Here is a 144,179-nt window from a genome sequence, read left to right as displayed (position 1 = left end):
AGCAGTTTAAGATGCCCTTCAGTGGGTCAATAAATAAGTAAAATGTGGTCACCCAAACTATGGAGTGTTATTAAGTGATAAAAATCAAATGAGCGGGCTGGGGATGTGGCTCAAGCGGTAGCGCACTCGCCTGGCATGCGTGCGGCCCGGGTTCGATCCTCAGCACCACATACCAACAAAGATGTTGTGTCCGCCAAGAACTAAAAAATAAAATATTAAAAAATTCTCTCTCTCTCTCTCTCTCTCTCTCTCTCTCTCTCTTTCTCTCTCTCCTCTCTCACTCTCTCTTTAAAAAAAAAAAATCAAATGAGCGATTAAGACACAGGAAGACTGGAGGAAAAGGAAATGCATGTTACCTACCTACTGGATGATTTCAATTATACGACAGTATGAAAACTGTGGTGATAATAAAAAGATCAAAGATTTCCAGTGGTTATGGATGTGTGGGGAGGTGTCAAATAGTGGAAGCACAGGGGGCCTTTTAGGGTAGTGTATTCAAACTTTCAAAAATCACTTTGAAGGTTGTGACTCCAGATGGAAATCTAGAATGTAAACAATCTAATTGTCTCACAAATGTCTGACACAACATTCCCCAAGACAGGGGCGGAGTGAGGGATGTGACAACCCAAGTATCTCTGGAAATGACTGAAGTCTGAAAGACTAAAAGCAACAGAAACTGTCCATAAACACTCTACTCTAGTTGCTTCTCATGAGGTTACAGGGTAGGAATTTGACTTACTTCGTTCCAAGGAGTACAGTAGGGGGATGGGGGAAAGACTCATTTCACAGGGGAGAAACATACGAAAATGACCTTAGCCTGATGATCAAGGTCAACATCAACCGTGATGTCATGTTGATAATATGTGCCCTTGATATGATATGATTAAATTTAAATCTGTGGTCTTCCTCCCTAAAATCTGTGGTCTCAGTCTAAAACAGGAGAAAAACGCCAGACATCCCAATTGAGAGATATAATACAAAATACCTGAACAAAACTGTTGAAGTCATAAAGCCATGAATTGGCGTGAACATACTTTATATACAAAGATATGAAAAATTGTGCTCTACATGAGTCATAAGAATTGTAATGCATTCCGCTGTCGTGTATTTTAAAAAATAAAATCAATTAAAAAAAACTGCTGAAGTCATCACAAACAAGGAACTTTTGAGAAACTCTCACAATCAAGAGGTGCCTAAGGAGACACAATGACTAAATCTGGAATTCTGAATGGGATACTGGAGCGGAGCGGAAAAGGGACATTAGATAAAGACCAAGGAAATGTGAATAAAGTAGTTTCCACAAATAACAGTTTTTCAATATTGGTGTATTTATTGCAACAAATTGCCATACTAGTGTATGATGTTAAAAATATACATCTACACTGGATGCAGGGTATATGAGAACTCTTTCTACCACCTTCACAGTTTTTGTGTAAATTTAAGGTTTTTTAAAAATCAAAAGTTTAATTTTTAAAAGGCCTGGATTATCTATAATTCTAATTATTTCTGTAGGGGATGCACTCTCTGGATAAGAAATGGGTAAGAATCTGAAGCATTATTCTTGACTTTATAATTGTGTTCCCCAAAACTCACAATAACTGCTAATGTTGTCTGTCATAGCATTTTTTATTGGTTCTTCTCAGTTATGCATGACCTAGAATTCATTTGGATACAAGCATGAAATATGTCTTATTCTAATTAGAACCCCATTCTTGTGGGTGGATACAATGGTGGAATTCACTTAGGCATTTTCATATGTGTAAAGAGAAAAATTATGTTAGATTTATTCTACCGTGTTTTCTATTCCTACATCCCCTTCCTTCCCTTCATTCCCCTTTGTCTAATCCACTGAACTTGTCTTCCTCCCCTCCCCTCCTTTATTGTGGTTTAGCTTCCACATATCAGTGAAAACATTTGACCTCTGGGTTTGGGGATTGGTTTATTTCACATAGCATCATAGTTTCCAGATCCATCCATTTACTGGCAAATGTCATAAAGTCATTCTTCATTATGGTTGAGTAATATTCCATTGTGAATATATACCACAATTTCTTTATCTAGTAATCTGTTGATGGGCATCTAGGTTTGTTCCATAGCTTAGCTATTGTGAATTGAACTGCTTTAAACATTGATGTGGCTCATCACTGTAGTATGCTAATTTTAAGTCCTTTGGGTATATGCTGAGGAGTGGGACAACTGGGTCAAATGGTTGTTCCATTCCTAGATTTTTGAGGAATCTCCAAACTGCTTTCCAAAGTGGTTGTTCCGATCTTCAGCCCCTCCAATAATGTATGACCATTCCCTTTTCCCCACATCCTTACCAACATTTGTTATTATTTGAATTCTTTTTTTAAAAAATTGATTCTTCTTAGTTATAAATGACAGTAAAATCCATTTTTATTCTTGATAGTTGCCATTCTGACGGGAGTGAGATGAAATCTCAGTGTAGTTTTAATTTGCATTTCTCTAATTGCTAGAGATTTTGAAAATTTTAAAATATATTTGGTGACCATTCATATTTCTTCTTCTGTGAAGTGTCTGTTCAATTTCTTTGCCCATTTATTGATTGGATTATTTGTTTTTCTGGTGTTGAGTTTTTTGAGTTCTTTATATATCCTGGAGATTAATGCTCTATTTGAGGTGTAGGCGGCAAAGAATTTCTCCAATTCTGTATTTTCTCTTTTCATACTCTTGATTATTTCCTTTGCTGGGAAGAAGCTTTTTGGTTTTATGCCTTTCGTTTGTTGATTTTTTAAAAATTTTATTTCTTGTTGCTTTAGGAGTCTTTTTAAAGAAGTCAGTTCCAGAGCCAATATGTTCAAATGTTGCTCTTACATTTCCTTCGAGTAAGTACAGGATTTCTGGTATAATTCCTAGGTCTTTGATTCACTTTGAGTTGAGTTTTGTGCAGGGTGAGAGATAGGGATTAAATTTCACTCTGTTGCCTGTGGATTCTCAGTTTCCCCAGCATCATTTGTAGAAGAGGCTACCCCTTCTCCAGTGTGTGTTTTTGGTGCCTTTGTTGACTATGAGGTCACTGTATTTACATGTTTGTCTCTGCGTCTTCTATTATGCTCCATTGGTTTTCTTGCTTATTTTGGCGCCGATACTATGTTGTTTTTGTTACTATATTTAAAGCCTGGTATTGTGATGTCTTCTGCTTCATTTTTCTTGCTAAGGATTACTTTAACTATTCTGGGCTTCTTATTTTTCCAAATGCATTTCATGACATATTTTTCTATTTCTATGAAGAACATCATTGAAATTTTGATGCGAATTGTACTACATCTGTATAGTGCTTTTAGTAGTATGGATATTTTGACAATATTGACTCTGCCTATCCAAGAACATGGGAGGCCTTTCCATTTTCAAAGTTCTCCCTCAATTTCTTTCTTTAGTGTTCTATAGTTGTCACTGTAGAGATCATTCACCTTTTTAGTTAGATATATTCCTAAGTATTTATTTTTTAGGCTACTATGAATAGGGTGGTTTTCCTAATTTCTCTTTCAGCTGATACATTGTTGAAGAACAAGAATGCAATTAACTTATGGGTGTTAATTTCATATCCTGCTACATTGCTGAATTTATTTATGAGGCCTAGAAGTTTTCTGGTGGAGTTTTTTGGGGGGTGGTCTTCTAAATATAAAAATCATGTCATCCACAAATAGGGATGTTTGAGCTCTTCTTTTCCTATTAGTATCCCTTTAATTTTTTTCTTTTGCTTAATTGCTCTGGCTAGAGTTTCAAGAACCATGTTGAATAAGTGGTGAAAGTAAAAGTGAGAATCCTTGTCTTGTTCCTATTTTTAGATGGAATACTTTCAGTTTTTCTCTATTTAGAAAGATGTTGGCCTTGGGTTTATCATATATATATATTTTACATTGTTGAGGTATGTTCCTTCTATCCCTAGTTTTTCCAATGTTCTAAAAAAGAATGAATACTGTGTTTTGTCAAATGCTTTTTCTGCATCTTATTGAGATAAATCCTGTGGTTCTTGACTTTAAGTCTATTTTGTGATATATTACATTTATTGATTTTGTATGTTGAACAGAATCCCTGAGATGAAACCCATTTGATCATGGTGTACTATCTATCTTTTTAATGTGTTTTTATATGCAATTTGCCAGTAGCATTTTGATATACTTTCAGTAGTTCTCAAACGAGGGTCATACTCTCCCGGCCCCCAGGGGACACTAGAACTGTTTGAGAGTGAGTTGGATTGACATGTTGCACAGAAATTATTACTGACATTTAATGGATATAGATAGGGATATTAAAAAAACTCTACAAATCAAAAGTCAATCTCATGGCATAAATAATTTTCCCACCTCAAATGCCAATTGACATTTCATTGAGAAACACTTGAGATGGGATTGTACTATTCTCATTTTCCAGGTACATGAATAATCATATCATGGACTAAATTTTACTCTTGCATATTTCTACCATCTTGGTTTGGTTCTTCTTTTTACATATTTTTAATAACTTTTTACATATTTTAATAACATATTTTTAAAAAAATACTTTGATTTTTTATGTGGTGCTGAGGATTGAATCCATTGCCTCACATGTGCAAGGCAAGTTTTGCTCTACCACTGAGCCACAACACCAGCCTGCTTTTTACATATTGTGATTAATATTATCCTTTTCTTCAATTAAGTTCTATGAAGAAGCTTCAAATCACCTCCATGTTACAAATTGGTAACTAGAGAAGCTCAGAAGTTTGTGTCACCTCATGAGTCAAAAGACAACCTTAGGGGTTGGGGCTGTAGCTCAGTGGTAGAGCTCTTGCCTAGCATGTGGGAGGCACTGGTTTGATTTTTGGCACAATATGTAAATGAATAAACAAATAAAGTTTCATTGACAACTAAAAGACAGTCCTATCCTAACCTTCTGTTTGTCTTTTGTATGTGTGAATACAAATGAATCTGTTTCTTCATTTAAAAAAATATCTGCAATAAGAAACTGGGTCTCCAGCTATCCCTCTCCTTGGACTATACCCAAAGGACTTAAAAACAGCATACTACAGGGACACAGCCACATCCATGTTTATAGCAGCACAATTAACCTGTGGAGCCAACCTAGATGCCCTTCAGTGGATGAATGGATAAAAAAATGTGGCATATATACACAATGGAATTTTACTCAGCAATAAAAGAGAATAAAATCATGGCATTTGCAGGTAAATGGATAGTGTTGGAGAAGATAATGCTAAGTGAAGTTAGCCAATCCCCCCCCCAAAAAAAGACAAATCTCCGATATAAGGAGGTTGACTCATAGTGGGGTAGGGAGGGGGACATGGGAGAGATAGAAGAACTCTAGATAGGGCAGAGGGGTGGGAGGGAAAGAGAGCAAGCAGGGGATTAGCAAGGATGGTGGAATGTTATGGACATCATTATCCAAAGTACATGTATGAAGACATGAATTGGGTGTTAACCTACTTTATATACAAACAGAGATATGAAAAATTGTGGTATATATATGTAAAAAGAATTGTAATTCAAAACAACAACAACAACAAAGTACATGAATAAAAAAAGAAAAAGAAATTGGATCTCACATTGATGACTCCTTCTAGTCCACACTCAAATGGAAAAGGAGCTTCACACTCATCATTTATATAAATTATCTCATTCTTCCTCTTTCTTACTGAAAAGAATGTGTAGTTTTGTTGTCAAAAAGGCAGATTTGCATTTATTTAAAGTTAACCAAGGGCTGGAGATGTGGCTCAGAGAAATAGTTACTTGCCTAGCACGTTGGAGGCTTTGGATCAATTCCCCAGCACAGCAAGGAAGAAAGTTAGTTAATCACATTCTGAGGGAAGATGTAATTATGTAGTTCATCTTCCTTTGTCATTAATTCTTAAATCCTATAGTATATTCTTTCTCCATTAGTTGCAGTCTTTTGTAGACTATCCCTCAGGTTGGGTTTTCTGATTCCTCTTTGTTCGTGAATTTTGGCAAGAACACCACAAAAGTGCAAGTGCATCCATCTCAGAGCATCTTATAGGGAAGCATAATAGGTACTTCCTTATGGCTGTTATATTCTATCACTTGGTTAAAGTGGTTTCGGCCAAGTACCTCCTCATTCAAGTTATTGATTCTTTCTTTGTAACTTGTAGGTGTTCTTTGGGAAGAGACTTCTTGACCAGTTATTTTGTTTCTTCTTATTATTATTATTCTTCAACCCACTAATTTTAGCATCCATCGATGATCGATGATTACTGTGTGCCTACTAACTTGTGAGTTTCCATCATTATCAATACTTTTACATTTATTAATTGGAACTTTACTATAAGGCAGAACCACACCTTCTTCCTCATTTATGTATTTATTCACTTATTTATGTTTACTCAATTCCTTGTTTATATTTGAGAAGCTCTGTTCTCCTCTCTTTGACCAATGCCTTTTGAACTTCTAAGACCAATTACTCTTTGCTGCAGCTCTGGGACAGGTGAGTAAAAAAATTCCTTGCTCTCGAGAGCACTCTAGTTTGTTATCAGACTTAGGTGAGTCAGATTAACAGAATTTATCTTCCTGAAGACTGCTCTATCAGGTTGAGTTGATCATAAAACTTCTGGTGTTGTTGACCAGGAGCTCTCAAATTCTAACAAACATACAAATCACTCAGGAAGCTTGAGAAACATGCAGAGACTGGCCCAGCAGAACCAGAGGGAATCTTGGGCAGCTGCATTGATTCATTTATCGTTGTGGATCCTCAATGATGAAGCTCCAAGTGGTCAAGAACCACACTTGAGAAACTCTACTCTGGGTGTGGAAGCTCTGATCCAGGCTTTTTTTTTTTTTTTTTTCCTTTGGTAATGGGCATTGAACCCAGGGGTCCTCAACCACGGAGCCACATCCCCAGCCCTTTTTATTTTGAGACAGAGTCTCAATCAGTTGCTCAGGCTGGCTTTGAACTTGGCTATCCTCTGGCCTCAGCCTCCCCAGGTAGCTGGGATTGCAGGTGTGCTCTTGTGCACCCAGCTGAGAAAAGCTTATTGTGGCTGACAGTTTTGGAGACCTGTCTCTGTCGATCCCACCATCCCCGAGGAGTGCCACTCGGAGGACCAAGCCTTTAACTCATAGGCCTTTGATGGGGACACCCCAGATCCAAACCATGGTCTGTACATGTGTACAATTTTGACCTTTTTTCTAAGAAGGAGCTGAAGTTCAGTGGAATCAGAAAAGGAGTCTGTTGGACGTTTTGTGATCACAGAGACCAGGATTTGGAAGCGACTTCTCTAGTACCGAGCATGTGAATTGGGGCAAATCACTTAACAAGTTCTGTCTTGTCTTCCTCTTCAGTCAAACAGGGTAGTGCTCAAGCTCACGAGGCATAGACGAGGTTCAGTGAGATCATGACTCAGAAAGCTTTTGTTATTTCAACTAGAATAACTCATATCAATGTTTTTGTTATCGTGAGGCATGAATGGACTTCGTTGATTGCCACTCTTAGAAACAGAGAATTCCCCCTCCTTGCTTAGGGTTCTCTGAAGAAAATAGCCCATTCTCCTTAGATGATAAAAATATGACTCGAATCATGGCAGAAACATCTTTTCCCCACATCCATGGGTTATCAATCGACCTGCTATTTCTTGTTTTTATTTTATCTGTTCATCAACCAAAGGAATGTTCATGTATAATAAGCTTTGAGCTTTATAGATAGAACGGTTATTTATTGTTTTAAATAAACCATTCATGTGATGGTTTATTTCTCATGAATGGACCCTGTGCCACAAGTTAAATTAATGAATTTTTTCTGAGTGAGATCAATGGTGCGGCTGAAAAAAAAAATCGTCAGGGGGGAAAGTCTCCAGCCCTCCTGTTCTGCAGAGCGTGTTAAGCCTACGGTGAAGTTTGTTTAAATTTCTCTCTTCTGTCTTCTTAAACAGTCTTAAATATAAAAGCAATTCACACCCTTTAAGGGAAAAAGGTACCTTATGCATCTGCTGAGCTCCTTGTAAATCTGCCGAGAGTAATTAATATGATTACTTAAACCCAACTGTCCAGAGAGGATTTCTGGCAGTTTTATGAGGGAATTAGTTATTTTCTATTTTATGGCTGGTCCTTTTCCTCTGTGCTATTGAGCACGGGTCCAGGGCTTCTCCCAGCTGTCCTTGGCAGACCCAGGCCAGGCCAGAACTGGTAGGTGCCTCCACATCTGCTGCCCTGTCTCAGCCTTACCTCATCCACAGTGAAGTCCCCAGGTCTTTCTTCCACACTCCCTGTTTTCACCTGAAATTTCTCCTCAAGGTGATTGAAAGTAGATATAGTGATGGTGAAAGTACATAGAGAGAGAATGCGTTCTGTTTCTTTAGCAAATTATAGCTAAAGAGACCTCCTCATTCATTACACTCAGCAAGTGTTTCTGTGCCACCCCTTACCTGCCAATACTTCCTCATGAGAGCCAAGGTTTTTAGTTTGAGACCTCTGTTTCTTTGATCTGCTTACACAGTACCTTTACTGTAGAGATTTATATTATTCGCCACTCTTGACTTTCCCCCCGTTTGTTCAGATGTGTTTGTTTTTAATTTTTTATTCCCCCTAACTCTGTGCCCTGTATTATAGCCTTTCTTTAAGAGTCAGGAAAGCTGGTTGCAGTGGTGCGGGCCTGTAATGCCAGCAACTAGGGAGGCTGAGGTAGGAGGATTGCAAGTTTGAGGCCAGCCTACAGCAATTTAGTGAGACACTATCCCAAAATACTAGAGATATAGCTCAGTAGTAAAAAAATCACAAGTGTAAATACTTGTCATTTTTTTAAGTTTTTTTTTTTAAAGAGAGAGAGAGAGAGAGAGAGAGAGAGAGAGAGAGAGAAATTTTTTAATATTTATTTTTTAGTTCTCGGCAGACACAACATCTTTGTTTGTATGTGGTGTTGAGGATCGAACCCAGGACGCATGCATGCCAGGTGAGCACACTACCACTTGAGCCACATCCCCAGCCCAAATACCTGTCATTTTATATGTGTTGGATTTTCCCATCAATTTGCCTTCAGTGGCTTACTTTTTAGCCCTCAGTTGATTCTGGAATTGTATCCAGAGTTTCAGTTGCATTCAGTGGGAGACCTAGGCAGCAAAGATTTACTCCCTTCTGGTTACCACCAGAAATCAGTTTGGAGTAACCTTTAATTTATTGATTTGAAACACTTGCAGATTTCACTGGGCGTTGAAAAGCAGTACATAGAAGTCCCACATATCATTAACCCCCTCTGTCCAGTGGTTATATAACTATACTTTACATACTTATACCTAACTTTATATAGCTAAAGTACTCTATTGAAACTGACATGGGTACTTGGTATGTGGATATAGTTTTATGGCATTTTATTCATGTGTAGAATCATGGAACAACACAGGATCAAGATGCAAAACTATCCATCACTACAAAGGTCTTCATAATACTCCTTTATTGCCATACCCAACCCCCCCTTAACTCCAACTCTGGAAGCCATTCACGTGTTATCCATCATTAAAAAAAATTTTTTCAGAAATGTTACATAAATGTAATAATCAAAGAGAGATCAGTAGAGGAAAAGAAGGACCAAGAGGATGGGAGATGGGGAAGTAGGAGGAAATGCTGAGGACTGATATTGGCCAAATTCTATTTGTTATATTGTGTATTGTGTGTATGTATAAGTAACAGCAAATCTCATCAGTATGTACCGATAAAATATGTAGGGAAATGTTATGTAAATGGAATCATACAGTAGGTGATCTTGAGTGTTTGTTTTCTCAATCAGCATAATATCCTTAGGATCTATCCAGATTATGTTCTTTTTTGTTGTTGAATATGGATGTATCAGTTTCTTTAACCATTATCTTATTAAAGACATTTGCAAAACTTTTTTATTTTCCCCAATACTGGAAATTGAAGCCACTGAACTTCACTCCCAGCCCTTTTTTATTTTTTGAGATAGGGTCTCGTGGAGCTGCCCAGGCTGGCCTGGAACTTGCAATCCTCCTGCCTCAGCCTCCAGAGTCACTGGGATTAACAGGTAGGCCCCACTTATAAAAGAATCTTCTGTGAACATTCATGTGCAGATTTTTGTTTGAATTTAAACTTTCATTTCTCTGGGATAAATGCCCCGGAGTGTGATGGCTGGGACATATGGGTAAGTATGTGTTGCTTTATAAGAAACTGTCAAACTATTTTCAGAGTGCCATTTTACATGTTTATCAGCAATGCATAAGTGATCCAGTTTCTCTGTACTCTTGCCAGCATTTGGGTTTTGTCACTTTTTAAAAAAAAAAATTTTAACCATCTTGGTAGGTGTATAATGATATCACATCATAGTCTTAATTCCATTTCCCCAATGGTCAACGATATTGAACCATTTTTCCATGTGTTTATTTGCCATCTGCATATCCTCTTTGATGAAATGTCTGCTTATGTTCTCAGCCCATTTTATAATTGGATTGTTTACTGGTTTATTGCTGAGATTTCAGAGTTCCTTATGTAATCTAGAGATCAGTCTTTTGTTCACTATGTGGTTGAATATATTTTCTAGAATAGTTAATGCAATTCTAGAAAATATTTGATATTAAATATTCTAGAAAATAGTTAATCGCATTAACTAGTTTATTTACCTTTCTGTGTAAATTCTAGAATAGAATAATTCATAGATAAATCCTAGAATAGAATTCAATTGTAGAATAGAATTTCTTTTCATCCTCCTAAACAGTTTTTCACACTAAAAATGTTTTTAATTTTGATAAATTCACATTTGTCTTTTTTTTTTCAGTATGGATGATGCCTCTGTTATTATGGCTGAGAACCCTTCATAAACATTGTCTCAAAGATTTTGTTTTCCTATGAAAGTTTTATATTTTTATATTTGTACTTAAATTTACGTCCAAGTTTTCATGAACTGCGAAGCTTTGTGAAGATTCTTCCTCTCCTTCTTCTTCTCCTTCTTTTTTCCTTCAGTGTGCGGATATCCAGTTATTCCAGCACTGTTTAACAAACTGCTTTTCTACCATGGAGTTACAATTACAACTACAATTTTATAATTGTACATGACAATGCATTTTTGTACCTTTAACAAAATCAGTTGATTATACTTGTGTGAGGTCCTTTCTGAAATCTTTGTTTCGTTCCATGAATCTATGAATCTACCTTGCAGCCAGAGCATCACAGTTTTCCTAGGAAGTCTTAAAACTAGGTAGACTGAAGTCTTAAAACTAGGTATTTTCTTTTTCAAAATTGCATTAACTATTCTAGCTTATTTACCTTTCTGAATAAATTCTAGAATAGAATAATACATAGATAAATTCTAGAATAGAATTCTACTGTAGAATTTTTATCTCCAGAATTTTGTAGTTTTCATCTTTCAAGTTTTGTACTTTTCTTTTTTGAAGCTTTACCTCTAAGAATTTATTTATTTTGTGATTGTAAGTGGCAATGTATTTTTAATTTTGCTTTACAGATGTTGTTAATCTGTAAAAATAGAATTGGATTTTTAAAAAGTTATTTTAGGGGCTGGGATTGTGGCTCAGTGGTAGAGCACTTGCCTAGCACATGTGAGGCCCCTCAGCACCACATAAATATAAATAAATAAAATAAAGATATTGTGTCCAACTACAACTAAAAAATAAATATTAAAAAATTTATTTTATTTTATTTATTCTAATTTGTTATATATGACAGCAGAATGCAATTCAATTCATATTATACTAATAGAGCACAATTTTTCATGTCTCTAGTTGTACACAAAGGAGAGTCACACCATTCATACATGTACTTAGTGTAATAATGTCTGTCTCATTCCATTTTCCTACCCCCATGCCCTTCCCTTCTCTTCCCTTCCCTCCGATTTGCCCTATCTAAAGTTTCTCCATTCCTCCCATCCCCATTATGAATCAGCATCCTTATATCAGGGAAGACATTCCACATTTGGTTTGGGGGGATTGGTTTACTTCACTTAGCATTATATTCTCCAATTCCATCCATTTACCTGCAAATGCCATGATTTTATTCTCTTTTAATGCTGAGTAATATTCTATTGTGTAATGTTCCATTATACCACATTTTCTTTATCCATGCTGAAGGGCATCTAGATTGGATCCACAATTTAGCTATCGTGAATTGTGCTGCTATAAACATTGATGTGGCTGTGTCCCTGTAGTATGATGTTTTTAAGTCCTTGGTATAGACCAAGGAGTGGAATAGCTGGGTCAAGTGGTGGTTCTATTCCCAGTTTTCCAAGGAATCTCCACACTGCTTTCCAGATTGGCTGCACCAATTTGCAGTCCCACCAGCAATGTATGAGTGTGCCTTTTTCCCCACATCCTCTCCAACACTTATTGTTGTTTGTCTTCATAATAGCTGCCATTCTGACTAGAGTGAGATGAAAACTTAAAGAATAGTTTTGATTTGCATTTCTCTAATTGCTAGAGATGTTGAACATTTTTTCATATATTTGTTGATTGTTTATCATCTTCTGAGAAGTGTCTTTTCAGGTCCTTGACCCATTTATTGATTGGATTATTTGTCTTTTTGTATTAAGATTTTGAATTCATTATATATCCTAGAGATTAGGGCTCTGTCTGATGTTCGTGTGGTAAAAATTTGTTCCCATTCTTTAGGCTCTCTATTTACTTCACTGATTGTTTCTTTTGCTGAGGAGAAGTTTTTTGAGTTTGAATCCATCTCATTTATTGATTCTTGATTTTAATTCTTGCACCATAGGAGTCTTATTAAAGAAGTTGGGGCATAATCTGATATGATGGAGATTTGGGCCTATTTTTTCTTCTATTAGGTGAAGGGATAATTGGATTTTATATGTAGATATTGTACATTAACTTTATTTTTTTTTATTCCTTGGGATTTTTACATATAGACAGTTGTGTCATCTGCAGGTAGAAATGGTTGTATTTTTTTTCTTTTGACCTGTATGCTTTTGTATGTCTTTTTCTTATTTTAGTAGTGTTCTAATTTCCTGGCTGTTTTATCATGAATGGGTGTTGAGTTTTATCAAATGCCTTTTCTGAATTGATTGGAAATATTATGTGATTGATTGGAAAGATTATGTGATTGTTCTTATTTAGGCTGTTGATATGATGAATTACATTGATAGTTTCTGAGAATTAATCAGCCTTGCATCCTGCGATAAGCCCCACTTGGTGGTGGTACCGAGTTCTTTATATGCATTACTGAATTCTGTTTGCTAATAATTTGCTATGAATTTTGGTGTCTCTGTTTTTGGTAGATAAAGGTGTGTAGTTTTCCTTTCTTTCCTTCTTCCTCTTGTTGTTTTTACCATCTTTGCCTGGTTGTAGATTCAAGGGAAGATTGGCCTTCTGAATTAGAAAGTGTTTCCTATTCTTTTATTTCTGAAAGAAATAGAAAAAATTGTATGGAATTGATGTAAATTCTTCTTAACTATTTTTTTTTTTTCTTTTAGAGCTTGAGATCGAACCCAAGGGCTTGTGCCTCGTAAGTGGTAGGCAGCACTCACTGAGCTTCATCTCCAGCCAGTGAGAATTCTTCAAATATTTGGTAGGATTTTGTAGTTGAAACCACCAGGGCCTAGAGATTTCCTTTTTGGGAATTTATATATTGTGAACTCAATTGCTTTAGTAGTTATATGGTTATTTCATGTTAGTAATTTTGTGGTAGTTTTATGTTTTTTAAATGAATTATTCTATTTCTTCTTAGTTGTTAAATTTATGTGTGTAGATTTGTTCATAGTATGCCTTATCCTTCTTTTGATGCCTGAGGGATCTCTAGTTCTTTTTATTATATTAGAATCTCTCTCTCTCTCTCTCTCTCTCTCTCTCTCTCTCTCTCTCTCTCTCTCTCTCTCCTCTGCCATGATGTTCTGCCTCACCTCAAGCCCTGAGCAATGGAGCCTGCTATCTATGGACTGAGGCCTCTGGAACTGTGAGCCCCCCCAATCAACTTTTCCTCTCCAAAATTGTTCTGGTCAGGTCTTTTAGTCACAGAAGTGAAAAAGCTGACTAAAATAGAGACCCTTGGTAATTTAGCTAGAATCTATCTCTAAATTTAAAAATATAAGTATTGGGGATGCAACTCAGTGGTAAAGCACCCATGTATTCAATTCCTAGTGCGCACACACACACACACACACACACACACAGAATCTACTTTCTTTCTGTTCAGTTTCATTATTTTTGACTGTTCTATTTTTTAGCTTTCAAGTTCACTGATTTGCTTTTATTTTGTATCTATTCTTTCTTTCTTTTTTTAGTTTTAAATGGACACAATATCTTTATTTTACATTTATGTGGTGCTGAGGATTGAACTCAGTGCCTCAAGCATGCTAGGTGAGCACTCTACCACTGAGCCATAACCCCAGCCCCATTATTTTGTATCTATTCTGACATTGATCCTATCTAGTAAGCTTTCAATTTTGATTATTATATTCTTCATGACTTTTAAATTTCTCTTTAGCTGTTTTTGACACCTGTTTCTTGGCCAAGACTACTTGCTCATTTGTTTCAAGCATGATTGTAATTACTTGTTGAGCATTTTCATATTTAAAGTCTTTGATAATTCTAATATCTGCATCATTTTTGTATTGGTGTCTGCTGACTTTCCTTTGTTGTCCCAGTGGTTATTTGCCTTGTGTTTTTTATGAGTTATTTTCATATGTTTCCTGGGCATTTGGGCTATTATGTTAGGATAATCTGAATCTTATTTAAATTTTCTGCTTTAACAGATCTCATCTGATACCATTCTAGTGCAGAAAGTGGGCCTTACCTGAGCTCTGTGAGCTGGGGTGGAAAGAAACATTTTGCTCTCAAATTCTGCTGACGTCCTAAGGGATACAGCACCTTACTCCTCCTAAGTGGAGTTTAGTTTCTCCACTGGTGCAGACAACACCCTGACTAAATGGGAGAGGGGTAGTTTGTACTGTCATCCTGTGTTCTCCCCTCATACTGCTGTTGTATGAGAATGGACAGCCTGGCTCCCCACTCCATGTTCCAATCCTGGAAAAGGATGCCCGTGACTTCCATGCAGGAGTGGGCATGTAGGCTAACCACTTTACTGTTGCTGATGGGGGTGTGGTTTTTTCCATTGTGTTTGGTTTGGGGGTATTAATTACTGTCTGTCTTCTTAGGCTTCCCCTTTTTGGTTTCCTCACTAAACAGAGAAAACTTTGAGCACCCAGACTGAGAGGTAGGAGGCAAAAAGAAAACTCAGGGAACTCAACCATGTTCTGTGGCACCTACCTGGTCTGCTTCTCTCCACTCTGCACAGGCTTCTTAGACATAATGTTCAGGCTTTCTAGATGTGCTTCAGGTGGGGAAGAAATGTGTCTACTCCATGTTGTTCTAGAGCTGTGTGTATATGTGGTACAAGTTCAATCCTCCTCCTGTCTCAAGTATTTTTTCATAGGGTTTCTCATCAAAAGATGCAATTTCATAATTAAATATCAAACAAAGACAAAACTCTTTTGTTCCAAGATTTCTGAAAATTTTTCCAAGTTTGATAATAACTAACAGTGCACAGTCATTCATTGTGTCATCTTCTCCTGATGTAATTCTGATAAGTTTCATTCAGAGCCCAGGCATCCTGGGAATCCATATTTTTTCCAGGCATTCTTAAATTTAATTAAAAATAATGCACAAAGATTAGTTTGGGTTTTTTTTTTTTTTTGGTTTTTTTTTTTGGCACTAGGTACTGAACACAGGGTGCTTAACCACCGACCTACATTCCCAGCCCTTTTTATATTTTATTATGAGACAGGTTCTCGCTAAGCTGCTTAAGGCCTCAATAAATTGCTGAGGCTGGCTTTGAACTTTCAATTCTCCTGTCTCAGCCTCCAAAGCCACTGGGATTATAGGCATGTGCCACGGCTCCTGGCCAAAGATTAGTTTTTAAATATCTGCTTCCAAAACACCTCACATGTAATTTTTGTGTTGTATCTTAATGATTTCAGAATGACTAATATGCATTTTTTTCTAATTTTCTTCAATCTAGAAATTTAAGTCTTAGAAGTTATTTATCCAAAATAATGATGGAGTGCTAAAGCTTAAGATAATTACTGCCTATATTTAAGAGCTCTCTCTATGGAAGATGAATCAGAATTGTCCTGTGTGCCTTCAAAAAGACCAGAGAGTTGGTGATACAGGGAGAATATTTTAAGAATCAGAGAGTTTGCAAAGATGAAATGAATTGTCCTGGGTGGTTAATATTTTTCATTGTGGTAGTAGGAGCAAATGTGACTCCATTTTGTTTTATGACTTCATCCTGTGAAACAACCGTGCCAAGTAGAAGAGTCATGCCTGGGGCAAGATGTTCTTTTCCTTTTGCTATAGAAACCTCTAAGAACACGGAACTACCTAATGGGGCATTGTTTCTGTAACTAGGGTAACGGGGCTCTGTTTCTGTAACTGGGGTGACTGGGCTAACTGATTGGTTAGGCTTCCCTCCGCTTGACTGCACTGTCCCGCTTCTGTAACCTGGCTTGCTTGCATTGGCTAGACCCCTGAACATCCCTTTTGCGGTTTTCAGGCTTATAAGGAGTGCCCTTGCAATTGTTCGGGGCTGATCAGGGGAACAGCTTTATGTTCTGGTCAGCCGCCACCGGTGTGCTTCAATAAAGGCTTGATTTGATGATACGTGAGTGGTCTGGAAGTCAGTTTATGAAACCCTGGGACGAAGCTTTAACTATAACACATCTTTAGAGGAATTTAAACATAAATTAGATATATTGATGATAAAATTTAAGCATCCTTTTGGTTATTCATAATGATGCTTAAATTAAGAAGTTTAATTTAATTATGGTCTCTGATATTTTATGATTTTATATAATGGTGTGAATGATTTATAATACATTTGAACTTTAGAATACCTGGGCTGAAGTTGGGTAGAGTGGTACATACCTGTAATCCTAGCAATTCAGGAGGCTATGGCAGGAGGATCACAAGTTCAAAGCTAGCTTGGGCAAATTAGTGAGATCCTGTCTTAGAAAATAAAGAGGGCTGGGGATGGAGCTCAGTGGTAGAGCACCCCTGGGTCAGCCCCTAGTACCAAACAGAACAAAACAAACAAAGCAAAACAACAACAGAATAGAATACTGGGACTGAGGCAAACGTTTGAATTCATGCTTTGTATAAAGGTTACAATTAAAAAGACCATTTACCATTCAAATCATCTCTTAAACTGTTTTTTTTTCCTGATAAATTGTCTCCTAGTTAAGAGAATACATTTCAAGTCACTACTTACAAGAATCCATCAAATATTTATTGTATGAATAAAATGTGGATAGTTGAAAAAATCATAAGTTCATATTAAATTGTGTGTGGGGAGGTGAGGTGGCTCAAACCAGGGCCTCACATATGTAAAGCAAGTGCTGTATCTCTGAGCTACACCTCCACCCTCTCCAAATTAGATTTTGTTTCATTATTCCTCAGTTCAAAGAGAGAGTCGAGGTAGGAATATGATAAAGAGGTTTGCCAAACTGTACGTGAATATTAGCCAATTCCAAGACACGAGGTTAATTTCGTAAGCTCTTTTGGTGCCCTAATTATTAAAGCAATTGTTGCTTTTATAACCAGTATTCATAGACATCAAATTGAAGAGAGAAAATAGAGTATCATAAACTTGATTACCAATCATTGAAACACACCACACTTACTTTAGCAAGATGATTATTGTGGTCTTCAGCGGGACCATACTCTGACAATTGTGAGAGGTTGCCTGGACTCACCTTCTGCTACTAGGAAACACATCCAGGCATATTTGAGAGGAGCAGATGGGCAGTAATGAAGCATGTTTCCTAAGTGTATCACCCCAAATCTAAATGCTCTTTCACTTATATATTTTCTTATTATCCTATTAGAGGAGCAGACAACATAAGATATCCATATCTATACAGATTCCCTACATTTGAGGTCTCTCTTATCCCAGGGCATTTCAGACGCTACAACCTCAACCATTTTTATTGATACTGTGAGCAAATTGGCATGGAGGCCTTTGTTAAGCTCCTCTGCAACATACTTCGGGATGTGTATTTAAGGCCTTTTTGTAAATTGGTTTTCCAGACTTTCATGAGAAATGAGAATGAAGCCTTTTTGTTTGTTTCCTTGACAGTTTGGGGAATTGAACCCAGGGGCACTCTACCACTGAGCTACATATATAGGCTGGCAATGAGAGAGAGAGAGAGAGAGAGAGAGAGAGAGAGAGAGAGAGAGAGTGTGTGTGTGTGTGTGTGTGTGCATCCACACATATACATATTTATTATTTTTGTACTGGGAATTGAACCCAAGGGTGCTATGTACTGAGCTATACCACACCCCTTTTCATTTTATTCTGAGACGGGGTCACACTAAATTGCTCAGGCTGGCCTCAAACTTTTGATTCTCAAGCCTCAGCCTCTCCAGTAGCTGGGATTAGAAATGTGTACCATCATACCTAGATGAATGAAAACCTCTTAGAACTAAATGTTGCCTTATTGTATGAAAATAGCTTTCATGTGTGATTTTTACCTTTAAAAATATATTGTGTCTTTACTATTGATGAAATAATTTTAAGTATCATCTCTAAATTAAAGGAACACTGTAATAAGAGCCATGTGAGACTATGTCTAACTTATGTCACTGGTTTATGACTTGTGTTTTAGAGCATTTTTTAACATCATCATGTATAAAATTTTAATAAGTGGTTTTTGTTTAGATCATTCGTAATACAAATGAAGAATGTTGTCAATATTGAGTTTGATGAGACAAAACTAATAGTATCTAGACCTTTTTTGGTGCTGGGGATTGAACCCAGGGGTACTGTACCACAGAGTTATATCCCCAGCCCTTTCTATATTTTATCTAGAGACAGAATCTTGCTAAATTGCCTAGGCTGGCCTCAGACTTGCAATCCTTCTATCTCAGCCTCCAAGTAGCTGGGAGTACAGGTGTGCACCACTATGCCTGACTCTAAACCTAATTTTGATTGGTTCTGAGTCATACTTACCTATGCTCGTAAAATAACTTAATACTTACCAGTAAAAAATAATTTTAACAAATCATTGAGGATTGTCACCAATGCTATGTAAGCATGCAGAATAATTTTTCTGAATTATATCTTAATTTAATCCTTCTGTTAGTATGAATGGATTTGGGGTAACATGTCAATTATAAGAAAGTTGAAGACATGCTGAAATTTGTGCCCTGTGCTTACATGAAGGGCAGCTCCCTGGCAACAGCTCTCCAGCCAACACAGAAACCCAGCCAGCATCATTCCAAACACTTTACATGTGAACCACTCACATCCTCACAACTGCCCTCTGAGATATAAATATTGTTGTTGCCATTTTCACTCCACAGATGAAGAAACTGAATCAAGGAACAGGTCACTGGTTAAAGGTTAGAACTGGTAAGGGTCCAGAGTCAGAATTTTCTCCTGATAACCTGTTCTAGAGTTCATGTTCTTAACTCCTAACTGGTAACTTGTTAGCTTCCTCATTCTGCTTTGATCGATTCACCAAATCAACAAAACCCACTTTCACCAGTTTTGCATGTCAGGTGGCTCTATTTATTTATTTTTCTGACCTATCGAAGGAGCGTACTTAAAAGGTTTTTATTAATTTTGGCTTTCCTTGTTCACAGACAGTACATTTGCATCTCTGCAAAATTAGCAATTAGTTCCATGGCTTGATTGCAAACATTTGCACATAACTGCTAAGATAATAAACAACTCCTACTTTTCAGCAAGCAGAATTATCTTTTAGAACCACAGAAGGGCCTACATTTCAAATGGTCAGTGATCGTCTAAGAAGCAGTACTTTACAATACCACTCCACACATTCTCATGGACACTCTGGGTCATTGTGGTCTGGTCCTCTGTGCCAACCAGGGGACACCCGAGTCCCTGTTATTCAGTCACATATTTGCCAGGTTGGTTGGTGATAATAAGCACACTAGACTCTAAATCGCTTAGCGTGTAGCTTCCATTACATTTGTACCTACCTGCCCTGAGATATGTACAAGGTCACATGTATTTATGAAATGATTTATAAACATAAGGCAATTAAAAATTGTGTCCTAAATATAGGCTAATTTTATAATTGCCCACAAACTATAGAGGACACATATAAAACAAACATTTCTTCTGATATTTTCATGATTTACAATTTCACAGGCATTGGCTTTACTGGCATTGAATCTGAGGCCTCCCTTGGGCTTTTTTAGACACATTTCTGGGTCATGGCCAATGGCCACAGCAAGCTGGAATGAGCCAGTGATGGATAGCAGACCAACTTTGTTTTCCAGATCTTCTGGGAGGTGGCAGTGAGTTTAGAATGTGAATTCAATATGGCAAGCTGGGAGGAGGGTTAGGGTGAAATTTCCATAGATAGAAAGTGAAGGACACTGACTCGGGAGAGCCTCACCCATGCTTCTCAGTGCACTGCCCGACAGGAATGTAAATCACTTGAGTTGGGTGGAAAGGCCAGTAAGTGCAGGTACTCAAAAGTTTTGAAGAACTTGGGGCTTGTTAAGAGGTAGTTCTCCAAACTCTTCAATGGTATGACCTAGCAATTTGTACATCCAAGTTTGATCGAGATGGTCAAGATATTCTTGAATTTATTATGAAGTCTAATGATTTTTTTCTTTTTTTTGTTATCCAAATGAAGGTTTGGAATGATGTGATTTTCCACAAGTGGTAGCACATAAGGTAACTGTGGTGTTTGTTTACCAGGTAACTCAAAAACAGTATAAGGCTGGGCACAACTGTGCGTTATTCCCAGTGACTTGTGAGAATGAGGCAGGAGGATCCCAAGTTCAAGGCCAGGCTGGGCAACTTAATGAAACCCTGTCCCAAAATAAAAATTAAAAAGGGCTGAGCCATTCCTGGGTTCAATCCCCATTATTGCAAAAACAAAAACCCACTGCCACCAACAAAAACTCCAACCTGAATCCTCCAAAACACTATAAGCACAAAGCAGAGATGCAAAGATTGTAGGGAGAAAATAAGATATTAAATAATGAAGGTGAAGGGCAAGCTTGAATCGTTACGTAGTAATGATTATCAAACATTTCAAAATCACAAGCAGAATGAAGATGAAACATTGTAATGTAACAGCTTTAATACTATTTCAAGTTGAAGTTTCTACCTGAAGAAAAATGCAAATCCATCAAGATGTAGGTAGGATGAAATTATTAAACCTTTAATAATTTAGACCATCGAACATGAAAATTTTGGTTTCAACTTTTTTTTTAAGAGAGAGAGAGAATTTTTTTATTATTTATTTTTTAATTTTTGGTGGACATAATATCTTTATTTGTATGTGGTGCTGAGGATCGAACCCAGGCTGCATTCATGCCAGGCGAGCACGCTACTGCTTGAGCCACATCTCCAGCCCATGGTTTCAACTTTTAATACATTCTCTTCTATTAAATAAAATACATTTGGATTTGTTTGGAGACTTTCTTGGCATCTTTTATTTTATATATTTAGGTATTGGGAATTGAACCCACAGGCACTTTATTACTGACTATATCCCCAGCCTTTTAATTTTTTTAAATTTTGAGACAGGGCCTCATTAAGTTGCCCATCCTGGCCTCCAACTTGCAATTCTCCTGCCTCAGTCTTCTGAGTCCCTAACATTACAGGTATGCACCACCACACCCTGTTTCTTAGGACCTTTTAAAATAATTTGACCTCCTTGTCTACTGATCGTAGTGATTTTCCTGTTAATTTGAATTTAACTGTATTAGTAGTAAACCTCTGTCATCTTTGTAGGTAATATTTTTGTGTACTACTGGCTATTTCATTTCCAATATTTAGTGAAGACTATCTTTCATGTGCATGTATACAAATCCACCTGTTTTTAAGTGTTTAATTCTATGAATTCTATAATTGTTCTTTTTTTAAAATAATGTCTACAAATCCTATTTTTAGTTCATCTGGATTTTTTGGGGGGTATGATGGGCCAAGGAGCTAAGTGGATTTTGTTTGTTTGTTTTTAGAAACAGTACAACTGTCTTCCCTAAATTAATAAACTGGGTTGATTTGGCTAAACTGATCTCTTTCCTCTGGTGCTTTGTGAAAGGGACTCAGTGGAGTCAGGTTCCTCCATTTGATATTGCTGCAGTCTTAATAGATGGTCCTAGCCCCAGGGGAGAGAGAACTAACCTCTGGGGTTCCTGTAGCCAAGAGCTGGGAGGATGCCAGAGTTGGAGTTGATTGCCTAAGTGGTGTTTCAAGAGTGCTACCAAGAAGACAGAACAGGAGCTAGTTTTTAAAAACACAGAATAAATCATCCTATTTATCACACTTTCACCAATAAAGACATGAAACTGCCCTTTTCTGTGTCATGCAAATATCTCACATGCTGCAAGCTACATCATTTAACTTGAACTTTTAAAAATAGCATATGAGGCAGGAGGATCCCAAGAGCATTGCCACTCTTCTAGGGGTGTGGTTGACCATCACAGCAATGCACACCCTTTAAAAGTGCCACCATCCTGGGTCCCCTTTCCCCCATTTTCTTTTTCTGAATTCCCCTTTTCTGTCATACTTATCCAGTGAGCCGACATGGACAAAGGATTCTGTTGTCTGCAGTTTATCAGGATGAATTTAGACTAGACATAAAGAACTTCAGAATAAAATAAATGTGGTTTGAGAGTCTCTGCCAGCCCTGGTTCCTGCCTGTGCAACTCTAAGCCTAACAAGACAGGCAGAAAGGATAATAAATGCCAGATAAACATATGCAAATGCTAATGATAAATAAAAAGTATAAGACAGTTTGGGATTTATTGAGTACTTGAAAAGAGTGGTCCAATTTAATGCTTATAAAGTTTGAATTTGGAAACTATAATATGAGAAGGCAGCAGGCACATTAGAATTAATAGTCAGACTCCTCTGAGGATAGACTACTGCAACCACACTCTCCCAACTACAGACCCTCCACCCTGATGTGCACATAGTAGGGGATGGATGGAGCTGAAGAATGGATGGGGCTTAAGAAAACAGATTTCAAGTCGAGGTCACAGGGAGTATTATACAGTCTGTGTTAGAAAATGGGAAGAGCGAGCTAGGATGAGATGAGGGCATTTGTATTTGCCTCTATTACTAGAATTGCTGAATAATGAATAGAATTCTTGGTTCTTATCCTGGTCTAGGGTATTTATCTGTTTACACTTCACTGACCTTACAAGTAAAAACACGGAGAGGGATTTTGTTTCCAGGTTGAAAAAATGATGAACCTGGATCTTTATTCAGCTTAGATGTTGAAATTTTAAAAAAGACATAGGTGGTTGAGATAATTTGGAATTAATGCTCTGAAAGCTAGGTGTGGTGGCACACGCCTATGGTCTCAGAGGTTCAGGAGGGTGAGGCAAGAGGATCACAAGTTTGAGACTAGCTTCAGCAACTGAGTGAGGCCCTAAGCAATTTACAAGACCCTGTCTCAAAATAAAAAATAAATGGACTGGGGATGTGGCTCAGTGGATAAGCAACCCTGGGTTGAATCCTGGGTACCAAAACATACAACCATCGAACAAAAACAAAACAAAGCAAAATAAAACAAAAGAATTCTGAAAAATATTAATATGAACAATGTCATAAGAAACCAAAGGGATATGTAAGCTTAAGACTTTAGGAGCAAGTATGGATAGAAATAAATACAGCCAGACATTTATGGGGAAATGAACTATATAAATAATATAAATGGGTCTCAATAAACTAGACATAGCTACTAGAAGACTATATATAAAATTTTTTTTTTTGGTACTGAGAATTGAACCCAGGACTGCTTAACCTCTGAGCCACATACCCATCCCTTTTTAATTGTTTCTTATTTTGAGACAGTGCCTCACTAAGTTGCTTAATGGCTTTGAACCTGTAATCTTCCTGTCTCTAATTCCCAAGTCGCTGGGAAGAAAGATTTTTTAATAGTATATAACATTCCCCCCCCCCCCCGTATTCTGGAGACTAAACTCAGGGATACTTCACCAATGAGCAAAATCAGCCCCAACTGCATCCCCCGCACTGCCTGCAATATTATTATTATTATTATTATTATTATTATTAATTTCGAGACAGGGTCTTGCTAAGTTTCTGAGGCTGGCCTTAAAATTGTGGTCCTCTTTCCTCAATCTCCCAAGTTGCTGGAATCACAGGTGCCCAGCTAACGTATACAACTTTTATATAAATAGAAATAAACCAGTGATTCAGGAGGCTGAGGTAGGAGGATTGCGAGTTTAAAACCAGCCTCAGCAAATATGAGGCACTAAGCAACTCGGTGAGATCCTGTCTCTAAATAAAATACAAAATAGGGCTGGGGATATGGCTCAGTGGTTGAGTGCCCCTAAATTCAATCCCTGGTACACACACACACACAAAAAAAAAGAGAGAGAGAGAGAGAGAAAGCAGGATAAAATTTTGCCATTATCAGGTGAGAGGATTAAGACAAAACAACAATATTTATAGTATATTCTTTTTTTTTTTTTTAAAGAGAGAGTGAGAGAGGAGAGAGAGAGAGAGAAAGAATTTTTAATATTTATCTTTTAGTTCTCGGCGGACACAACATCTTTGTTGGTATGTGGTGCTGAGGATGGAACCCAGGCCGCACGCATGCCAGGCGAGCACGCTACCGCCTGAGCCACATCCCCAGCCCAGTATATTCTTTAAAAGCATTCATCAATATAATTTCTACAAAGACAGTTAAAAGTCAGAGAAGGTAAAAGTGGAGAAATCAAAAAAGCTATGCCAGGCAAATGTAAACTGAAAGAAAGCAAGTATAGCAATTAAATATTAAATAATATATTTAAACACTTAAAGCAAAATATATTTTTAAGCTCAAAAATATTTTACAAAACAAAGTGGAATGTTGAATAGATTAAAGGGCAAATGTATCAAGAATATGTACAAGTCATGAACACAGATTCATCTAATAATGTCTAAAAATACATAGAGCAATGTTAGGCAGAATTGTAACGAGATATGTGTAAATCATTTTCATGAACTTAGGTGCATCAATCTTCTATATTAATTGACTTTTTATTGTCTAGTTTTAAGAATCTTTGCTTTTTCCAAAAAACAAAAATGTTTTCTTCTAAAAGTTTTCTTTTGCCTTTCATTTTTAGTCCTATGGTCCATTCATATATATTTGTATGTTATTCAAATAAATTTTGTGGATATTTAAAGTTCCTAGGTTCTTTTATTTTCTATTCAATACCTTTTTATTAAAAAGAACATCCTTTTCCTACTGAACTGAAGTTTCTTTTGCAGTAAATCAGGTGACCATACATACACGGATCTATTTGTAGACTGTTTTCCATTCTACCTTGTAAGCACAAACCAGGATTGGATTTGAAAGTCCAGAGACAGTAATTTCCTAAGATGCTATTTTTAGGTTGCCACAAGAATTGTTTTGTCTTAATAGAGTTCTTTTGATTCTTTTCCCTGGCTTAACTTTCCATCTCTTTATTAGGACAAAGATGGCCATGAGCTTGAGGACAGGCACTGGCAGTGGCATGGGGAGTGACTACTGATGTTTCCTTTTTGTGTGATAAAAATGTTTAGGAATTGTGCTGATGGTTGTGCACCTCGGTGAACATACTAAGAACTATTGGATTATGTGCTTTTATAAATGGGTGAATCATGTAATATGCAATCTCAATAAAGCTGTTTAAAAATATTTAAAGTTACCATTTAATTAGGAAAGTACATTTTTAGCTCTTGCCTGTGAAGGAAAACAGCTACAAGAAATATTTATGTACACTTTGTGCGGTTCTCTTGAACCAAATGAACTGAGAAAAAAATAAATTTCATTTAAATATTAAGTCCCAGCTTCTCTGAAGCATCCAGTGGAACTATTACATCTAATTCAATTCTCTACAAGTAGCTGGTCACTGAACATTTAATACCTTCTGAAAATTCCAAGGCCCATCTCAGAATACACCTGGTTTGCATAAAGACAAACACATCAAGCAGTGTATGCAGCCACAAAAAGTGAACTTAGGGTTTGCTCTTCTCATCTCCCAGGATTCACCCTTGTATTCTCAAAATGTCAAGACCCCTTCTTAGATCTAATTTAATAAACATGATGAATGATAGCTGATAAAATGACAACTGTTTGATTCAGGTAAGAAAGTTTCTGTTAAGAAAACAGAGTAAGTGAACAGAAGCCAATTTGGGCTAATTATCACTCTGGAAAAATCTATGATTTGTTTACATTGACTATATATGCAAGGTAAAGACCAAAAAGTCTTTAGAGTGCCCCTGGTTGGGTTCAATCCTCAGTACTGAAGGAGGCCGGGGGAAAGACTGGAAACTGAAATGTTTTATTTGTAAATACTTATTTTTGAAAAATGAACACAATCTTAATCCCAAGGAAAAACACAGGGAAGGGAGTAGAGATGCTTTGAGTGCCTCTTTGTATCCTTAAGTACATGCATGTCATCTGTCACACATATCTGAAGGTGCTATGATTCAACTTTTGTGGAGTTAGGTGGTGGGGTAGGGTATACTGTTCCTGAAACTATTTTTAAACTGAATAAGAACAATATTGATCTAGAAACCTAGGAAGAATACCCTGTAACTTCAATTAGTATTTTAGAAGCATATAGAAACTTTTAGGAATCTTTTTAGAGATATGTAAAGATTCCTGCCCCCCCCCAATACTGGGGATCTAACCCAAGGCCTCATGAATACTAGACAAGCACTTTACCACTGGCTACTTCTCCAGGTCCACTTTTTAATATGCATACCATTTTTACTTACTTTTTCTCACTGTGATCATCAAGGATTATTTCTGGAAGAAAGAAAACTCAGGCTAAAAAAGCTACATAGGTTAACCAGTCATTCCCTTTGTAGTCCATATTTCAACCTAGTTCTAGAAACTAAATGTTCTGTTCTGTCAGAATGTTACATTGTATCATACCTACATTTGTAGGTAGCAAGAGCTACATAAAACCTTGAGATTTTCCAGAGGAAATAAGTTCTGAATATACCTAAACTTTTAAAAAGAGAATTACCAAACAAGTAATGATAGCTATGCTCAACTCAAGTATTTTTAAGATTTATTATGGATATTGATGATGTGAGGCTATTGATAAACTTGGATGAGGAGATCTACTGAAATCCTCTCAAGGACAGAAAAACTGCAAGTGTGGGCCACAGACAGCTCCAATGCTGTCCTCAGAGTGCACAGCCAACTGATTTTCTAAGCTTCAAGTGCGAGCAATGCTGTGGCTTACTTCTGGTTAACTGGTTACTTTTGGTTCCCTTGTTTCCTCAAGTGCAAGTATTTCCTTAGAGTAAAAGGTTTATTTCTTACAAGTACACAGACTAGATTCAGATACAATGACAATGATCATCAATGCAAACTCAGTTTCTTGGGTATTATCTTTAAAAATGTAGAGTATTTTTCATAGAAGTGACCTAGAAAGCAGAACAGAGGAGGTAGGTGTGCATGAGCAGCACCGAGAAGTGTCAACACATCAGGTGATAAACTGCAGTTGGACCACTACCTAATTCTTGCTCTGATTGCCAGCTAAGGCAACTTTTTGGTAATTGTGCTTTCCAACAAGGAGAAAGAATTCACTTATATCTTTTGGCAACTATATTATTTGCCACAAATGAATATCTCAGGGGCTTGTTCCAGAAACATACCCTCTGTGATGTGGTCTGCATTTATGCAACACCATGGGAAAGTGAGTACTGCTAATTCATGAAACATATTTTAGGGAACAGTTTGAAGATATTTAGAAACCACAGTAGCACTGATATAAAAAAGGGAAGTGAACAGTATTTCAAATAATGACAATTTACATGTGCTCTGAAAGCAGAGACATTTTTCCTTTTGGCATGCCAATTATATCCAAAGCCTCTATGATTTCAAGTAGGAATTGTTAGTTCATGGTGTGAGATTTCTGCTACCTCAATTTGTAACAGTAAACGGCCAGGTTGGTAATAAAAATTAAAAATTCTACTGTTTGAAAAGCTCCTCTGTGGGTTTTTTTTTTTTTTTTTTTTTTTTTTTTTTTTTGGTGGTGCTAGAAATCAAACCCAGGGCCTTGTACATGCAAGATAAGCACTCTACCAACTGACCTATATCCCCAGCCCACTTTCCCCATAAGTTTTAAGCATAAGTGCTCCTGGTCACCAATTAATGTAGAAGTCCACTGAGAAATATGAGATTCCAAAGTTGTAAAGTTATTGCTGTCTGCTACACCCTCCCTACAGGATTATCGAGGCAGGGATGATACCCCTATAGAGTACCTTTTCTTTTCTTTTGGTAGTACTGGGGACTGAACTCACATCTCCAGGCCCTTGTTAAATTTATTTTGAATGCACACTTCGTACACCAATTTTTAGAAATGGGGAAAAAATATCAAAAAATATGAGTCATGGTCTTGCTAATTTGCAGAGGATATTCTTGAACTTGTGATATTCCTGCTTCAGGCTCCCAATTAAATGGAATCACAGGCATGAACCAGTGTTCCTAGTATAATTTTTGACTGCTCTTATTATTTAACAGATGATATTATTTGTAAGGCAACTCATATTTTAAATTATGCACAATTGCTTTTAGTGCTGATTATTTAGTAAGAGCTTTCTGTGAGGATTCTTTGACATTGTCAGTTGCTTGCCAAGGCTTCCTTGTATACTTTGACCTTACAGGCTAAATTTAAAGAATATTTATAAAAACGTATTGCTTTTACAAAGGATCTAATTATGTGGATGGTGGCATGAAGACAGAAAGAAAAATGTAATAGCTTTCTGTGAGCAAATGAACAGCCTGCTTTAAAGGTTATATGACACCTCTAGATGCCATACTTCTCAAACAGGTTGGGTGCAGACATAACTTCTAATATATGACGGCAGAAACTGCTGAGAATGTAGACATGGCCTATGCCTACAAGACTTTACACTTTTTGAGGAGTGGAGTTTAAGAACCCCTTTAAGAAACTAAGCATTCATGTTAGAAGCCTGAACTGGTTAAGGAAACACTGGCAGAACAGAATTCCAGAGAGATTACAAGTGACACCTACATTAACTTCTCACTGAGTAATATTGCTACTATGAATGTTCAAGGAATTAAAAATTATGACATTTCTAAAGCAGTGTAAAAGGGAATTACAACATCAATTTGGAATTACACTGTCAGAATTATCTTTGCCACTACGTTCCACAAACCTGAACAAATAATTCTAAAACTGAACGTTTGTAAAAATAGCTAAAAGTGTTGGGAATTCCTAAAACTATCAACACTAAATGTTAGTTTAATATAGTTGGAAGGATTCCTGTTTCTGACAGGCCTAGCACCCAACCCTGAATGAAAAGAAAAGGTTGCCATCCATTAAAATGGTTTAAGAGCCGGGTGTGTTGGTGTACATCTGTATTCCCAGTGGCTCCGAGGCTGAGGCAGGATGATTCCAAGTTCAAAGCCACTTTTAGCAACTTAATGAGACCTCTCTGAATATAAAAAATAAAAAGGGCTAGGGCTGGGGATGTGCTCCATAGTTAAGCACCTCTCGGTTTAATCCCTGGTTTAAAAAAAAAAAAAAAAGTAGCATTTCATCCTAGGCAGACCTAGGGTGTATTCCTTAAAATAAATAAATAAATAAACAGAATACTAGGTTTCATTGTGGCATACTAGTACATGCAAGTAACATATTTAGATCATACTGAATCTCATTTCTTCCCTTTATGTTCCCCTCCCTCTTCTCCAATAGTCTTCCTAGTATTCTTATACGTCTATTATTGCTTCTATTAAAGGAGTACACGGAACACTAAACTTGCATTTTATCTTGAGGGTTGCTAATCTTTCCTTCTAACATTAGAACTGGTATTGCTTCTAAGCTTTATTTTAAATTGGGAATGAAACAAACAGGTAGAGCTTACTCAAATGGTTTCCAAGTCTGAGACACCTAAAAAGTATGTAAACCAAATAGGTTAAAGCTTACCATTCAGTCTCATTACCACTGTTTGGATTGTTTGAAAAAATTTCCATCTTACCCATGAAGATTATAAATTATACAATTTTTAAAAAAAATTTTTTGACAAAATTTGTTTATGTCCTAAGAGTATGACACAAGAGCTATCAATTAGTGGACAGAAGCAATTTTAACTGCTTCCTAGTAATCACTAATAACTATCAAGATAAATTTGTGAAAATTTGATTTTCATTACCAAGTTTGGTTGACATTAGACATCCTTACACCAAATACTTTTTTTCTTTTAATCCCTGAGAACATCTATAAACCTGTATCTAAATCTTAAAGGATAATAGTTAGACCTTCATCGCTTCTCGGCCTTTTGGCTAAGATGAAGTGTAATAGTTAGACCTTCATAAAGAAATGTGATAGTTTAAAAAAATGCCATCATATTCCCAGAATTTGAATCTGGCTTTTCTCTGTGATTTATTTTCACCAAAGCAAGGTAGAAGTGCTATGATTCCCAACCCCCCTGATTTCTGTTGTCACTTTTTAGAATGCCCTTGCCATTGCATGAGTTTTTTGGTGATACTAGAGATTAAGCCCAGGGTGTTTTACCACTGAGCCACAATTTAGCAAAAATATGGGAGTTGAGACTGGTTGGTTGGATTGGGTCTCTCCATCAAACATATGGAATTGAATAGGGGCCCCTAAAACAAAAACAACCTTGGAAAAGAACAAAGATGGAGGACTGTTACTCCCAGATTGATCATTATGAACAGATTTTAAAATTTATTACTAAACTGTAGTAATTAGGCACTGTAGAACTGTCTTCAGGTGGCACTGGAATTACTGAATATTTTCATGCAAAAGAATATGGACCTGTACCTCAAACCATATTAAAAAGAATTTACTCAAAAGGAACAAGCTGAATGTGTGCATGTCACCCTGGTACATTCCTGTAATCACAGCTACTTGGAGGGCAAGGGAGAAAGATCACAAGCTCAGTGCTAGACTACCTAGTATGACCCCATCTCTCAAAACAAAAGTGTTGCAGAAACTCCCAGAAAGACTGAAATACCAATTAAATAAAAAATAGGAGATAAAAACAAGGAATGAAATTCTAAAAGCTTGCACTTTTAACAGAATTCTGAGTTTAAGAACAACAACAACAACAAAAAAGAAAACATGAAATAAAAGTAAATTCCCTTTGTGTTACAGGATATGCATCCCTGGATAAAAGGGTTTCAACTGATCACCTAGAAGGTATGATTAGGGTTGGGAACTACAGTGCGCTATCATGTAATTTCCTAGTACAGGGACTAAAAAGAAACTCCTAAAAATTGCTGGGGAGAAAAGAGGAGGGGTAGAAAATAGTATGTCAAAGCATACAAATGGAATGGCATCAGATTTCTCAATAACCTGGATGACAGAAGACAATGGAGTGACAACAGAGAAATGCCTGCAAAAAACTATATCCTGCTAATCAACCAATCAAGTAAAAGCCTATTGTAATTACAAATTCAGAAAATTCTTTTTACTGATTCTTTCCTAAGAGAGAGACCCCATGAAATTGTGTCTAACAAAAAATTTTAAGAAGGTCCTAAAATATAGGAAGCTACAAAGTGTTGGAAGTAGAACTAGTATTTTTTCTAAAATGAAGTTCTTAAGAGAAAAATGTGAGTTGATAAAATATGAGAAAGCATTTGAAAGTATTAAAGTTACAATAATTATAACAGCACAAGAAGGAAAAAGCAGAAAAACTTCAAATAAAATTCATAAGCTATACAAGAAAGGAAATGTATTCATAGTTTGGTATTTTGCAGGGAATATTCATCATAATGTCATTCTTAGTAAACTAACTAGAAAAACAACACACCATATAGAAAAGATAAAAGTGCAGAGGATTGAGGCTATGAAAGAATTAAATTCTCATTATCATGTAAGAGAGTAAATTAAAATATAAACTGTCTTATAGTAGTATAGCCATGTAATTTAGCATACCACATAAAAGTGGGTCCCCCCAAATAAAATTACACTTTTAAGCAAAACTAAGAAATAGAGGTTTTTTTTTCTGGTATATACATATGTAATATGTATGTTTATATGTATATATATATATATATGTATATAGTTATATGTGCATGTTTTTACATGTAAATTTTATACCTTGACAATTTTTTCACATCAATAATATAAGTCTATATGCTTTTTGTCCACTATATTTAGAATATAATCTGTATAATATACAAACGCTTGAAAGTTCATTTGAAGTCAATGTGATTTAACATCATTTAATAAAGCTACACTTGGTGTATTAAGAATTATAATGCAAAAAAATAAATTCAAAAAATATAACCTCCCCCCCGCAAAAAAAAAAAAAACCAACAAAAAAATAAAAAGCTACACTTGTATTTGAGACCAATTAGTGACTGTATTGTATAAATAGCCTACATGTACTGAGTGCTTAGTATATGCCTGAAACTGATCAAATTATTTAACATTTATAATTCTCATTGAATATGCAAAATGAACTCATGAAGTAGGTCCAATTATTACCTCCTTTTAAACATGAGACAAATGAGATTACAAAATTTATACAACTCAGGTTACACTACAATGCCTGTAATCCTAGTGACTTGAGAGGCTGAGGTAGGAGGATCAAGGTCAACACAGGTGACTCAGTGGGATGAATAAATAAAATTACATTTGAAACTCAAAGCCAGGCATTTGGATGTCAAAGCTCAAGGGGTTGCTTTTAATTTCCCAAAACTAACAACTCAATTCATGAATTAGATTCCTGTCTTACTCTTTTTAAACTAGTAAAATCATTTCAGCTTTTTTTTTTTTTTTTGCAGGGGGGTATATATAAACATTGATATTATGTAAAACAGGACATTAGAAAAACAAGTAACAACATCCAACATTAATGGTACTGGAGGTTGAACCCAGAGGAGCTTAACAACTGAACCACATCTCCAGTCCTTTTTCAGGATCTAGATGAGGTGCTTAGGGCCTCACTAAGTTGCTGAGACTGGCTTTGAACTCATGATCCTCCTGCCTCAACCTCCCAAGCTGCTGGGATAACAGCTATGCACCATGGCGCCTGGCAAGAGTATTGTAATGACCTATTTTTACAGCATACCACAATGCTGCAGCACAATGGCGCACGTAAAAGAGGCCTACCTAGCAGATTCATTTAGATCCAACCAAACCTGCTCAACAAAAACCACTGTATACAAAGTAAATTTATTGCTTTAGTATTCTTTGCATAAAGATGTCATGGAAGGACTAAATAGAAACGTATGAAATCATTTGTTCATTTATTCATTAATATGTTGTCAAATTCAGTTTTCTATACACTATGTTTATTCCATTTTTTGTACTATTAGATATACATACTTAAAAAAATATTTAACTTAAAAATTAAATATTTTCTGAAAAAGAATCATTTTGTTACTGTTCTCTAGCATCAAACCTGAAACAACTCTCATTCAACTCAACTAACTCATTTAAATACCTTTACTCAATGGCAACTCCTCTAAAGGTCTAGTTTACACAGTTCTAGTCTACATAACACTGTTTTACCCTGTTACACAGTAAAGAACATTTTCATAATAAACATGTTTCTCTTTGATATAATACAGAACAATTTTTCACACTTCCCAACAATCACTCAAATATATTAAAAATGTATCCTTCTTTAAAAGGCACACACATTTACAGGTTCAAATCTTTATTGTTTTAAAATTGTACAGGTCTTTTACAATATGATATTTTGTTATTTAAATGACCTCTAAATGGTTAATGTACAATGAATATCTTTTTCTGAAGCTCAACCATGAATTACGATTTCATCAATATGATTATTCCAAACAGTCCAAGATGTTGGGAAGGTTTGAGTGCTGCATTCAAAAATGTCAACGGCGCAGACCCCTCCCTTTAGAACCCAGATGACCTATCTGTTGAAAGTGCTTTTGAAGATTGCTGATTATTTACGGCTGATCTTAAAATCAGTCGAAATACAAAGTTCCTTTTTTGTTTTTGAAACATCAAAGGGCATTAAAAAAATAAATGAAAGAATTTGCTTTAGTAATCTACTGAGGCAAACTCAAAATTATGATTATCTGCATGCAATAACACCCCTCTTTAAATAGTTTTTTAGAATTTATACATTTTATAAAGAATGTGTTAAAGAGTGCAAGTATTCTGATATTGATTTCACAAAAGGACAAATGCTGGTAATAATAACTAACATTTAACATCTAAGTTCAAGCTAATGTATATTTAACAGGCAATTAATATGGCTAATCATAAGCCACAATGCACAGGGTATGCCCTTTGAGAAAATGAACAGTTTGGTCCGCATTTCTAGAGTTATCTGGGTAAAAAACAAAAACCAAAACCATTTTAATTCAGCCAAGGGTTTTGATGAATTTATTGTTCCTAAAATGTAGCCAGTTAAAAAGTAAATGATGCACACCAATGAAGTATACTGTCATTATGACTTTTGTATCAAAAGATGACCTGCTGTTTCTGGAGTGATTAATGAGCACTGTAGGACAAATCAGAAACGACACAGAACGAAGTATTTCTTCCATAAGCTATACTTTCTTATTCCATGACACAGCTTTCACTCTGTAAAATTTTGTCCCCAAAGGAACTTTAAATCTGTTTTGTGCCTGAAAGGAAAAGAAAAAAGGAAATCACTTGAATAATTAAACCAAATTACACAAGCACCCCAACATGCCTAGCCACAGATATATTTTTAAGCCACCAAATACTTTACACTAGCTTTCTTCAATGGCAGTAGGGCATGAAAATAACTGAACATCAACTCCTATGTACAAACAGAATTCATGGTTGTCAACAGTTATACAATGTGTAGAAGTAATATAGTGTAGAAGTAACATTAGTAATTTAATAGACACTATAGTAGTTTTCCTTTATAGGTTGGTAAGATTGTTGGTGGATCTACCTTTACCTAAAGACCAATAATATAAATACTTCTAAAATTGTTGTCTTAAGCTAAATCTAATTAAATTCAAGCTCTACTTGGAGTAAATTAAAAGGTCAAGCACCATCAATAAATTTCTATATAAATAAAATTCCTAGTTTTATATTATAGAATATAGTTTTTACCTTTTTGGCTTGACAGTATTCCTTTTCCATTACTTTTCCAAGTACCCAGGGTCTTCTAGATGCACCTGAAGCTAATGAATCAAATTGTTATTCTCTTTTTGAAAGTACAGTTATAATTATTCATGAAAACAGAAATGCCAGAATCAAAAGCCTAATGAAGTTTGCATGACTAAAAGAATATGTAAGGTTTGAAAAGTATTGAAATCACTAAATGGTTAATAATTGATAAAACTGAATTCATGTTTCTTTTCAACCAGTGACACATAGCTTTTTAAACTCATTTCCCAAATGAACATTCATGGCACATCAAATCACATAATTCACATAGTTTGGGGAACTGATAAATCTTAATATGAATAATGAACAAATAAATCTAAGAACTCTAGGCTAACTCAACACTGCCACCTATCAAAAGAACAAAGATGATCTTTGATCTTTCTAAAATCAAAACAAAGAACTGCTTCTGAGGAGTACTAATTTTAATAGCATTGGCAGAAAGGGCAGAAACTATACCTTTCTCACATCTATAGTCACAATGTCTGACACAGCAGTGTGACTATAGTTTTTGCTCAATAAACAACTGTTAAAAAACAAACTGAGTCTAGAAGGGTAGTTCTTGTATAAGGGGATGAGTCTAGAAGGGTAGTTCTTGTGTAAGGGGAGACTGAAAATGGTGACGGGATGAGAAAGGTATTCCTCATTTAGATAATGCCAGAGAATCTAATTAATTTAAATCATTTCAAAAGTAGCTGTCACAGTAAAGTTGACTTTAAAGGTATTCAGACAATAAAATATTTTATTTATGTTAAAGTCCTGTGATCCCCATCAGAGGACATAACTGTTACTTATTCCATGAAAATAATTTGGCAAGATATGCCTGAAAGATATCCTAAATAAATCATGAGAAATTGAACTATAAGGGTTCTATTACATGATAAGATGATAAAGTATCTGGAGAGCCGAATATGGAAAATATTTTGAAGAGTAAAATAGTGCTTCACAGCTAATTCATAGTGTCATAGAAAAGAATCATCTAAAACTAAATCCCTTTGTGCCAGAAGGGTAATGAGTACCACTATCACAGACGCAAAAATACTCTGGTAATCCATGTTCCCTTTCCACTCTTTTGCCAACCACATAGAGATAGTATGACACCAATTGGCATTCTCTGTCATGTATTTCTCAAAGGAAAAAGGTAGGGGGGCTGGGAATATAGTTTAGTTGGTAGAGGGCTTGCCTTCCAGCACAAGGCCCTGGGTTCAATCCCCAGTACCACAAAAGAATGTGGGAAGGGTGGGCTTATTATGACTTAATGTTGTTAAATTCTTTTCTGAAAGCCTTGTGAGAGTCTTTATAATATGGTAGTGTAAATTTTAAAAAAATGTAGTGTTTCCTAAATTTAAACACAGAAATGTTTAATGGCAAAGAACCATCATGTAGCAATGTATGGTTCTGGGAATGAAACAAATGCATGTACACATTTTTGTGTATTTGCTTATTTGTATATTTAGAAATACACACATACAATGCAAATGGAGCAAAAATGTTAATATGTGAAATCTGGACAAATGCATACATGTTTGACTATGACAAATTTTAGCAAATTTAAAATCACTTTCAAATACGAAGTTTAAACTAATGAAAAACAAAAGAATAACAACCAAAAAACCCACACACACATAAAGAAAAATCAACAAAATCATTATTTCAAAGTGAAAAAAAATAGAAAAATTATAAGGTTATCTTCTCATTTTTCATGGTACATGACTATTTTAAGAGTGTACTATCAATAGCCATGATGGAGATGTTGATATTGGCTTAGTCCAGTGACTCAATTCACAGGTCTCTCCAAAGAGAAATACTAATTTACATGGGTACATTTTTGTTTTCTTTTCTAAATAATGCTTCTTTGACTAAGTGAATCAAGTTATCTATTTTCTTCTGAGTTCTTTTTTTTTTTTTTTTGAGAGAGAGAGAGAGAAATTTTTAATATTTATTTTTTTTAGTTTTCGGCAGACACAACAACATCTTTGTTTGTGTGTGGTGCTGAGGATCGAACCCGGGCCGCACGCATGCCAGGCGAGTGCGCTACCGCTTGAGCCACATCCCCAGCCCCTTTTTGAGTTCTTTAAAGATCAAATAGATGATGGACATTGTTGTTTAGAATATCTTAACAAAGCTTAATGCCCTCTCCCCTTTCAAAAGTATTAACTAGTATAATAAAAAACAAGATAGGAAAAAATCAAATGTAGCAAAAATGTTGATATGTGAAATCTGGACAAATATATATTATATATATATATATATATATATATATTTCACTATAACAAATTTTTACAAAAAATTCAAGACAGAAAAAGATAACTTATAAATTTAAGTAATTTTTTTTTGCCAAAAATTGATAATGTCTTTGTAAACAAATGAACATGCATCAGCAATATAATTCTGCAATCACTAGGCTATGAAATGTGTGAATCCTCATATATTCTGATACTCCACAAGCTAATATTGTAAAAATCTGGATACAGCAATTTTATAAAAAAACAAATGAGGTAGAGTTCCTCGAAGTGACAATTTTTATATGATTATACAATAAGGGAAAAATCTTTTAAAATTTATTTTCTCTACTATATACTATTATTTCAGTCATGGATGTGACACTTACCACCCTCACCTGGTTTGAGATCCAGGGCAGGCAAAGACTCTGAATGCAGAAAATATAAAGTAGGACTAACAGTAAATAATACATAATTGTCATGACGTTCATCTAGGATGATGAGTACCAAATCTCCCACCTGAAAACTAAATAAAGGAAAGTAATTTTACTGTCCCAAAGAGAGAGTTACCATCAAGCCTCCTATTTTGAATATTTCAGTATATACAATTAGACCTCTGCATTTGGGGGATTTTACCTCCACTGCAAATTCAACCAACCATGAACCAAAAATATTTGGTGAAAAAACTGCACATCTATTCAACATATATGGACTTTTTTCCTTTTCATTATTCCATAAACATCACAGTACATTTTTTTTTACAAAGTATTTACATTGTATTAAGTATTATAAGCAATCTAAAGATGACATTTACACATTCTTTTGTATTTTGCTCAGCTCCAAAAGGGAGAGTTGGTCATCTACAGATGTTCAAACCATGATGCCAGCAACTATCAAAGACAAATTTTTCCTTAATAAGATTTCTGTGATATGTTTATAGAAAGGGAAAAAAAAAAAACGCTCGGACAGGAGTACAAAAACACCCATCACAGTTTATCCACTCATAGAAGGATTTTCCCCCTAATTATTTATTATATACCAAAAAACAAATTCAAAGAGAGAGATCTATTACAGTCAGTGTCAAAGAACTGATCCAATTTCCAAGTGTAGTAGTCTCAATTTCAAATAAAAAGAAATTGAGCTAAGCCCATGTACTGCTTACTTCAGTCAAAATAAGTCAAGGGATATTACTGGCTTAAGATATAGTCTGAAGAAATGGAACAAGGTAACAACAAAAAAGTAAGTACAACTGCCTATGTGCTTATTATGCATCTGTCCCTTTAAAGCTTTTATAGATTTGCTGTTCAAAAACATCAATGTATTTTTTTTTCTTAATTATTTTTGGACGAGATCGGGCGAGTTCAGGGTGGTATGGCCGTAGACTTAATTATTTTTGGAACCAGGGAATGAATCCAGGGGTGCTTAATCACTGAGCAATATTGCCAGACCTTTTTTATTTAGTTTTACTTTTTGGGTACTGGGAATTGAACTTAGTGGCACTCGACCACTGAGCCTCATCTCCATCCCTATTTTGTATTTTATTTAGAGACAGGGTCTCATTGAGTTGCTTAGCACCTCACTTTTGCTGAGGCTGGCTTTCAACTCGCAATCCTCCTGCACCGGCCTCCTGAGCAGCTGGGATTACAGTTTTACACGAGCACACCTGGCTTAGTTCTTTTTATTTTTATAACTAAGGTTTCACTGAATTCCTTAGGGTCTCCCTAAGTTGTTGAGGCTGACCTCAAACTTGCTATCCTTCTTTCTCAGCCTCCCAAACCGGTGGGATTATAGGTATATACTACCACATCTGGTATAACAGGCTTTTTGTACAGCTCATCTCTCTCTAATCTTCAAAAGACCATAAATAAACATCCTATTGATTTGATAAATAGTGAATAAAGTCAGTTACCATTCTGCTGTTTCAAATCACATGGAAAAAAAAAAAACCTCAAATGAGACATGAAATGTCAGAAACACAAATATCTGACAACCAAAAATTTAGTAAACAGTTTAAATAAAGGGTCTTTAAAAATATTTAATTCAGTAATTTCTGCATTTATCCCATCAGCTATAAAAGACAGATCATTATACATGTGTTGCTACCAATGCACAGCTCCTTTCATATAGCTCAAGTAAAAGAACAATTATTGGGCTGGGCTCAGTGGCAGAGTGCTTGCCTAGCATGTGTGAGGCACTGGGTTCAATCCTCAGCATCATATAAAAATGAATAAATCAAATAAAGGTGCTGTGTCCATAAACTATTTCTCTGACTTATCTAGGAAAATTGTTACATTATTCAACTGAAATATTTTATAGTGTATTATGAATTTGTGGCATATCAATAAAAATAAAAATGAGGAAAACCAAGCCTTTCCAATATAAAATTAAAAGGACATATAGGAGATTTAAGAAGTGTAACCAGTTGAACTACTAACTATAGCCAAACAGGCTTCAAGAATATTTTTGTGATTGAGGATACCATAATAACAATAATTTGGGATGTAATTCTAATGGTTCCAGGATAACAATTTAGAAAAACTTTGCTTTCTAATTTTCTTTTACTACCTTCAAGTACAAAGCATTTGGCTCAAAGAGCATGGACTGGAGTGATCATTAGGACTAAAATAAAATATAAATCTTTTTCACAGAAAAAAAAAAAAACCCATGAAATAAAAATAAAATACTTACTCTCTAATTGCTATCTTTTCAGAGTGCCGTGAAGATACTGAAGACATGCTCTGTGACATCTAAAAAAATAATAGTTTATGAACCCTTTATATTACAGCATCAAATGTGTTCATTGCAAAAATGTTTTCAACATTAATCATATTTAAGTCTGTATCCCAGCTTGAAAGAATCCAAACTAGCACAGTACTCATATTCAATAACACAATTATTTTATTAGTTTTATTAGACAAATTTACCTTCATTTTTTAACTTATGTAGTTATTTTTACAAATTTGGTTGAATGAAAAAACTGATACTAGAATCACATATTTTTTACATTGGAGAGACACAGTTTTTAAGTTTTACAGTTCTATCATGTTAGTTTTTAAATATTTCATTTTTGAAAAATCAAAATCCAAAATTATCTTTAAAAATATCTTACTCAAAATACTTAAACACAACTCTGATTGAAATGGGATGGGATGAGGAGGAACACAACATTCTAAGAGCTAGGAATTTCTCACATCTTTTGAGTCCTGAGATGCCTCAGTTTTTATTTTTTGTTTATTTTTTTAAAACCCAGAGGCCGGCAGGGGAGAGATTGGGTCTTGCTAAATTGCTGAGGCTAATCTTGAACTTGTGATGCTCTATCTCAGCCTCCTACTTGCTGGGATTACAGGAATGCACCACTGTGCAGAACCAGATGACTATTTTAAATAATCAACAAACAATGAAACAAGTGGTAGCAACTCATTTTTTTCTTCTGATGAAATAGAAATGGTACTTCCTAACTGATATGCAGATGCCATAGCTCAGCTGGGACTGTTCCACTCTTCAATTCATTTATTACATCATCTTGTGATAACCTGGGGCCTGTGTTCCAAGGTCTGTGGGCCTAAAGGAATTGCAAGAATGCCTCTCTTTTCTAAGCAAAGCAGGCCCAAAGCATAACCACAAAAACTAATTTTGATGCTATCACAATAGTATAAGAAAGAAGATATTTCGTTATATTTAAAAAGCTTAATTCTGAAAAGTAACTCAAAACTTTTCAAAGTACTATTTCCTTATAAAAATCATAATTACTAGAATTTGAAAAAACGAAGCAAGTTCCTTATTAATACAAGTGACTGGCTGTAAAATGGGCAGCTGGAGTAACTGGTTAAAAACAACAACAAAAATTACAGGTTAGAGAATAGTCAAGGTAGGTCAAAAGACCATACAGAGAATTTTGTCTTTTAGACATCTGTATTTACAAGATTCATGAAAAGATATAATGTATGAAAATTATGCACATCTGGGAAAATGGCATGTTTATGAGGCCTAGCTCTAATTTTTTACTTGCTGACTGAAATAAGAATCATTACTAAGATCCCAAACACAAATATTCATGAAATTCTAAAAAATTAGTTTTCTTAAGAGTCAAATACTACTATTTTCAATTTTTTCAAAGTTATCTTAGGAAGGTAGTTCACTTGGTCAGTTCTAATCTTAATTTTCACCAATACATATTTGTCTTAAGCCATGAAAAAGTATGAATCTACAGTTACAACTCTGACCTGACTTTATTACTCTGAATCAATAGTAATCACTGACTAACATGGTTCATCAAATACTAATAGTAAAGCATCATTCTTCACATGGTATGTTTTTGTAATGAAATATAATGTAAATAATTTTAAAATGTTAAGATCAAATCTTCTAGGAAAAAACTTACCAATCTTTGATTTAATCGCTTATTTTCTTCTTCCTTCAACTGCAGTGTCTACAGGTGGAAAAAAAAAAAGAGACCTGTGGTTTACCCTTATACCTATATAAATAAACAGAATGACTATCAAAAATCTCTTCTATTCAAACAACTGTATGGTCCTGGTACAAAAAGTTAATGGGGATGTTATTTTTCATGAACTCTTTCCAACTGTTTTAATTTTATTTAGCATTTTAATGCAAATGAGAACAATTTTAGATACATTTACATAAGCCAAACACTATTCAACTTTATATATATTAGGCATGGAGTCTAGAAATAGGTAGTAATTGAGACCTATTCTCCAAAGAATTTGCTTAAGGTCTCATGTAAGTGGAGGAACTTGCATTTATATTATGTCTTTAATAACAAAAGCATAGAAGCTGTATCTGAACAAAGTTGTACGATTTTGACAATGGATTTTTACCAAACAAGCTTGTTGTAAGCAAAAGATATTGTTGAAGATCTCAAAGGATTGGCCAAATGTGTTCAATTTTGTATACCACTGGAAGGAAACCACTATTGCCAATTTTCTCCTGTTCATGTCAATTAACCTTTATTGAAAACATATTTCATTATCTTTCTTTATATTTTTGCAGATTTACAAAAATTATTTTTGAAATAAATGTGTATAACTCATATTTATGTTATTTTGCTGAATTCTGCACTGATGAGTAAAACCGTTATTTCATATATTTATTTTATTAAAACCACCTACCTTTTTCTTTTATATAGAAAAAATTCTTTGGAAAACTATGAAAGTGAAAGGCCTGAAATACTGACAATTTTTAGCCAGTAGGATCACAAATGACAGGACTTCTAAAAAAGAGGTAGTCTATAACCTATATTTCAAAATAAAGTTATTTAAACACTTTCCCAAAGTGGACACATTCAACATGGTATTTCATGAAAAGAATTTTTACTTACTCGTTCTAAGAGCATTATCCTCTGTTTTTCTTCAGACAGCATAGGGACATTTTCTCTGTAAGTAAAAGAATAATTTGTTATTAGTTGTAGCCTTCTGAAATTTTGAACTTCACATTCTTCAATAAGGTTTTGGAAATGTAAATATAAATGCAGACCACGTTTCAATATTGTCTATTCTGTGTATTAGACCTAGATTTGTAAATTTTTTGAAATTATAAGCAAAACTTGTTACATATATCTAGGGGCAATGTCTTCAAGTTTCTATTTTCCCCAGATAATAAGAACTGCTCTTTCTCCTACAAGAGTGAATTCATTTTTGAAATAAATGTACTTGAGGTTATATATTTTTCCCACACCATCACTTGTCACATTTATGTTTTTGACACTTTAGTTTGGAATAATTCAATACTAAAAAGAAATATCCATGTCTAGCCATTAGGTATTCAAATTTCCAAACATAAAGACTTTTACCTTATTGTTTCTTGTGAGAGAAGTACCCTAAACTGTCAATTTTGAAAGTTCACATTCTATTTTTAAAGTATTTTGGGCTTATAGAAGTTTATCAAAGAAACATTTAATGGCAGGTGTGGTGGAGTACATCTGTAACCCAGCGGCTTGGGAGGCTGAGACAGGAGAGTTTAAAGCCAGTCTCAGCAACAGCGAGGCGCTAAGCAACTCAGTGAGACCCTGTCACTAAATAAAATACAAAATAGGGTTGGGGATGTGGCTCAGTAGTTGAGTGCCTCCAAGTTCAATCCCTGGTACTGAAAAGGAAGAAAAAAAAAAACAACAACTTTTAATTAACAACTAACCACATTTTAGTGAAACCTAGTCTTTAAAATCTTGTCCTTAGGTGCATGGGGGCAGGAAAAATGGTGGGATGAGATGGACATCATTATCCTAGGTACATGTATGACTGCACATATGGCATGACGCTACATCGTGTAAAACCATAGAAATGTAAAGTTGTGCTGCAGTTTTGTACAATCAATCAAAATAATTCTGTTATATATACCTAATTAAAATAAGTAGATTTTTTAAAAAGTATAGTAGTAATCAGCTACCCAGTTATTCAACAGGAAATAATAAAATCTCTTCCTTAGCTTTTTAAAGCATTTGTTTTTAAATTCTAAAATTTGTTTCGTTATCACTTTTTTAGATATTTTTCTATCACATTATACTCACCTTTTTTGCATCATTTTGCTTTAGCTGCCTCTCTTACACACAAGAATGTAGCTATCTTATATTTTTGTCCTGAGAGGTTTTTTAATACGATTTATTTCTGTCATTCATATAGTCTATTACAAGTTCTCCCGACATGTTTATGCTTTGCATTTTTGAATTACACTTTATATGGATTGTGAGCCATCAGTAAAGTTAAAAATACTCCCTTTCCAAGCTTTATAACTTACAAAATGGCACTACAAACTTAAAAAACCTTAAAATAACACTGTGTAAGACCGACATACTTACTGAACAGACATCATGCTTGTCTCCATTGCTGAATCCACTCTTCCTTCATCTGTTGTTTCCATGGCTGACCTTTCAGTTTCACCTGGGAGTTCAGGGGCACAAGCTCCATAAAGTTCTGGGGCTGTTGTTACATACGCTGAAGGAACAAAACTGCTACTACGCAACTTACTGACTTCTTCTTCAAGCTTTTTCTTTTCCTCAAGCAAACGAGCTCGATCTTCAGAAAGTGACTCTATCAAATCTGAAAGACCCCCAAATTGAAATAAGCATTGAGAAAATACTTCACGTGAATTTTCATTAAAAAAAATCATATTACAAAACAGTACTAACCTTTATCCCGTTCTTGTTGCTGCATTGTAGTTTTTAACTTATCACTAAGATCATTTATTATGTTTTCTTTTCTCAATTTTTCTCTTGTTAAAACAGTATTAAAGTTGGTCTGAAATAATGAAATAATAGCTATTTAAATTATCTGAATACACTTACCAACCACAGCTAAGAAACTAAACTTGCAAATATTTTTTCTATAACATCTGTGTTTGAAAAAGATCATGTGATTCACTAGTATATATTTTAAAATAAAAATACAATGTAATCTGGTAAAAAAAATATATTTTCTTGGCCACAATTTAATAACTTGAAAATGAATTCAATTTTTTCATTATTGTCCATATATTTACAAATAGAGGAAAAGCACTAGCAAATGATTTTTATATTTTGGAGAAAGAAGTAAAATGATCTATATAATGAGAGTGTTGTTACACACAATTTTTTTTTTTTTTTGCTTTGAGTAATCTTCCTGCCTCTGAATCTTCCTTTTGTTTTTAGCTAAGTCTTGATTATTATACAAACCTTTGAGAGCTAACTTTATTTGGTTTTTCTTAGTTGGATATTTGTAATAAGCATGGGATCTGTTTATTGGCTAGATTAATCACTACACAACACTTTCACACTTTCTTACTACAACATTCATATATCCAAGTGCTTTGGTGGATCACATAGGTGGCAATTTAAACTGCAGAATTTCTTCTAAAAGGACTGAATTTATTAAGAATTTCATCTACAAAATTTCAAATGTTTTTGAAGCACAATAGAAATAGATGACTGATGAAATGATCTAAAATAATTCTTTTCATCTCCCTACCCTTTCCAGTTTCGAAAATCTAAGAGCTTTTTGTTTCTTGAATCAACAAATAATGAAAATAATGTTGGCAGCAATAGGAAAACTTAACAGGAAAATAACTTGGTATTTTTAGATGAAGACCTAGTATAAACTCAATAATTTATAATCAGTAAGCACACATGAGCTGTCAGAAAGGAATACTTATAAAACAGCTTTGTATGAAACCATTTATGTTTTTATTATTTACATATAGAAAAGTAGCATACATTTATAAAAGCAGTTAAATGATTTTATTTTATGCACTTTCAAAAGAAAATCATTAGGTACCTTAGAAGTCATCTCTCAATGCTATTTCATAAATATTTAAAGAAGTTTTAAAATATGAAGAAGTCAATTAGATGGCTGTCAATTTTATACTTCTGATTTTAATCAATTAATTCATTTAATTCGTTTTAGAAATCCGAAATTGTATATGTACTCACAAAACAACTTGGAGAAATCAAGAGAAAGCTCAACTGCATTTAGAATGAATCATAAAAGAATCTATAAAGAATAAATTCTTAAAAACAGGAGTTGTCACTCAAGTAATAATTCTTACATAGAACTACTGGTTACTCATCTCCCTGAATACTTGCTTTCCTTGGCTTGTCATGGGACATATTGCTGTTTAAAATTATTAAATACATGCCCTTTTCATAACATTTATCTTTATATTTCATATAAATGTAATGAAGACAGGGGCACATACTTGTTGTTCAGCAATCAAAGATGTTCGAACATTTTGCATTTCTTCATTTTTTCTTTTTTCTTGCTCTTCAAGTTGTTCTAGAAACTTAGCTTTTTCAACCTGAAGCTTTTCTTGAAGTTCAGCAACTAAGCTTGAAGAATCCTCTCTGGTAGAATCAACAGCAGGACTTAAAAATTGAATATAGTATTAATTTTAAAAAACTATTCAATCACAAATATAACAAATATCATATTGAGGCTATTATTGACCATAAATGAATATAGCAAGAAAGATATCTGTATGAACTCTCTGCCTTTATAACTAAAAAGTTAATAGAAACTAGCAAGAGTTTAATACTATATGCCAGTAACATGGCTGATTATATCAGATAAATTCAGCATGCTCTATAGCTTTTATTGGAATATGCGAAATTCTATGAATTTCAAGGTCATCTTCAAATTTTAGTAGTCCTACAACTCTAATTTATGTGACAACTGAAGAAAAATTAAACACACACCCTCAAGATTTATTTTGTTGAAAAGTTCTAATATCTATTATGTAGATTTTAGTTAATTTTTCTAGGTGATGAATACTATAAAACTAAAAGGGAACTTATGTGTTTTCACCAAGCAAGCCTACACATTATTGAACTCATTCATGTTTGTCAGAATCTCTTAGCAGTTGCCAAGATTCAGAGAAAAGGGAAAAAAAACACATTTTAATGATTATTTTCTGGTATATGTTAATTATTATTTACTTTTAACCTAATAATCCTTCTCATTAAAAAAAAATCTGTCCAAGAAATAACAAATACCTTCAAAAGTGTTAAAATATGCTACATCAAAACAAAGGTGCTGCTGTGTTGTTAATTCCCTAGCTACTTTCATTACTAGTAATTTATTGTTTTCAATGTGCATTCACTTGGTTTTAAATGGTATTTTAATATTTTCAGAATCATGGTATATTTTATGATCAATATATTTAAAATGTTTGTTTTTCCCCATGTAATCTCCTATCTAGTTACACAACAGAAATGTACAATCAGTAATGTGAACAACTGATAATCACATTGAAAATGGAGATTCTTTTATCCGTAGTTCCAAATTTTCTGACCAAATCTACTAACTTGAATAAACTTGATACTCAAATTTTGATCCTGAGGGACAGATTTAAATGGCCAAAGACAGAATACGTAATTTGAAATGATACCCATTTTCAAAGTATGAGACTTCTGAATGACAAATAGGCTGGAACAGAAAATCTCAATTCCATAACACAATTAAAAGGACAAAGCAAAAGATATGTTTCCAAAGTTTCTCCTTTGGGGTATAGGAGAGGAAAATATCCAAGTTAAAAATCTATGGCAGGGCTAAAACATTGGCAGGCTACATAAATGGAAATGTTAATGAGAAATTAGAATTTCAAAAAGGACTAGTACTACTAATACTTAAGTGTTCCAGGTTAGAGTAGGCTTAAAAAAATCCTGTTCAGCTAATGTCTTCCTTGAAAAATTATCCCTACAGGTAGAAAGTAAACTGGAAGTGTTGTAAGCACAAGGCAATAACAAAAGCTGAGCACTGTAAGAAATCAGACTGCAGAATTAGGAGGAAGACAGACCACAAACAGTAAATGTTTGGAATTTTATTGTAAATGCAATGTAAAGGCATTAAATATTTTCATCTAGAAAGAAGGAGTGTGAATTTAAGTTTTTATTTGGGATAGGGAGCAGGGATTGAACCCAGAGGTGTTTAACCATTGAGCCGCAGCCCCAGCCTTTTTCTTTTCTTTTTAAAATATATTATTTAGAGACAGGGCCTTGATAAGTTGCTGAAGCTGGCTTTGAACTCAAGATCCATTAGGCTCCCAAGCTGCCGAGAGGACAGGCGTGCATCACTGTGCCCAGCGAATTAGGTTTTGAAAAGATTATACTACTGGTAAGAAATCAGAGCAAAGCAAACAAGGCTGAAGGAGAGAAGGATGATATTAGGTTTATATTACAATGAAATGGTTTTGTTCAAATTGTGGGAGTATATGAATGGGGAGATGTAACAAGATGGGCACTACCTATAATTTCTAGGAGTCTTGCATCTTTGAATTGCCTAGTGCATGCACTCTATTCCAGGGTCAATGCTGTGCTGAGATGACATAGGTAGAAGAAATGGCTCCATGCACAGAAACAATTGTCTTCTTTGAAGACACCATATCACCCCTACTCCAACAAGAATAAGCCACACTAAATGATTAGCATAAGGTATATTATATGATTACTGGCAAGACAGCAAACTTTTGATTATAAGAAATGCAAAGAAGGAGGGCTTAACATGTAGAAAATCAGTAATCATCCACTGCTGGGACCTGCAATTTCTTATTGGTTCTTCAATCTGGCAAAAAGTATATCTCATGGAATACTGTTTCAAGCCCTCATTAGAAAATGTTCAAAATGACTGTCAGCTAAGAATTCTTGCTTATTTTACATTACACTAGGACCTAAAATGGCCTGGCTTCAGGAAGAATTAACTCTAGCAATGAACAGCTAAAAATTGTGGTCTTTACTAGCACCATGGCCTAGCTGTCTTTGGGGATCTAAGGAGGTGTATTTTGGGGCCAAGAAAGGCATGAAGAAAAGATTATATTACAATTTAGTTGTAAAAATATTTTGATTCAAATACCATAGAAATCTAAAACATTTATCTTAAAAGTTGCACCGACATCCTATCAATATTCACATAATTCTTTTTTAATATATATATATCCCCTAAACAAACCTTGAAATTAAAATCAAGGAAGAATAAACATTTGTTATCAGTTAGGAAGTATAATACCATTACACAGAACTTGAGAGTGGATTAGATAGTTCCGCCCACTATCACTAATTAAATTCTAGCAAAAACTTCTGTTGTTGTATGCAAATATTTCTAGTAAGCAGAAAATGTGCATTGAATATGAACTAGTCTAGATGTTTGAACACTCTCTTAACATGGATTACTGATTACATTAAATTCAGGCCTAGTAAATTTATTTACTATTATTTACTGGGTTTTTAAAAACCTTTGAGATTAAACAATGAAATTAAGACAAATTAAAATGCTCCCACCCATACTCACTGATATCCACATCACTATTTCCTGGAAGCAAGATAAGCTTCCAGATATAGTAAATTAACCTCACATGCATACTGCACCAATTTCTTTTTCCATAGGTATGTGAAAGCCCTTTCTCTTATAGTCTCAAAAACAATGTAAACCGTTGATTTAATATTGCCCAATCTGATTTTAACTTTATATTTCCTCAATCCCAAGTAGACTGGACAGCTACTCCCTTTCTGATCATTTGATATTTCCTCTTCAGACTACCTATTCATGTCCTCTGGCCATTTTTCTCATGAACTATATGTACTCTTTTCTTACTGACTTGTGGAAGATCTTTGACATAACAGGTAAAAAATACCCTTATTTATTTCTTGCAAATGTTTCTCCATGGAGGTCAGTTACTCTGTGTTGTTTCTGGCATATCTAGTAATCAAGTAGCAGAAGGCTTGGGAGAGGTGTGGATCGTGTGTCTTCATATTAGCAATATTCTACTTTTCAAAGGATATTAATGTAAAGGTTATGAAAAAGAAGTCCAAAATGCAAAAAAAGTCCACTGAGAGTTTCATATTCCACAAAAACTAACGCTTAAGGAATTACCACTTATAGAATTTTAATTTAGTAATAAAGAATATCCACAATTTTATGAAACAGCTATTTAAATATTCATCTTTTCTCAATTATACATCACTGTAAAGTTGGATTTTTTTCCCTTATATTTCAATCAAAGAATGCTGTAATGGAGCAGATGCAGAGGCAAATAGGAAAACCCATAAGTCAAACACCAAAGTGATTTGCAAATATGTAAAATGTCACTCTTCTCACTTTCATTTTAGAAAATAGTTCAAAAATCTTAATTTATGTTAACATGCTACTATACTACCTTTTAAATTTGTTACGACTTTTAGTACAGAAAATACTGATACAACCCATATAAATAAAATCACTTTTGAGTTCTCAATTCTGTGACAGTAAAAGGACTCTAAGACCAAAGTTAAGAGAACTAATGCTTTTGGTTTTCGCATATTCGGTTGAGGCAGGATGATTACCAAGTTCCAGGTCACCCAGGGAAACTTATTAAAACCTTGTATCAAACAAAATGGGGGGTGGAGGTATATATTTAAACAAAAGTAACACACAGAATATAACTGAGAGTGCATATGTCCCACAAATCCTAAAATACCACCAGGTCCTTAAGAAAACAAATTTTCTAACCCCTGATCAAAAGGCAGGCATCTAAAGGCTGGAATGGTGGAAAGGATATATCATATGCACCTTGAAAGTCCAGAATATATTCCTTCACCAATATTTTGAGAAAAACAAGTATAAATGGCTCTACAATGGTGCTCTACAGGACAGGGATAAAATCTGACATTCAATGAATGTAATGGGAATGACATGACTGTACTATGGCAGAGGCCAATGGGTGACACAAAACCATCATAAACATGATGAAGCTCCACCATTGTAGGCAGGAGAGCCAGAGCAGTAAGCAGAAAATCTGTCCCATAAAAATCTTCCCAAGTGGTTTTGTCCCTTAGGCTTTAATATAATGGGCTGTTTAAAGGCTCATTAAGACCATAAAAAAAAAAAAAACCCACAACTGACTCTAGTATTCAAAAAATGATAACATAAGAGGATCTTTTAGCTCACTCTCTAAGGTCTGTTCCAGTAATCAACTATCTATGAGAGGGATCTGTGGCCTTTTCCAGATGACCAGAGGACTACTTTGGCTCATCCTAAAGCCATTCAGACTACCAGGAGAAGGACAATATTAATACTCAGGTATGAAGAGTCTGGGCCCTGTGGGTCTCTACAGGTATACCATTATGTCTAGAATCTGTAGTGCAATAAAAATAAAAAACCTGGCATAATCCCTACATTGGGAACATAAAGAAACCCTTTACTGAAGGAACCTCAAGTAATGAGGACTACTACTGGTATAAAAGTTCAAGTAAAATCTCTAAATTTTATAAGAGAAAGGGGAGATTTTCTATCAAATTCTCATTTAACCTACACAGGTTCTAGCCAGAAGATAAATGGAGACCAGTAATGGATCATCATAAATTTAATCAGGGACTGACTCCAATTAGACTATTGTTTCAAATATGATCTCTTTGCTTGATCCAAACAAGGCCCCTACTACCTGAGACACCTAGCTATTAACTTGGTAACCTACACCTCTACTGTAGGTCAAAATCCTATCATTATAGGAACAGGTGTCAAGATTTTGTTTTAATGAGGCAGACAATAAAAATATTACCCGAATGATCTCTACTATAATTACTCAAGTATCAACAAAAGCAAACACAGGCAGCAGATAATCAACAGACATGGCTTATAGTCTAATAAAACTGTACCACATTCCTCCCCCCTTATCTGTGGGAAATTTCAAAACTTCTTGGTATATGCCTGAAACTAATACAAACATACTCACCCACGACAAAGTTAAATGTATAAATTAGGTACAGTAAAGGGAACAATAATTAAAACAATAAAAAGGGATGTGAGTGGGGTCTCAAAATATCCTACTGTAGTGTACTCACCCTTCTTGTGATGAGCGATGATAATGTCTATGTGATGAGATGATGTGAGGTAAATGTAGTAGCCCACTGTAATATAGCACCAAGCTACTAGTGACTTTGTGATGAAACATCAGAAGGTGAATCATAGAGCCTTAACAATGCTGGCTGACTACAGGTTAACAGATTAAGTAAAGACGTGGATAAGGGGAGGGAATGGGACTACTACATTTACAAATTGTCTTTACATATTAAGGATGGCCTTGTAAGGTAGTTAGCAGTTTAGACATAAGTCTGATTGACATGAACAAATTCAATGCTTATACCTATTTATCTTGGAATATCACTAAAATGAATGTGAAAGATATTTATTAAAATATAATTCTTCTGGGGAAAAAACTGATGTTGTGAATCCTCAGGTCATCATACTGATCTAACACATTTGATAGTGATGTGCTGCTCAGAACTAGTACAAAGGAACTAGTGAATACCTGAACTATGGGGCTACACGCATGCCAAGTGGGCAATGAAGCCCATGAAAATTCAGTCAGGAAACACATTAAAATTTCTAAGTGTCCAGTGGTCCAGAGCATGTGATGTCACCTCTAACATGAAGGAACAAGATGCTGCTGGGTGATCCTTTCTGAATCAGCATACAGCACATTTGTGCATGTTACTCTAAGCCATTTACCAATAACTTATAATACTGCCTATCTGTGTAGGGCCCAGAATCAAGATGCCCTGAAACAGGCCCAGATAAACATGCTAGCTTCTCTAATATCACAATTCCTAGTAGATGTTTAATGTGTTTGTAGCAGAAATGGATGGTATATAGATTCTTTTAACAGTTATAGGACAAATCACAATTAAGACCCCCAGGATTTTGGTGCAGATAACTATTTTTCTTTCATAAAATAGCTTTAGGCTTGCTACTGGGTCCTTGTAGATACTGGAAAACAATGGGCTAAGTTACCATGAGACATTAGCTGCCCAATACAAAGTACTGTATCTACCCTATCAAGCCATGAAGATAGATATGCATAGCAGCACTGCTTTAGTAAGTAGATATGACATATATAAAACCTAGGTCAAACAAGTTGTGAAGGCTATAAGGAAGGTACAGGAGCTTCAGTGTCCTGCTACACTGCCTCTTTTGTATATAACTATAGCACTCATTCTGAAGGGGAAAAAAAGGCAGGCATAACTCCTGATGATTCTGCACAATGCTGATATTCTTCAAAAGTGCAGGACAAGGGCTGGGGATGTGGCTCAAGCGGTAGCGTGCTTGCCTGACATGCGTGCGGCCCGGGTTCGATCCTCAGCACCACATACCAACAAAGATGTTGTGTCCGCCGAGAACGAGAAAATAAATATTAAAAATTCTCTCTCTCCTCTCTCACTCTCTTTAAAAAAAAAAAAAAAAAAGTACAGGACAAGCCTTGGTGCCACACTGATGGGTACGCCCTGAAGAACAGGACCGAAGGGAAATCTTCCCAGGAGAACAGTGATAATATATATATATATCTGAAATTGCCATAAAGAGAAATGGCCAGGGGTACAGACGTACAATGATTCACAGAGAACAGGTAAAAGGCTTACTTGGGCACTGCAGAAATGAAAAGAAAGTGAACTATTTAGTGAAGAAATTTGTGGAAAAGGAATATGGATGGACCTCTTAAAATGGGAATAAAATGTGAAGATCTTTGAGTCCTCTGATAACATTATACCCACTACAAGAAATCCATGTTACTAATCACATGATGAGGACGAATGTTTCAGTGGCTACCAATTAACTTCTTACTCTACTCACATCTCTTGCACAGACCAATGAAAAATGTCCACAGAAGCAAACATGAGTTTATGCATGGACTCAGTACCATGGGATTGCCCACATCAAACAACAAAACAAACTCCTCGTATGCCAATATTCCCTAGGGAGACAGTCAGCCAGCCACTTGACAGCAGGCTGATTATATAGGACCACAGGCTGTTTTCAAAAGGTTAGTTTCTCTCTGTATGGAATGAAATGCCATGCTTCTAATATTTATGTCAAAACTATAATTCCAGAACTTAATGATGCAATCACTAGAATTGCTTCTGAATAAGGTAGTTTACCATAAAAGATATAGAGCCATGATCTCATGCTCACAGAAGCCATCAGTTTTGCCACACATGTCACTGTCTACAGCAATTTGACCTGTTAAAGCTGTAGACCAATCTACTCAAGATACACAGTACTAGCTGTGACATTTCACACTCCAAAGTTAATGTCCGATGTAGTACACACTCTGTAACACATTCGATAGTGATGTGCTGCTCAGACCTAGTACAAACTCTGAACCAGAGACTACTATGCAATATCAATTTTCCCACAAGAAGCGGTTAGAGAAACAGAAAGGAAAATTGTAACAATCCAGTTGATAAGGGAAAATTTATGATTCTGAGTCATGCTGACTTAGAAAGATAATTTAAAGAAATTAACTAGGAGATAAAACCAGGGTCCCAATGAACTGGAAGAAGCTTACACTATTACTTGTCCACCCAGGGCTCCTCATGATATTGAACATGCAAAAAACAAACAAAAAAAGGCTGCCATTTTGATGACTGATCTTCATTATCAATGGAGATAAGTTATTCCTATACAATGAAGGCAGAGAAGAATATTAATGGAATCCTGGGGCATTTTCTTTGGGTGTTTCTTGGCACTACCATGCACTGAAAAGAAAAATAATGGAAAAACTACAGCAACTTTGTTATAGAAGTATCATTAATGGCAGTATCTTCAGAAACAAAGATTGGAATCATACTATTAGGTAAAGAACTAAGATCAGAGGAGGCAATAGCTAAGGTAATAAGTGAAGTATTAATGGGAGGAAATAGCAAATACCTACTAAAGTTGCAAAACTGTTTAAAAATTTATAGCCTACACATATTAATCCAATTTTAATCTTTAACCCTTCTCCCACTTACTAATTTGTGAAATCAGGTTTGATGATGGTAGTTAATTTTATATGTCAGCATTTAACTGACAAAATACCAGACCTGTGACAAAGCAGAAAAAGAAATAAACATTAAGTGTTCACCCTAAAAGGGCTAGAGTGACATCAGTTGGAATCTTACCTTTTCAAGAGAAGGTAATGATATGTTACAAGGACATAAGGTACATCATGTCAAACAAACAAGTTACTGAAGCATCTTTATTTGGAAGTTCAATACCGGGCAAAAGAGATATATGCCTAACTGTTTACTTTAAGTAGGGTATACAGTGCTGGATTGTGGTGTCCCCTCAGCACTGCCCTTATCCCTTCTGTAATCTTTTAACATGCTACAAAGCACAGATTGTACATTTCCCAGAATCCCCTGTACAGTTCAAGTTTGCCATGGGAAAAAACACCCGCATGGTTTGGAAGGTGGAAGAAAAGCCCAGACTCATTTTCCAGAGGTGGTTGTAGTCGTACTTTCATAGAAGGTTCCTGGCAAGTAACAGAAATGCCCAATTTATGCTGCAAATCGAACTGGACCACCTGTGCTTTGAAGAGATTCTTGAACATTGCATCAGATTGTCAATGAGGCAGAAAGAACCAACCATCAGTTTTGCTGAGTGCTTCAGTTTTTGTTTTCCTGATACATCCCTTAGAGCTTGATAAAAAGACTCTCAAGAGTAAACTTCAGCCAGGCTCTTCTAGGCTCCTTAGGGTTCAACTTTGGTTGGCAACTGTTCTTGTCTGGTCTGTGTTGTCCAGTAGTAGCAAGAAGCTTGGTAGTCAGTTTAGAGAGAACTCCTCACCCTTAATATCTATTTTTCCTCAATATCTAACCAAATTCCTCATTCCCTCAGCATCCTAGGCTGCCTTCGGTAAGAATCCTGTTAGGTCAGTTTAGCCAGAATCCCCAACTCCTGATTCCTTTTTTATGAACTGTGGATTGAACAAGAAGCCTTGCACATACAAGGTAAGCACTTTACCACTGTATCACACCCCCCCAAACTTTTAAAATTTTATTTTAAGAGAGCATCTCACTAAGTTGTTGGCCACAAACTTCTAATTCTCCTGCCTTAGCTTCCCTAGCAGCTGGGATTACAGAGTGACACCACTGAGCCTTGACCTGATGTTTTCTCTTAGTAAGTGTCTATTCATTAATTCCCACCTTACTCCTTTGGCTGTAAGCTTCAACTTGTTCATGTTGTATTCAGAATTGTATCCCGTTCTATTTTGAGATCTCTTTTCCCCTACTGCAATAGGTCTGAAATATAATCTATTCTTATCACTTTAATTACTGTCTAGCTCTGGTTCTTTGACAAGCTTTCCCATTGGCTTTTTTGCCCCCAGCTCTGTTAACATTCATGCAAGCCCTAATTCTTTTGTTAATCCTTCTGATCTCCCCCTAGACTACATGAAGAGGTCCATTTTCAAACCAGAGAGGAGATTTAATTGTACAACACTAAAGAATTATTACAAAGAAGTCAAATAGAGGTTGTTCAAAAAGTGCTAAGCAAGAAACAGAAGTTAAAATATAAAATAAATATCAATATATTTACCTTGAGAATCAATGATGGAACTAATTGTTACATTGATTATATTCTAGAAACTCTTTATCGGGCCACAAAATCCCATCACAAATTCTCAAAAGTACCAAAAACCATCCTCTGTGATCACAGGGCAGTAACAGACATTAATAAGAAGAAGAATGTAAAAACAAAAAACCAACCCACAACTATGGCATCAAATCTGAAATTTCAAAACATTATCTTTCCAACCAGAGAGAAAATAACATTGTAATATATCAAGAAATAACAACAAAAACATATTCAGTCTATGATTTAGCCTTTACTAGACAATTCTCAGACAAAATTAATACTCTCATACTAAACATAGAGCCAAAATAAATGAAGTGAAGAATTTAGTAAAAACCGAAAATAAAAATAAATGAAAAATGGTAAGGGAAGAGAAGCTCCTCAAAAAATTTCAACTTTTCAAGAAAGGATCTCTGAAAAATCTGAAATACTAGTTTATTTTTTAAAGCCACTAATGGATTTATTAGTCTGTTATGTATAATATTTGGAAGAAACCTATTTTTAAAGTATAAAATTTTACTTCATAAAAATATCCCAATTGCTACATTTTACCTATGGTAACAGGTAAATCAAGGTACTATGATTACATGCACAATATCCAAATCACCGGTACTTTAATTTTATAATTACAGACTAAACTTAATTCTTACCTTTGTGCTATTTGATTCTCAAGATGTTTAACTTTTTCTAATAACTCTTTCTCAACAACTTCTCTCTCCAATTTAAATTCTTTCAGGGCAGCCTGAATAGCTTCATCTTTTTCACAATTAAGCTTCTGAATTAACTGTTCTCTGTCTTGATCGTGGCTCATGACCAATCTCTCTTTGTCTTTCTCAAGGTTCTGGATAATAGCTTCATATTTCTCTTCTTGTTGGGTGATTTTTTCTTCTTTTTGTTTTTCAAGAGCACTCAATTCTGAGTCCAATTTACTCTGTAGTTCAACTATTTGTTCTTTTAAGTTTTTTTCTATTTCGAATGCTTGGTGATGCAAAGATGTTACTTTGGCTAATTCGGCTTTCAGAATATTAGATTCTTCTTCGTGTCTACTAATTAACTCAGAAATGCACTGATCTTTTTCAATTGTCATTAAAGTTCTTAGCTCAGCTAAGCCCACCTGATAATTTTCATTATTATCTTGAATCTTTTGGTTTAATTTACTTATTTCTGTTCTCAAATTTTCTGTCTCTTGTTCAAGGAGAGATTTCAAGGTCTCCTTCTGCTGCGTTCTGCTTTCTTCTAGCAAAATTTTTATCTCATCAGTTTCTGCTTCCTTCAATGCAAGTTCAACCTCTAACTTGCATCTCATGTCTGACAAATCAGAAACCTTGACTTTTAATTCCTGTAGTTGCTGTTCTTTTTCCTGGATAATCATGGCATGAGACTCTTGTATCTGAACAATTCTTTGTTGATTTTCTTCTTTCAATTTCTCCAAAGAAACTTGGTGGTCTGTCATAACTTTCTCAAACTCTTGTGTATGCCTGACATGCAGTGTGTCCTCTAATTCTTTCAGATGACTTTGTTCTAAGCACTGAAGTTCTGTCCTCAATAACTGTATCTTCTCATCATTTTCAACATGGAGCTTTTTTAAGTCTTCTAAAACTACCTCTCGTGATTGTTTCAGCTCTCTGATTTCACAATTTTGTGTGTGCATTATATTTTCCATCTCCAACAACTTCTGATCCTTTTCATTCTGTAGGCAAATAACAGCTTCTTTTTCATGTTTAACCAAAGCAAATTCATTGTCTTTATTTTGTAAAACTTCCTCAAGGCATACTAGGTCTCCTTTCAATTTTTTTATTTTGTTTTCATTTTCTTCACTTTCCTTTATTAGTGCATTGAGCTTACCTTCATATTCACTTTTTAAAGACTGTAGTTCTTTTTGATGTTTTTCTTTTAGTGTTATTTCCAGGGAACATTTTACTTTTTCAATAATGTTTCTTATTTCCAAAGCTGTACATTTTAAAGAATTTGAGAAGTCACACTGTTCTTTTTGTACAAATGTTCGGAAGTGGCAAAGGTCTTCCTTGATGGTTTGTATACTGCAGTGAGAGTCCTGGGCAACAACTCTACATTTTTCCAGTTGAACATTCAGAGAAGCATGATCTCCAAAATCCTCTTTACCACATGTGTTTGTACCCTGCATACGTCTACTATCTATTGCATTGATAACTGATGAATAAAGTGATTCCACCATCATCTCTGGACTCTGAGGATCACTTATAGGATTAGGAGAAGATAAATTTTCTTCTATCACAAACTCATTCACGGCAGACATAAAATCTGATTCAGGACTCTCTGCCAATGAATCCAAGTCTAAAGAAACTTGGTGTATAGTCTGTTCTATGTTTGGATGGGGGATAGTTTCAAAATCAAATGTATGTGCATCAATGCTATCTGGAGATAATTCTTCCAAGGGACATACTGCAGGACATAAGGGATCCTGAACAGCAAGTGGAGGAGGAGTTCTCGGTGAGGTAGTAGTTGCAATTCCTGTTGCACTTTCTATCCGTGGGGAAGAAGTAGACTGTGGGGATGCCTGACTCACAGATGCCTGGAAGACAAAGAGAAAGGCTTAAAGAGCTATAGCAACACAAACATTTACACTAAGAGAAGTATTTGAAAGAACTTCTTTTGCCTTTTGTTCATTCAGTAGATCTGTAATGGTCTGTGACATTTCATCCAAACTTTGTGCTGCCTTTACCAAATTATGTAGGGCAAGTACATGCTGGTGTAGAGGTTCAAAGTCACAAAGTAAAGGGACCCTGAAACAGAATGCAAGCAAATTAGAGTTCTGATTTCTTAACCAAATGATGGGTGACTGCATACAATTTATTTCACTGTCAAAAAAAACTATAACATAATCATTCCTTTTTAATCAATACCAGGAGAATTGGCAGAACCCTGAGTTATTATCAGTAAAATGGTAAGTTACAAACCTCCTAACGTTATGACAAGTCAGAGTAACAGCAAGAAAGAAATAAACTGCATGTGAGAGGTAAAACTTTCATCTATTTTATCTTCATTTTCTGAATGTTTATATTTTCTCCCAGAAATTTCCTAAGGAGTCATAGGAGAACCAAACTATCATAAAACATCTATTCTGGGCACCTTCTTAAGAATACTGGTGCTATTTTCAACATTTCTAAATCAATGAAAACATTTTAAGGTTATAATTGAATTTAAAAATAGTAATGACATTTACCTGAGGAATGGCTGAACTTCTGAGGGACAAAATGATTGAAGAAACTGTAAATCTTTTAATGAAATATCTGGAAGTTCACAGTCAAACTTTCGAGGCTTCTGAGTCTGCATAAAAAAAAAAAAATTCTTTTTTTTATCAAAAGTGGTTTCTTAGTGTATTTGAACTCAATAAAAAACTGACCAAAAAAAAAAAAAGTATACTCATATCCACAATGAAGAGGATAAAATAAAAATAAAAGACCAAAGAAAACATGGCACACTACTTTTAGGAACCTTTAATAGACTTGGCATACATATTAGCAATCAACTGATAAGGCCTACTCTTCCCATTTGCCTTAGTTTACAAGAATGCTAATACTCCAACCAATATATATGTATATTTTTTTTTTAGTATTTATTTTTTTAGGTGTAGATGGACACAACACAATGCCTTTATTTTTACATGGTGCTGAGGATCGAACCCGGGTCCCACCCGTGCTAGGTGAGTGCTCTACCGCTGAGCCACAATCCCAGCCCCTCCAGCCAATATTAAAGGAAACCACTCATGGTCTTAGTCATAGGCTATTCTCTACATTTTACTAGAGCTCTAGTATGATCATGAGAGACCAACCTAGCCCTCTATCTATTCTTATATCCTGTTATAATGCCTTTCTGCTATAATATAGTTTAAAAGTATTCTGTGTAATACCGCCTTGCTATTCCCTTGACCTTTCCATCACAATCTCTTTATAAACTTGTGGTCAATTTCAACTTAAAATCAAAACAAAACTGGAAAACCTACCATTTCTTTCTTTACAATATAGGTAAGAATGGAGTGTTTTAAAATAACTAGAATTGTTTTTCTGTCACTATTCAAACAAACTTAGGGATTTTAAGATGTTCTTTATTAAAAAGTATTTTGGGATAAGTGAGTATGGCAATGCCTTCCTATTATTTCATCTACTTGTAGATATTTAAAAATATATACATTTTTAAGCTGAGTGGGGTGGTGCATGTCTATACTCTCAGCTACTTGAGAGGCTGACCCAGAAGGGCTGCAAATTCAAGGTCAAAACAGTGAGACCCCGTCACAAAATGAAAGGGGCTGAGGATATGTAGCCCAGTGGTAAAGCACCCTTGGGTTCATTCCCCAGTACCACTAGAAAGTTTTTAAAGCCACAGGTATGTGCACTATAGAAACATGCTTAAAGCAAAGGGGTTAACATGGGAGTGGTGGGACCTAGCATCTTACAAATTTCATTGTTCAATCCAAATGTTCTTTTGTTTCTTATTATTAAAAAAAAAAAAAAAAGACCTATGCGGGGCTGGGGTGGTGGCTCAGGGGTAGAGTGCTTCCCTAACATGTGTGAGGCACTGGGTTCGGTTCTCAGCACCGCATATAAATAAAGGTCTATTAACAACTAAAAAAAAGTACATTAAAAAAAAAAAAAAAGACCTTGGAACATGGGCTTGCTTAGTAATATACCAAACTAATTTTTCATGGGTTATTTTTCAGGAATTACTGAAGAGACAGTCCCTGTCCCCCATTCTGATTTGTCAAGGCACTAAAAGGGAGGAACTACAGGGGGAGAAAGGAGGAAGTAGATATCAGAAAAGGCAAAAAAAACAAAGGGGGGGGGGAAAGAGGAGGGAAATGGAAGGGCAGAAGAAAGAAGGAAGACAAAGGGAGGGAAGAAAAGGAAGGAGAGAAAAAGTAACAATAATAAACAAGATTATTCTATTCCTACTAATTCTAATAGTATAATATTAGGTATCCTCCTATGTGATGAAGACTCTTAATCAAAATTATAAATATATCCTAAAGCTTTATGCTGACTTTCAAAGCCAAATACAATTTTACATTGATTATAAAAAATTGTAACAATTTCTGTTTCTGATAAGTGCTGCTACTTCTAGGAAAAAAGATTTTAGAATGTACAACTGTACTCATGGTTAGAAAATAAATACATACACAAAAGGAAGGAGGCCAGGAGTCTAGTCCCCGAAACAGACGGTTTCTTAAAAAAGACTTCCCTGTAATAAAGAAATTATACAATGTGGTTATTTTGGAGCATTAACTTAAGGTTTAAAAAAAATCTAGTTTTTAAAATGGTAAATTAAAACTAGGTAATACTTCAGATTTAAAACTTTACAACGGATTCAACTCTACAAATAAAGGAGAATATTTCTCTAGATTTCAATAATATCACCTACATACAGGTCAATGCTACAGATAATTTATATCTATGAAATAAATTAAGACTTCCTTTTTCCTTTAAAAAAGTAAATAAAGTTGTGAATGAAGAACACTTACTAAATAATTTCCCAAAGGATTCCCTTTTAGACTTCTCAGCTTCATACAATCGCTTTCCATCTTTGACTAAAGCACCAGCCCACTGCAAGAGGAAAGCTAATGTCAATAACGCTAATGCTTAAATAATATTAAATACAATTAAAAAGAAATCAAATTGCATACCTCCCTGTAGTGTTTAATGAACATTTTTCTCCTCACAACCTCAACAACAGCTAAGCAGTACATCTGAGGAACTGTACTAAGAGCTTCAACAATTTTGACTCTTTCTAACAGCTCTATTACAAGACGGAGCAAAGCTTGCAATTTTTCTCCATCTTGATCAGCATGTAGCATCACAAAGCAACACCACCTAGAGAATAAAATCCATTATTGTCAACAGCCACAAAAGTTTGCTAAAAATAATGTCTTTTTGGATGGGTTAAGGAAATCATGACAATGCGCTATAAAAATTGACTACCCCAAGGCTAACCAATATTCAGAAACAGTGGTAGGGAAATACTACTTTTATCTCTGGGGAGAAATACATTTCAACTCAAAAGATCCTAAATTAGTTATGACAGAATCACTTACTTTAGTCTGACATGTAGATTATTTGCTAGTTCTTGTTTGGCAGTGGTACACTTCTGTTTAATATCCAACAGTTTTCTATGATTTTGCAACATAATCATCAACTGATTTGCATGACTCAGGCACAAATCAGGTAATACAGATGCATCCTTCAAGTTTTCAGCTCTCATCTGATTAGCTAAAAATCCCTTTGAGAAAAGATATTTTAAAGGGCATTTTAATTTTGTTTCAAGAATGGTGTGAACATTCAGTTAAGAGAAAAATCTCTATTAAATATGAATTGCTCTAACTTCAAACAAAGTATTTGTTTTGGTGGTGCTAGGAATTGAACCCAGGACCTCACGAATACCAGCAAATGCTTTACCACTAAGCTATATTCAGGCCTCAAATAGGATTTTAAAAATCTGGCATTTTTCTGAATGTAATAAATGCATTCATGGGCTGGGAATGTGGCTCAGGTGGTAGCGCGCTCATCTGGCATGCGTGCAGCCCGGGTTCGATCCTCAGCACCACATACCAACAAAGATGTTGTGTCCACCGAGAACTAATAAATATTTAAAAAATAAATGCATTCATAACAATACTTAGAATTAAGAAATTTTTGCCCAGTTAAGTTTGTTGCATTTTTCAAATCAGAAGAAAACAAGAAGATCCAGAAGATGTAACTTATCTAAGACATACTTAACAGCTGAATTGAAATACAACCGGGGGGGCTGGGGATGTGACTCAAGCAGTAACGCGCTCGCCTGGCATGCATGGGGTGCTAGGTTCGATCCTCAGCACCACATACAAATAAAAAAAAATAAAAATGTTGTGTCCACCGAGAACTAAATAAAAAATAAATTCTCTCTCTCTTTAAAAAAAAAAAAGAAAGAAATACAACCAGTACAACAGACAAAGGATTATCCAGATATGACAAAATTCATTTTTTTCCTTTTGTTTAAACTGAGAATTGAATTCAAGGGCATTCTATCCCAGAGCTACATCCCAGCCTGTTTTTAACTTTTCTTTTAAGAAAGGATCCATCCAGGCACCATGGCACATGCCTGTAATCACAGCACCTTGAGAAGCTGAGACAGGAGAATAGTGAGTTCAAAGCAAATCTCAGTAATTTAGTGAGGCCCTAAGCAACTCAGTGAGACCCTGTCCCTAAATAAAAACTTTTAAAAAGGGTTGGAGATGTGGCTCAGTGGGTAAGCATCTCTGGGAGGGAGGGAAGGAAGGAAGGAAGGAAAGAAGGAAGGAAGGAAGGAAGGAAGGAAGGAAGGAAGGAAGGAAGGAAGGAAGGAAGGAAGGAAGGAAGGATCTCACTAAGTTGCCCAGGCTGGTCTTGAACTTGCAAGCCTCCTGAGTAGTTGGGATTATAGATAGGTGTACACCACCATGCCTGGCTCAGTTATGATAAAGTCTTATAAAAGTATTAACATAAAACAAAGTTTGCAAATGGCAATTCAAAGAAAATACATTGATAAAGGAAAATTACTTTTATTATTTACTGAAAATGCTGATTTTGGTTTTGTCTCTTTGCAAGGCATTACACATCATGAATATTTAAAAGGAACAAACACCTTAGTCTAGCCATTTTGAGACTGTGACTGAAAAAAATATTAGAATATGGACATAAAAATAGATATTGGAATATTTAAACAATATTTGTAATAAGAAAAATTTACATAGCCCAATGATCAAAGGAAGAATGGTTAAATAATCATGACTGATTCTAGGCAGGGTTAAAAATGAATGATCAAGGGCTGGGGATGTGGCTCTAGCGGTAGCGCGCTTGCCTGGCATGCGTGCGGCCTGGGTTCGATCCTCAGCACCACATACAAAGAAAGATGTTGTGTCCGCCGAAAAACTAAAAAATAAATATTAAAATTCTCTCCCCTCTCTCTCTCAAAAAAAAAATCTATTAAAAAAAATGAATGATCCAGGGGAAACAGTAAAACATCAGGAATGTAAAGTTTTCTGTCCAGTAACAGTAGGTTGTGACTATATGTATACAAGATCTAGGAGAACAAAAGACCATAATATTCTTTGGTTTTTCTTTAAAAAATAATCAAGAACATGAAAAGGCAAGATTCAGCAATCAAAACTAATAAACAAAAAATATAAACAGACACAGGTAATGAAGTTAACAGATAAAAAATTTTTTTAAATACTGTGTGCTAAAATGTGATCATAGAGATAATGGATAAGACAGATTATTTTCAAAGAAAATTTGAACAATATACACCTGTAGAACTGGAAAATGAACAACAAAAATAAGACATTAACAAATGGTTAACCAAAGCTAGTCATCATTCCAACAAAAACTTATAACTGGAATCACCGAAGGAAAAGGCAAAGTGAGTAAGGCAAAAAGCAAGAGAAACTGATTAGGAAATTTCCTAAATGACATAAGTCATTAAGCCAAAGGCAGATTAAAGAAGCTCTGCAAGCCCAATGCAGGATCAATAAGAAAAAAGCCACACCTTATTACATCATTGCAAAACTGCTAAAAACCGAATCAAATGCTGAGAAAGTCCCTCTAACAAATAGTTAAACATCCTAGAATTCCATACCAAGTGAAACTATCCTTCAGAAATTAAGGTGACTTATATGTGGTGGCATATCCCTATAATTCCAGCTGCACAGGAAGCTAAGACAGATCCCAAGTTCCAGGCTGGCATTGGCAGTTTAGTGAGATCCTGTCTCCAAAACAACAAACAAGTAAGCAAACAAACTGGGGTTGTAGCTCTGAGGCACTATGCTTCTGGTCTCAATTGCAAATAACCCCATGACCCCAGTTCTGGCCTATCAGCAAAAGGTAATTTAAAGAGTTTTGAAAAGGACAAAATTAAATCTGACACTAAAAACTAGTAAAGGACAATCTAATTTCTATCATACTGTACTACATCAGTAGGTAGTACAAGTTTTACTTTGGGGGAAAAAAAAGGAAAAAGCTAATATGGGGGATATGATTGTTTATATTTTTTAATCAAAGAGAATATCCAGAAAATACTAGCAGAGGAAAGTTAAGGTAGAAAAGAGCAAGCATTAGAATCTGATTACAAAATGCAACTATTTGGCTTGGGGCTGTGCTTGCCATAGTACTTGCTGTATTGGAGGACAGGTGGCCAAAAATGAAATATTAACCAATTCTTCAAGACTTCTTACTTTTCTTCTGTTCTTTTAAGAATTTCATTTCTTGCCCTTTTTAAAAAATTTTTTGTTTCTTTTTTTGGGGGGGTGGGGAAGCCAGAGATACTCAAATGTTTATAATACAATGACTACTTTTATCATATTAAAAAATGTTGAACTTCTCCCTTTCCTCCAGCTGTGATAAGTACATTCATGATTTATATTTCAACTTTCAACTAAAGTACACTAAAGTCAATTTATTTAATCAAAGATAGCCATTAGAAATATGCCTTGATTTTTATTACATTGAAACAACAATAATACATTACCAATACTCAAAGTGAAAATATGGTGCTCACCAAATTGATTCTACACAGAAACTAACTACAAAATCTTTTTTCCTAAGAAGTCAGAAATAGGTACCTGAGCGAGCTCTTTCTGTTCATTCACCAGCCGGCCACAGCTAGCAATCATCTGGTCCAGCGCATATAGCCGATCTTCAAGCCCTTTAATGGCTTTCATGTTCTGATTATCAAGTTTGGCAATTGTTTGATGGCATTCAACTATAAATGGGCGAATGATCTTTGGATCAAGCTAAAGGACAAGGAAACATATGAATAAAAATTTTCAGCAAAAAACTTTAAATACATTTCTATTTGATGTATAACCTCAGAGAAATAAAAGTGATACAGAAAGATAAAAGAAGAACAAAGCACTGGAAATCTAAGTTATTTATTCACAGAATTCAACAGAATGCATATAATCCAAAACAAGTGATAAGGAATATACTATCATACTTAACTAAGAAAATACAGTTCTAAAAGTCACATATTTCAATTCAGTGCCATAGTTCAATCAATTCTTAATATCCATAAGAAAATTTATTATTAAGCTTTTACAAGTATGGCAGGATTCAGGTCTCAAAAACTCATTGCTTGGTCAATAATAACCCATTCCAACTTCTCTCCAATATATATTAATTTATTTAGTTAGTGTTACGTCTCCATCTTAGAAACAAAGTAAAACTTTATTCTTCTCTATCTCCTCAAGGATTTGGTTTGATATACTATACTTTTTTACTTTTTAATTTCTCCTGTTTTCTGGCTTAATTCTATAAATTTGATGGAATTCATGGAATCTTTAAAAACAAAAAATCTTCCCTGTTCCCTTTCCCCTGAAAGATTATTTTACTCTGGTTACCTTTTTGTCTGGATTTTCCATTAAAACTGCTTGGTCGAAGATCATCAAAAGACACTGCTTCTTTTGAGGCTCTTATACATTCAGCATAGCAGGCAAACTTTTTTAAACTCTGCAAGTTTGGGAACATTTCCTCTGGTGGCTCCTTAATAGCATCTTTCATTAGTTACTTTTTCTCTGTCTAATCATTATATATGGGAGATCCATCTGGACATGGTCTTTACTCATTCTAACCCTTCTATGATTTTAACAATAAGCATAACTACTAATGAAGGTAACTCCTACAGCTATTTTAATCCCAATCTGGTACATAAATTCTCAGATGACTTCTGAATGCCTACTAATATCTACATGTGGATATTAACCATGTTAATTCTATTACTGACTTACCATAGTTGTCTTCCAATATAAACCACAATAAGCTTTTTTCTGCCCATAAATAACATGCAATAAATGTAGAATATAGTTAATGCTTCAGTGATCTGATAGTAGTAAATCTTCCTAGGCCTGTAACCATTTCAAACTAAATTACCTATTACTTCAAAAACAAAGCAAACAAAAAGCCTAGGCTTTTCTACCTCTGACCTTTCTTAATATCACTGTTTTACCCTATCTCTCCCTGTGGAAAGATCCTAGTCAAATATCAGCATCTCCTTCATGCTGTCTTCTGAGCTCTACAGTCAAAAGAACTGACTTCACAAGGCTCTGGGTTCAATTCCCAGCACAACCAAAAAAAAAAAAAAAAAAAGACTATGAACTTTATTTTATGTATAGCATGCCCTATATACAAAGAGCAGACAAAAGTAGTTAAACCGAACAATTATTTCATTATTATCATTATTAGCAATGCAGCATATTAATAAGGGACTGCACTGTTGATGGTGGTACTAGGGTACAAGGGTACTAGGGATTGAACCCATGGACAATCTACCACTGAGCTATATCCCCACCCCTTTTTATTTATTTATTTTTGGTTTTGAGACAAGTTATCAAGATTAGTCTGGAGCTTGTAATACATCTGTCCTAGTCACCAAGACACCAAGATTATTTGTGTTTGCTACTGTAGTCAGCAAAGAGATATATTTCTAATAACACTAAAAAGTTAACAGACCATTGTTAATTAATACTGCACACTCACTTCACAATACTAGTATTTGTCCATGTTTTCTCAAATTTGTGATAATAATATCTTTCATTAGTACATATATTTCCATGCTGTGATATTAGGAAGACCAAAGACTAGCTATAGATTACTAGGGAGAGAAAAGAACTGAATGATTAAATGAAAAAATGATTAAATTTGGTTCAAATTTCAATTTGGACCAAATTATAGCTACAGGTAAATTATAATATCAAAAACTTCAGGAAGATAAAGTAACTCAAAACCCAAAGTTCCTCATGTTTCTATACTTCATAATTCACCTGAAAGTACAATATAACTACATTCAGAAATATGTAAGAGATTTACAGTTTATATAAAATAATTTTATTCCACTTGTTCATAGGTAATGATAATTAAAATAGTCTTTGGTGTACATTTAAACCACAGAATCATATTAAAAATTAGCTAGCAAACTTTTAATACTTAACACTACTGCTACATTACACTGATTTTTACTCTTGGACTCTTTCTTGACATCTATATCATACACACTCAACATCACTGCCTTAAAAAAATTGTAAAAAATGAAAGTTACTCTACCCTCCCAATCCTCCCCTGTACTAGGATTTGAACACTGAACTATGCCTCAGCACCCACCTTTAAATTTTTTAAAAATTTGTCCTATTTAGTTATACATGACAGTAGAATGTATTGGCAATTGATACATACATAGAGTATGACTTATAATTAGGATCCTATGCTTGGGGTCATATATGATGCAAAGTTACCCTAGTTGTGTATTTAAATACAAGGCTAGGAAAATGTCTAATTAATTCTACTGTCCTTCCTATTTCTCCTCCCCTAATTCCCTTCACTTCCTTTTGTCTAATGCAATGAATTTCTATTCTGGCCCCCCCGCCCCATCCCTTGTTGTGGTTTACCATCCATATATCAGAAAGAACATTCAGACTTTGTTTTTTGGGGATTGCCTTTTTTTATTTAGCGTGATATTCTCCAGTTCCACTTACTGTCAAATTTATTTATTTTGAGAGAAGGTCCCGCTTGACTGAGCAGGTCTTGAATTTGTGGTCAGATCTTCCTGCCTCAGCTTCAAGTATTATAGGTGTGCACCACAGAATCTAGCCAAATAAGACAGTTTCCTACCCACTCTTATTCTTAACTATTCTGCCTTCAAATCTGCCTCCTCCATGAGGGCAGATAAACATATTCCCAAAGAGCTGGGAATGGTGGCAAAAGCCTGCAATCCCAGAAACTCAGGACTCTTGAGGCAGGAGGATTGCAAGTTCAAAGCCAGTCTCAGCAATTTAGTGATATGCTGTCTCAAAATAAAAAAAGTTGGGCGGGGGTGAAGTGGGGATGTGGCTCAGTGGTTAAGTGCAAGCATAAGATCACAAGTTTGCAGAAAGAAAGAAGAGACATTAATGTGGGCTGCTTACAAACAAGTTATGTGCACAATACTCCCAGGGATTACTTTTTCTTTTATGATATAATATGAAACAAAACATCTAACAGTCATTGTACTGACAACACAGTCTAAGATAACATGGATCTACAAAATAAAGGAACAATTATAAAATATTACTGATAGATGAAAATTGTGGGACAAATTAATAATTCACAAAACTTGCATCCATCAATACACATAAATATAAAACTGGAAATTCAAATTGTCAAGTGACTTAAAATGGATGACAGGAGTAATAAATGAGTGCCAGAGCTGGGATGTGAGCCTCTATGAATTCAAATTCTAAATTCCAAAACATCTATGTCTCAACTAATTTTCTAGGAAAGGTATATGAATTTGACAACTGAAAGTATACATCGCAAATACAGTTACAAATACTGTTCCAAATGGGATTGGTCTCTGAAACCGAAGGCAGAATTCGCTTTTAGAGGAAGAACTTTTTTTTCTAAAATTACTTCAGTAGCACAGTACTAGTGCTGCCATATATATCAAGTTAGTTACTTTTTTTGAACAACTACTTTAAAAATGTGTATAAAATGGAAGCATCTCAAAGTGAAGTGAAATCCTATATTCAGATCCATCTTATAGAAAAACGTCATTGATGATATCATGAAATTACTAAGAGAAAAATATTAAGTAAATAAAAACATCATGGCAAAATGCCTTTTTTATGCAATACAGATCAGATGTTGTATAAAATATAAGAGATTATCATACAAAATGGGTTTTCACTGCTTGAGAACAAAAATTATTTTTATCCTAAAATGCATATTCGATTGAAGAGTGGTGCACTATAGCAAACTCATATTTTACAGAAAACAAGTATAATTAAATGAAAATTTACTTTTGCTTTCACGGTAGTAAACTTTCATTTAATTATACTTATAATTATAAAATATCACAAAGACTTCAGTTTACAAGCAAGCATTAACTTGAGAAGTCAATAAGGTAATCACTTTTTTGTTAATAACAGTATAGCTAACTTCCCATTTTTCTGTAGATATCAGTAGATGTGACATTCAGAAAGAAGACTATCATTCCTTTTCTCATATAAAGTAAATAAAATCTATGACTACTAGATTTTGCACTGAAACATGGAAACTCAAAAGCCATTTTCAGGTTTTTCTGAGTCTATAGCATTGTTTTGACTTCTGGCACATTTTTTTTTTTTAATATATATATTTCTTAGTTGTAGGTGGACACAATACCTTTATTTTATTTTTATGCAGTGCTCAGGTTTGAGCCAGAGCCTCACACGTGCTAGGTGAGTGCTTTTACTACTGAGCCACAACCCAACCCCCTGGCACAGTTTTAATTATTAAAGAAAGGAAGAAAAAAAGACTTCAATTATCCAGATCACAATCATATGGATGAGTAGTGGGGATGTAGCTCAGTGACAGAGTGCTTGCCCAGCATCCCCAGCACCATAGAACCAACCAAACAAAATCACAAAGAAAAACGATCAAAGGTTGATTATCCATAATCATAAATAGAATAGTAAATGTCAATAGTTCAAGCAGGAACATTAAATTAGCCTGTCCTTTGTTCATTTATGGCAGTAATCAATGCCAAATGTATTACAATATTGGCTGGATCATCTAACATCTTTTTTTTAAATACTATTTTTTTTAGTTGTAGATAAACACAATGCCTTTATTTATTTTATGTGGTGCCGAGGATCGAACCCAGTGCCTCATACATGTGAGGCAAGTACTCCACCACTGAGCCAAAACCCTAGCCCTCATCTAACATCTTAACTGACTTAAATACCTACCCTACTGCATGTCATCAAGGAAACAGATACTGAAAAGAATTAGGAAACCTAGATGTTTAAGTCTTCCATTGTACTATGTCTTATAATTTCAATTAAAAATGCACGTGCTATTTTCTAGGCAACCTAGTCAATAGAATAAAATTACAAGTGGAATAATTTTTTATTCAACCTAGGAAAATCCAATCTAAGGCACACTGTTTCCACTATAAGATAATACCCATTCTTCCATTACATAATAAGTAATATAAAGTTAATTGATATACAAAGTGTCAAGCTAACATTACTTACCCTGCTCATAGAATCAAAGCACTTCCTGACCAAAGATTCCACATCGTTAGGTCTATCTTGAACATTAATCCAGTCTAACAAAGAAACATTAAAAAAAGGCAGATCACCGTCTTTAGTATCTACTTTAGTTTCATCTTGCTGGACAGTACTTTGACAAGATTCCCTAATTTCTTTGCCACTTTCATCGTCTGTGGTATCTGGGGCTACATGTTCCATTGACTTGTGAAATGAGGTTAACAAGGATGTGTTAGTTGTTCTAGGCATATCAGGAGAAAGCACCAGTTCAGTGGATCTTTTCATCTCAGCCTTTTCTGAGCCTTCATTTTCATTTAAAGAATCCAGTCTTCCCAAACATTCCCTGTAACTATGTCTGGTTAGGCACTCCAACAGTGGAATCTTGGCCATTACTGAAACAGCAGTTCCTAAACTTAAAATACAAAAGATCTGTCAGTAAAACAATTAGATTGCTCACATTTATTATCACACACAAATCTCACTAACCCTTATATTATACATAAACTAGTTATAAGCAATCTGTCCACAATAAGAAGCCTAGCAGAGAGGTTATTATTAATGCTAATATCCCAATCTAAAGTAAAACTAGACTGAGTAAACTACAAGTAGACATTTGGCTTTTATCAAACCTGAGGCCTACAAATTCAAATTTAGAGCTTTACCAGAGCATCAGAGTACAATAGTTTGTCTTTAAGTAAATCAGAAATATTTAAAATAATGAAAGCACAAACAAAAATTAACAAATTTAATCTCAAATAACTCTTGCATCACACCCCCAAAAGACAGAGAGATTAATGCTATGGAAAGGAATGGGGAAAATGAAATCTTGATAACTTCATGAAACCATATGTAAAACAGTGCTGGTTCCTACACTAAATTAACAGTTAATACAACTCTCCAAAAATATAATTACTTGAAAAGGTTATTATATAAGCTTTTAAAAGATCTTCTAGTATTAATTTATTCATTCTCCTTCCACGATTTTCTTTCATTTCAAGTTAAGGCTGAAACCTGTCTAAAAACATTCATACCACAAAATAGAGACACCTAAGAGAAGGTAAGGCGAGAGGTAGAAAGCAAGTAAGAGGAACATGCATGCTACTTGCCTCTAATTCAAGGTCAAGGCAATAAAAACTACCAGACCAACAGTAAAAATATGAACACAAAATCTTGAAAATGTACACATATCCCCTGAACACAAGTGTTATATGTTTCATTATTGCTCTAGTTTTACATTAATTATAGATCTTTTTTTAAAATAAAAAAATCATATTGTATGTGCTTCTATGCAAAGAACAATGAGAGTCAAAACAATGGCTTCTGTCTTAACTCTACACCAAGATGTAATACTTAAAAAGGAGCTTAACTTTTTCCTGGCTCCTTCATTTTCTACTAACTTTTGCATTTCTATTAGATGAACTACATCTTGACCTTTTTTTTTATTGGAAAGAAGAAATGAGCAAAGATTCTCAGCTTCATAAATGATTTCAAAAATATTTTCAGCTTTTTAATAATTAAAATAACAAGAAAAATATGGGAGACTCTATATAGAGTAAAAGAAAATAAACCATAAATTTTAAATTATAAATTTATAAACCTATAAATCTATAAAAACTATAATGTATAAAGCATTATCCAAAAAGATTCAAAACAGGCAGGCACAGTGGCACATGCCTGTAATTACAGAAGCTCAGGAGGTTGAGGCAGGAGGATCATAAGTTCAAGGCCAGCCTCAGCAACTTAGTGAGGTTCTAAGCAATTTGGTGAGACCTTGTCACTAAATGAAATATAAAAAGGGTTCAGGATGTGGCTCAGTGGTTAAGTGCCCCCTGGGTTCAATCCCAGGTACAAAAAAACCCCCTCAAAACAATGAACTTCAAATATATGGCATACAGAAAACATACAGTAATTAAATCTACTGATAAATTCTCAAAGCATTTTACACATTTTATTATCCATTTAATGGTAAACATACTGAGTAAGTTTTAACTTGATGTCTTCTATGGATTGCAGATAATTTGAATAAATACTTTCAAATTTGAAAAGTAGCTTTTGGTATGAATTTGAACAGTCCTCCAGATTGGCCATGATTGCAGCCCAGCCTTGGTGTTGAAGATGTTCATCATGGACAAGACCTTCGCAAAAAGAACAAAGTTTCTTGGCAACTTCATACATTTCCTATAATGAAGAAGAAAAAGAACACAATAAAAAAAGGTAATGGTTCACATGCACATATTTGCATGTCTATGAACATAGTTTCATGAATGCATAAGCACATTTTAAAAAACTGTTTTATTGTGTTTCTGAGCAGATATCCTAAGAAAAGGATTCCAGAAGATATTGCTTCTGGAAAATAAAACACTGGGGGTCCCCAATAATTTCATAACTAATGTGTATCATCTCTAACCTTACTGTCATCTTTAAAGATGCATACTTCTTAAAAATACATTATCAACTTCTAGAATAATGTAACATATTGCATAATTTAATGGGATTCCTAAAACTATTTTATGTAAATAGTACAATTAAAGAAGTCCTCTGTCCCTGAAGATTTTAGCTTACTAGGAAACAAAAGTGGTGTTTTTTCTAAGAAGACTGGTGACTTTTGTAAGAAGATATTGCAAAGTCAAGAGACACAGACAAATGAAGACATTCTGAAGATGAGAGCATTTTATGTAAGAATTGAGATATGAAAAGAATATGAACAAAAGCAAGGAAAGAAGAATTTCAAAACTGGAGAGAACATAGGGGCTAAGTCAAGAAAATAAAGAAAATAAACCCTCGTAGACAGGAACAAATAGTGTGGAGGAAAAGAAAATGGAGTGACCAAAAGGTGAAACATTTGGAAATACTAAGGGAAGAACAGAGTTGGACTTTCCTGAGAAAACAATGACCTTCTGAAGAGTTCTTTAACAGGGAAAAGCATAAATAAAGACTCAAACCTGGTATGGTATACAGCTATGATCCTAATCACTCTGGAGGCTGAGGGAGAAGGATCAATAATTCAAGTCTAGCCTCACTTAGAGAGGCACTAAGCAACTTCAAGAGATGCTTTCTCAAAAAAAAAAGGGGGGGGGCTGGGGATGCTGCTCAGTTGTAAAGTGCCCCTGGGTTCAATTTCCAGTACTCCACCCCCCCAAAAGACTGACAACTTAGGAAAAGCTTAAAAAGTAGAATGGGAAACAGATAAAGAATGGATATAAAATGATAACTTCAAATTGTCACAGGCAAATTGCTATAAATGTAGCCACAGTTCACTTCTATCAAAATAGACCAAAAAAATAACAATAACAAACTCTCTAAGTTTAGGATGTCAATAAAATGCTTTTGTGTCATGTCAGATGCCTAGCATAGTTTATAGAGAAATGCAAATAAATGTGCACTGAACAATGTACAAAGCATATTCACAGCAAATTTAGTCACAGAAGTCCCAAATTTAAAACAATCTCACTATTGAACAGTAGTTAAATAAACTGTGAGGTGTCATTATTTGTATAATGGAATACTAGACAGCAATAAATATGTACTTAATAGTATGAATGAATCTCAGGAAGATAATGTTGAATAAAAGAAATCAGACATTAAAAAATGAAAAATTTATAGGATTCCAGCCTGTTGCATTGGTGACACCTCTAATTTCAGCTACTTGAGAAGCTTCGGCAGGAGGATCACAAGTTTGAGGCCAGCCTGGACTACTTAGAGAAACCCAATCTCAAAAACTAGAAAGGGCCAACGATGTAACTCAGTTGCAAAGCACCCTGGGTTCAATCTGCAGTACTGCATTACCTCCCCCAAATAAATTATTCCATTTGCATAAAGTCCAATAAGAAGCAACAAATAGTTTAAAATGAGAGATTTTATAGTTCATGTTTAATATTTAATTTATTGTTTCTATTATTTTATTTTAAATTTTGCTAGATTAATGAAATTGTTATTCCTAGTTCTTCTATCTTCTTTTACAAGCCTCAAGAGAATTAGGTCTTCCTAACACTCTGATCCTTTACTCTTCCTACATCCATGCCCAGATGAAATCCTTTTTTTATTTTGGTACTGGATTGAACTCAGCGGCGCTTAACCACTTAGCCATATCCTTAGGCTTTTTATTTTTCATTTTGAGACAGGGTCTTGCTAAGTTACTTCAAGGCTCATTAAATTGCTGTAGTCATCTTTGAACTTTCTGTCTTCCCACCTCAGCCTCCTGAGTCACTGGGATTACAGGCATGAACCACTGTGCCTGGGACAAATGAAATCTTTAGAATGCTTCTTTACATGCAACTAGGTACCAACAAATGTTGTCAGGAGATAGTTTATGTCTGTGTTTTGTACTGCCACAACTCTTCCATTTCAATAATTCTTTTTATGAAGTATCTTGCTATTCCCATTATTGTGTGTCCTGTGGAAAGGCTTTCATTAGACACTGATTTTTGGTACAAGCTATCTCAGGTTTATCTTGTATTTTCCCTGCCCCAGATGTGCAATCAACTTCTTGAAGGAGTGATCTGTTGTAATTAGGAAATGGTATTTAGAATATGTGGCACTTGTATGTATCTGTACCACATGAATCTCAGATAAGAAAGTATTTTAGTAGCAATGCCCCTCTTGTCTTTTCTGTTTAAGTTTTTCAGTTTAAAAATATCATGAATTGAGAAATCATGCCAGTTCCTATTTAGGGACTTCTGGATACATGAATATATTTCTGCCATTTTATCTTTTCTTTGTGTAATATTTTCTGGCTATTTCATGCCCTTGTTGACTTAAAAATTTATTTGCTTTTTTCTCTAATCATTTGTCAATTATATATCCACCCATATTTCATACTACATATTTTCTAGCAGAATGCTGTATCCATATTTTTCAACCAAGTAAGTCTAATGAATGCTACTGTCTAGCTAGGTGTGGTGGTGCATGCCTGTAATCCTAGCACCTTGGGAGGCTGAGACAAGAGGATTCAGTTCAAAGCTAGCCCCAGCAATTTAGCAAAGCCCTGAGAAACTCAGTGAGACCCAGTCTCTAAATAAAATACAAAAAAGGGCTGGGGATGTGGTTCAGTGGTTCAGAGCTTAAATGCCCCTGAGTTCAATCCCCAATACCAAAGGGGGGGGGGGGGGAAACAGGATTCTAATGTATGAATTCAGTTTAGAGAATTTTGTTTGTTTTTTTTTTTTTTAACCATATTCCCCAAAGTACTTTTGGACTCTTTGGTTTATTTGAACATATTTCAGAAAGATGAGATTATTTCCCTTTTTTATTGTACACTGTGTGGAAATGAGGTCATTTCACAAATGCATATACTATATTACAACAAGTTTCCATCAGTTTTACTAACTAAAGCAAACATCTAGTAAATGTTACCAGTTTATTTTTACAAAAGTTAGTACTGTTTTTTTTAAAATTTTTTTATTATTAGTTGTTCAAAACATTACAAAGCTCTTGACATACCATATTTCATACATTTGATTCAAGCGGATTATGAACTCCCATTTTTACCCTATATACATATTGCAGATTCACAACGGTTACACATCCGCTTTTTTACCTACTGCCATACTAGTGTATGTTGTGTTCTGCTGCCTTTCCTGTCCTCTACTATCCCCCCTCCCCTCGCCTCGCCTTCCCTTCCCTCCCCTCCCCTCCCATCTTCTCTCCCTACCCAATCTACTGTAATTCATTTCTCTCTCTCGTTTTTTTTCCCCTTTGCTCCTCACTTCCTTAGTATTGTTATTTCATTGGTTTTAAAGCATTTTTTTCATATCTGAAAGCAAAATATGACTAACAGTTGGGAATAAATAACTTCACTCAAGGTAAATATCAAATTAAAAAGGAAAATCAATGACTGGTAAATACTCTAGAAACTTGCAATTAGCGGTATAAAAGGTATATAATGGAAAGAATATCGTTTCTCTGGACACTAAACATGAAAAGTGAAAAAAGAATTATAATTTTATCAGACTATGGTGACACATGCCTGTAATCCAGCAACTTGGGAGGCCGAGGCAAAAGGATCACAAGTCCAAGGCAAAAGGATCACAAGTCCAAGGCTAGCCTCAGCAACTCAGTGAGACCCTGTCTCAAAATAAAATAAAAGGGCTGGGGATGTAGCTCAGCAGTAATGCATCCCTGGCTTTAATCCCCAGTACATACCCCAACACCAGAAAAAAGGAACAAAAATCATTGCATTTTTAGAATTATTTGATGAGTTCTATCTATGTCTATTCTAACATAGGTACTTTATCAATTAAAGAATGTTCAAAAGAGGAGCTGAGAATGTGGCTCAGTAGTAAAGTGCTTGCCTAACATGAACAAGGCCCTAGGTTCAATCCTTAGTGCTCACTATCATTAAAAACAAACAAAATTTAAAAAAATATTCAATAACAATTATCTGTATATCATTATTACCCAGGAGAGAAGTTGGCCAAATCAATTTCAGACAGCTTATACACTCATTCTCATGTACATTGACTAGTGACTGACTAGGGGCCTGAAAATTAACAAATAGATTAACCACAAAATACATTTTCATAAAACTTAGGTATTTTGCATGCTTGCCATCTAATTTAGACACTCTGTTCCTAAAAGCCTTCAAGTCTAAATAGCCATCAGTTAAATTTTCGTACTTGTTTAAAAATCTTTGTACTTGTTTTTACATCTTACCACTGCAAGTTGTGTCCTTGAAGCAACAGTATGAAAAACTGCAGGCATCATAAGAGACTCTTCAACTTTTATTTCCATGTCATTTTCTGTTGAAAAGGTCGTTTTAGGAATAGCAGGTGCACGGTCACATAAGATCATTTCTTTGTTAAAAAGAAAAATTGGATTTGTGTCCTATGTTTAAAAAAATGCATAAAATGTTACATATAGGGAACTTGCACACCACCCTCAATAAATGAAGCAAATAAACCTTACTTTTCAATAATGCATCCCAGTTTCCTTTCTGATGTGAAGGTGGACTATCCTGGTACAAAAGAGCCTTGGATACCTACCGTCCCAGCACTGTAGGTGCATACTCTTCGATCTGCAGCCATGCATTCTCCTCCATTGACCACAAGTACCTGATGCTGAATAGCAATCTTGTATTTGCTTTGAATGGCATGTTTAAGGTCTGCCACACTTCCATGAAAAAAAAAAAATTATATTTAATGAATGATTTTATCATTTAAGTATGACTTCATAAGTGTATATGTGTGTGTATACACACACACACACACTAGATTAATGAATTTCATTTAAAAACTTTCCCCAAAAAACAGTAGTTAAAATTCATAAGTTTACCAATTTCTTGAACTGGACTCCAAAATCAATTGGCTGATATTAAGTGAATAAATCATCCATTTTGTCTTAACAAAAAGTTAAGTCTAAGAACTACAAATAGTAACCACATTATTTTCTATAACAGGGAGCTGTATAAACATAGGAATATGCTCAAATTGGCATCAGTTCTATTAAATTCCTCTGAACCCAAGAGTTGTGTTAAAATCTTCATATCACATTACATAAACTAAATGAAGCCTAAATCATAAAAAATTCCTTTCTTCCAAATAATTATTTTCTTTCAATTTCCTTTCTTTCTTTCAAATAATTATTTTCTTTCAAATAATAATTAATAATTATTAAATACGGTACAGCCGCATTTAAAAAAAAGTCTTATTTATTTGAAAATACATAAACCCATTAAAACAACTCTAAGATACCATCTCACTCCAATAAGAATGGCAGCCATTATGAAGTCAAACAACAATTAAGTGCTGGCGAGGATGGGGCGGGGGGTACACTCAGACATTGCAGGTAGGACTGCAAATTGGTGTGGCCAATTTGGAAAGCAGTATGGAGATTCCTTGGAAAGCTGGGAATGGAACCACCATTTGACCCAGCTATTCCCCTTCTCGGACTATACCCAAAAGACCTAAAAAGAGCATACTACAGGGACACAGCCACATCAATGTTTATAGCAGCACAATTCACAATAGCTAGAATGTGGAACCAACCTAGATGCCCTTCAATAGATGATTGGATTAAAAATGTGGCATTTATACACAATGGAATATTACTCAGCACTAAAAAATAACAAGATCATGGCATTTGCAGGGAAATGGATGGCATTAGAGTAGATTATGCTAAGTGAAGTTAGCCAATCCATAAAAAACAAATGCCGAATGTCTTCTCTGACATAAGGGGGGTGACTCAAAATGGGATAGGGAGGAAGAGCATGAGAAGAAGACTACCACTAAATAGGAAAGAGAGGTGGGAGGGAAAAAGAGGGAGAAGGGGAGTTGCACGGAAGATGGAAGGAGAACCTCATTGTTATACAGAATATATATATATATATATATATATGATGTTGTGAAAAAAAAGAAGTGTGTCACATTAGATTGGATAGAGAGAAATGATGGGAGAGGAGGGGAGGTGTAGGGTGGATAGGAAGGGCAGCAGAACAGAACAGACATTATGTACATTCCATGTATGTATTATATGTCAAAATACATTCTGTCACGTATGACTAAAAAAAATAAAAATAAATCGTATGGCAAAAAAAAGAAAATAACATAAACCCTATATAAAGCAAAGATTATTATTGATCAAACAACTTATAATGATTTCTGTATCAGTCATGTATGGGCAGTTTGTAGTCTCAGCAACTTGGTAGGCTGGGACTAGAAGACTGCATATGCCCAGGAGTTCGAGGCCAGCTTGGACAGCACACTGAGTGTGACCAGGGCTCAAAAGAAAGAAAGAAAGAAAAGCAATTTCAGTACCAGATTCATTTATTCTTCATTGCAATCAAGTCTTTGCTATTATGGCCCTTACAGAAATATAAGCAGGTTTGGAAATCTTTACTACTTCTGTTTCCTTCCTGATTTGGCCTCAGAATATATTCTTCCTGCTCCGAAAACTCTCCCCATTTTTTTGTAAGCATAGGAGGGCATTCAGTCAAATATCTAAAACCGCTGCAAAGTTGGAAAATGATTACACAGGAACCACACTGATTTGACAACAAATTTTAAAACTTACTTTATTCTCTCTAAAACAAACCTATCAACTAACTTTATTCACACAGGGGAATAAAAACCAATGACCTTTTTGTTCTTTCAACACTGACACAAAATCCTTTACAAAGCTAACAATAATTTTCTTAATGTCCTGTGAAACTGGTTAAAAGTACTTATAAAGATAGCATCTGAAATCAGATTGGTTGTGGTCAAGTTTGTTTATTGTGAATAATATATTCATGCAAATAGAACAAAATGTGATTTTAAAGAATTTAGCATTTCAGAGAATGACAATTATATAATACGTTCAGGTAAAAGATTTCATAAGACTTACTATCTTGCTACTTGTTTTAAAAAACGGATTTCTCAAAATGAAAAGTTTTTAACTATTTGCATACAAACCAAAATGCAAAACTGAAAAGAATAAATGAAATAGAACTCACGTTTGTACTGTGAGTTCAGTATCAAATGTTAGAGTAGTTCCAGTATTAACCAGAAACACATATAACTTCATGATGATTTCTCCGGATTCTGTGAGCTTGTACCTCACCCTCTGATATGGTTTCTAAAAGAAACAAAGAACAGTGATCCATTTTACAAACACAAGTACAAATACTTTAATCATTAAGACACAGCATAGTCTTACTATTTAAATAAAAATCAAAATATGTTTTCACGTCTACAATGATCACTTGGACAATTCAGTAAATTCTATGCTTAAAAATAAACAATGTAAGATTAGTAAAAAGGAAAGCATAACTGTTCTACCTTGAAAAAGCTTGTTTTGGGGAAAAAATAGAGTAAAAGTTAGAAAAACATTGACATATACATTTTACACTGTTTTCTACATTAAGAATAAGATATTCACCCAAGCAGGGTGGTGCACACTTATAATTCCAGCCACTCCAGGGGCTTACGGCTGGCGTATCTCAAGTTACAGGCTAGCCTGGGCAAATTAAGCCAGACCCTGTATCAAAATAAAAACAGATGGGGCTGGGGATGTTAGAACACTTGCCTACCATGTATGAGGACCTGGGTTAAATTGCCAGGAAGGAAAGGAGAAAAGGAGGGGAGGGGAGAGAAGGAGAAGGGAGAAGACAAAGAAAATATCTAGACAAACATCCCCAAAAGTCCTTCTCCCACTAGTACTTCTCCCTTAAAACAATTAAAAATAGATTAGACTTTAGGTTAAAGTTAATAATGAATAGGAATAGCCATTACTAGCAGGTTAGGGAAAATAAGTCCCTATTCTGTCCACCAGCTGCTTCTTAATCTGTGTTCCACTTTCACACTGAGCTGAAAATACTCCAAGAAATTCTGGACCCCAAAAACTAAAAATGAAAAACCAAAACCGAACCAAACAAAAACCCTCTGGCCTTAACCATTATGTCATTTTGTGCAACAGTACAAAGAGCACAGGTCTGGAAACCACAATACTTAAAAAACTCTGACATTAACTTGTCCAAGTTACCTCATTTATAAAATAAAGCTTCCCCATGTATAAAAGAAATACATTTCAAGATCTAGTAGTTTTATCAAATGGGAGGGAATAATACTATAGAATAATTAAGATGTTTAAATACAACTATAAATAATTTCTCAGAAATACGTAGGCACTCCCCCGTCCCAAACAGGCTCTTTCTGCAAGAACCTTAGAGTAAAATTATCAGCAGAAAAAAGCAAATAAGGCTTAATCTAGGGTTTCCAAAATCATTGTTTTAAATATATTATATAAAAAACTGAAGGTAAGAACAGTGACTTACCTACAGGCACTGGGAAAAGTACTACCACTCTTAAGCAGATTAAAACTGGCTTATGTTTCCTTTGCTTGATATTGGCAACTGAATGGCATTACTGGTTAAACTCAGAGAACTAGAAAAGAAAAAACTGAGTTAATATAGAAACAAGTCAATATATAACAACATATGGTCCTTTCCTCTTTTTCCCTTTAAAAATTATCTTTTGTTAAAAGTATTCTCTACTTAGTCCTTTTTCCTACCTGCATATTCACTGAAACCACAACCATGACCATGATGCACATCACTCCATTCAAAGACAAACAAGTCAGCAATGAATTCTTCCAAATTGTTGTTTCTACAGTAATTTCTCAGTCGTAAAAGTATAATGGTAGAGTGTCCAGGCTGTGGAGTCGGACAGCTTGAGTTTGGGCCTGGATCTGCAACCAGGTCAAGTTACTTAACTGTTTTCAGTTTCCTCTTTTATAAAAAGGAATCAAAATACCTATCATAGACAACCTTTCAAGACAGCACCAATTATCTGTGCCACTTACACTTACTTCCTGGTATCTACTAGAGTAAAATTTCTTCCTGATCAAGTGTAGGCTGCACCTCTAATCTAGTTCTAATCAATAAAAACAGCAAAAGTGATAGGATGTCATGTCTGTCTGTGACTGTTACTTAAGATTATAACTTCCATTTTATCAGTTGGCTCTCTCCTTGCCAGCTTCGTTAAGTAAGTGGCCATATGGACAGTTATACTTGGTAAGAAACTCAAGGTGACCTCTGCTCAACAGCCAGCAAGAAGCTAAGAACCTCAGTCTGACAATCTTCAAGGAACCGATCTTGACAAAACTACAAGCCTGTAAGCAGATCCTTTCCAGGTTCAACCTCACAAGACAGCAGACCTGGATAGAACCTTGATGACAGTTTTATGAGAGACCTTGAAGCAGATGATCCAACCACACCATGCCCAGAATCTGTGCAATAACACATTCATGTTGTTTTAAAGAGCCATGGTATGATAATTTCATACTTAGCAATAGATAATATAGTTCACCATCATTAGAGGGCTATTACAAGGATATGAAAGAAAAATTTTCATGAGAGAATGGTGTTTGGCCAACTAAGCCAACTCAATGATGTTTGAATAGGATCTTAGACCTTTCTAAAGCTCACTTACTCACAGCTATAGATACCACCACGGATGACTGCTGACTGAGCCTACTTCTCTCCATTTTACAATTATCCATCTAGCCCCTCTAAACTCAACAAATCCAAATTAGTTTTCTATATACATTTCTTCAATATTGTTACTTCTAAAACTGTACTCCTTATTTTCTCTGTTCCCTGTACTCTGGCTTTTCATTTCTCTCTGTTGATCGAATCTACAATTATCATCACGTCACCCTAACTCTGACACAGAAACATCAGCAAATATGTCTTGTCAAATCTAATATTTTCCAACAGCTTCTCAACCTGCTCCATATCTCAATCCCTAGTCTACCATCTTCCACATGGCCTTCAAAGATGCTAGGCAAAAATCAAGTTTTTCTGCTATTTAAATCTCAAAATTATATTGATTTGTATGGTACCAGGTATCATTTTGTTAATGTTTACTACTGCCTAGGAGACTATATGATTTCTTAAAGGAAATGTTTTCACTTGATCCTCACAATAAAAAAGTCCTGTAATATAGATAAGCATCATCATTTTATGCTAAGGAAACTAACAATTAAGGAGTTAGTATCACTGGTTATGACTCTTGTTATCATTCAAATCTGGGCAAACTGCTGTTTCTTGCCTTTAACCATCAGGATAACATCCAAGCCAACAAACAATATGGCTTCTTACTCTTCCCCCCCACAATTTCCCACCCTCTTCCTTCCATCATTTCCCAACTTTTTCAATCCTAAATACCAGACTGCTTTAAACCCCATAATAAAACAGTTGCAAAAAGTCTGAGCCTTTTTGAGGGCACTACTTCCTGCTTAGAATTCTCCCTCTCCTATTATCATCCTTTCTTCCAATCCTACCCTCACTCACATTTTCTTTCATATGGGACTAATCACTTCATTAGCTGTGCTAGGTACTCTATATGTGTGTCTATGCTTGCATACACATCAAAAAACTATGCATTCCTTAGTACTGGCTCTTATACTTTATAATAAAATAAATGAATAATCCAATACTAGCAAAGACTTATTCTACATCCCTAGTAAGCATGTGTGTGACATCTATGCCAGGATTTCTTCAGTTTGTTCTTTAAGGAAAAATCTTTAGATTTCAGAATATCATCATCTCTATGACAACAGTAAGGCTCTACCTCATCCATCACCATCACATGTTGTCGGCCATTACTATTTATGGGTAATGTAGGGACTCTACAAATACAACCCCCAGGGTTTGGGCTGACATAAACATATAATACAGTTCTACCTAAGAGAGACTAAAATTTATTTTCTATCATAATATACAGTCGTACCAAATCTTTTAATAAAAGAAAGAATGTAACTAAGAAGCCAAGAAATTAAATTGACAAGTGGTTGGCAGAGCTTTCAAGTACAGAATTGGGTTCCTGAGTTTAAGATGAACACGGTTCCCTAGTAATTCCTATAGACCATTATGTGTGTGAAAGAAAAACACTAAATTGCTAAAATTCCAGGCACAGTAGCAGATTCCTGTAATCCAAATTACTTGGGAGGCAGAAGGAAGATTCCAAGTCAGCCTAAGCAATTTAGCAAGACCTATCTCAAAAAAAAAAAAAAAAGAAAAAAGAAAAAAAAAAAAACAGGGCTGGGTATTAGCTCAGAGGTTTGCTTGGCATGTGCAAGGTTTGATCCCTGTACAACAACCATAACAAAAATTTTAAAAATTTTCAGGACTTCACACTGCAGTATTATTATGTTTATTCTGGCTCATGTAATTACTTTTTCTTCATTTAATCGTGTTTTGCATTATTACAAATGCTTCATAATCATCAACATTAATAAAGGCTGAAAAAGCATTTCGACTTGTGAATTCACCATAACTTATTTTCTCACTTGCTCCCTGGTTTTAGTCTGGTTGCATACAAAAATCATTCTAATATTTCAAAATCATTCCAATATTTCAATTTTGTATGCTACTAAAGTGCTTCTCTTTAACAATTTGTACTCCTCACTCAATATACCAGTAAACCAGAAACAAGGCCACTATATCCTTGCTAGTGCTGTATTATTATTATTAGTAGTAGTAGTAGTAATATGTAGTACCAATGCTAATTCTAGTACTGGTGATTGAGCCCAGGAGTGCTTAATCATTGAGCCACATCCCCAGCCCTTTTTATTTTTGATCTAAAGGGGTCCTGCTAAGTTTCTGAGGCTGGCATTGAATGTATGATCCTTCTGCCTCAGCCTACCAAGTTATGGGATTACAGGCATGTAGCCCCCATGCCCAGCCCAACACTGTATTTTTAAATGCTTGCCAAGAATACTTCACAATTTTATAACTGCATGATACCTTTGACTAGTAATGAATTTGTTGTTCATTTACAGATCATTATGTGCCAGACACTAGCTAGACATGAAATGTAGCAGTGAACAAGATAACACAGTCCCTAAACTACTATAAACCTCAATCACTAGAATAACTCCATCTTATAGGGCCAGCTTAAAGATTAGGCAAGATTATGCATGCACAAACACATGTAAGACACATAATGCCTAAGAAAAACTCAACTAATGTACTCAGATTTTATATACACAAGTGCCAGGCATTTGTCCTTCAGCTCATTTCTTACAGATCCTAAGAGATTTCAACAATAGTATCACTGCAACTCCTGACCTACTCTGATACAACATCCCATGTATTTATCCATTGTTTACAGCCTATAAAATCTGGCAGCTTTAATCAGAAGCTCCCATGTAAATCTTCACTTTTACATACTCATTAACTGCTAGCTACTATCAAAGACCTCACAAGAAAAGCACAAGAAAAACAGAAGTATATGGTAAGATCAGGTACACTTCTCCAAGGGTCTATCTGCACTGTAATTCTGTGAGTCAATGTAAGATTCATGATTTTCACATCCACAAATGCTCTTTATTTATTCCACATATTTAAGTACATAGCGTATAAAATTAATAATCATTGTTAACACTTGTTATTCATTATATACCAGTCACTACAATGAATAGTTTTATATGCATTACCTCATATACACAAGACATTATTTCTGTTTCCATTTGCAGATGAGGAAAAAGATTCAGAAGTTATTCAACCCGCCTAAGGGCAGAAACTTAGTAAATAAAAAATCTAGGGGCTTTAACTCAGGAAGTTTGCTATATTCGTTCAATAAAAACAACACTTGAGAACCTAGTATGCAGTAGGCATTTTTTAGTTTTGTAAACATTAGTAAAACTTTCTACTTTTGTAAAGTCTAATAGTTAGAAACATAAAAATTTTCCATGTATACACACATAAACATCTACTCTCAGGAAACGTTATTTAAAAACATTTATTTTTAAGTGCAAAAAAATTAAAGTCCAAAATATGTGTCTTCTACTTTACTGTCTTTTTTTCTTTAGACATAATGATATTGCTGACATAGCAATAGCTACCACAAATTAGAACCGTGAAGGAAAGACTACATGGAGTATATAGCTGCTTCACAACTATTGCTGTGAGAACGATTAGTCTTATTCATTATTCAAAAGACAAAGTTGCAGCGCAAAGAAATTCAGTTATTTCCCCAAAGTCACATAGTAAGAACTATGGGTCAAAATCCATTGGCTAGATCAAGATGAAGAAAACAACATAAATGTACTATATTATAATCCCTTACACGCGATGTATTACATTCTATGCCTTAGCAATTTTCTGTTCCTTTAGAAATCCTTTTTGTCCCCAATTTTATCCCTCAATCATTTTTAAATACCAATTTTTCTAAAGCAAAATTTAAAAACCTTCTAACATTAAGTAGGAGTGGGATGGCATGACACTTGGAAATATGACAAGGTACAGTCTGACTGTAAGTCATCATCAAGAAATGAAATGGACCCGAGTTCTGAAAAAATAAGATTTCCATGGGTCCATAATTAAGAAGTAATTCTTGGCATGAGAGACTAAAATTATTATTAATTGGTCGTCCTGAAAATGTGAAATTCTGGGAGATTCTCTAGAATGTGTATACTAAGCCATCATTATCAAAAGAAATAACAGAGGGATTGGAATACAACTCAATGATAAGAGTACTTTACCTGGCATGCATAAGACCCTGGGTTTGATGCCCAGTATCACACAAAAAAATTTTTTAAAAAAGGAAGATAAGAAAAGAAAAAGAAGAAGAAAGAAATATGTGGCTCAGAGGTAGAATGATTGTCTACCATGTAATGGACACCCTAGGTTCAATCCCTAGCACTTCAATAAGAATGATGATGATGATGATAACAATAATAAGGAACCCTAGAGAATGGGGTTGAGGGTGAAACTGACCAAGGTCTCCTACTCCCAGTGCTACCTACTTCTCTCCATGGCATACACTGACACCACCTACACATAAGTGACTCCACTGCTACTGTCAGCAACTGAAAGGTGGCAAAGACTAGAATTTGAGCCCCCAAGTGGAAGACCCAATAGGCTACCTGGCCTCACACCAGGCTTTTCGGAAGAAGAGAAGGGTGATTCTGTATCTGGAAGCCTCTGGGCAAAAAGTAAAACAGTAGTCCATTTTCTGTTACTATAATGAAATACTTGATGCTGGGTACTTTATAAAGAAGAGGGCATGACACTGGCATCAGTTTGGCTCTGCTAAAGGCCTCATGGTGGCTGGCACAAAATGTGACAGGAGAGATTAAATAGAAGGACAGGAAGCCAGAGCAAGGGGAGGAGTCACATTTATTATATCTCAAGACAACAGTAAGAACTATCTTAATCTTTCCCAGGGGTAGCATCCCCAATTGCCTATTGCTAGTCCACAACTTAAAGGTTCCATCTCCTTAAACACACCATACTGAGGACCAAGCCTCCAACACTTGAGCTTTTGGGAGATACACTCAAAATCATATCCTAGAATCAGATTGCCAGGTCCATCCTCCTCAGGGAAAAGTCTCCAACTACTGACAACTGAGCACAAAGCATGGACCATCCCAAACAAATGGGACAGAACAGGTTTTTTCCCCTCATTATTCAGCCTCAGTTTTGCCTGTTAGCCAGCAAAGCCTAAAATACTTATCTGGTCCTTCACAGAGAAAGTATGCAAACCTCCGGCTCTAAAACTTGAGCACCAGCAGCCATTCACAAGAGCTGCATAAGTATCAGTTACTACCAGGCATCTCACAGTCAAGAACTGAAGGTCCTGTAAACCCAACACATCTGCAACAATAATGGCAAATGCAAGTGACAGCAACAATAGCAACAGGACCAATTTCCTGTTTTTTTGTTTTGTTTTGTTTTTTTAACAGATGGTAGATTCAAGAGTGATCACAGAAATAACTGGTTCTTACTTGTATGGAAAGGGGAAAGGAAAGAGAACAATAAAGGGAAGTTGTTTCTATTGGCCATTCCTATCTCCTCAAAACTGATAATCATTTATGATAACATTGTCATATCTCATTAAGTATTGTAAGTCTTCCCACCCTTTATTTGGTGCTGAGGATTGAACAGGGATGGTTAACACTGAGCTACATACCCAGTCATTTATTTTTTAGTTGGACACAATATCTTTATTTTTATGTAGTGCTGAGGATTGAACCCAGGGCCTCATGTGTGCTAGGCGAGGGCTCTACTGCTGAGCCACAATCCCAGCCCCCCCCCAAGTCTTTTATTATTTATTATTTTAAAACAGTGTCTTCCTAAGTTGCTTACAGTCTTGTTAATTGCTGAAGCTGGCCTTGAACTCGTGAATCTTCTTGCTTTAACTTCCTGAGCTGCTGGGATTACAGGCATGTGCTATCATGCCCAGTTGTAATGAATTAGTAAAACTGTCATGAAGCACCAAAAGAGTGGCTTGGGTGGCCTTGTATGGTCATGGAGTTGTGTGTTGCCTGGCAACAAGGGTCTCAATCCATAGACTATGGAGTAAGTGCCATTCTTTAGAACTGGACAGTGCACAGTCCACATGGCACATGTGACAGGCTCAAGAGTAGCATTGTTCCAGTTTTGGTACACCCACACATTGACCTGATTTATTTATATTTATACACACACACACACACACACACACACACACATACACACACACAATAATAAAGATTAAAAACTGTAAAATACTTTGGAAATATTAGTATAAGCAAAGAATTTCTCCTTTCATAATATATATTTTCCATTTGTCCACTTGGAGGGGGGACAACCATTGAGCTAAAAATATCCACAGAATTTAGTGTAAGTAAGATTTAACCTTATCCTAAACAGAATATATCCTTTGCCCTTGGTAACAGTGAGGTAATCTCTAGGTCCTTGGTATGTCCTGTCTGATAGGATTCCTTGTTTGCCTGGAGGCTTCAAGCTACCCAACAATACAACAATGTAATTTATAATAGGGCTTTTTGACTACCATAGGAACTGGAGACTGAAGACATTAGTTGGAAGTCCAGATGGGGCTAGAAGTTCAGGCAAGTATACATTATATAACTAAGCCTGAATAAAAACTCTGGACAAAGACTCAGGTGAAATTTTTGTAATTAGCACAGTGTCACACACTAGGGCAAGGAGGTTACACTATTTGTGACTCCAATAGAAAAGATAACCAGAAGGTCTCAGTTTGGACTCCTTCCAGATTCTGCCCTCTGCATATCTTACTTCACCTGTCTTTAACTTCTCTTTTGTTACAATAATTTTTTTGGGGGGAGGGTTATTAGGGATTGAATCACTGGTTACTGGGTGCTTAATCACTGAGTCACATCCCCACCCCTTTTTATATTTGATTTTGAGACAGGGTCTTGCTAAATTGCTTAGGACCTTGCTAAATTGCTGAGGCTGGCCTTGAACCTGCAATCCTCCTGCCTTAGCCTCCTGAGCTATTGGGATTATAGGTGTGCCATCACACCTGGCAAAACTTTTAATTTTAAGTAGTGTTTTCCTAAATTCTGTGAGCTGTTTCATATTAACTGCAATTCTCCAACCTGAGGAATTCTCCAACATGAGGTTGATCATGAGGACCTAGCTGGTCTAAATGAGGGTAGTCTTGTGGAGACTATCAAATCACTGAATACCCATATTGTGGTTTCTAAAAGGAACATTTGGAACAATTACAAATAACTGAATAGCATCCTAGCTTCCGATCATAAATTCATGTGTTCATAATAGTACTCAAAAAAAAATAAAAAATAAAATAAAAAGCCTCAGTGAGCTAGGTTTAGAATCTATTATAAAACCTGGGGAAAAGGCAAGAAACTAAGCACTTATTTTGTCTTCCTTACATAAATGTACTTCAGGATAACCAAATCATTGAGGAAAAGTACATTTATATTTGAAAAATTCCAGCTAACAGTTTAGATGAAATACAGAAGATGATCATTTGCAATGAAATAATGGATCTAAGCATTAGTAGATGTTAAAAGATTTAGGAGAAATATACCAGATACATTGATTAGGCTAACATGTGCACAAACTGATCACTTGTGTCTCCACTCAAAGTAAGGCACTCTGACAATTATCTCCTTAAGTGATTCAACTGGACATAGTCCATCTGCTCCCCTCCACCCCAATTATTCAAACCTCTAAATTTATCCAAAGTTTCCAGTTTACAGAAAATTTAGAGCACAGAGGAAAACTTATCAATATTATAAGAAAAAAATTAGTGCCAGATGTGGTGGCAGATGCCTATAATTCCAGCAACTCTAGAGGCTGAGGCAAAAGAATCACCAAATTCAAGGCCACCTCAGCTACTTAGCTAGGCTCTAAGCAACTTAGTAAGACCTTATCCCAAAACAGGCTGGAGATGTGGCTCAGTAGATAAGCACTCCTGGGTTTAATCCTTAGTACAAAAAAAAAAAAAAAAGCAAAATAGGGAATTATGAGCAATGGACAGAATAATAACCTGGTTTATTAAACAAATACATGTCTTCAAAGCTACTACAAAAGACACTGAAATAAATGTGATAATCCTAATATGAACTAAATTTTAAGTTATAACAAATTATATTTATTTGGATCTAATGTGTAAAATGATGCCTGATACTTGATTTAAATTAGCCCAAGAAAAACAACTAAAAAAGGAAGACTGGAGGGAAGAATAAAATAAATTGGGTGGTAGATAATATAATCAGCAGGATCCATGCAATGGTGCAAACTTGCAATCCCAGTGCCTCACCTGTAATCCCAGTGGTTCATGAGGCTGAAGCAGGAGGACTGCAAGTTTGAGGCCATCCTTAAATTTGAGATACTGAGACCCTATCTCAAAACAAGAAATAAAAAGTGCCTGGGATGTAGTTCAGTGGTAGAGCCCCCTGGGCTCAATCCCTGAAATGGAGAGGGGGCGGATCTACAAAATGTTGAACTATACTCCATGGCAAGTGAAGATGGGTTTATTAGTTTGTTTTAATATTCCCTCTACTTTATGTCTATAAATTTCCATAACAGAAAAATATAAAAATCATCATATTATTTTAATAATATTCAACATACTTCTTTTAGGTGAGAATGTGCTATAAATAATTAAGACTTTTCTAGAAAGCAAAGAGTATTCATGGTGATAGGTAAGCAAAGATTTTACAAATTCACATCTCCAGTAATCCAAGAACTATACCATAAAAACCCACCATAATAATTTTGAAACACAGTTAAAATATACAGAAGATACTTCACTACATGTTTATTTATATATATATTGGGGGGATCTGGGGATTGAATCCAGGGGTGTTTACCCACTGAGCTATATATATCTCCAGCCCCTTTCATTTTCCCCTAGGGCCACCCCTTAAGTTGCTGAGGCTGGCCTCAAACTTGTAATGCTCTTGACTTAACCTCCAGAGTCACTGGGATTACAGGCATGGGTCACTGAGTCCAATTTACTAATTAATTTTTTACTATTCATTCTTTTATTCATATTGAAAAACTGGATTTTAAACATTATGGAAGGGCATGGGAAGAATGGAGGAACTTTGGATTGGGCAAAAGGAAGGGTGGGGAGGGTTATGGGGGTAGGAAAGAAGGTGGAATGAGATGGACATCATTACCCTAGGTACACGTACAACTGCATGGATGGTGTCTCTGTACACCATGTAAACTAGAGAATTGAAATGTTGCACTCCATTTGTGTACAATGAATGGAAATGTATATCTGCTGTCATGTACAACTAAGTAAAACACATAATAAAAACCCCACTATGGAACCATTTTTAATAAGGACTACAATGCTAAGTAAGAATAATACATACAATATGATCACAAATGTGTAAAAAGAATGTGGAGAAAAATGATTAGAGGAAAAATATGCAGAAATGTTTATAAGTACCTCCAGGTATTGGGTTAGTAATAATTTAGGAAAATATTGAGCTACTGCCAGGATACACCACTTCCTTGGGTTATAATCTGTCTTAAACAGAAGAAAAAACAATTGACTTTAAATTAAGCTTAAAATATCTGGTTCACTTTGAATTCCGAGGAAACCCAAGCAGTATTCTTAGCCTGGGTACTTGACCATCCTCTGCCTGCAAAAAAGTAACATGAGGGCAATTTCTAAGCACAGGGAAAACTGCATTCCTAGCTTTACCCCCTCACTCAAGATAGCAGGCATTCTCCCCTGAATGTGCGTTTCTGACTTTGCCCCAAGAGACGTTTTTCCCTTGAGACAGCCCAAATTTTCTCTAGAAAGTATTCTCTCCCTGAATGCTTTACTAAATAAATCTGTCTCTGGGAACGAAAAAAAAAAAAAAGATCTGGTTGAAGTCCTTATTCTGCCTCTTAGCAGCTGGTGATTTGAGAAAAGAAACATTCTTAAAAATCAACCTTCTTCTCAAAAGTAGAAATAACATTTTCTTTACAAAGCTATTGTAGGGTTATCTAGCCTCAACATTTACACAACTCAGGCAAAGTAGTCCATGCCTGTAATCCCAGTGACTGAGAGGCTAAGAGAAGGATTGCAAATTCAAGGCCAGTCTCAGCAAATTAGCTAGACTCTGTCTCAAAAAATAAAAAGAACTGGGTGGGGTCAGGTATGGTGGGTGCATGCCTATAATTCCCGCAACTCAGGAGGATGAGGCAAGAGGATCACAAGTTTGAGTCCAGTCTCAGCAATTTAGTGATAACCTAAGCAACTTATGGAGATCCTGCCTCAAAAAATAAAAAGGGCTGGAGATGTAGCTCAATGGGAAAGTGCTTGCCTGGAATGGGCAAGGCACTGATTTCAATCCCCATTACCAGTACTAACAACAAAACATTATAGAACCAAAATAATAAAAGAAAGGGAGGTGGTTGGAAGTACAGTTAAAAGATGACTGAATCTAGCATGCTACATACCTGTTATCCCAGCTACTTGGGAGACTGAGGCAGGAGAATCAGGGAGAATCTTGCTTAAGGCCAGCTTTGGCAACTTAGCAAGAACCCGTCTTAAATAAAAAATAAAAAGGGTTGGAGATGTAGTAGATGTAGATGAAGAGCACCCCTGAGTTAACACCTCCACTAAAGTAAAACAAATGAATGAAGGAATGAATTAACAAATAAGACTGCCATGAGGTAACTACTAAAACAAAATCATAGGTTCATGACTCATTTTTCTCTTGCCCATTTCTGGTTTCTATGGGAAGAAATAATTATAAAAATATAAAAACAAAACATAAAGAACAATTCCAGAGGTTCCCCACGCTTAGGGGACAAAGTCATATCAAGGTTTGATCAATAAACTGACTTTTCAGATTGCTTGACAATGCCAAAGAAGCTATTTCACAAAAGGGAGTCCATTTTATAAAAGACTGTTATAAAAAAGTGCATCTCCTGATACCTACCCTACTAGCACTGTACCTATACAAGAACAAAAACATAAATAATGTATAGCCCCCTTCCATTATTCATACTGGACAAAAATCGAATTTCCCCCCAAACCTATAGATTACCCTTTCTCATGTTAATGGATAGAATACTCTAAAAGTAGTCTTTCATGTCTGTAAGACCAGGTTATAAAATTCTTTGCCATAATATCTCAAAAACAATCATTAATATGCACTAAGCATATCATATCATTTCTCATCATGCTATTTGCCCCCAAATCATGAATGAGAATATGCAAAAAATTATAATACTGCATGATGTACATGACCACCCTGTTTTCATTGCAAGGCATAAATACTAAGTATACTTTACTAAATAAAGATGAATAAATGAACATCAATATTTAAAGATATAATATAGTAAGGCACACTGGTACACACTTGTCATCCCTCAGAAGGCTGAGGCAGAAGAATCACAAATTTGAGACCAACCTCAGCAACTTATCAAGACCCTCATCAAATCAGTGAGACCCTAATTGAAAATAAATAGACAAGTAAATAGGCTGGGGATGGAGATCAGTTGGTATAGTATCTTCAATCTCCAGTATCAAAAAAAAAAGAAAGTAAGAAGACTACTGAAAACATATATATTTTAAAAAATCACAGCTTTCTAAAAGTAAGCATATACAGAAATATATAGATCACAACTTCCATTGTGTTCCAATACCTAACCAATATAAAGGATATTCAAGATTCTCATTTTCAGACTAACCATTCAAAAACTCTAAAATTAATGAAAAAAACGAAATATTTACCTAAGTTTCCCTGGACCAATCCTTGCATTAAGAGGATAGCTGACCGAGATGACACCCAATGGGCCTACATACTTTAGATTCTATAAAGTAAACTGTTATATAAGGCACTCTAGCCACATATTTACAGAAACACACTTCTCTGTCTTGAAGATCTGTATTTTATTTTTTAACAGTACTAAGGATTGAACCCACTAGATTATACATACTTAGTTCCCTGTACAATCTTATTTAGCCCACCTTCTGCTCCCATAGACACCACTTTTCCATCACCTGAATGTCTTCATAAAGCTGCCTAATTGCAATGCAAATACTCTCTTTACCTTAGCTCTCAGACTCCTACAGTCTTCTTTACAAAAACTATTTCTGGGCTGGGATGTAGTTCAGTGGTAGAGAGCTTTGTTATCATGTGCAAGGCCCTGGGTTCAACCCCCAACACCAAAAAACACAAAACAAGACAAAACAAAAACTATCTCAACCTGTTATCTCACTCCAGAACACTAATTTTTAGGTGGTCACACCATAGCTTAGAAGCAAGGTTTTATGAGTTGTTTTTTCATATTTCACAGTTTAGATACAATAAAGGAATGGGAATGGAAATATAAATGTTGTGTATGTAAAATAAAAACCTACAGGTTTCACTGAATACATTTATTCATGCTGATTTAAATTCTCCTACTAAAAGAAATGTTGGGTTGGGGATGTGGCCCAATGGCAGAGTGCTTGCTGAGCATGAGCAAGACCTTGGATTCCATCCTTATAACCAAACACACACACAAAAAAATCATAAGACCTTCACAAAGGCTAATTCTGTATAATCTAAGTCAAAGCTATAAAATTTATTGATCTTCACCTTCCTCAGCTAGTCCATAACTTGCTTGGCTTTATTATTTGGAGAAAGGGGATGACAACCTTCCTCATTAGTACACACTGATTTAAATTTCTATTCCTTAATCTATAAACAGGAATGCTATAAAACCTACCTCATATAAGTAATGTAGAAAACAAGTACTTTATGTAATAGAGATTATTTAGCACAAACCAAACTTTCCAGTAAATAATCCAAAAATGTTATTTAGGGACAGGAAGTTAACTGTCACATAATACCAAGTGCTCAAAAGCATCTGTTGAATGAAGAGACAACTGCACTCTTGGATAGTATTAGCAATCTCTACATAAAGAAAAAAGCTGAGTTAAAAAAAAAAAAAGGTAAGTGGGATACAACACTTATTTGCCTACCATATGGGAGGCCATGGGTTCAATGCCAAGCACTGCAAAAAAATAACTGAGAAAGATCCATTTAATTAGCTGATCTCTGGCAGTTTATTTATTAGACAATGTGGTCTCAGGATCTTACATTTTAAAAAAAAAAGTAACCTACTTGGCTTAATATTGTTATGTGAATAAATACTGCTCGGTTCCACCACTAACAATCCTGAATTTTATGTACCCTCTATTATACTTTATTACCATGAAGTTATCAAGTCATTGCTTAGTACTACATACCTAGGAGTTCTGACAATTACCTGAGCTGCTGCTACTTGCAGACCCCATTTGAAATCCATCCTATAGGACAACACCAACAAAACAAACTTAGGTCCTATTTGGATGCCCCTTCACTTCTCCCCAAACTAAAGTGCTTCAGAACATCTATTCAAACACTCGTTAGACTAACATTCCACCATTACCTTTCTGTGGCTCATTACATGGAGTACCACACCATTTAAAATGATCTCTTGACATGAGATGAATAAACCTTGATTTTCCATGCCTTTACTCATGTCATTCCACATCTTTCACACAGTCTCCTGGCTGTGAATGGTCTGTTCCTTAAGCACTTAAAGCCCAGCTTCAAATTCTAACATAAATGATGGCCCTGCAACACCTTTTGTGCCACTTGCCTAATACCTTACAATGTCCAAGCTGATTGTAAATGGTTGCAGGAAACACGGTCATACCTTACACCTTTCTTTAAACATTACAGTATATAACATAATACCTAGAAATGGTGGAAAATAAATAAATGTTTGAGGCAAACACCATGGATAAGAACTAAAACAAGAACCCAAACAGAAATTAGAAAGCCAGTGGATCAAAGAGAATCCACAGTAGTTATTAAAAGATGATCCAACAAAGCTAAATTCCCTCCTTTTTAGAGGGAATTTAACTGTTAATGGCTCAGCAAAAAGGGATATACATAACCAAGCACATATCTGGTTACCCTAAAATAAAAGATACTCAGGCAGAAGGGTTTGAGTCCTGGTTTCAGAGCTTTACTCCATGACCCTGACGGCAAATAACTTGATTTCTCCATATCTGTTTCTTCGTCCAAAAAAGGCATGAGGTGAACTAGACGACTCCTCCAATGTTCCAAAAATGCCATACAATAAGATTATATGCTAAACCAGTACTAATGTACGGTCATTGAAAAAAAATACAAAATTTAAAAAAAAAATGTCTTCCAGTCAGAGATAAAAAGTACATCCTATCTACCTTCCAAAACCTCATTGCAGGAAACAAACACCATAACATAGTGTAATATTAAATATTATGAAGGACAGTATACCAAAGTTTTATTAAGAAGGAATGGCCAGGCCCGGTGGTGCACACCTGTCATCCCAGCAGCTTGGGAGGCTGAGTCAGGAGGACTGCAAGTTCAAAGCCAGCCTCAGCAAAAAAGTGAGGCACTAAGCAACTCAGTAAGACCCTGTCTCTAAATAAAATAGAAAATAGGGCTGGGGATGTAGCTCAGTGGTCAAGTGCCCCGAGTTCAATCCCTGGTACTTACCTACCCCTGAAAAAGAAGGAATGGACAAAAACTTAAATAAAGAAGGTAACATTAAAAAAAACAAAAAGGGGATTTGAGGAATAAAGATCTAATTAGAAAAACAATTTCCCCTCACTAATCATCACACATCACTAAAACTTAAGAGGATAAGTTTAAACCACTGGCTTCTTGACCTCCCCCCCCAAACTGGCTTCTTTTTAAGAAAACACTCATTAAAAAGTTAATCCTCTTATAAACTTGTAACTTTGGGATTGTTCATTATGCACATTTTCATTAAGTAAAATCCATTAAATTCCATAAGTAGGTTAAATCTACATGATCTAGAAGTAATTTACTGTACATAATTATCATGTATTAGCATAAAATCAACTTTAGATGAAGGAATAAAAAATTAAAACTCAAAATATACAAGACTAGTAGTTAAGTATTATATATTCAGTCATCCGATATTCCACAGGGTCTAGTCTCAGGACTCTCCAGATACCAAAATCTGCAGAAAGTCCCTTACAAAAAAAAAAGGGGGGGGGTGTAATATTTGCATGTAATGTACACACAGCTTCCTAAAAACTTTATCTCTAGATTATGATACTTACCACAGTGTAAATAGTTGTTACACTGAATTGTTGATGGCTAGAAAAGTTTGTACGTTTAGTACAAACAATATTTTTTAAGTATTTTCAATCCAAGGTTAGTTAAATCTGTCGATTTCGAACCCATGGGTATGGAGAGTCAGCTGAATTACTTTTCACCAACACTTTCCAAAATCTGAAATCATGCTCATTTTATAAAAAAATTCTTTCTAATTTTTATAAAATTAAATCACATAATACTTGGCCTTCTGCCCACTGTCCTTAGGGTCTGTTCATTTAGGAACAATTATATTAAGTGTCTACTATATAAACTGTACTGAAACATCACAAGAGAGAACTGTCAAAATACATCCATTATATTCTTAAACTCACAGCAATTAACTTTGTGAGATTGTGATAGATAACATACCAAACAGAACAGATCCAGTTAAATGTTTAGATACACACACAGAAATATACAATAAAGGTAAAATTTTCAAAAGGGTAAAAGAGTGAATTTTTCAAGCAATAGTATTATGACCAGTGGCTACTCATAACATGGGGAAAAATTATACTATCTAAATGTACATGCTCACTTAAAAATGAGAATAAAGTTACACAGTATACCATTTTTTATCCTTTGTAATATCAATAATGATTAAAATGCTACTAAGTGTTGACAAGATAACAATGAGAGCACATGTGCACATCTCTGACAAGAATATAAATCTGTGTAACTTCTGAGGAAATCTAATCAGCAATGTGTATCAAAAATGTACAAACTGGAAATTCTGTGTAAATACACTGGAAGTAAATAAGACAAGTGTACAAAGGTATATAAACCCATCGGTTTTCTTACACCATTATTATCAACAATAAAAAATTAGGAAACGGACTACAATTAAATTTTGGTTTACATAAATTATGACTCATCACATGATTTCAGATTGTGAATTTTATTTTTATTTTATAACTAATGCAAAGGAGTGTGTGTGTTTGTATACAAGCATTAAAAAAGTCTGCAACTAGCCTGGTGCAGTGGTACATGCCTGTAGTCTCATAGGAAGCTGAGATGGAAGGATCACAGTTCAAAGCCAGATTCAGCCTCAGCGAGGCACTAAACAAGTCAGTGAGCCCTTGTCTCTAAATAAAATACGAAATAGGGCTGGGAATGTGGATAGTGGTTGAGTGTCCCTGAGTTCAATCCCCGGTACCAACCCCCCACACCAAAAAGTCTGTAACTATTTAGCCAGGTATGGTAGCACACACCAGTAATCCCAACTCAGGAGGCTGAGGCAGAAGGATTGTGAGTTCAAAGTCTCAGCAATTTAGGGAGGCCCTAAGCAACTCACTGAGACTCTGTCTCTAAATAAAATGCAGAAAAGGGTTGGGGATGTGGCTTAGTGATTGGGTGTCCCTTGGTTCATTCCACAGTACCAAAAAAAAAAAAAAAACACAGGGGCAGGGTGCTGGGGATGTGGCTCAGTGTTTAAGTGCCCTGCACCCTGGGTTCAATTCCTGGACACACACATCAAAAAAAAAACTGGAACTATTTACCACAAATCTTTTCAACACTGGCTATATCTCTAGGCCTTTCACTTTCTCTGATTTCTTTCTTTTTATGAAAAAAAATCACATTTATAATCAATAGAATAAAACTTATTTCTGTTTTTAGAAAGAAAAAGAATACTCTATGGATTACACAGTAACCTTCACTTTTTGTCCTAGAACTAAGAGTGCAAGACAAAGTTCCCAACCAGTTTTCCTCATTTCAGCATTCAATGTGAGATCCCAGTGGAGTTCTGCCCCACACCATTCTAAATTCCTGATCATTCCACCAATTATATAAAAAAAGAGAGACTAGAATTGTGAAAAGAATTGAGATGTGGAATCACAAGACCTACATTGAAGTAGTACTCCTACTAATTATGTACCTTTGATTGAATCCATCTAACAAGTTTTTATTTAATTACAAAAAGAAAAGAAATGACTTATCTTAGAGGGCATGGTGCACAAACCTGTAATTCCAGGGACTGGAAAGGCTGAGGCAGGATGATCAGGTTCAAGGCCAGCAACTTAGTGAGGCCCTAAGCAACTTGGCAAGACTATTTCCAAAAGGGCTGGAGATGTGGCTCAATGGTTAAATGGCCATGGGTTCAATCCCTGAGGACATGCTTCCCTCCCCCGCCAAAAAAAAAAAAAAATTACTTATTTTAGGATGATTTTTGAGGCTTTAAGGAATAATATTCACATATGAGTTGTGCAAACTATAATGTACAATACAAGCATCAGCTAATGTCATTAATGAATCCAGAATTCTTGTCACGAGGTCAGGACTAGCACTACCTGATGTGAAATATTTCCAATTATAAATCCTATAATTAACTCTAACAATGTATCTAATAAACTTATGCCACACCTTGATGTTGAACTGAACACAGCATGCTAAGTAGAAGCTATACTCCCAACCCAACATGCCTAGATTTCAATTCAGTGCTTTTTGTTTAAAATTATTCCCGAACTTCATTGTACACAAAACCATCGTTCTGCTACCCTCAACTTTTTCTGTCTAAATCCTATGTATTTTTTCCTTTATAACTAAACCCTTGTTTTCCCATGTCATACCCTTACTAAAGTAGTAAGCCTGCAAATTCTCTCTGCCTTTTAAATCCCTATCCTCGGGCTGGGGATGTAGCTCAGTAGTAAGAGCATCCCTGGATTCAATTTTCAGCACTGAAGGAGAAAAATGATAATGTTGAAAGTGAAACTGAAATCAAGCCAGGGACAAACCAGTGATCCCAATGTCTTGGGAGGTGTCTCTGGAAGCTCAAGCATTATGAGATTGCAAGTTCAAGGCCAACCTGGGCAACTTAGAAGATCTTGAACATAGCTCAGTGGTAGAGCACCACTGGGGGTTCAATCCACAGTACTACAATCAATCAATCATATAAATCTATTATAGTCGGGCTGCTTCCCTCCTCAGCTGTCTTCCCTAGAGAGCCTTCCAACTGCTTACAGAAAGGTACAAATGGCCCAACATGCTGTGGTTTATTTGCAGCTACCTTTCCTTTGACCTCTGGCTCAGTACCCAGATGATTTCATTTAATTTCATTATCTGCCAACCCCTTTAAGTATGTGAAAATATCAACTCTGATATAGGCTTAAGTAACTTACAAATGGTAGTAGTCTTTGGAATAAGATTTATCTGTATTTAAATCCATCCATCCAATGTCTGCATATCAATATGATCTATAAACTAAAAGCATACCTTTTATAGAGTAGGTGAGATAGGAATAATGTACTTCAGACTCAGTGCCAGGAAAATACTAAAAATTTCAAAAATAGTGACAATTATGGGTCTAGTTAAACTTCAGCATTCAATAGCTTCATAATTACCCATCTCTCTACAAGTAGTCTGTACATGAAACCTATTTTCACTCTACATATTCCTGCCAGGTAAAATTCCCATATCTGTTTTTCTAAAATTTAAAGTCCTGTTACAATTTCTGGTAAGTGTTACCCGGTCACAAGTGACCCAAGGTGTTATTTTTCCTTCTTCTCAATTTACAGAGCTCCTAACTAGGTATATATAATGTAGTATGAATTATGTAGGTTTTAAAAAAAAATCACATCATGAAAGGACAATTTGTTCTTCTTAAATCCTTCCCCTTGGCTCTAAGAGGAAAAAGGAAAGAGATATTTAAAAAATTATGGACTCTACTACATTTATTTCCAGATGTGTCAGAGTAACAACTGAACTTATATGCCCATACATAAAAGAAGCAGAAGGCATCTCATAAAACACTGTCCATCCAATTTAACAACTGGAGATTAATATTGTGAGATTACAACCACGTTGACTAGCCAATCATTCCAGCCCACTGCAAGTTTTAATGTAGTCAAAACTTAGAATTAGCATCTTTATATGAAGAGATGAAAAGGAAAAAACTGTGAAGATGAATTCTGACCTTCAATACTAAACATTCATTCATCATTCACCCAATAATTTGGGAGTTTCTAAGTATGCCAGATATTGTACCAGGGGCTAGGACTACAAATACTTTAAAGCTGCTTTCAAGCTGAATAGAACACATGAGATGTGGATGTTATCAGATAAGGCAAACTAAATGCTTTATAAAGAAAAGATAAATCAGAATAATTTTGCCAGTGTCCTAACTCTGCGAACTGCAATTCTTAGCAATTCGATGTAACTGAGGGTTTACCAGTTACAGAAGCAATGAAAATAATGCTTCTACAAATGGAGTGACTAGGTTGCCCAAGGACTGAAAATTGGGCACTAGCCTCTCCAAAAAAGATGTATTCCCATTTGATACTGTCTTTTCTCTGCCAAGAGGAAAAGAGGAGAAAAAAGGCAAGAAGAATAAATCATACATCTTCCTCACATTCTCCAAAAGAAAACTATCTTCATAAAAGTCTAAGGTCTCCCAAATGTATGTCTGCAACTAGCCAAGCTGCCTCATGTAAGGACAGCACCAAATTAGAAGGAAGCATTTGAAAGTTAGTGCCCAAAGACAGCAAACAGGAAAGCAAAAATTGCAGACCAAAAATGTATTTAACAACAAAAATGAAAAAGTTTAGAGTTTATATCCAACTTATTCCCTAAGTATATAGGAGACATAGAGATACAGATTTATTTGGTTTTATAAAAATGAGATGGTACTATACATGAATCTATATACCTTGCTTGAATCATATAAATCTATCTGCATCAGTACAAATATATCATCCATTTGTGTCCTATCATTCATTAAAAAAAAGACAAAATGCATGACTTCAGTGAAAATAATCTGGTTGCATGTTTTTTAATATATATTTTAAAAGTAAAAGTTTTTAAAATTATCTATGACAAATATTAAAATTAGCTTGTATTAAACTGAGACTACCTGTAAACAGCAATATCAAAAAAGCATGTGCTACTGAGTGCAGTGGTGCACACCTGTAATCTCAGCAACTCAGGAGGCTGAGGCAGGAAGATTCCAAGTTCAAGACCAGCCTCAGCAACTTAGTGAGACCCTTAGAAACCTAGTGATATCCTGTTTTGAAACAAATAAAAAGGGCTAGAGATGAGGCTCTGGGGTTGAGTGCCCCTGGGTTAATCCCCAGAATCACCCCCACTCTGCAAAAAAGAAGTATATGCAAATCTGTCATCTTCAGTAAAACAGTTACCATAAGGCCATGGAGATAAGTAGTATGGTACTGAATTAAAATTTCAACAGATGTGCTGGACAGTTACTGACCAACTGTTAGGTGTAGAATATGAAGAGAAAGACTACCTGGATAATTGAGTCAGTAACAAAACAAATAGATCAATTATTTCCATATCAGCATAATTATAAACCAATAAAGCATAAAAATTTGAAAAGCAAAATCATGGATGAAGGAAAAAATTGTTATTCCACAGTCCTTAGAGCACTCACTGAATAGCTGTGAAAGCAAAAACTAACCAATAAAAGAAAGGATGCTGTTAACACTCAAGTACTGCATGTACTTGCAAAAACTAATTTATCAGAACCTTAATTTTACAGAGAAATGGAAAGAAAGGCCATGGTCTCAGGGCCATGGACAATGGAGGTTCAATTTATAGGCAAATCAGGTTTCCTAAGTCCAATATGAAGAATCAGAAAAATGTAATAACCTTTACATTTTTTTATCTGACAGTGAGTTCACACTCTTCAACCTAGAACTCCACAATCTGCTAGTCTTCTATCTACCCTACCACCTCAAAGCAATCTACATTTGTCATTTTACACAAATTTCCAATGATTCACTATTTCCTATAAATACACATACACAACTAGTCCCTCTAGTCCACTGGCACATTACTGGAGCTGTGTGTTGCAGGAATTTTCAGGAAGGAATGAATTTGATTCCAACTGCTTTCCAAATCTTGCTGGGTTTCCTGGAACCCACCTCTGTGCCTTTATACATGCACCCTGTAGAGTATATTACAGTTTCCTTACTGTGACTTAATTATTTGTACAATCCCATTTTTCTACTCTTCCCCCTCACTCATGCTGGTCCATCTTCAGAAACCTCTCCATTTTTCCTTATATATGTCTTGAATCTCCCGAGCCTTCACACTTACAATTCCTTGTGTCAAAATATTCCTTTTCCCAGATGGACAAGCATCTAACCCCTCCTTAATTCTCTTGGGTCTTTAATCAAAAGCCAGTCACCCAGGCCTTCACTGGCCATAGTATCTAAAGTTTCAAATCCATTCCTCAATTCCTCCCATCCCTGCCTTTTCTCCTTAGCAATTATTGTACTGTCCATTTTATTTTTAATGAAGACAGGGATTTGGGTTTGTTCACTGTTGCATCCCCATCTTCTGGAGCAGTACCTAGTAGGTACACAATAAGTGTAAGTCACAACTCTGAAATAGCTAGGAATTTTTAAATAGAGACAAAGAGACTTATCCATGTTACCTTATGCTTTTTCCTCCCCCAAATCTCCTCCTAAACCCCACAGAAGCTCAAATTCCTTGATGTTCCAATAATACCCATAGTTGTTTTTATACATGACTCCAATTTTACTTTTCAAAGGAACAACTTCTTAAAAACTTTTCTTCTTGTTTCAGTGCTGCAGTATCATAGCCCATAAAAAATTCCAGAGTTAATAATTGAGTCTCTTCACTGTGGTAAGTAAATAACAAAAAGAATCATGAGTGTTTGTGAAGATCATGAATACTGGTAGAAAGGAATTGCTAGGTTTTCATTTATGCTTCCTCAGCCAGTATTTCTGACAAAACAGTGTAATTGGGGCAAGAGAATATTATTACCTGAATGAAAAAATTTTACTAGCCTTTCTTCTAGAAACTAAAATAATCCCAGCAATTCAGACAGCTGAGACAGGAGGATCACAAGTTTGAGACCAGCCTCTGTAATTTAGCAAGGCTCTTGGTGTATCCCTACCCCTTTCTCTCTCATCATATATATATTAGTATTAAAAGGGTGGGGACACTCTGGATGTAGTAAATAAAGCGCCTCTGGGTTCAACCCCCAGTACCAAAAAAATAATCAAGTGATATACGTGTACAAGGTAAAGCATACAGTCCTCAAATACATGCTAAATGTAAATAAAATTTTAAAGAGAATTCCTAAATTAGAAGCCAAATAAAAAATCTTTCAAACTTACATGTAATTTAAGTTTAACACTATGGCATTCAAAAGAGGTCTTGGGGCTGGGATGTGGCTCAGTGGTAAAGTGCATGCCTAGCATGTGAGAGGCCCTGGGTTGGATCCCCTTTGCTCAAAAAAAAAAGCAAAACAAAACATAAGTCTTGTGTCCTCTGCCTTTTTGGCCTTCATGAATTTAATTTGTAGAGTCAATCTGCTATGCATTCTGACCTGCTGTTTGTCAGCAAGGCCCAGAAAAACTTTTAAAGCCAAGAGTACTGTTTCACTGTCTTCACTGACATCCTGATCAGGCCCCAAAATACTATTCAATTTGATTAACATTAAAGATTTAAAACAAGACTAAATGATTTTAAAACACAGCCTGAAATCAGGTGCAGTGCCTCAAGCCTAAGACCATCTTCAGCAACTTAGTGAGACCCTGTTTCAAAATAAAAAGAAAAAGGGCTTGGGATGTAGCTCAGTGGTAAAGCATGCGTGGATTTAATCCCCAGTACCTAAACAAACAAAGAAACGGCCTGAAAAAATAAATAAATAAAACATGGCCTAAGCCCATATAAAATATCCATCAGAGATTTATCAACAAACATACCTAAAGCATCCATTAAATAAATCTAGTGTTTTGTAGACAATCATAAACGTTTAAAAAAAGACAGGCATATTACTGAGAAAATATGTTTATTCAAGCCACGTTAACAACACTAAATACAAAAAGTATTTCACACTCCTAGTTATGGTCCTCTTACAGATCCAATAACCCAAATAATAAAATCAGCCAACTTCCTTCAGAATTCCCTTTCACTTCTCATCTGACCACAAGTGCAAGGACTATCTTTTTTATCAACTATCAAAGTACAATAACATTCTTGATTGAACACTCAAGCCTTTTTAAAAGTCTTTTTAAAACTGCTAACTTTCCAAGCCTTCACGTAAATGACACAAACCCATCAATACAAAAACTTCTAAACTACACTTAAAAAAAGGTTAGTAAAACGGGTGCTTTTTAATGTTCATAGCAGACGAGAACATTACCATGTCCCGTAGTGACTTTTTCAATGGTAAGCACATTAGTGTTCCTTGGCATCCAGGCCTACCTATACCACTTCATGATATGACCACACTTAGGAGTCATACTGGAGAAGCCTAGATTACGAAACCATAAACAGAAAACACAGCACATCCACTGGCCGGCGGAAGAAACTATTGCCACTCCACTCAGAAGCTGCCACTTCTCTTGTTAGTAAATGTATTTTTGTTTCTACCAAAGAAGTTGTGAAATCCGCACACACACCCCATCCCAAATCTATCAGTGAGGCGGGCGGAGGCTGAGTCATTCCTAGGAGTAACTTTACACCGATCCTCGCACTCCAGGGGGTCGGACAAAGACCTCATCTCTAGGTTCCTCCCATTCTGCACCTCGACCCAACCCCACTCTCCGGTTTCTTTAGCCCAACACACCTCTAGAGCTGAGCACTGGCTATGGTGACCAGGGTGAGGCAGCATCCCGGTGGGTTCGGGCTTCTATTGCCCTCGGCCACTCCCGTAATTTCACCAGGTGTTGAACAGCTGCACTCTAGAGAAGTGGCCCTGGGGACCTTAGCTGAGGAAGCCAAAGGCAGCCCCATACACCCCGCGGCCCCTTGGAGCATCGACTCAACCGCTTTTGTCTCCGAGAGCTGACGCGCGGGGAAGGCGGCCTCAGTGCAACACCTGCGGGGGCCGGACTCCGGACTCCGGGCACCGTGGCGAACACACCTGCGCTGCAGGGACCCAGCGCCCCCGACCCACACTGCCAAGGACCGCCGAGCGGCAGTGGTGTCCAGATGGGGGAAGGGGACGCGGGCGGCGGCGACACTTACCCGGCAGCGCCTTCTCCTCCGCCGGAGACAGCAGAGCCGGCGGCCCCCGGCACCATCTTCCGCCACCGCCTCGTCCTCAGCGGCGGCTACCAACCGCCCATTCGGCACTGCCAACCGACACAACCGCCGGTGTCCCGGGCGCCCGCCCGCCCGCCGCAGCCGCCGCCGCGGCCCCGAACTACTGGTAGAAGGGAGGGGTCAGGGCGGAAAAGGACGCAGTCAGGCCCCTCGGCTCTGGTTAGGGGACCGGGAATCAGCGGGACCGCGGCCAGTCAGAGCCGAGGGGCCCGGACAACCGAGGACCCCGAAACAGTGCCGAGGGCTTAGCAGGGCCGCGGACACGGCCGCGGCTGGGTTTGTTATTGTCGACTCCGACTCTTCCTCCGCGGAGCACGCCGGGAAACGGCCAGCTGCGGGGGAGGGGCGCACCGGGAGGCGTAGGTTATCGTTTGCGCAGGACCGGAAGTCTGTAGGCTGCTGGGAAAGGGGCGGCTCCGCCTCCGGTGGTGTTGGGCTTGCCTGGCAACTTGGCTGTCCTGCCCTGACCTGGGAGGATTTTGCTGGTGTGTGCTAGTCGCCGTCCTGGCGCGGACTTCCCCAAGGTGAGTTTGACCTTCCTTTGGTACAGCGAGTAGGCCGGAGCTAGGGCAGACCCCCCCGCTGAATTTTGGATCAGTCCCAGCTAAAAAAAGTTATTTCCCTCACCTATGGCGGGTGGGGAGCGAGACTACCCAGAGTTTGGGGTCCCCCATAGTCTTGTTTTCAGGATAGCCCTAGGGTGGGATAAAGGAGATAGCATGAGTTACCTGGAGGTCTGTGCCCTTGTGGAGTAATTCTGCCACCAGGGCTCCCAACCGCTGGAACTGTGCCTTAGTGTCTTCTCAAGGGTCCGGTGGCATCCTTTTGTTCAGACCTGATAAGGCAAAGAGAACATCCCAGAGGGAATTAACCCTCGGTCGATTGGAATGGAATTGTAAGCGCTACCACTACAGGTTTTCATCTTTTTAAGTACTGAATACTTCAGTAGGTTAGTGGTTAACACTCAAGGACGGGAGAGAGTTTCAGGGGAATCCTGTCTCTGTGAACATAATCAGTCCCAAGCAGTGACCGGAAGCCACCCACAGAGCTCGCGTTTTAAAATCTGAAGAGTGAATGTTAAGCATAGAATAATTATATAATACTTTTAAAATTCCTGTAATATCCAGGAATATCTGGTTAAATTAAAAAAGTTCAGAGGTCAGACCTTTATGTCACCAGAACTTAAGAGTTGTCTAGCAGTAAAAGGAAACCAAACTAAGCAAGGTTTGCTGTCTTTTACATTTATGGTGGATAGTGAAAACCACTGACTGGTAAGCATTAGTGATTCCCAGTTTCCACCACACTGACCAGGTGTCTGAAAGTTAATAAAGCTAGGCTGTGTTTACCATTGTGTTTTTAAATTTGCAGTACTACATATAAAATGTTGTCTGCAGAGAAATCTCTGTATAATCTTTGGCGTGTCATGTTGCTTGTTCAGTTTTTTAAAGCTGGAATTGTATCTCATCACTCCAGCAAAATAGAGCAGCAGTGAAAATTAAGCATTAAATTGCTATTATGCCTTAGGGAAAGGTGTAAACTGGCAAGTCTGAAGAAATCAGTCACACCATAGTAATTAGAACATAGAAAATACTTCGTAAGGATGATTTGGGCCATATATCAACCATGGGAAAACAACAATGTAAAACCTCTAAAGAAAATATTGGTACTTGTTCTTCCTCTTAGTTTATCAGTGACATTCCTCATTACAGATACAATCCAACTTAAGATGTGAAAATTTTACTTACACCCATGACAATCTATTAAATAATAAAATGTTTACTTGGTCTGAGTTCTATGAAAAAAAAATTAATCTTAATTTTCTCTTAGTCATAGGATTGGCAAAAAAAAAATACCAGAAATGACTGATTCACACCTTATTTTACACCTCCATTGTAAATGTTTGGGTTGTATATGTCGGAAATTCTTTCCTAGAGATAAGTTAAAATGTGTTAATATTGATTCTGTTATATAAGTGTAAATATCTTAAGGAAATGTTGTTGTTGTTTTATTTTTTTGGTACTAGGGAGTGAATCCAGGGGCACTCAACCACTGAACCACATCCCCAGCCCTTTTTTGTATCTTATTTAGAGACAGGGTCTCGCTGACTTACTTAGTGCCTCATTAAGTTGCTGAGGCTGGCTTTGAACTCACAATCCTTCTGCCTCAGCCTCCCTAGCTGCTGGGATTACAGAAGTGTGCCTCCACACCAGGCTAGAAATATGTTATTAATAGTGAGTACATATGTCCATAGTATAAATCCATGTTTATTTTGCTTCATACCAAGCCTGCTGAATGCCCTCTGTCCTCTCCCTCAATAAACAAGGAAGGGGGGGGGCATCACATAACTAAATGAAGAGTGCTGAAACTGTTTTGAATTTTCTAAGTCATTTACCATTATATCAGTCTCATATCTCCCCCTTCCCTTCAAAGCTGTATCTCCTTTTGTTCTATATCCCTTTTGGGTGCTCCTATGTCCTTGTCCATTTATTTGGTTCTCTTCCAAGTTCTTAGGTAATTGTAACACACTGTGAATAATACAAAGATAAGGTGCTGGGTGAGATGAGAAAAAAGACACTTGGCATCTTTGCATAAGTATTCTTCTAATTAGTCATTTTAGATATTTTGGTATAATTTTAGTAAGAGCAAAAGAAGCAATTTCTTTAAGAGGAATCTGGAGGGATTATATAGGGCCCACTGATAAATACCCGAAGTACTTTAAATCAATTCAAATCTTTAAAATCCTATTTTTTCTTTAGGTCTCAACTTCAGTGTTGAATTGTCTTTCCCTGACATGCCTGCAATCTCAAGAAACTCACATTTAATCTTTTGAGTGCCTGAACTGCTGACTATAAGCTATTTTTAAAAGATGAACTGTTTCTGCAATACCTGGTTCTACAGTGGTGTACATTCTATTAATAAGCATTTGTTGGCAGTGCCCCATGTCTTATTCAGGTCCTCAATTTGTACCTGTACTGACCCCCTGCTAGTCTCCATTATTTACTCCATCCAAGACTACTGTAACCCTGCCTCTTTCCTTCCTAACAGTCTTCACTTCCTTTTGGGTACTAGATACAATTTAAACCTCTTAGTGGCACAGGAAAATGTTCATGATTAGGCCCTAGTCCATTTCTACAGTTTTATCTCCTGGTATCTTTCTCCTTTATACATGCCTTATGTAAATTTGCCTGCCTGGAAATGTTCTTGCCCACTTACTTTCTAAGTCATCCTTTAAAACAGCTTGGGCATTGGCAGCTTCCAACTTCTAAACAGACTGGTAATCATTAATCCTACTGTTCCATGTCACACAACTGTAAATTTTTTATCTCTCTTAAATTCATGAAAATTTAAGATTAGGAATTCCCCCACACCCAATATTGGTGATAGAACTCAGGCCCTCACATGTGCCAGGTAAGCACAATACCACTGAACTACATCACCAGCCCTTTTTGTTTTGATTTTGAGACAAGGTAAGTTCTTGCTAACTTGCCTAGGCAGCCATGAAGTTGTGGTACTCCTGCCTCAGCCTCCCCAGGTAACTAGGATTACAGGCATGTGCCACCACACTGATGAAATAATTCATTATTAACTTAAATTCCTAGAACATTTTGGGGAGCTTGCTACAGTTGACAGAAGTATTTGTTGAGCCCAGCGTGGTGCCACATGCTTATAATCCCAGTGGCTTGAGAGGCTGAGACAGGAGGATCACAGGTTCAAAGCCAGCCTCAGCAACATTGGGAGGCTCTAAACAACATGATGAGACTCTTTCATAAAATAAAAAAAGAAAAAGGGCTGGGGATGTGTCAAGCACCCATGGCTTCAATCCCTGGTTACTGTCCCCCACAAAATTCTAAAATGTAATAAGTACTGCAAATATTTATATTGAAGGCCACTAAATAAGTTACTGTGGGAAATTCTTGCCTTCAAATACCACAAAGGCTAGTACAGGGACCATTCAACAAAATTTAGAGGCAAGTTTATGTGGCATTAATCCTTTACCAAAATACATTCAGGATATTAGGAAGATTGTAATACACCTCTTAAATTTTGCCAACTGTTCAATTTTTTTTATTTCACTTAGCATATGTGTTAGATATTTCTCTAACAACTTGGTGTCATTACACTCATTTTCTTTCAGATTATATTCAAAGCAGCAATCACAAGTCATGTAATTTTGCTTTATTCAAAGTATGAATCATATTTATTATGCATTTTTAAAGGATTAACAAGATGTACTGTTTCAGACTTTGTTTTTAAAATCAGAACTAATTTGGTGTACATGATCATGTGCTATTTAGAGGCTGCGAGCTCTATGATTATTAAGTTAATATTTACAGTACCTTAAAGCTGCCCTACGCAGTTGGTCTGTTGGTACTCACACATATTAAGGATAATGATGATAGTTAATTTATGCATGACTGTTTTAAAAGCTAGTGAGCAACACTGTTTCAAATGCTACAAGAAAATGTTTCAAAAAATTAATGCAATAGGTTGAGACAAAACATTTATAAACATTTTACACATTGAAAGAGATATCTCCTTAGCATCATTTTATTAGGTTCCTATTTTTTATTATTTAAGAGTTTAGCAGGGCTGGGGATGTGGCTCAAGCGGTAGCTTGCTCGCCTGGCATGCATGCCTCCCAGGTTCGATCCTCAGCACCACATACAAAGATGTTGTGTCCGCGGAAAACTGCAAAATAAATACTAAAATTCTCTCTCCCTCTCTCTCTCTCTCAAAAAAAAAAAAAAAAAAGAGTTTAGCAAAGTGTCCCACAGTAAGCTGGACATGGTATTGAAAACCTGTAATCCCAGCAACTCACTAGGCTGAGGCAGGAGAATGACAAGCTCCAAGGCCAGCCTGAGCAACTTAGCAAGACCCTCAGTAACTCAGTTTCTGCACCACTGCACCCAGCTCTGACCTTAGTTCTTTATGACTTCTTTAAGGAAATACTTGCTGATCATTCTTTGAATGTATTTTGCTTTTATTTTCCTTTTAATGTTTGTAGAAGAGCAATATGATAAAAATGTATGAATTGGGGGCTGGAGTTGTGGCTCAGTGGTAGAGCACTTGCCCAGCATGTGTGAGGTCCTGGGTTCGATTCTCAGCACCCATATAAATAAATGCATAAAATAAAGATCCATCAACATCTAAAAAAAATATTTTTAAAAAATGGATGAATGAAGCCTACCAATTTAGCAAGACCCTCAGTTACAGCTTGTCTCAAAAGTAAAAAAGGATTGGAGAGATGTAGCTCAGTGGGAGAAAGTCCCTGGGTTCAATCCCCAGATCCATCCCCCAAAACAATTTTTTTTTTTCCCCAAAGTAGAGCTGACACTACTTCTGGAGTATCTTAAGGAGAAATACAGATACAGATGTCGAACTGACATCCAGGTACTTGCCTGGACTACAAACTTCTTTGAAGTCTACATTACAAAATACTTTTAGCATTTAATCAAGTACACACAGACAGGCCTCTATAGTATGAGACATTTCAGAAGAAAAATACTTGCTGCTTGCGGCTGATTTTTTTCCATTCTCCCCCCCTCCTAACCCCTGCCCCCTTACTAGTCTTGACCCACTGTTAATTTTACTGCCAACTAATAATTCAAAAGATATTTGATTTAACGACACAGGCCCCAGATCTTGAGATTCTTTGCTATTGTTTTTGTTATTTTGATTGCATCTCAATAGTGGAGGGCGTAGTTATTAAACACAAAAACAAACAAAAAACAATACTACCGTACTGAAGCTTATAAAACACTTTTCATGGTGTCTTACATGCCTGATGTTGGCTTTAGATTGATAAACCTGTTTTGCTATCCTAACAACCCTACTCAGTTTCTGTAAGCGTCTTCCAGTTTTACAGGTGAAGAACTGAGGTATGGAGAGGTTATTACTGATTCATTGTATTTCCTTTAAGTTAATATTTTGTTGTTGTTTTTGGTACCAGGGATTGATTGAACCCATGGATGCTGAACCACTGAGCTACACCTAACCCTTTTTATTTTATCTTTTTGAGACAGGGTCTCACTAAGTTGCTTAGGGCCTTGCTAAGTTGCTGAGCTGGCCTCAAACTTGGGATCCTCCTGCCTTGGCCTCGAAAGTCACTGAGATTACAAGCCTGCACCACTGCACCCAGCTCTGACCTTAGTTCTTTATGACTTCTTTAAGGAAATATTTGCTGATCATTCTTTGAATGTATATTGCTTTTATTTTCCTTTTAATGTTTGTACAAGAGCAATATGATAAAAATGTATGAATGAAGCCTACCAAAGCTTTTTAATACATACAAAATAAGAAGTTATGTGATTTTTTTTCCTTTGTGTGTACATTGTCTGTATTTTTACCACTACATCTTTGAAAATGTATCATCATTTGTAACTTAAAATGTCTTCTGTTATTTATCATACACAATTAAAGATTCTTACCCAATTTGTTTGTCTGTTTATTTTAGTAGCATCAGTTTTTACTTTGCTTCCCTTTGTTTTAGTCAATCCTACCTGATGTCCATGTGGGTGATATTCTTTTCCCAGTAGTCATTTTTCCTCCCAGTACTGGAGATTGGATCCACAGCCCTCTGCATGCTAGGCCAGTCCTCTACCACTTAGCTACATTCCTAGCCCTTTTTGATTTTTGAGACAGGGACTTGCTAAATTGCCCAGGCTACCCTACAACTTGTGATTTTTCTATCTCAGCTTTCCAAGTAGCTAAAACTAAAGATGTGCACTGTGCCTGTGATTCATTGTTAATATGGTTTATTTAAAGTGGCACTAACAGTGCTTGGTGGCTCACACTTGTAATCCCAGTGACCCAAAGATACAAGAACAGGAAGATTGCAAGTTCAAGGCTAACCTCTGCAACTTAGGAAAATCCTGTGTAAAATTTCTTAAGGGCTGGAGAGGTAGCTCAGTATTAGAACATCCCTGAGTTCAATCCCCACTACTGCAAAAACTACAAAAACCACAGATTTGAATGTCTGGAACCTGGATTCTAATCCTATGTCAGCATTCTGTGTTATGTTTCCTTAGTAGTCCATTCTTTCATCCTCTTTCCCATCAAACCGCACTATTCTCAAATTTCTATACTTCCCAATTCTCTTCTTGGTAAGTAATCTCACTTCCGACATCACTGAGAAAATAGAATTTATGAGAAAAGAACTCTCTTACTTTTCTGCTGTGCAATCTGTAACTCGACCTAAATCTATTCTCCCACCAGTCCCTATTCTGTCCCTGTACTTAAAGTATTCGTGAGCTTTTGACACATTTTGCCATCTCATTTTGCCATTTTCTGGAACAATTTGATAAGTGTAAGATTTAGTTCACATGTATGAAATGTGTTACAAAATGTAAATATCTTTAAGAGTGAAAGCTGCACATGCCCCATATCTGATTTGAGGGAGGTTGGGATTGCAGGATTCCCAACAGACCAGATTTGGCCACCTGCTACCTCAAGAAGCCAGAGGGATGAGTGGTGGTAAAGTAGGAAAGGAATTATTTCAGTGTGGCTGTTCCAGAGAGTATTGTATATTCTCTCATATGTGACAGCTAAAAAAAGAAAAAAAAAAAAAGTAGACTGGAGCCACGCACAGTAGCAAAGGCCTATAATTCCAGCAATTTTGGAAACTAAGGCAGGAGGATTGCAAGTTCAAGGGCATCCTTAGCAATTAGCAGAGCCCTGTATGAAAACAAAAAGTAAAAAGTAGGAATGTAGCTTAGTGTCCTAAATCCTGTCTTTGAAGGTACTGACAAGAGCTCCAGGTTTATATAAAGGAAAGACACAGTAGTGCAGGAGAGGGATAAGAAGTATGCATAGTCAGCAATCTTGGTCAAACTGACCTCTGGTTGATCATTACCTCAGGTCAGCTCTGGGGATATGCTGCCTGTGAAATTGTAACTGCTTGAGGAGATAGTTGGGGTCCCATCATGAGATGATCTGCCTGCAAGGCTCAGTGTTCCTGGAACTTGAGATAAACTGGAGAAATAACCCAGAACAAGGCAGAAGGGCAAAACAGAATCAGTCCTGGGTTCTCTTTTAAATCTCCCATTTTAAAGAGTCCATGTTACAATAGGACCACCCAAAGCACAGGAAACAAGCAAAAATTGACAAGTTGCATTACATTCAACAAAAAGCTGCACACCAAAAAAAGCAATCACAGTGAAGAGACAATGTATAGAATGGGAGAAAATACTTGCCAACTACTCTGGGTTAATACCCAGAATATATGAAGACCTCAAAAAGTCTAAGTAATCCCATTTAAAAAATGAGCAAATGATCTGAATAGGCACCTTTTAATTTTTTAGAGATAGGGTCTCACTGAGTTGCTTAGGGTCTTGCTGTTGCTGAGGCTGGCTTGGGATTACAGGTGTGTGCCACCACTCCTGACTGAATAGGCACTTCTTAAAAGAAGAAATACAAATGGCCAACATATACTTGAAAAATGGGAAATATTATTGCTACCAGGGAAATGTAAATCAACTCTAGTGAGATACAACCTCATGCCATTTAAAATGGCTATTATTAAAAAAAATGTTAGTGAGGATGTAGAGAAAAAGAACTCTTAAACACTCTAGGTGAGGGGCTGGGGATGTGGCTCAGGCGGTAGTGCACTCGCCTGGAATGCATGCAGCCCAGGTTAGATCCTCAGCACCACATACAAAGATGTTGTGTCCGCCAATAACTAAGAAAAAATAAATATTAAAAAAAAACCACTCTAGGTGAGATGTAAAAGTCATTATGGAAAACAGTATGGAAGTTTTTCAAAAAGCTGACAATTGATCTGCCACATGATCCAGCTTTCCCACTTTTGGGAATATACCAAAGGAAATGGCATGGGTAAAACAGATACCTGCACACTCATGCTTATTTTATTATTCACAATAGTCCCAATAGTCCCTTATGGGCAGGTATATGGAAAAATAAAATGTGGTATGTATAAATAGTAGTTATAAAGAATGATATGCTGTCATTTGCAACAAAATGGATAGAACTGGAGGACATGCCAAGTAAAGTAAACCAGACAGTCTCACATGGGGCAGCTAAAAAAAAGTGAACTTGAGACTAGTGCAGTAGCAAAGGCCTGAAACCCCAGCAACTCAGGTGGCTAAGGCAGCTCAGCCAAAAGTTTAAGGCTAGCCTCAGCAATTTAGCAAGCCCTCAGCAACTTAGCAGGACTGTGACTCAAAACAAATAAATAAAAAGAACTAGGGATGTAGTTCAGTGATAAAGAACCCCTGGATTTAATCACTTGTACACCACTTCCAAAAGTGCACCCGAATAGAATTGTGATTAATAGTGATTGGGGAAGTTGTGGGGAGGTGGAGAGGGTCGATAAAGGGATGTTGGATTTGATCAGTACACAGTTGTGTGTATGTGTGGAAACATCATACTGAACCCCATTTATATGTACAATTAACATGTCAATCAGAAATAATTTTTTAAGAAATTACTTACTAAAAGAAAAATCAGCACCCAGTGTTCAATATGTTAGAAAACCACTGATTCAGGAAAAGAAGATAAAATACACTAAGATGGAAAAGAAGAGAAATATAGGAGGTGGCATGATAGAAGCTCAGAAATTTGAAATGAGATAGGGAAATTAGAGAGTGGGGCCAGAAGGGAAAACTGCCAACCTCTGGAACGAGATTAATTAGTTATATTTGTCACATTCTGCTTTTATTTCCTTGGTGTGTGTTTTGCATTAGGCTAAGATTTGGAAATTTATTACCTGTTCTTAACCACACATTTGAAAGAAGTTGCCAAGTAATGACTATTCTTTATTTGTCTATTGGTACTATGGATTGAACCCCAGGATACTTTACCATTGAGCTACATCCTCAGTCCTTTTTATTCTTTATTATTAGACAGGGTCTCACTGTGTTGTTGAGGTTGCCCTTAAACTTGTGATCCTCCTACCTGAGCCTTCCTAGTCACTGTGATCAGGGGCATGTCCACCAGACAGGAATTTTAAATTCTTCAAATGCTCCATAGCTTCTACTGTGCCTTGTTCTGATCCCCACGGACACAGAGCAACCTATTCTTCAGTGCCTTTTATACCTTATTTATCTATCACAGCAAATTGCCATTTTACATGGGAAAGCTGAAGCTCAGGCTTGTTTTGTTTCATTTTTGTTTGTTTGTTTGTTTGTTTGAGATATGGTCTTACTGGGTTTCCCAGGCTGGTTTTAAACTTGTGGGTTTGAGTGCTCCTCTTGTTTCAGTCTCTCCAATAGCTGGTTCTTTTCTTTGTTAAACTCTCAAATTTTAAAATGCTCAGTGGTACAATGAAAAAAGATAAGAACCTCTCCCAACAAAGTAAAATTCTCAGTAGCACAGATAATTTTTACTGCTCTCAAAACCCAAACCCCCAGTGTGATGGCACACACCTGTAATGCCTGCAATCCCAGAAGAGGCTTAGGAGGCTGAGGCAGGAGGATCTCAAGTTCAAGGCAGCCTTAGCAATCTAGCAAAACCTTCAGCAACTTAGAAAGCTCCCGTCTCAAAATAAAAAAGGTTCTGGGGAGGTAGCTTAGTGGTAGACAACACCCCCCACACACACACCCTGGGTTCAATCCCTAGTAGACTGCCTCTTTGTTATAATATATGAACTTGAAATTGAGCCTTAAATTATTGGTATTTTAACAAAACAGCCTGGCCAAATTTATTCTCAATTCAGTGTAAATATTAGATGGGGTGTGGTGGCCTTTAACTAGATGAAGCATCTCTGCAATTGAAAAGATGACTGAGCAGGTACTGTTTACATTTCTAAGTAGAAACATCAGCCTTGATATATACTGTTCCTTCAACTAGTGATCAAGGCTCTAAATTATGAAAAAATAGCCAGAATTTAAAAGCAGTAAAAGACTATTCTTTCCAACCAATCCATTTACCTCTCAGTTCTTGAAATGACAGCCAAGATAGGGGTTGGATTTCTCCTTGTACAACAACTCCATCTTTCCCAAAACACTTCAGTTAGTAGTAAGCATATTAACTACAGTACACACCCAGATATTTGACATGCCTTGCAATCAGTGTCCTACTCATTGATTTGCTAGTTTATTTACTCAGCAAACATCTACCATGAATCAGGCACTCTGACAAGATTCTTTGTCTATTATCCCCTATTGTGCTCACACCTAATTATATTATATACATGTAGTATCCTTTCTCACACAGCCCATAATCCCTTTATGCTCCTCTCAAACACATCATAACTCTTGAATAGAGAACATACCTAGTTCATCTCTGTAAACCAGGGCCTGACCTCAAGCTTTTAAAATAGTATTGCTGGGAACAGTGGCACACAAATATAATCTTGAGTGGCTCTGGAGACTGAGGCAGGAGGATTTTAAATTCAAGGCCAGTCTGGACAATGTAGGGATACCCTATCTCAAAAAATAAAAATAAAAAGCTGGGATGTAGCAAAGTGGTACCACAGCCCAGTGTTCGATTCCCAGTAACCACTCCCCCGAAAAAACTGTCAGTGTCAAAGACAAGCTTTATTGTCCATCAGTAGGTGTATGGATAAGTATGATAATTTACACAATTCAGTGGCATGCAGTAATTTTTAAAAGAAATCTATGAACTAGAGCCACATGTGTTAACAGATATTTAAACAGCGTAGTATTTTAAAAATCTAGACATTTCATGATATGCAGAATCAGAGTGTGAGAAAACAGCCATGGAGCTGGGGATCATCTCAGTTGGTAGAGTGCTTGCCTACCACCATGCACAAGGACCTGGGTTCAATCCCCAGCACCACAACCAAAAAAAAAAAAAAAAAAGACCAAGAGAGCCATGTTTGTGTGTGTGTATATATATATACTATTTACTTATTTAATTTTGGTACTGAGAATTGAAATTAGGGGCACTCTACCACTGAGATGCATCCCCAGCCCTTTTTATTTTTTATTTTGATACAAGGTCTCCCTAAATTGCCCAGGCTGTCCTTAATCTTGTGATTCTTCTGCCTCAGCCTCCTGGGTAGCTGGGATTATAGGCATGCACCACTACACTGGGCACATGCTCTCCATTCTGGCTGGTCCATGAGCTGTACTCATCTCCTTATCACTGCTGGGCTTATGTAAGGTTTATCCCAAGCTACCTACATGGTGGTGGTCTACTTTACAGTTACGTACAACCTGACAGTTCCTCAGGCATGGTCTCAGTACATATCAAATTAATGCAAAACCTGATTAGAGAAGAAACTCCAGTTCAAAATGCTACCCCATCCACCTGATTCTTAACACATTGGTAAGGAAACAAAGAAATAAAAAGCTCTGGGACTGTAGCTTAGTAGCAGAGCACCCTTTGAATTTAATTTCTAGTCAGAGAGAGAGAGAGACAGAGAGAGAGAGAGAGAGAGAGAGAGAGAGAGAGACAGAGAGAGACAGAGAGAGAGAGAGACACACACACAGAGAGAGAGAGAGGGAGAGAGGGAGAGAGAGAGAGAGAGAGAGAGAGAGAGAGAGAGAGAGAGAGAGAGAGAGAGAGAGAGAGGGAGAGGGAGAGGGAGAGGGAAACAGAGATGAATTAGTTAGCATGCTGTATGTTTTTCAGAATAACACCAGGGGTCACTGTAAGCTAGAAACCTTCAAACACATTTTAAAATATTCAGTTTAAATATCAGTCACAAGATTTATTTCAATACTTGTTTAGTGGTAAGATTATTTTTAAAAACCGTAGTTTTCTAATAGCCATACTGCCTTTAATTGTTTATATTTTCCAATTTTAATTCAATTAAAAAATACAATTCTTCATTTAGCATTTTAAGCACTGTCTCAGACAAAGTGGTATACTTTCAGGTATCTTTGGGAATTCCTGTTTCCAGCAAAAATTAGACCATATTTCACATTTCAGTAGATTAAACCAGACTTGAAATCCTAGAAGATGAATTCTTGAGTTTGCTGCATGTAATTTGATCTTTCTGCCTGGGTTCAATCCCCAGCACCACCAAAAAAAAAAAAAAAAAAAAAAAACCACCAAGAGATCCATTTTTGTTTAGAGATGGGCCTTGGGAAAAGCCTGAGCTAGATCTAGGACTATTAGAGATGCAAATCTTTGGTTGCAAGACCACAGAGGATGAACCTAAGCTCTTTCCTTGAAAAAAGCCAAATCTAATAGCTTTGTCTAATGCATCCCTTAAGACATACTTTGCACTGGTTCCTCAGTGGCCACTTATTTCTATATAACATAACTCCTTCTCATAGTGAGATCCTGCTTTCCCCCTCCCCCCAAAGCTCCCTCAGACACACCCAAAGACAAACAACTGAACTCAATGAACCATTTCTCCCTTTCAACCTTGTCCTCATACTCTTCCAACCTTAAATATTTGCTGAAGCCAGTCCCACTCCCCAGACTGCTCACCTTTTATACATAAATTACTTTTCTTTTCATGTTAGAGTGTCGCCTCCTCAGGAAGCAGTGGTTCATCCCTCCACATCCTATTCCCAAGGCATTCCCATGTCGTGTGAAAACTCATAGTACTTACTGTAGCACCATTGAGTCAGTACTGCTTATCTTCCCACTCATTCCTTGGAATGCAGCGGTAATATGCAAGATTATCTCTTTTCAGTAAATTTTTTTCCCCTTTTTTTGGCACCGCTTGAGCCACATCCCCAGCCCCGTATACTCTTTATTCATAGAGAATCACTGTCAGTTTTCCAATGAAGATTTCTTCTTAGTTTAAAAAAATGTACTGGGGGCCCAGCACCATGGCACATGCCTATAATCTCAGAATCTCAGGAAGCTGAGGAAGGAGAATCACAAGTTGAGGACAACCTTAGCAACTTAAAAAGACCCAGTCTCAAAATAAAAAAAAAATTTTTTAAATTATTTTTTATATTTATTTTTTAGTTGTAGTTGGACACAATACCTTTATTTTTATTTATTTTTATGTGGTCCTGAAGATCAAAACCAGGGCCCTACACTTGCTAGGCGAGCGCTCTAAGGCTGAGCTACAACCCCAGCCCTCAAAATGAAAACATTAAAAAAAAAAAAAAGACTGGGAATGTGGCTCAGTTGTTAAAAGTTCTCTAATTGCTAATAAATAGAATTTTTTACATGATTTTATTACATGAAAGACGTAAAGAAACTACTATTTGGCTGTTTAATGTTAAATATTTGTTTGTGCTGAAATAAGATCAGTTTTTCCTGAAGCCTTGTAGCCTATTGGCAAATTGCTTGGAGACCACATTTATAAGCAAGTCAGTATAGGAGCTTATATACATGGGAAAAAAAGTGTCTCTTTCTGAATCTATGTTAATTTTCATGCTTCACTGACTCATTGTGACTTTGATAGGGAAAGCCATTTGGGGACATTTTACTCACTTTTCAATTTATACAAAGTAGCTGTGATAGAATAGGACAGCAAAAAATAAATAAATAAATAAATAAATAAATAAATAAATAAATAAATAAATAGAGGGAAAGAGAAGATATTGTTATGTAAAACTTACATGAGGACATTATTTTGGACTAAGTTTCTGCATTTGGCCCCAAAAGACCCAACTAAAAACCAAAATGGAATCACTCATGTTAATGTTCCATGTCACAAGGTAAGACTAAATGAATATTTGACCCTAAGTGAAAGGAAAGTGATCATGACACTTGGAACAACCAAGAGATCTTTATTTCGGTGGTGTCTGATTGACAGGGAAGGAAGAGGAAAAAAGAGAAAGAAAGCAAGAGAGAGTGGGGAAAGAGAGGGAGAGAGCAAAGCAACAGGGAGAGAGAAAGCGAAAGGGGGGAGGGCAAAGAGAGAGCGCAAAAGAGAGAGGTCGAAGAAAGGGGGGAGGGAGAGCAAAGTGCAAGAGAGAGTTCTGGCAGGAGAGTTTTTTTTAGCCAAAATCTAATGGGGTCTCTGGGTCTGCAAGCTGCCTTGTTGGCATACAGTGATTGGGTGAAACAGTAGTTGCTAAGGGTGTCATCTTCTGCCCTCAGGCAGACCAGGCAGGGGCCAGATGTGGGTTTCCGTTGCACCAAATGGGTGGGGTTCGAGTGTTCAGCCTTGAGGCAAACAAGCAATAAGGAACCAGAAGTTGGGGGTTCAGTATTTAGCCCACCCTGCAGCTAACATTTATTCAGCCTGCCCTACAGCCAACACTAAGAAATGGGGAGAAATAATAGCCATATTTCCCAATCACAAGTTTAATTGGCATGATAAATTTCCTCTCTTTTAATTCTTCAACAAAATAACCTAAGGTTAGGGCTGGGGCTGTAGCTCAGTGGTAGAGTGCTTGGTTAGCATGGTGAGAGGCACTGGGTTCAATCCTCAGCACCACCTTAAAAAAATAAAGTTATAAAAATTTATATATATTTTTTTAAAAAAACTAAGGTTAAGCAACCAATTATTTTTCAATTCTGTCATCCTATTTCCACCTTTTTAGGAAAGTAAACTTAAAAGAACCATTCTGTTTTTTGTTGTTTGTTTCTGCTTTTTTTGGCCCTTCTGTCTATAAATCCAACCCCCTTTGCTCAGCCCATCAGAATATTTATTCTGTTTTATGGGATGAGCTGTTACCTGATTCCAGAATTGCCAAAAAAAAAAAAAAGCTAATTAAGGTTTTCTTTATATTTTCTATCATGTCAAGGATTGAACTCAGGGCCGCTCTACCACTCAGCTATACCCCTCCCCTTTTTTATTTTATCTTGAGGCAGGTTCTCACTAACTTGCTCAAGATGACCTTGAGTTTGAGATCCTCTTGCCTTAACCAGAGTAGCTGGGATTATGGGTGTGCATCACCACATTCCACTTCAATTAAGATCTTTAAATTTTTGTTAATTGTGTCTTTAGATGGGAGAAAAAAATATTCAAGTTGGGCATGGTGGCTTACACCTATAAACCCTGCTCCCCCGGAGGTTGAAGCAGGAGGATCACAAATTGGGGGCCAGCTGAAGCCATTTAGCAAGACTCAGGAAGAAAGAGAAAGGAGGGGGATAGGGGAGTAGGTAGAAGAGGAGAAATAAAAAAGGGCAGGGAACATAGCTTAGTGACAGAGCACTTGGCCTAGAATGAGAGGTTCTGGGTTCAATTTCCAACATCACACACAATGCCAACATAGACTGATATACACTTAAAAGTGATTAGTGATAGGCAAGATGGCACATGTTTTGGAAGCCAACCTGGTTAACTTAATGAGACCCTGTCTCAAAATTTAAAAGGGCTGGGGATGGGAACAGCATCTAGAGGCACTCAGAATGGTCCAGCATTTGATATACCTTCATAGGCTATCTGACAATACAACATCTAACAAAACTAGGTCATCCCTAACCACTGGTAATAGTGTCATTTACATTTATGCAAAAGGTTTGGGAAAGCACCAAAATCTTCATTTGGTGTGTACCCAGGCAGAATGCAAGGGGTTCATGCTGTGAGACCTTAAGTCATTATGAGATTGTCTAAAATGAAAAACCATGTCAGCAGGGCCTATGGTGATTCAATGTGTGTCTAATGTGTCCAGGATAGGATCAAACATGCTTTCCTTTTTAAGGAACAGAAAATCATTGTGCAAGTGTGGAAAACACAATCAGAGTCAGAAAGCTAAATTTAAAAAAAAAAAAAAGTGTGTCACATTAGATTGGATAGAGAGAAGTGATGGGAGGGGAGGAGAGGGGATGGGGGGATAGGAAGGGCAGCAGAATAAAATAGACAAAAAAAAATTTATGAAGAGTCTAAAAAATATAATGGCAGCGTCAAGATGTGGCTTACTGGTAAACAGCTCAGTGCTTGCCTATCATGCTCAAGGCACTTTGGTTTAAACCCCACCACTGCACCCCATCTTCACTAAGAGAGAGAGGGCGGGGGAGGAAGGGAATGGGAGCACATAGTATAGAAAAATAATTTATTTTGTAATATGATATGGATGATGATTTTCTACTATCAAAAAAAAATCCAGATGTGGATTATGGTTGGGACTAGAGTAAACAAAAAAAAAAAGAGAGAGAGAAATTTGGGTAGTAAAAAGTCAAAAGGAAAAAAAAGAAGAAGAAAAAAAAGGACTAGAGATTTAGCTCCGTGGTAGAGGGCTTGCCTAGCATATGTAAAGCTCAACTCAATTTATTTATTTATATATTGGTACTGGGGATTGAACCTAGGGGTGCTTAACTACTGAGGCACATCTCCAGCTTTTTGTATTTTTAATTCGGAGTCAGGTCTTACTAAATTGCTTAGACTGGCCTCAAACTTGTAATTCTCCTGCTTCAGCCTCCTGGGATACAAGTATTCACTACCAAGCCTGGCCCTTATTATTGAATTTAAACATGTTAGATATTAACTAAACATCTGAGAAATAATGCAAAGAAAAATAGACAAACACTACCTATTATTTGCCAGTCTCTATAATAGCTTATCAAAAATTCTCATCATAAACCAGGCACAATGGCATCTGTCTGCCTGCTATCTCAGCCACATGGGTTCAATCCCCAGTATGGAAAAAAAAAAAATTCTCATTGAGACAACTATGTTAATCCTTATTTCTCAAAGGAACTCAAAGGAACAGAAAAGAATACCTAAGATTACTCGCTAAAACATGGCAAAAAATGAGATTTCCAGCTAAAGTTTGGCTCTGATCCATTTTTCCACATTGTTACCTGCATTGTATTTGTCATTATTTTTTTATTTTAATCATTCTTGTAAGAATGCACTGATATTTGATTTTAACTTAATTTGCATTTCCATAATGACTAATATAATGGAACATTTTCTCCGGTGGCATATTTTCTGTCATCTGTGTATGCTGTCATTTCTTTGCTTTTTTTTCTAATTTGAATTTTGGTTGTTTAATGTTGTGTTGAGAATTCTTTTTATTTATTTATTTATTTATTTATTGCTTGCTTGCTTGCTTGGAGTATAGGGTATAGAACCCAGGGGTGCTTTATCAGTGAGCTACATTTCTACATCTCCCATCCTTCTATTTTTTATTTTGCTAAATTGCTGAAGCTGGCTCTGAATTTTCAAGCTTCCCACCTAAGCCTCCCAAGTTGCTGGGGTTCAGGTGTGCACCACCAAACCCAGTTGGAGAGTTCTTTATATAATCCAGATAGTAGTCCTTTTGTTGAATATATGAATCACAAGTATTTTCTCAACCCTTTCTTTTGAAGTTTTTTTTTTTTTTTAACAGTACTTGTGGTTGAACCCAGGAGCACTGTACAGTGCCATATAGCTACATCCCCAAACCTATTTATTTATTTATTTATTTATTTATTGATGTAGTACTGGTAATTCAACCCAAGAGTACTCCATTGAACTACATCCCCATTCTTTTTTATCTTTTATTTAGAGACAGGTTGCTAAGCTGCCCACACTGGTCAAACTTGCCCATCCTCCTGCCTGGGACTCCCAAGGAAATAGGATTAGAGGAGTGCACATCTGTGATTGCTTTTTACATTTTCAGTATATTTCACCAAATGTGGTGGTATGCCTCTGTAGTGCCAGCTACTGAGGAGGCTAAAGCAGGAGAATCCTTGAATCTAGGAGTTAGAGGGCAGCAGCCTGGGCAACATAGACCCCCACATTAAAAAAAAAAATACACTTCATATGCTCAAAAAGATTAGAGAAAAACATGGGTATTATGATAAAAGAATTAGGAAATGTAAAACAGCCAAATCAAACTTCTTGAGATTAAAAAAAAAAATACAGTGTCTTAGATGAAAAACACATAGGATGAGACAAATAGGCAAGGCAGAGTACAGACTTGTGCAGTTGAAGGCAAAGCAATGGAAATGCCAAAATGAAACTCAGAAAAGATCTGGAAATTTTATGGAGCAACTAAGTAGCCTAAATAACATATAAAGTAGAGTCTCAGATAGGAGGGGGTAAGGATTTAGACCAAAAATATTTGATGAAATAATGACTATTTATGAAATATGAAGAAAACTGTAAACCATCTGATCAAAGAAACAAGAAATTCCAAATAAAATAATCACAACTTAGCATATCTTACTTAGAAGTAGATGACAAATTAGTATATTAAAAGATGTTCATGATTATTCAGCAGGGGAATGCAAATTAAAATAACATAAATGCTAAACAAAGATACAAAGCAACTATAATTCTCATATGTGTCTGGTATGAAATTCAAAATGGTACAGCCACTTTGGAGTGTAACAGTCTTTGAAGAAGTTAAATTCTTATCATGCACTTTAGCAGTTCTAGTCTTCTATTTTGTTACCAAAGAATACATTCATGTCCTTACAGACTAGTACAGAAGATCTCTAAAGCAGCTTTACTCACAGCTGAAATCCAGCAACAACCCAATGCCCATCAATAACACAGGCTAGTAAATATATGCCAGCATAGCCATTTAATAGATTTGGCATTATCAAAGTACCAAACTACAGATTCAGATAAAATCACATGTTTTCAAAGTGGTACAGCCATAGACCCAAAGTACATATTCAAGTAGAGGTGCAGGACTATCCCAAAAGCATTATGTTGAGTGAAAGAAATCAAACATTAAGAGTTCCCCTCACCCTACTCCCACCTCTGCATAAAAGATTACATACTGAGCTGGGCATGGTGGCACATGCCTATAATCCCAGCAGCTCAGGAGGCTGAGGCAGGAGGATTGCAAGTTCAAAATCAGCCTCAGCAACTTAGTGAGGCCCTAGGTAATTTAGCAAGACCTTTTCTCAAATAAAAAATAAAAAGGGCTGGGGTTGTGGCTCAGTGTTTGAGCACCCCTCGGGTCAGTCCTGGGGGTGAGTGGAATAATTACATACTTTATGATTCCACTTACATAGAATTCTAGAAAAACAAAGGCCATGGTAATAGAAAGCATATAAATGGGTTCTAGGGATTGGGAGGGTACTAACTTCAAAGGGAGCATGATGCAACTTTTTGGATTAATGGTAATACTTTTATTTATTGGCACTTTATCCCACTGAGCAACATCCCCCCAGCCTTTTTTTTTTTGAGACAAGTTCTTGCCATGTTGCTAAGGCTGGCCTTAAACTTTCAGGCCTCCTGCCTCAGCCTACCGAGTTCCTGGGATTACAAATATGGACTACATCCACCTTAAAATTTTATATCTTGTAAATTGTGGCTGGGCTGACCAAAGAGAATGAGAGAAGATATTCTGGAAACTATGATCTGAGCAGTAATATAGAGGAAAGCCAACCGAGCCGCCTGAGATCTGTGGTAAGAACTGCTCAGAGATGAACAGTGAGTCACCGCTTTGACTCAAAATGAGATAATGAGGGAGGGATTGTTAAATTTGAGGTTGTAAGTTTGCTTTCAAGGGTGGCGAGGTAAGGTGGAGTTTGTTTTCTTTTACCCAAGATTAGCAGAGTTCCTTAATTCATCAAGAGATAAAAGAACTGTTAGAACTGTAAGTAGATGATGACAATAAAACTAATTTTTATAAAGAAAAAGCAGATACAAAGAGCTGAAGTTCTATAATGTGAAGCAGTACATACTTGGACTGCTAGGTTATGGCACATTTCCTCTACCCTCACGCTTATAAGTATTCACGATCATTTGAACCAAAATATTCAGATTAAAACTTTGGGGCTGGGGATGTGCCTCAAGCGGTAGCGTGCTCGCCTGGCATGCATGTGGCCCGGGTTCGATCCTCAGCACCACATACAAAGATGTTGTGTCTGCCGAAAACTAAAAAATAAATATTAAAATTCTCTCTCTCTAAGAATTCAAAAAAAAAAAAAAACTTTGAAAATAATGTTTGAATAAACAAACCACCTTGCTTAAGGCAGTAGGGAGTTAGTAATTTCAGGGTTTATTTAATATGTTATTTATAAAAAAATTAGAATTTCTTTTAAGAACCGTGAATAACTAAAAATTCTAAGGTTAACTGCTTTTGGCAAATTGGAAATGTAACAACAGGAATAGCTCCCTCTCATACAACTCTCCTAAGTGTTGCTTTTTGCAAACAACTTTCCTAATCAGATAATGATTATTTCTACCCAGACATAATAAGAGTAGGAAATCAAACTGCCCTGGACAATGAAAGCAACTTGAGAAAACTTCAAGTATTAAAACTATGGACTCCAATCACAAAATTTTTTTAAATTGTCAGAAATTTTCATTTCTTGGCTGGAGATGTATGTAGTTTCATGACAATATCTGCCTAGCATGGGCAAGACATAGGGTTCCATAACCAGCACTGCAAAAACAAACAAAAAAAGGAAAAAAAGGAAAAAACTGTTCACTTTATAAAGGAAAATTTAACTTTGCTTTACTTCCAGTGTTTCTGCCCCCCTCCCTTTATGTGTGTATGTGGGGGGGGGTACTAGGGATTGAACCCAGGACACTCTACCTCTGAACTAGATCCCCAACACTTGTTATTTGCCCAGGCAGACCTCAAACTTTGATGGTCCTGCCTCAGGCTCTCCAGTTGCTGGAATTACAGGTGTGCAACTCGGAGCCTGGTTTCTTCAGGTTTGTACAAAGATGTTACAAGTTAACTTTAGTGTTACAGCACTTTTGGTTCTACTGTGCTTTAATCCAAGGCTTAGTTGAAGGGGAATAAGGCTTAGCTTTCATATTAAACAAGTTTTTTTGAAGGTCATCTTAATAGAAAGTTCATCGAGAAATAACTCAAGATATCAACAGCTTATTATGGTTTAAAATTCCCCTCAAATTGGATCCTCACATTTATTCTACATGTGAATTAGGTTGTTGTTTCAAAAATAAAGATTTGATTTTTGTCACACACACACAGTTTTATTTGAAAATTATCTTAATTCTTGCCAGAAGGGTGATGCCCATCTGTAATGCCAGCAATTTGGAAGGCTGAGGCAGGAGTATCGCAAGTTTAAGGTCAGTCTCAGCAATTTAGTAATTTAGACCTTGTCTCAAAAAAACAAAAAGGTATGGGGATATAGTCCAGTGATAGAGCACTCCTGGGTTCAATCCCCAGGAATCATTCCCTCCACAAAAAAAAAAAAAAAGAAAGAAAAAGAAAAAGAAAATCACTTCTCTTTTTTTTTTTTTTTTTTGAGAGAGAGAGAGAGAGAGAGAGGAGAAAGAGAGAAATTTTAATATTTATTTTTTAGTTTTTCGGCGGACACAACATCTTTGTTTGTATGTGGTGTTGAGGATTGAACCTGGGCCGCACGCATGCCAGGCGAGCGAGCTACCGCTTGAGCCACATCCTCAGCCAGAAAATCACTTCTCAATTAAAAAGAACAATTTACAAGGCAAATGTTTTTAAAGACATTTTAAAAAACTCATTTGCTGTAATAGTAAATTTAAATGCTCAAACAATACCAAACCATTTTTTTGTATTTTATTAGTTGTTGATGAATTTTTTAATTGATTTATTTATTGGTATGTGGTGCTGAGAATCATTCCCAGTGCCTCTCACATACTAGGCAAGTGCTCTACCACTGAGCCACAATCCCAGCCCGATAACCAAACCATTTTTACTATTTTATGTTGACAAGAAATAAATTTCATACTTTCCATTTACATATGAAATATGTGGCAGTTGGTGAAAATGTCTAGTTACACTGTAAAAGTCTAATTCTTACTCACCCTCTCTCAGTTAAGATGTTAAGCGGCAGAGGAAATCCACTGGCTGTATTAGTTCTAAATTCAAAGAACTTCTTTGAGTCTTCTTTTGGCTATTTATACTAACAGCCCTCCTCTCATCGTCTGATTTAAATTTAAAAGATAAAAGATCCTTTCCAAGCTCTACTTCTTCAGGTGGAAGTTACTTCTGCCCCTAAGAAAATGGGAGATAGATTTAATCCAGGAGTTTAACCTACCAGGTGACACTTGTTAAAGGGTTTCCTTAAGCTGTATGCTGGGTTAAATCAAGGCATATTAAATGATTCAGCAAATAGTTGTTGAGTCCCTCCTTTGCTCCAGGCAATATTAGACACTAGATAATGTTAAAGGGTAAAAATCCATAAAATCCAACCAGACTGTCACTGGAGAAGACATCTCTGAAGTAGGTTTCAAGGAGTTCCCAGAGGGAAGAGAAAATATAACTCAGGACCAGGGGGTTTCTTGCATATGTGATGGAAAAGAATTACAGCATGTGCCAGTCAAAGGCTTAGAGAGAGATTTATTTAGGAAAGTAGATTCGATATTCAAGGAAAAATGGAGGCAATCTCAAGAGAGATGCCTCTGGGGTAAAGCAAGGGCTACACATTCAGGAGAGAAGGCAGGCTGGCTCCAGAGAGAGAGACAGCAACCCCTCTGGTGTGGGGTGCTACTATTTATAGGACAGTTGCTAAGGCTGGCTGGAGGTGGAGCTATACAATTTTGTCAGTTTTTCCTGTGCTTGAGCACTGCCCTCAGGTTACAAAGGCATGGGTTAAGGGTGAGGGCTCAGTACTTGTAATTTTAGTGGGTGTTTCCTGCATTTCAATGAATTCCAGGCAATTCCTTTGAGACACAGTATCTTTCGTTGTATTTCCAAATTTCTATCTTAGAAGATAAGACATGGTCTTGCAATCTCATGGAGGAGAGAATGCTAACCTGGAGGTCAACTAAGTGATTACAAATCAGTATAAGCATGGTAGCCCTAGATAGCTGTGTGATCTTAGGAGGGACATCCACATGCTCTTTTTTATTTTTATTTTTTGGGGGGAGTACCACAGATTGAACTTGGGGGCACTCAACCACTGAGCCTTAACCCCAACCCTATTTTGTATTTTATATAGAAATAGGGTCTCACTGAGTTGCTTAGTGCCTAACTTTTTGCTGAGGCTGGCTTTGGCCGTCCTCCCTATTCACTGGGATTGCAGGCATGGGCCACTGTGCCAGGCTTCCACATGTTCTTTAAGGTTTGAAAAAAACAATAGGGAGGTGCAAAGTGGATAAGGGGTTTGGGGAATGTGTGCTGCAGAGTCCTGTAAATAAACTGAAAGATAAATCAGAGAATCTGGCTTAGATTGAGGAAAGGCCCTTTCTTCTTTCCCCTCTCCTCTCCAGTTTCCAAGAGCCAGTGTTTGTAAAAGCCCAAGGCCAGCAAGTAACAGAATGTTACCATTGGAATTGAAAGTTCTGTACCTAGAGGATATGGTATTGTGACTATCCTGGGTCCTAATACGAATTTCTAATTTTAATAATTGATAACGAATTCTATAAAGGATTATTTATTATCTTAAGATTAATTAAGATTTTCATTGTTGGGCTGGGGTGTAGTTCATTGGTAGAGTACTTGTGTGTAGGAGACCTGGGTTCCATTTCCCACAACAACAAAAATACTTTCACTGGTTTTATGTAAGTGTTGACTTTCTTACCCTCAGGGACGTTCTTACCACTGAATCACACCCTCAGCTCAGCTTATTATTTTATTTTATTTTATGTTTTGGAAGTGGGGATTTAACCCAGAGCTGCATCACCACTGAGCTATATCCCAGCCTTTTAAAATTTTATTATTATTATTTTTTTTTAAAGAGAGAGAGTGAGAGAGGAGAGAGAGAGAGAGAGAGAGAGAGAGAGAATTTTTTAATATTTATTTTTTAGTTCTCGGCGGACACAACATCTTTGTTGGTACGTGGTGCTGAGGATCGAACCCGGGCCGCACGCACGCCAGGCGAGAGCGCTACCACTTGAGCCACATCCCCAGCCCGAAAATTTTATTATTTTTGAGACAGGGTCTTGCTAAATTGTTTAGGGCCTCACTAAATTGCTGAGGTCAACCTCAAAGTTGCTGAGGTTGGCTTTGGACTTCTTTTCCTTTTTTCTCAAAACCGTGTCCTCATTATTGGATTGGCATTGGGGACCAGGACAGAACCTTCAGTAACAGGATTACAGGCATGTGCCATCACACCTGCCACATTTTCTTTCTTGAAAAACTTGCTGGATGTGGTGAGCACATGCCTATAGTCCCAGTGGCTCAGGAGGCTGAGGCAGGAAGATCCAAATTCAAAGAAAGCCTCAGCAATTTAATGAGGCCCTAAACAACTCAGCAAGACCCTGCCTCTACATAAATATTTTTTAAAATAAGGGATGGGGATGTGGCTCAGTGGTTAAGTGCCTCTGGGTTCAATCCCTGGTCCAAAAAAAAAAAAAAAATCCAGACATGAATCTGATGGAAATCATAGAAACTCTAATCTTCAGGATTGGAGACATAGCTCAGTGGAGCTTGCCACAAAGAAATTATTTGACTGGCATTTTCATAAGATTACCACCATTTCAGAGGGAATGCCCTAAACATATACCTATACCTTTATTGCACAGAGAGGTCAAGGGAAATCTGGACAGGCCTTATTGGAATTCCCTACTCAGTCTATTAGATATTATACCCAAACACAATCCACAGGATTGTCTATGCTTCATTCAGTCATGTCTATGAAAAGAAGTCTCTATAAAACCCCCAAAGGGCCTGGTGCTGTGGCACACACCTGTATTCCCAGCAGCTTGAGAGGCTGAAGCAGGAGGAACCCAAGTTCAAAGCTAGCCTCAGCTATTTAAGGAGTCCCTAAGCAACTTGGTAAAACCCTGTCTCAAAATAAAAAGGGCTAGGGATATGGCTTGGTGGTTAAATGTCTCTGGGTTCAATCCCTGGTACCAAAAATAAATAAACAAATAAATAATGATAATAAAAATAAAACCCAAAAGGTCAGAGTTTGGAGAGCTTCCAGGAAGTTGGAACACATGGAAGTTCTTGAGTGTAGCATGCCCAAAGTAGGAATGGTCACTTGCACCTTCTTTTCACAGACCCATGCATCTCTCTGTTTCCTTTGTAATATTCTCTCAATAAACCATTAAATTAAGTGTTTCTCTGGGTTCTGTGAGCTTCTGTGAAATCTAATGGAACTTGAATGGGTTGTGAGAACCCTGACTTTTAGCTGGTCGTTAGGAAGCACAGGTGGAACAACCTGGGGTTTGTGATAGGCACTTAAAGGGTGACCCAGTCTTGGGGACTGAGCCCTCAACCTATGAGATCTGATGCTGTCTCCAGGTAGATAGTGTCAGAACTTGATTGGATTAGGGGATGCCCAGCTGGTGCCCACTGCTGCAATGTTGCCTGCTTGATAAATGGGAAGAAAATCCAGACAGGTCAGAAGCCTGCCATGGGAATAGTAGAAGCTGAATTTGAGTTTGTCCCCACACCCTATATCTACACAATATGTTTCAAAGTCTGTAAAATTCCTTTTCCTTTTCCTTTTCTTTGTTCTATTTTTTTGGGGGGGCGGGTAGATACTAAGGATTGAACCCAGGGAAACTCTACCACTGAGCCACATCCTCAACCTGTTTTACTTTTTGAGACAGGGTCTCGCTAGGTTGCTTAGGACCTCTTAAGACTGGCCTCCAATTTGTCATCCTCCTGCCTCAGCCTCCCAAGCTACTGAAATTACAGGCATGTACCACTGCACATGGCAGGGAAGGAAACTCTTTGAAGTAAAGACCAAGAACAGCTTTTTTAGCCACCTGTACACCTTATTGCTATCTCCCTTTCTGTAGACAGGATAGCAGTTTGGGACTGGGGGGTTATTGAAGAAGATGGTTAGCAGTGCGACTTATTCTCTTACTATATCAGTAAGCAAAGTGAGTCATTGATTGGCCTAGGCAACGGTCCGAACTTAGAATGTGGGGTCCTAGCGGCAACTCCAGAGCAACCACAGCATACATGCCTATTAAAATAGTGAGCTTTATAGTGATTTCTGTTCTGGGTCTGTGTTGCTGAAGCCTCTACATGGCACAATAGGAGGAATGTGCTTAGATGTGAGCCTCAGTCTGCATTTTCAGTTGAAAAATAAATGTGCATGGAGCTGAGTATCTACATCAAATCCTGTCTAAGAAAACATAATACATGCATGATTCATTATATATCCACACTTATTTTCCCTGTATGTGCCTAAATTGATGGAAAAGAGACAAAAATTATTATGGCTAATTTTGCTCCCTTCTCCTTTGTCAATACCAAGTAATTTACAGAAACCACAATACAAATAAACACGAGTACTCCTGTACATAAGTATAATCATCTTCCTGACTGTTTAACTTTATTTATACCATATACATGATCATTCTAAAAATATTTTCTCTGGCATTCACAAAGCTTAGAGTTTGTCTTCCAAGGGATTAGCAGATTATTCTGCAGTGAGCAGATGAGAAAAAGTCAAATAGATTCCAGTCTACTGTGGGCTTCGTGACTGAGCCCTGGACAGACATGGAGTTAAGGTTGTTGGGATGCAGAGTCTTGTGCTTCCTTAGCTGCACAGGGAGAAGTGGTCAAGGTTTCTTTGTCAGCATAATTGCTCAATGATAAATTACTTTCCTCTTTTTTGATACTGGGGATTGAACCCAGAGGTAATTTACTAATGAACTACAAACCCAGCCCTTTTTATTTTTTTATTTAGGATCTCGATGAGTTCTTTAGGGCCTCACTAAATTGCTAAGGCTGGTCTGGAACTTGTGATCCTCTTGCATCAGTCTCCCTTCTTCCCTCCTTCCCTCTCTCCCTTTCCCCTCCGTGTCTTTCTTTCTTGATACTGAGGATTAAACCCATGAGCCCATCCACAGTCCTTTTTATTTTTATTTTGAGACAGGGTCTCAATAAATTGCTCAGGATCCTTGTAAATAGCTGAGGCTGGTCTCTAATTTGCAATTGTCCTGTTGCAGTCTCCTGAGTCACTGGGATTACAGGCATGCACCACAGTACCAAGCTATCTTAACCTCTTAATTCATTGTCTGTACATGTGTAAATTGACCCAGTCAGAAAACAAAAAATTTTTACATAGGTGATTAATTTTAAAAAGTCACTTTTATATGTGGACACAGTGGCTCATACTGTAATCCCCATGAGTCTGGAGGCAAGAGGATAGCAAGTTTGAGGCTAGCCTTTGCAATTTAATAGCTCAGTGGTAAAGCACCCCTGAGTTTAATCCCCAGTACTGCAGAGGATAAATAAATAAGTACCACTTTTATTAACAACTGTAAAAAACAAATAGGTTGCGGAATGCAGCACAGTAGTAGAGCACTTCACTGGCTTGTGCAAGGTCTTGGGTTCCATCCCCAGAACAGCAAAACAAAGAACACAAATAGTTTGAAAGTAACTTTTGCTTACTAGAAAGCTTAGTCTCAAATTATTAAGAGTTTTTGCTTTAATGACCTTTTTTTTTTTTCTTTTTCTTTGTAGTTCAGAGGATGGAACCCAAGGCCTCAAGCATGCAAGGGAAGAGCTCTACTACTGTTCTACATCCCCAGACCTTTTAAAATTGTTTTGAAACAGGATCTCACTAAACTGCCCAGACTGACTTTGAATTTTGGAATCCTCCTGCCTCAACTCTTGAATAGCTGGGATTATATACAGGTGCCACCACACCTGGCTCCTTCTTTGTTTTCTTTTGTTTTAAATTTTGTTTGTTTTGTTACTGGGGATGTTATAGTCTAGGGGTGTTGGGTTCCTTGTCTCCATTCAGCAAAGAATTGAAGAACACAAAGATAGCAAGCAAGCAGTGGATTTATTGCAAAAGTGACAGAATTCTCCTAAGAGAAGGGGTCCTTGAGCTGGGAGTTCAGTGGGGAAGTTTTGGTCTGTTCTTTTTAAGGTTATCTTCCTTTTCTTGTCTCCTCCCCTATCCATGCTCTCCCCACATCCCTTGGGGTCCAAGTCTATTTTATTTTTTTTTTTTACTGGATCTCCCTCTTAGGGCTATGAGTACGGAAGTGTCTGTCTGATTGGGTCCCTCCACTTTCTCCCAGCAGAAAGTTGACCACATCAGAAGACCCTCTCCATGGTCCTTTGTTCTGCCCTACTTGGGACTCCCTCAGTCCCCACCTTGCCCCGACTTGCCCTTTTACATCTCTCTTAGGGATTGTATCCAAAGATATTTAACCACTGAGTAACATCACCAGCCCTTTTTATTTTTTTATTTTGAGACAGGGTCTTGATAAGTTGATTAGGGTCTCATTAAATTGCAGGGTGCAGACCTCAAACTTGTGATCCTCCTGCCTCAGACTCCCAAGTTGCTGGAATTACAGCTGTGTGCCACTGTGCCCAGCTTCTTATTTGTTTGTTTGTTTGTTTGTTTTTGTACCAGATTGAACCCAGGGGTGCCTAACCACTGAGCCACATCCTAAGCCCATTTTATTTTTATTTTGGGAGACAGGGTCTTTCTAAGTTACTCAAGGCCTTGCTAAATTGCTGAGGCTGACCTTGAATTTAAGATCCTCCTGCCTCAGCCTCCTGAACTGCTGGGATTACAAGCCTGTGCCACTGCACTGAGTTTTCTTTCTTGGTTTTGATGACTTTAAAAGTTTTTGAGGAATCCTGATCAAGCATTTTGAAGAATGTTTCTCTCTCTCTCTCTCTCTGTCTCTCTGTCTCTCTCTGTCTCTGTCTCTCTCTCTCTCTCTCTCTCTCTCTCTCTCTCTTTTTCCTAGAATATGTCTTAATTAGAATTTGTTGTTTTTCTTAAATTTTTTTTTTTTTTTTTGGTACTGGGGATTGAACCCTGGGGCTTTATACCACTGACCTACATCCCCAGCCCTTTCTATTTTTTATTTTGATACAAGGTTTCACCAAACTGTTGAGGATCTTGCTAAGGTGTTGAGGCTGGCCTCAAACTTGCAATTCTCCTACCTCAGTCTACCAAATTGTTTGGATTACAGGTGTGCACCTCAATGCCCAGCTGATATATATATTTTATTAGACTTATTTATTATTAGCTGATATATATATATATATCAGACTGGATTATATGTTTGGAGGAGAAAGACCACAAAAGAACAGTGTTATTTTTATCATATAATTTTGTATCATGGAGTGTAGAGTCTGGTGAATTATTTGTCTTGTGAATTCAAAGAATGAGATTCACAGATAGGAGAGGATATAAAATGTATATATTTTATATATTTATTTATGTATTTTATATATTTATAAAGCAAAGTATAAGATTTTATTAAAGCAAAGTGTAGCAAATCTCTGGCATCTGGGAGGGGATCCCAGAGGATTACCGGTTGGCAGCTATTGTCTAGAGGTTTGTATGGACCTACAGCTTTAAGGAAGTCAGTCCTGGCCCAATCCTGAGTAGGATATTCAATGTCCAGGAGGCATTCATGCTGCATTTAGTCCAGTCAAAATATTGATCTGGCACTTTTTCTTTTTTTTGAAGCTGTGGACTCCAGGTCACTTATGTTCCATTTTCCCATGGACTCTAGGTCACATGTGTCCTGATTTTAAAATAACCTTTTTGCAAGTTTCTCAGCAAAAGCCTGCAGCTGCTGTTTGTGCTCTGCTGCTCAGGAAGTCAACAAGGGCTTATTTCCCTATCTGCTTAACTTTATCTCTTCCTCCTGATCTCAATATCATAGGTGCAGAGCAACAGGATTTATCACTATCAATGATGACCTTTATCAATTAACAGAATTTGTAAGGTTTTTGTTTTGTTTTGTTTTGTTTTATGCTGGTGATTGAACCAAGAGGCACTTTACCACTGAGCTACCTCCCCAGCCCTTTTGATTTTTTATTTTGAGACAGGGTCTTATTAAATTGCTTAGGACCTCCCTAAGTTGCTGAGGATGGTTTTGAACTTGTGATCCTCCTGCCTAAGTCTCCCGAGTTGCTGGAATTACAGGCATGCAACATCATGCCCTGCTGTAAAATTTGCTATTCCTCACCTTTCATTACTTTATATTTTCGGAAATCTGTATGAACAGCCAACACTAAAGAATGGGGGAGTTAGCCAGGCACAGTGGCACACAGTAGACTGAGGCAGGAAGATAGTGAATTCAAAGCCAGCCTCAGCAATGTAGCAAGGCCCTATGCAACTCCGTGAGACCCTGTCTCTAAATAAAATACAAAAAAAGGGCTGGGGATGTGGCTTTTTGGTTGAGGCCCCTGAGTTCAATCCCTGGTATCAAAGAAATAAAGAGTGGGAAGTGAAGTTAAACTAGGTGTGGTGGTGCAGGCCTATAATCCCAGTGACTCAGAAGAAGAATGGGAGTTAATACTTCACTTCCTTGACAGCGGATATCAGATTGTCACAGGAAGGTGGGGGGGGGAGGGGAAAGTTTAAAGCCAAACCTTTGGTTTTGTGTTCCAGTGAAAGAAAATTCTTTAACTTCAGACACCAAAAGCTATGCAAGAATTTTTTTTTTTTTTTTTTTTTTTTTTTTTTTTGTAGGTGAAAGTGAAGTAAAAGCAAAGCGAAGCTTAAGCAGAGAGCACTTTCAAGAGAGAGAGTGGGCCATCTCAGAGCAGAGAACAACAAAGGAGACAATGCTGTCTCCAAATTTGATTAGTGTTTGAGGCTTACCAGAACTGGGGACCATCTTCTGTACTCTTTGCCGATCAGGTTCAACTCCTCCTTCACGTTGGGTGGTAAAGTTTTTGACCTTAGTTAGCCCTCTCCAGAACTGTCATGGTGACCATCCTGTTTAGGGGGCTTCATCTACAAGTCAATTACATGTTCATGTGGGCACTGAGCCAATGGCTGGTCAGAAGTTACCTTAGTATGCCTGCATTGCTAAAGGAATCTTCCTTCTCAGACGATTGGAGACATTTATAGCTGTAATTCCTAGCTTTACATCAACACCAATGAACCCTGTCAAGAGTTAGTCCCATTAATCCTTTTCTCTTGATGTGATTTCCAACTAGCTCCCCTGCTTCTGTTTATTTATTTTACTAATTAACTACCACCTATGCTTTCTCATCAACCTTGGAAGTTATTTAAAGAAGACCCTAAAGTAATTTAAAGAACACTTGTGACCTTGCCTGCATTTCACTACTCATTGCTAGCTACTACCTACCCAATCCCATGTTAATGTGGGCACCTGGTTCAGTACCTGGTCAGAAGTACTTAGTGCACCTGCTCTATTAAAAGAATCTTCCTTCCCAAACAAATGGAGATACCCATAGCCATAATTCCTAGCTTCATATCAACCTCGGTGGACCTGTCAAGAGTTAGTCCTTTTGTCATTAGCTTTTTTGCTTCTGTTTTCTACAAATTAACTACCACTCTTTGCTTTCTCAACCTCCTTTAAAGTACTGTTAAAAGAAGACTCTAAAGTAACTTAACACTTGTGATCTTGCCATACATTTCACTGGTCATTGCTAGCTACTACCTAACAAGTTATCTGCATAAATTATTTGTAATTCTTCACAAGAGACTTCTGATTGTGTCCAGTTTTTAAATTAATTTTGTTATTTATTCATTCATTTATTTATTTATTTACTTATTTATTTATTTGGTACCAGGGATTGAACTCAGGGGCACTTGACCACCAAGCCACATCCCCAGCCCTATTTTGTATTTTATTTAGAGACAGGGTCTCACTGAGTTGCTTATTGCCTCGACATTGCTGAGGCTAGCTTTGAACTCACAATCCCCGTCTCAGCCTCCCAAGCCGCTGATGATTACAGGTGTGTGCCAATGCGCCTGGCTCATTTTGTCATTTATTGATGGTGGCATGAACGCATACATATTTTGTTTTTTCTTTGGGTCATGATTTAATACTCCTTTATTTTGTTGGTTGAATTATTCCTGCTTTGAAAAAAGCTAATTATTCCAATGTTGACCACAATATTAGTTGATTCAAAGCCAGCCTCATTTATGTGTGTGAGGATATGTTTTGTGTTTTAAGCACTTTGTCAATTTATGGGACTCAAGATAATCTTTTTAAAAGTTTGATCTCCTATCTTATCTCAGATATCTCCTGTCTCAACCCCATAACCAGCCATTTCTCCGAGGATTCCTGGTTGTTTTATTGGAGAGTAGTATTAGAAACTAAGATCTGGGTGCTAGACTTGCTTGTTGCTACTGGGATGTTGTTGTTTCTAGGTTCTTTAAGTTGACAGGGCAAGGAGACATATGTATAGATACTAACCTATGTACATGCATATTTACAAGTATTTCCATATGCAAGCATCTCTATATTATATTAAACTATCAATGAGTTCATACTGATGCCTTCTATAGGGGTCATATTAGCTTCCTTTCCTTGTTTATCTGTAATCCCCATCCAACAGTAAGAACCAGGCTCCCACTGTTGGAAATACTGAGGTGCCACAAGAAATAAAACACATGTTTGAAAGTCCATGGGCCAGTCAATCTTCTATGTCTGACAGAAGGGCATGCTAACAGACTGGGCTAACAAGCATACTGGGTGGCAGACTGCCAGTTTATATATCTAATGCAGTGCTACCCTTCACCCTAATTGGAGGACTCTGGTTCAATCTATGCAAATGACTAATTTTAAAATTAGAGTGGGCAAAGGGAAGGGTTATGAGGTTTTTTGTTTGTTTGTTTGTTTGTTTTGTTTTGTTTTTCCTGGTACTGGGGATTGAACCCAGGAGTGCCTAACCACTAAGCTACATTCCCAGCCCTTTAAAAAAAGTATTTTTATTTAGAGACACAGTCTCCCTGAATTTCTTAGGGCCTAGCTAACTTAGGGCCTACCTAACTTAGCTAGTTGCTAAGGCTGGCTTTGAACTTGCTGTCCTCCTGTCTCAGCTTCCCAAGCCACTGGGATAAATAAATTAAGTTCTTATTTGGCATTGACTTATCTGTGTCATCACTCATCACCTCCCTAAATTAAAATCCTGTAAGTACAAATGAGATAGTTGTGTGTGAGAAATCTTTAATATGCTGGAATATAGATAGTAGTTTTGTCTATCTATGTATATCTATCTGGACTGGGTTCGGGAGACAGAGAGTGAGAAAAAGAGAGATGGCAAGAGAAAATATGAGTATAAAGCTATGAGGCTGAATTTATCTTTATTTTCAAGTTTGGAAGAATTTAGCTATTATCAAAGAAAGAAAAAGTGCCCACCTAAAATTTTGATATATAAAATTAGTATTTTTGTGTAACCCAATAGGAAAAAGAGACCGTTAAAACATTTTTGCACAGACCTTTATTGTTTTCTAGGCTACTGCTTAAAAGACAGAAGAAACTCAATGTTATTGGTAAAGGTTAAATCTAGAATAGAAAGTATAAAGAAAGAAAATGTGTTTATGTGTGTCTATGTGTATTTTATTTTAGAAAGGCTTATTTTCAAAGAACTGTAAATGAATCATAATTATACTTTTTTTTTTTTTTAAATAAAGCAGTCATAGGGATTAAACCCAGGGCTGCTCTATCATTGAACCACATTCTCAGCCCTTTTTATTTTTTATTTTGAGACAGGGTTTCAATAAGTTGCTGAAGCTAGCCTCAAACTTTCCACTTCCTGTCTCAGCCTCTGCAGCCACTGAGATTACAGGTGTGCTGCACCACCTAGACATAGTGCTCACCACTCTATCTTTAATGTGGTGGTATGATAGTGCCTAACTACTGGAGCTTAGTTTGCAGTTGAAAATTTTACAAATTATCTACTGTGATTATTTGTCATGGAATATGTTTTCATAAGACATTTTAAATTTAACATCTTTTCTGTGCCCTTCCTCCCTCCCTTCTTTCCTTTCGTTCTTTTGTTCTTTTACAGGGTATTGAACCCAGAAGCACTTTACCATGGAACTATAAACCTTAATCCTTTGTATATATTTTTTGAGACAGGATCTTGCCAAGTTTCTGAGGTTGGTCTGGAATTTGTGGTTCTCCTGCCTCAGCCTTCCAAGTTGCTGAAATTATACTTGCCTAATTATTAATATCACTTCCTTTCACTCTCAAAAGTGTGCCAATTTGGATAGAAAATTATGACAATTTGCACATTCGCCTCACTTCTCATAGACAGATGATGATGATTATTATTATTATTATTATTATTATTATTTTGATATCAGAGTTGAACCCAAGAGCCCTTTACCACTGAGTGCCACAACCTGCACAGTGGTTAGTTTAGAATCTGGGTGACAGGTAATGGGGGATTAGAAAAGACAAAAAAGACACACATAGAAAGAAAGCTGAGGCCAGATGGGACATTACACCCTGATGGAGATGTAATGACCCAAAACTAGCTTGGCATGTTATATAGGTTTTAACATCAAAAGGGTTTTGTGTGAGAAAGTGCCAGGTTTCAGTTCTCGTGACTAAAAGGCTTAGGGGTTACTCCAGTTAAATTGGGCTAACTGGGCTGCACAAAATAACCACACAAGAAACACAAATACCCTTTTCTTTGGGGTCGCTGTGATGGCTCCTCTGAACTTAAGGGTCCGCAGAAAGAGAGAAAACACACACACACACACACACACACACACACACACACACACGCTGACCCCTTTTATTGAGGAGAAGCTATTCAAATGAGGCAAGGGGTCAGGTTTCAGGGGGCTGAGTCTGTCTTCATGATGTCCACTGTCAGCAGGTTGACTGACACCTGGGTAGGCCACACCCAAGGGCACAGTAAGAGAAGGGGACACACACAAGGCACTTCCATGGAAGATTCTATCCTAAACACGGCAAGGGGTTATATTACAAAGGAACAGGTGAGCATAGCTCCACCCCTGGGGCTGTAGCAAGACACACCCATGCAGGAGACACTGACCCTCGGACCCAAGAAGGGTGGGGAAAGCTCTGCTACATTTCTGTGACTGAGTGCCTCAGCACCCAGCCAGGGAGTGTGACCCAGTCACATGCAAGATTGGTCTCCCACAAGAAAGTTTCTTCAAGGGATACAGGACCAAGGTCAAAGTTCTGAGAAGCCAATTATTATTACCTTTTTGTGCTGATAATAATTCTCTACCCATGGTAGCTGATGTCTGACTTTAAGATCAAGATTGACAGTCTGTGGCAAGCGGAGAATCTCCTCTGAACAGGGTGTCACCATAGCAACTGAGCAGTCTCAACTGCACCTTTGTACCAGGAGTTCCCAGTTCAGGCGTGTTCCTGTCTTGGGAGAGTTCAAAGACGGTCGGTCATTCAAATTACCACTCCTGACAACTGAGCCACATCCCCAGCTCTTTTTTTATGTTTTATTTTGAGGCAGGGTCTTGCTAAATCCTTAGGGCCTCACCAAGTTTCTGAAGTTGACCTCAAACATGTGATGCTCCTCAGTGCTGGAATTATAGGTGCTCACCACTGTGCCCAGCCAGAATTTTTTAGTACATGATTAGTAGACACGAACAGAAAGAATATTGATATATAATGTTTGCCCTGAAAGATCTATGATAAGTCCTATTGAAAGGGTAAAGTTTCTAAGCTGGAAAGCTTGAATGTAAAAGATTAGGTATTATTAAGTTTCTCTGTTACACCCAGATTCCTGAGATAGTTAAGACAACACCCTACTGGCCATTTAGCCTAGGGCCCTGTGCAGTTCCTCACAGGGCCCGGACCAATCAGTTTGAATGTGTAACCCACTTACGAATGACCAATCACCCCTGCCCGATCTGTTCCCACCAATGAATGTGCCAATCACGTCTCAGAGTTGTTGTTCAATTTCCCCGCGCCTCATGATGATTTGTTCTGATGTATGCAAAGCCTCCCGCCCTCCCCAAAAAGTGTACTTAAGCTCTGCTTGACCTTTGCTCTGGGCTCTGGGCTGCTCTCCCCTCTTGAGTAAGCACGGAGCCCCAGCGCGATGGAATGGATCCCCAATAAATCCCCTTTTGCCAATTGCATGGAGTAAGTCTCTTGTGTGGTCTCTCCCTCCGACACTCCGCCTGACCCCCCCTTACACTATTTTAATCAATATTTTTTTTTCTGCTGTGACCAAAAGACCTGACAAGAACAAATTTTGAGGAGGAAAAGTTTATTTGTGGAATCACAGTTTCCTGTTACATAATCAAGATTTATTTTTCTTGTTTCTTTTTTGTTTTTGTAATAGTGGGGCTTAAATCCTGGGGTGCTCTGCTAGTGAGCCACATCCCCATCCCTTTTTATTTTACATTTCATTTTGAGATAGGCTTTACTTAGTTGCTGGGAATGGCCTTGAACTTATGGTTTGCATTTTTCTTTCTTTTTCTTTCTTTTTTTTTTTTTTGGTATTGGGGATTGAACCCAGGAGTGCTTATTAGTAAGCCACATCCCAGCCCTTTCATTTTTTATTTTGACACAGGGTCTTGCTAAATTGCTGAGGCTGGCCTAAAACTTGCAATCCTCCTATTTCAGCCTCCTGAGTCATTGGGATTACAGGCTTGCTCCACCATGCCCAGCAAGAAATGTACATTTTTCTCTCCCACCCCCTCTTTGGTACCAGGCACTGAAACCAGGAGCACTTAATCACTGAGCCACATCCCCAGCCCCTTTTTGTGGAGAGTGGGGGTTGGGTACTGGGGATTGAACTCAGGAGCACTGAACTACTGAGCCACATCCCCAGCCCTATTTTGTATTTTATTTAGAGACAGGG

The 144,179-nt window shown here is 36.6% G+C and overlaps 1 protein-coding gene and 1 pseudogene across 3 annotated transcripts; one reads left to right on the top strand and one right to left on the bottom strand.

Annotated features, from left to right (window-relative positions):
* Nucleotides 1-33,271: 33,271 nt before the first annotated feature.
* Rb1cc1 (RB1 inducible coiled-coil 1) lies at nucleotides 33,272-107,327 on the bottom strand. 3 transcript variants are annotated; one of them, XM_077801412.1, is made up of 24 exons: nucleotides 106,960-107,327; nucleotides 81,899-82,007; nucleotides 80,579-80,700; nucleotides 78,132-78,258; nucleotides 77,803-77,973; nucleotides 73,127-73,329; nucleotides 71,137-71,563; nucleotides 65,713-65,883; nucleotides 62,173-62,357; nucleotides 61,765-61,951; nucleotides 61,603-61,684; nucleotides 61,261-61,322; nucleotides 59,311-59,414; nucleotides 58,744-58,870; nucleotides 56,759-58,659; nucleotides 45,949-46,114; nucleotides 44,408-44,516; nucleotides 44,078-44,318; nucleotides 42,605-42,659; nucleotides 41,648-41,695; nucleotides 39,955-40,013; nucleotides 37,656-37,792; nucleotides 34,991-35,061; nucleotides 33,272-34,530 (listed from the first exon to the last, which is right to left on the bottom strand). In XM_077801412.1, exons 3-24 carry the CDS (start codon nucleotides 80,647-80,649, stop codon nucleotides 34,453-34,455), a joined length of 4,782 nt encoding a protein of 1,593 aa, XP_077657538.1. In that variant the 5' UTR covers nucleotides 80,650-80,700; nucleotides 81,899-82,007; nucleotides 106,960-107,327; the 3' UTR covers nucleotides 33,272-34,452. The 3 variants fall into 3 exon arrangements, with proteins under 3 accessions (XP_077657538.1, XP_077657539.1, XP_077657540.1); XM_077801413.1 differs by having other exon boundaries at nucleotides 37,665-37,792; XM_077801414.1 differs by lacking the exons at nucleotides 77,803-77,973; nucleotides 78,132-78,258; nucleotides 80,579-80,700; nucleotides 81,899-82,007; nucleotides 106,960-107,327 and adding an exon at nucleotides 77,117-77,208.
* Nucleotides 107,328-123,231: 15,904 nt separating this feature from the next.
* LOC113186823 (large ribosomal subunit protein eL34 pseudogene) lies at nucleotides 123,232-123,578 on the top strand (annotated as a pseudogene).
* The last annotated feature ends 20,601 nt before the right edge of the window (nucleotides 123,579-144,179 follow it).

Source organism: Urocitellus parryii, chromosome 7 (assembly GCF_045843805.1).
Source record: "Urocitellus parryii isolate mUroPar1 chromosome 7, mUroPar1.hap1, whole genome shotgun sequence".
In the NCBI taxonomy this organism is placed as follows: Eukaryota; Metazoa; Chordata; class Mammalia; order Rodentia; family Sciuridae; genus Urocitellus; species Urocitellus parryii.
This window is presented reverse-complemented; position numbering and strand designations above follow the sequence as displayed.

Bases quoted from the DNA above. Each gene is read 5' to 3' on its own strand.
- Rb1cc1 (XM_077801412.1), bottom strand. From the start codon at position 80,649: ATGAAGTTATATGTGTTTCTGGTTAATACTGGAACTACTCTAACATTT. The intron at 77,974-78,131 runs GTAGGTATCCAA...TTTTAAACATAG, and splicing joins GCACCTACAGTGCTGGGACG to GACACAAATCCAATTTTTCT. The intron at 73,330-77,802 runs GTAAGATGTAAA...TCTTCATTATAG, and splicing joins CAAGGACACAACTTGCAGTG to GAAATGTATGAAGTTGCCAA.